Here is a 144,179-nt window from a genome sequence, read left to right as displayed (position 1 = left end):
CAAGTTGAATATCAGCCTACAGTGTGCCCTGGCAGACAAAAGGGCCAACCATACACTATGGTATTGCTAGCCAGTTGAGGGAAGTGATTCTCTGTGCTGGTGTGGCCTCACCTCAAGCACTGTGCACAGTTTTGGGTGACACAATATAAGAAGAACATAAAACTATTAAAGAGTGTCCAAAGGAGAGCTATGAAGACGGTGAAAGGTCTAGAGGGCAAGATAGTTTAGTGGGTGACAGTGGTAGTATGTTGATGGTTGGTCCAGATGATCTTGGATGTCTTTTCCAACCGTAATGATTCTATGGTCCTATGTCTGAGAAGCGGCTGAGGTCCCTCGGTTTGTCCAGCCCAGAGCAGAGCAGGCTGAGGGGAGGCCTCATGGCGGCCTGCAGCTCCCTCACGAGGGGAGCGGAGGGGCAGGCGCTGAGCTCTGCTCTCTGGGGACAGCGACAGGACCCGAGGGAACGGCATGGGGCTGGGACAGGGGAGGGTCAGGCTGGGGGTTAGGGAAAGGTTCTGCACCCAGAGGGTGCTCGGGCACCGGGACAGGCTGTACAGGGAAATGGTCACAGCACTGAGCCTGCCAAAGTTCAAGAAGTGGTTGGACAGCACTGTCAGACACATGGTCTGATTTTTGGGTAGTCCTGTGTGGAGTCAGGAGTTGGACTCGATGATCCTTGTGGGTCCCTTCCAACTCAGGATATTCTATGATTCTATTTCTAGAGCCTCTTTGCCAAACACCACTATCATGAAACCCATCAACAAACTCAGCAGAGAAGCCAGAGGTGGAACTGGCAGTTAAATGGATTTTTTCAGCTCCATCTGTAACAGCAAAGAGAGGACTATGGTGTGAGACTTTTATCCAGATTTAGACATTTACATCTGTCTGTCTGGTTTCTCCTTATGGTCAATGGAGACCGATTCATCTCAGAGTATGTCAGAAAAGCATCATATGAATCCTTATGATTCATATAAGTGTTTGCTTTGTTCCACTGACTGCAGAGCAAGATGAGAGGATTAAAAGTGAGCATCTAGGCTGCAGACAGAATGTAAGGGCAGCTGAGAGGAATCCCACACCCCTCTACTCAGTGCCTGAACCACTGGCCTGAACCACTGAGTTCTAGATCTTCACATATGCAATGTATTAAAGAAGAAAAACTCACAAGGTTAGATTCACATTTCATATAGCATTTTTAAAAACTGTTGGGTGTGGTGCTGAAAACTCATTGTATTTTCATTTGTGTTCTTCCTGGCAGTGGTAAGTAGTTTTAATTTGCGTGAAATTCATGTTAACACTAATCTGCAGGCTATCATATTTATTCTCAGAGTGCTTCTAAATACTTCTCTGCAAAATGTAAGAGCCATGGTCCCATCTGGTACAAATTAAGAATCCATGCTTAGCTTCCCCATGGCAAGTCCTTGGAACAATAATCACAATTTCCCCAGCCGTAGCTATGCACCTGAGGGTTGTTTGGTAAGCACTTCCAAAAAACAATACTTGCGTGAGCTCAAAAAGAGGCTGATCTGTTTTCCCTGATCCTCTGAAAAGGACTTGCTGAAAATCGAATAAAGACAGAAATCAGTGAGGAGATAAAGCATTTGTAACCATGTAGGTTTTATTCTACCTTTTTCTACAGGTACCAGTTTGCTTTGTCATGTCTTCAGTGGAAAAGAATGCAGCTCCTCACCCTCCTCCCCACCCTCAAAAAAAAAAAAAACAAAAAACCAAAAAATGCCTTCCCCAATTTGTTGTTGATTTACCAGTTTAAACATATGTTGCATTGTAATCTACTCCGTATTTAGTAAAACTTGAATAAAAATCATGAATAAACTTTGGGGTTTATTTAAAAAAAAAAATCTCACATGCATTTGAAAATGCTTAAATTTTCTGATTTTTTTTTCAGGTTTGTGAGAGATTACAGACATTGAGTATAAAGTTGCCAAAGTGCTTACAATTGACATTAAATACAAGGCAAAGTGCCGTTATGAAAATGAATGTCTGCTGAAATAAAGTGTTCGGGAGGCTGCAAAGGACTCATGCTGAGATACATTGAGCAATGGGGAAGTAAGGCAACATCCATGTTACATATCAAAAGGTAGTAATCTACACAATAGTGCCTTTAACTTTGCTGTTTTGCCATTTAATTTAGAGAATTTCATTTTATTTCCCATCCTTATCTTGGTCATAATTACCAAAAAAGTAGGCTGGAAAGGACCTTGAAAGCTCATCTTGATACCCTGAAAGCTACTTCATTACTTCAGGACTGGGTCAACTGTATCTGCAATAAGTATGTTCTTAAAATCTTCCACTTCTGTGTCCTCTCCAAACAAATCACTGAAATGCCTGGTGGTGAATTTTATATCATCTCACCTAAATCTACCATACTGCAGCTTGAAGTCTCATTATTTTTCCAGGTCCCACTGGATGAACACTAGGGATGTCAAAGGCTCAGTCCCAACAATGCAAATCCTCACAACTAATTTTAAGTGCCTACATCTGAGCTCATCATTTGAGTAACCCACCTCAATGGAAAGAAACAAGCACTGTCAGAACTTAGTGAGCCTCATCTATTTCACCTTTGTTTCAGTGAGATGTATTCTCCCAAAGTATCTCCTGTTCACTGGCATTATAATGGGAGTTCAGATGTAGGTGTCTACATTGGAGGTAATGCTTTGTTCAAAAGAATTCCCCCATTCATGGTGCAATTACAGGAATATTTAATATTAATTCAACATCTCAAGAATTACTCTGTCTTGGGCATTGTAGGGATCACTGACTATGAGATGGCACCTTCACCAAAGTGACTTCAATATGAAGAACTTGCTTTTTATCCCATTAGCCTTCTTTAGTATGTCAAATTACCCCCAGTGGAACTGAAACAGCATCTGGTTTTAGGGAATCCTTCAGTTCTTGCCTGACTACAGTTTTATGAAATAAGGTCTTGCATTCTTTTTTCACCCCATCTAAGGAACAGTAGTAGTATAAAAGAGACAAAGTAAGTTTCCAGATGTGTCTTTTTTTCTAACACTGGGATATTTTCTGTTTGTTTGGAATCCCGCAGAGATAGAATGTATAACTGTAGTAATCATGACTCTCAATAGCAAGATTAACTCCACTTAATTGAAGATCATAACACAAATTAAAACAAAGTAAATTATTTTCTGAATGCATGCCATATGTCAGAAAAGTGGTTGAAGTCGGTAAGTAAGGATACTGTAAGTAAGGATACAACCTGATTCAAGTAAGTAGAATTATTCTTGACTTTTAAAGCTTCTCATTTTAAGTGGCTCTTGCACTATACACAGCTCATTGCTACCAATGCAAATGCAGTAGTTCCAGTTGCACTGATAGTTTAAAAAGATTAATGTAAGTAGAATCAGTATTATTGCCTTGTAGACAAACAGGCTAGAGAGTCTGATGCTCAGGATATTCCATGAAGTGGATATGGACCTATGCTGGTGTAATCAAGGTCATAATACAGTTTTCAAAGTTTTCAGTTAGTCTAATGGGACTTTCTGAGCTGAGCTTCAGATTTAATAAGTAAGGCTCTATCACAAATTTTGGTTACATTATGGCAATGATATCTGTGAAGGTAGCGTTGCTGCGTCACAGTTTTCTGGAATGAGGCAATTGAGCTGGCCCGCCACCATTTCTTGCAGCTGTGTCTAAGATAAAAACAAAATGTATTCCAAAGTATAGGAATATTCCAGCACTTATTTTTTCATTTTCATATTGTCATATTAAGGAAGGTCCAGCTCTATGATTGTTTTAAAATGAAGTCAAGGAATCTAGCTAAAGAGCAATAGGAGAACATTTTCCTTAAAAGGAAAGTATGATGGCTTTTTCAGCTGTGGCCCACAGTAAAAGCAGTATCAGATCTTTCAAAGTCTTGCCTCCTTGCATTCAGAGTGCTTCTCTGTACACTGATAACCTCTAGTCCTAAAGAACAAAGTTTTGAGCCCTTCTGATTCTGGAGGTCTCTTCTTCTCTGAAAATCAGTTCCTTTCTGCCTTATTTGCCACAATTCTGGTCAGACTGAAATGCAAAACCTGCCGTGCCCTTCCTTCATTTGCCTTTACAAACAGGAACTTCAAAGCTTGCTATTGACCATTTACTGGAACAATTTCAAGCAAATTTAATTTAATATTATCTCAAACTGTCTTAGAAGAATTTTTCTGCTTTGAGTGATGAGGGCCAAAGACTATGGCCATGCCTGCACAAATGCACAAAATCAACAGGATGAGAAACTCCTCCATGATGGTGTGGCAAGTGTTTAAATCACGTTCAATAACAAGTACTGCAACTATTTATAAGCCACCTTTACCCACAAAAGCATTTGTTTTGCCAGCTGTGTAGTAAAAATATAAATCAAGCTGAAATTCTGGCTAAGCTGGTGTACTGTAGTAGAAGAGAAGAAATGCACAATAACATGGTGGGCATGGCAGATCATAGAGTATTATTACAGGATTTGGGGAGCTATAAGGTATTAATCTTGTTAAGATTGTTAATGTAAGGAAAATAGCTGTGAATAGTTCCTACTTTGGTGTGCATTACAGCTTGATAGCAAAACTGATCCATCCCACTAACAGTATATAACTGTTATAGTTATCTCTGCACTGAAAGCAGAATCATGAGGAAGTACCTGTATGAAATCATAGAACGGTTTGGGTTGGAAGGGACCTTAAAAATCACCTAGTTCCAATCCTCTGACATGGGCAGGGACACCTCCTACCAGACCAGGTTGCCCAGGGCCCCATCCAACCTGGCCTTGAACACCTCCAGGCATGGGGCATCCATAAATTCTCTGGACAACCTCCTTCAGTGCCTCACCACTCTCTGAGTGAAGAATTTCCTCTTAACATCTAATCTAAATCTCTCCTCTTTTAGTTTAAAACCATTATCCCTTGTCCTATCATTATTTGCCCAAGCAAAACTCACTCGGCATCTTTTTATAAGCCCCCATTAAGTATTGAAATGCTTCAGTGAAGTCTCCCCTTCTCTTCTCCAGGCTGAACAACACCAGCTCTCTCAGCCTGTCTTCATAGTAGAGATGCTCCAGTCATCTGAGCATTTTCATAGCCTGGACCTGCTGTAACAGGTCCACAACCTTCTTGTGCTGTGGGCCCCAGACCTGTATGCAGCACTCCAAGTTAGGCCTCATGAAGGCAGAGCAGAGTGGGAAAATCACCTCCCTTGACCTGCTAGCCATGGCTCCATTGATGCAGCTGTGGTGGTTTTACTCAGCTGGGCAGCTGAGCTCCATCACAACCACTCTCTCACTCCCCTTCCTCAAAGAGAAAGAGGGAGAAAATAACAATGGAAAGGGCTCAAGAGGTGAGATAAGGACAGGGAGATCTCTCAACAATTATCATCATGAGGAAAACACACTCAGCATAGAGAGATTAATATAATTTATTACCTATTACTAACAAGCTAGAGAAGTGAGAACAAAAAGCAAACTAAAAACATCTTCCCCTCACCCACCTTCTTCTACATCTTTCCTCCAAGCAGTGCAGGGGAACGAGGAATGGGGGCTGTGGTCAGTCCCTGATGCTTCATCTCAGCCGTTCCTTCACGGTCACTCTCTGCCCCTGCTCCATGAGGGGTCCCTCCCACAGATGCCACCCCTGCAGCCCCCTGCTGCCTAAACCTTGGCACGTAAAACCAATACAGCAGCCCAGGATCCAGTTGGCCTTCTGGGCTGCAAGTATGCACTGCTGGCTCTTGTCAAGCCTTTTGTTCACCAGAACCCCCAAATCCTTCTCTGCAGGGTTACTTTCAATGAGTTCTTTTACCAGTCTCTACTCATGTCTGGGATTTCCCCAACCCAGCTGCAGCAGCTTGTACTTGGACTTGTTGAACCTCATTAGGTCAACATGGGCCCACTCATTGAGCTTGTCCAGGTCCATTGGGTTGGCATGCCTTCCTTCTGTTGTATCTACTGCACCACTCAGATTGGTATTGTTTGCAAACTTGCCACAGGTGTACTCAATCTGTCTATATCATTGATAAAAATATTAAACAGCACCAGTCCCAAGACAGACCCCTGAGGGACACCACTCATCTCCAGCCTCCACTTGGACATAGAGCTGTTAATCATAACTCTCTGTGTGTGGCTTTCAAGCCAATTCCTTATCCACTAAATGGTCCACCCTTCAAATCCATCTGCCAATTTGGAGATCAGGATGTCATGTAGGACTGTGTCAAAGGCCTTACAGAAGTACAGGTGGATAGCACTGGTCTGTCTTCCCTTGTCATGCAGTCAGAAATCCTTTAAAATGTCTTAGTATGGGATAGAAGACCTGGGTAAGAATCATGTTATTTCACTTATTTTAAATGCCAGTATTATTTAAAAAACAAAACAAAGCAAAACAAACAAACAACAACAACAAAAAAAGAAGTGTTGAAGAAACACAAGTATAAGAAGACTCTTGCTTTATTGGTTCTTTCGTGCCACAATAGTAAGTGTAGGTAAACCATTAGTCCTGTCCAAGCATACTGCTATGGCATGGATTAAGTCTCACTGAAACAGGAGCATATAACTGTAATCATTCTTTAAGGATAGTTGTAAGAAATTCCTTATGGACTCATGCTGCTAAAACAACAGGGTCTTCTGCTGAGAACACTGGTACATACAACACTGAAATTGCTCAGGAGAGTGAATGGTATTGACAGAAAGGCTTTGAAAAAGATCTTTTACGGAAAAAAAAAAAGACAAACAAGAGGTAACAAAGAATCATCAATGATGTAATGCTATATTGACAGAGAAAATGCAGTTATAAAGTAAGAAAGAAGAATTTTCAGTTGCACATTTGGATCATATAACTTAGAAATTATGAGTGAAGAAATGTTTTCTTGTTTTATTCCTCTTGAAGTCAAAGAAACAAGACTGTTTATATCCTTTATAGACTCAGAGTTTCATCAAGGAAATTTTAACTCCATTATCAATCTCTTCTTTTTATGGGAAAAAGTCATAACACCTTGAATTTTGGCTAGTTTTTCAGACCAAAAGTCCTCACACCATGAGGACTGTAACTCAGAGTTCCCAGCTTTTGCCCAGGCAATCCAGTGACTCACAGCCATAGTGGCTGAAGCAGAAGATCAGATCAAAAGCTGCAGGGGTTAAACACTAACGTTTGCCCAGCCATGCCTAAGGACAGCAGCTGTTAGCAATAAAAAGAGTAAGTGGGCTTGATCAGCAGTCAATCTCATATGCTTCCTTGTCAGCTGGACACTCTCCAATGACAGCTCAGGGATCCCAACACCTGTTTACTTTCACACACTGTCTCACTTTCTTTCTCTTTTTCTAACACTCTCAGAGTCTTCTACCTTCAGTCAATCATCCTGGGTGTAAGTTTCTTTAACTTATAATTGGATCATCCTCCAGATGCTGGAGGACCCATTTGTCAGAGGATTTACCAAGAATACAACCCCTGTTTGATGAAACAGCTTTACAAAAGTAACAAAGAACTGACCACTGATAAACAGTAAAAAATCCTATTTTCCCAGAAACTATTTTTAAGGAACCCTATAAGAAATATGTATGCTTGTACAGTCATGTTCATATATATTTCTGGCAAATAAGATTCTGAATTTATTAATACTGTGATCTGCATGTGTGGTTCATTAGGAAGTTGGACCTTAGTCCGTGTGCTTACTACTCTTGGCCTTAAAGATCCCCCAAGTATATGCACCATTTGAAATAATTTCCCCAAATCAGTTTCATTTTTGCTTCTCTCTTTGAACGTACATTTGACTCAGTAACAGCCTTGCATGTAGCAGGGGGAACACTCTTCCACTGATTTTAATAAAACTTCAGGTTCTGTCCTTTGGAAGATGATTTGAACAGTTTTGCTTTAGGTATTAAGGTGAGTCAGCAGGCACTGAATTGGAAAACAGATGTATATTGAAATAGCAAACTACCATCTAAATATTCTGGAAAATGTTTTGTTATTATGTAATTAATCACAGGTTGTGTTTCATAGGTGAGCTTTTTCTTTCAAAACAACAAATCCACAAACTAAGCACAAACTTGACTTTTGCTTGCCAGCTTTAAGAACAAGTGCTGATAATCACATGTAATTTCACACTCCCCTATCCCCCCTTGCAGTTTTTATCCTAAGTAACCACAACAAAACCTGTAAATTTGTAAAGAAAGTTGTAAAGCTCATATGACAGAAAAACTGAAAGTTGATCAAGAAATTACAATTCTAGCTATTGCAGGACCTATGATCTCCCAGTTTAGCTTAGATGGCTTGACTAGTGTGGAAATGAAAATACACTTCTAGTTACTGTTACAGACCAAAATCCAGATGCTATCCAGTATCTTCAGTATCACCCTCTTCTATGGAATGGGGATGGGGATGGGGATGGGGATGGGGATGGGGATGGGGATGGGGATGGGGATGGGGATGGGGATGGGGATGGGGATGGGGATGGAGATGGGGATGGGATGGGGATGGGGATGGGATGGGATGGGATGGGATGGGATGGGATGGGATGGGATGGGATGGGATGGGATGGGATAGAATAGAATAGAATAGAATAAATAGAATAGAATAGAATAGAATAGAATAGAATAGAATAGAATAGAATAGAATAGAATAGAATAGAATAGAATAGAATAGAATAGAATAGAATAGAATAGAATAGAATAGAATAGAATAGAATAGAATAGAATAGAATAGAATAGAATAGAATAGAATAGAATAGAAGGGACCTACAATGATCATCAAGTCCAACTGCCTGACTCTCTTCCGTAAGTTCAAGCATGTTATTGAAGGTGTTATCCAAATTCCTCCTGAACACTGACAGGCTTGGGACATCAACCATATCTCTAGGAAGTTCCTGTGTGTCCTGTCGTCAGTTACCACGGAGAAGAGACAGCCACCTCCTTTTCTGCTTCCCCTCCTCAGGAAGCTGTAGAGAGCAATGAGGTTGCCTCTTGGCCTTCTTTTCTCCAGACCAGACAACCCAAGCCTCTGCTCATTGGACACGCTTTCCTGCCCTTTTATCAGCTTTATCAGCTTGTTTACCTTGGCATACTAAAAGAAAATATGACTTGAATTATTTAAGATAGATATGCTGTATCTTGATACTGACACTAAATTCTTGGAAAAAACAAAAATAAGCTTTTGACGTGACTCAGAATGGGAACAGTCTTTTTTGTCAGATACAGACAATAATGACTATTTACAAGCAGAAAAAATGACCGATGGCATGGAAAACCTATGGCAGTTCATTCATTGTAATTCACTCCTTCTAAGTGTGAGATGTTTTTATCATATACTGATACACTCTTGTATTCTGCTGTCAGAGTCTTATTTTCATTGCAAAACATTTCATTTGAGTTATTAGCTTGTAGAACAGGTTGATTAAGAAAAATCAACACTCAGAGCTGGTATTGGTTGTTTTTGGTAACCCATCACTTCCCTCTGGAAAGGTTTTTTTCTGAGTGTTTGAAGTTACACTCTGCAAAGGACAGAGTAAACCTAAGGAGTTGGTGATTCTCTAAACACTGGCACATGCCATTGCCTAAGAAAAAAAAAAAGTGGGTAGCTGCTCAGGAATGTGAACCCTTCAGTAGAAAAGCTTTTCACGGAAAGATGCTGATAAGATAGCAAGGGGGTAGAGACATCTGAGTACAGGTAACTTAGTGCTAATAAAGGGAGAGAGAAAGGTTTTGGAATTAAGTGTCAGATGAAATAGTCTTGGAAATGTATGCAAAGAAATAACCTCCTGCTATGTAAGGAATATTTTTGGAGACGCTGTCTTGAGGTTTCAAGATTGCTTGGCATGCCAGATCTGGTTAGACTTACCACATGGCCAACATTTTAATTGAATGGTGGTGTTGTACAGTATGCTCAGCTGGGCCATATCTGTCTGAGGTGGAAGCTAGAGAAAAATTGAACATTTTGTATTTTCTTCATCTTCAGACTGTCCCTTTCTGACTGCAGACTGCAGGAAGAGGGATTATTCCAAAACAAAGTCTCAGTGAACCCAGGCTTTCAACTGCAAGTACATGTCCTGCATACATTCCCCTTTTCAACTGGTAACTGGACGCAGTCTAAAGACTCCCCCACCATTTATGAAACCCTACAACACCAAGGACTTGGTCTTCAATGCCACAAAAGGGAATTTGATGCCTGAGTTTTAGGAGTGTTTTACAGGTCTCCAAATAGTCTTCCTTTCATGATTTTATCCAAGAACTAGCATTTCTCTTTCAGGGTTTAGTTTGTCCTTAATCCTGAGGAGCATTGCCTTGGGCAGTGCTTGGCTTCTGTGGAGTCAGCTGGACTCCAGCAAGAGCTACAAACTGGGTCCAGTGCTGGCAGATGCCTTCCTTCTTACTGCTCTGTAAAGTAACACACCAAAAATATACAGCAAAAACAACCACGAAAAGAGTATCTGCTAATACTTTTCTCTCACAATTCATCTTGCCAGCATTTAAAGATCAAGGGTTTATTCCTTAAATTTAAATTCCCATTGCTGGCACAATTGGCTCTGTTCATAAAAGCTAATAGGAAGGCATTTACCTAATAGGAAGTGTTGGGAGAATATTTTTCTCATCAGCCACATCTTATCCTTTGTCTCCCATGCAGAGTAAGCTTGCATTAAAAATTAGGAACATTTATGTGTTCTAAATCCTTTTCCTTTTTTTCCCTTTTTCCTTTTCCTTTTTCCTTTTTCTTTTTTCCCTTTCCCTTTCCTTTTCCTTTTCCTTTTCCTTTTCCTTTTCCTTTTCCTTTTCCTTTTCCTTTTCCTTTTCCTTTTCCTTTTCCTTTTCCTTTTCCTTTTCCTTTTCCTTTTCCTTTTCCTTTTCCTTTTCCTTTTCCTTTTCCTTTCCCTTTCCCTTTCCCTTTCCCTTTCCCTTTCCCTTTCCCTTTCCCTTTCCCTTTCCCTTTCCCTTTCCCTTTTCCATTTCTCTTTCCTTTCCCTTTTCCCTTTTACTTTTTCCCTTTTTCCTTTCCCCTTCTCCTTTTTCCTTTTTCCCTTTTCCTTTTCATTTTTTCTCTTTTTAAAATAACCTCTTAAGTACCTGTTTGGGAAAACCACCTGAATTTCTTGGCACCCTTCTGGGATTCTCTCTTTTTCTTCCCTTTATGTCACTCTTAGATTTTATTCAAAAATCAAGGATCTTCTAAAAAAAAAAAGAACACTTCTGACATTTGTGACAAGATGATTTCACATTCCTGTGGCGATATTGACATCAGTCTCTCCAAAATCCTGATTATCTTACTCATGCAATAGTATATTTTTTAAACATATATTCAAGCACGCACCCTAAGTATACATATATACATTGATTCTCACCATACACAGAAACAAGTGACAGAAACAACAGTATACTCTCAATCTTTGATAGCTTGTTTCTTCACTATCACCACCAGTTTCCCACAGGGGCAAACTATTATTGCTGCAGCTCTACTCAAGGGTTAAATTAACATGTGCTTCCAAATACAGAACTCTCCCTGAGGGAAAAGCATGTAAAAAAATGAAACAACACAAATATACATTATTGTAAAATTCTCAAAGGCAGATGTGTACAAAAAATCTCCTTGTTCTCTGCTGACATTGGACAGCTCTGGAATCTTTCCAAGCACAACTTAGATGAAGAGTGTGTTCTAAAATAGGGTTTAAAAACAATTAAATAAGAACAGATACTTTGGAAAGGTACCATTTGTTTTGCACTCCATACCCCTTTGCCTACTCCCATTAGAACAATAAACACACATCCCAGATGATTGGCTGTCAAAGATACTGTCCAGTAGGGATATCTAGTTTCTTCCCATAGACTGCAAGGGACTGTTTCAGTGACTTTGGAGATGTCTTTTTGATTGTAACAATAATACATGGTTGCAGTGACCTAAGTAATAATATGTCCTTTGTTGAACAGTGCTTCTTTCAAACCAGTTGATATCGGTTTTTATCTGAACTTCAGGTACAAAGCAATACTTAAGGAAGTGAATTTACAAAAAACACTTCAAAATCTTGCATGTTTAGTTTGGGGAAAAAAAAAAAAAGAAAAAAAAAAAGGAAAAAAGAAGTGTCCTACTCTATAAATGACCAAAGCAAAGAATGTGGTAAAAATATATATATTGGCTTTTGTGTGCACATAAAGACTTACTAATTTAAGTTTCAGGAGCTTGATCATTCCTCTTGTCAGTTTGAACAAACGTAGGAACACAACAAGTGGCAGCTTGAGCCTTAACTACCTACACCCTAATTTATAACTGGAGTTGCTCGAGAAGAGGAACCCAGCTGCAGATCCATTCAGGACTCTCCAGACTTACCTTTTCTCGGGTGCAGGAAGCTTGCCCCTATTCTTTGGCACAGCTCACTCCTGCACTGGTTAGATCAGGACCATGCAAGCCAGTTACCTTGGTTTGCTTGACTCTGCCATACAAAAATTTTGCCATCAGTAGTACAACCAGCCATTTACCACTGCTATGCAGGGTGTTTATACTAAGATTTTCCCTTTTTTATTTGTTTACATAAATCCTCCTACTGTCAGGTTTCTTCAGAAGTCAGTGTAGCCAGGCTAATGGAGAATCTCAGGGTTATTCATGTCTGGATGAGGGAAACCAGAGTAGAACAGAACAATTAGACAGCTCTATAGCACCACATTTTTCCCATTCTTTACTTCATTTGACTCAAGATTCATTTTTCAAGCTTCATTTATTTTTTGTGCCCTTGTCATGATCTCTTGCTGAGTCCACATACTCTTCTTTAGAGAGTAAAAATAATCAATTCTCACTTTCAGTATTGAAACATAAAAAAATATTGAGCAAAGTGAAAGCATAAACCACAGCTTTCAATGACATCTCTATCTAACCCAGCTTATCTTTCCATTTTTTCCCAGACTTCGAGGTCTTCCTCAGCAGGCAGTGCAGGATGCTGCCAGCCACATCCCCACATGAGCACAAGAAGGTGCTCCAAAAAGTACTTTGCAAACAGGAATGGTGTGCAGAGCTCCTTGTGCTCCAGACATAACCTCTGGTCAGATCCATGGCTACAGTTCCAGGTTTCTCTGCTCAGGCACTGGATCTCATCTCAAGAGCAACTCATGTATGCTCCACCTAAACAGAGCATGGAGCGCTCTTGTGATTTTGGAAACTGCACAGCAGACCATGTTGTAGAAGGACCACATCTTTGTCTCTTTACAGGAAGAACAAAGTTTAAAAAAGTAAGTAGTATAATCTCTTGTTTTAAAATATACCACCTATGCATCCAGCAATGCTAATAATGAACCACATATAAAAGATGATGGTTTATGAAGTACATTTGTGGGCTTCTTGGAGTCTGTGCAAAGATGAGTTGAATCACACTGCCGTAACTATTTCCCTTCTTACTGTCTCATTGCTGAAAATCTTGTTGATGTAGACAGAAAGGCACAGTACCTGGTTCTCGCAAAGCTATTATTTAAAAGTGTGGTAGCTTGATCTACCTTTGTAGCCTTGTCCTATATTTATTTCAATAAACATATTTTAAAAGTCATTTAATGAGGTTATTGAATTGTAAATGTATATTTAAGAAAGCAGCAGAAAGAGAATAAACCTCACCACAAATGAAGAGCCTATGGATGAATCCCAGTCTTGCTGAGGTGAGTGACAAAACACCCAAGGTAAAACTCTCAACATCCAGCCAGGACAGAACAGAACAGAATATCCTAAACTGGAAGGGGCCGACAAGGATTACCAAGTCCAACTCCTGAACTTGCTCAAATTATGCAAAAGGTATAATACTTGTTCTGTTAGACATCAACAACATGGCACAAGAATGTGAAACAAAGGTACCTATATGACAGATAATTGTTTAAGGAAATACACCTTTCTGGAAGCTTTCTCCTCCTCAGAAATAAGACTCTCAAAACTAATACAAAATATGATTCCTTTAAAGACTGTAACACAGTCTTGCAACCAGGCTATAAAATACAGTATACTGTTACAGATACTACACATTTTCAAATTACACTGCTAAGTATCAACACACAAAAAATGGATACAAAAACTCTGAATGAACACCCAACTAATAACTTCACATTCATCAGTAGGCAAGCAGATGGGTTCAGTTGGCACTATTTTCTCCACTGGTAGTATAAAAGGAAAATGGCACTCCCTTCAGTTGGTGGTTTGCATATCCCAGGAGTCCCATATTAATCTCTGTGTCATACTGTAGATAGATAAACAAATAAATAAATAAACAAACAAATAAATAAATAAAGTGGTTCCACTGAGTGGAAGAAGTTAAGAAGTCAATAAATTTTATGGCCCTACAAGGACCTGACAGATGAATTCTGTCTTTTCCAGAGGCACTCAGTGAGGCACCATGTAAGAAGAAACTGGATTTTTTTTGCTGGGTGTAGGGACCCTTGTTATTATTATCATCTTTGTCATTAGCAGTATGGGCACACATGTCGCAGCAGTGCTTCATCAATATTCATGCCTTATGTGCTGGTTCCCTGCAATCACAAAGTTTAAAGCCTCCACCCCACTGTCTAAAAGTCACAGAGATGTAGTGGTACAGGTCACTCCTGGTGAGCAGATGCACTCTGGAGGTATCAGTGGTTCAGACAAAAGGGAGGATGGGATGTGGGAAATAACTTCTGTAAGACACCGCACAAAGAGGATTTGCAGAAAATAGTTCAAAACTGTTGATGCAAATGTACATCAATAAATGGTATTACTTCATTCCTAGACATTGTTTTTTATCATGTCCTTTCAAGACACAGGAAGTCACTATCATGATCTAAATTTTCCTAAAGGATGAGAGCTCCCACAACCTCAGAGTCCTCCCTCTCCTTCCTTCATGGACTGCCCTGCTTTGGTTGTTTGAGACAGCCGATGATGACTCCTCTCTTTCTGAGCAAGGCACTGCACTGAGGACAAGACGGACAGGCACAGCATCTCTCAGCTGCCCAGCTGCACCTCTATGATGAAAAAGTAAACAGTGAAATGAAAACAATAAAAAATGAAACAAACTGACCTGGTGTCATCAGCCATGTGGCATCACTGCTATTTTCAGAGACTGGACCTTTCAGAACTCATCCGAGGGTGCTTCAGCTGCAAATCCAATGACCTCATTTGTCACTTCTCAAATGCCTCCCTCCTGTGGACCTTGTGGATGATGTACATCTTTGTTTAACAAGACATCCAGCTTTGAAGAAGGGGGAAAAGATTACTGATCGTGATGTGAACTTAGAGCAGACATGTCACCTTTCCAGGAGAGCTCAGCTCTGATTAAAACACATTTTAAAAATGTGCCTCTCCTAGGAGTTCTCATTGCAAGGTTCCCTGTTAGACTTCCCAGACTAGATCAGTGCATGACATACCATGAAAGAAATATGACTACAATTCTGAGTGTAGGAACAACTGAAAAAATGGAAGAGTTTTTAAGTACTGATGGAAAAATAATAAACTCTTGCCACTTAATTTAAAAGGGCACCAATCCATTTGATGAGATTAAAAATTCTACAGCCTGTGTGACACAAGACATCAAAATAAATGGTACAGCAAGTCCCCGCAGTCTCAAAATTCCATCATTGATAAAAGTGAAGTAGATCATGGACAAGTAGAGCAACACTAGATTATGAAAAAGGGTGGTGAGTTTTGATTTTATTTTTAAAAATTAAATCAAATTTTTAAGATGCAGCATTGCTCTTTTTTTAGAAAAAAAAAAAAAAAGAAGCAAGCAAGTATCTCTAGGTTCCTATGCAGGCAGCAAAGCGAGACTGAGAGCACTATTTTGAGAATATTATGGTGCTTCCTAGATGTCATTAACTTCAGCAGGAGGCCAGCAACATAATGGGTTTGCAAGATTGGGATCAGACCCTGATTTGGTCTGTTTTGAAAGAAAAAAGTTTTGAAGAAGAGAATTTTACCCTTGAACCTTGGTGGTAAAGAACCAAAGGAGTTTCTCAAAACAGTCTTACTGTGGTCTTTTAAAGCTTCTGTATCACTAATAGGATGTGACAGGAATGTCACACTTGAAGGAGTGTTGTCCTATTTTGTAACCTACCACGTGAGTCCTGGTGCCCAGCCACAGGTTAAATGCACGCAATGAAATTCTCTTTCCTCCCACTGCCAGTTCTGTCGCTTAGTACACTGAAGTCCATAAAAATACAGTATGACTCAGAATATGTAGGCTGTGGCTAAGCAGAGAAAGTTCATTCAAAATTGATTTTCTTTCAGGCATCCCTGATGTTCCCGGGTTCAATTGCTCACCTACTGTACAGTTGAGTGAACGCTTAAGGAAGTTGCAAAGCAATGCAGCCTGTCTGGGACATGAAGGAATGTAGAGCGGGATAATCACAACATCATCAACCCAATTCTCCAAGGTAGCTGGCCAATAATGCTGTTCTAATTGAATAACTTATCCACAGCTATTTCCCTCGGGAAAGCCTACGGCTTAGGCTCTCTGTGTAGGCAGATGGTGCAGCATACACAATGAAACCTGTAATTTTCTCTCACTACTGGACACGTTAACAGTAAGCTGTTTTCCCAGTTCTGCTAGCCCGTTAATATTTTATTTTAACTGTTTTCTTCAAGTTATTATGCACCATGCAGCAGAGAACAGAGAAATTTCTGATACATTTCATATTTATTTTACAGCCAGCTCACTAAGCTACCCCGTGCTCATTAAGGCTTCTGCTTTGCTAATCAATGATTGTACATGTCATCATCAGGTATATGCTGAAATGAAAGTGTCATAATTAAAAACAAAGGTGCATGAGTCATCGGAGACCTGAATTACTAACTAGCAGCAAAGCATAACAAACAGTCTGCAAGCCAATTCCAAATCTGCAGGGCTGCTTTTTTAAATCACGCATTAACGAGCGTGTGCCAAGCACATTTCTGATTCTGAGAACGCTGTCCTGATCTTGCACTCTGAACTACGCATCTTAGCAGCATACTGCCATCCTCTTGTCCTTAAATGTTGAGCAGCAGCGGCAAAATCCTCAACAGCAGAAGCAGCTGAAAGGCAAATGCAGTCTGGGAGGGCAAGACAGCAGAGACAGCCCATCAACAGCGTAACAACATGACAGATGACAGACCCAGAGGCAAATCCAGGCCTGCCAGCAGATCAGCCTGTAGAGCCTGCCAAAGAGCCAGATGCAGCTACTGAAAAGATATCATCCTTAGCTTAGCATCTGGGTCTTGCTGTGGCCAACCATACTTCATGCGTTCTGTGTCCTTACTGCTGACCCCAGCTGCTGGGGGAGGCTGGAGCAAGCAGGAAGTGCGTGACTGCATCAACACCGCTGCATTTAAATTTTGCTAGGACAAACATCATGACTATAAAAAGTGTCAATTTGTGCACAGTGTAACTATCAATTTGCATTTATTGCAGGTTTCCTGGCAGTATGACTACATTGTTCCCCCTCCCCCACTGTCTCTGAGAAAAAGGCAGCTCAGGGATTCATTCTTTGTTTGCCATTCCCACTCAGAAATACCCATTTAGCTACTACACCATCTAGCAGAAGCAACAGTACGCTGTAAATCTGTGCATAATTAAGCCCTGGTGTAGAGATCCTGCCATCCTTGTTTCTGGAAAGGTGCAACTCTTTTGGAACGCCGAGGCGTCTAATTCACTAGCATTTCCCAGGGCTTGGCTTCTAGTATTACACATCAAAAAAATCTTTGTCAAGTGACTGGTGTGACGATTAAAGTGACAACTAATGATATGGCGCCACAGAAAAGATAATTACACCCATTGTTAGACACCTACCAGGTCAGGATACATGCACAGCCTTTCAAAAGTGGCATTCATTCGTTCACCCTGGCATCCTATTCCGATGGTAATAGTGTATTAATAAAGTCATCATTTTTCCTTCTACAGAAGTTAGAGGACATTCTTTTATGGTGATCTTGTCCCCCTTGAAGTTCAGCACTGCTTCGGTGCGTACTAGTAATTGGCTTAGTCAGTCAAGCAAAATGTTAATGCAGGTACTCAAAAGCATGCTGTTGAGGACAGGGTGGGAAAGGGGAAGGTCCTGTTCTTTTATTTTCTCGTATATGATAGCTACTAAGAAATACCTTAAGCAAATGTTTATAAATGTGTTTTTCAGAAAATATGAAGTATGGGAAATTATTGATCTGTAATGGAAATTTTCTTAGTCCTGTTGAAGTCTATGTACATTTAGAAAAAAAAAAAAAAGACAATTTTGCCCCCTTAAGTCCAAGGTAGGATTAATCTCCCTTACCTCAGGCATCTAAGTCACACTGGGGTCCCTTTTTAAATCAGTTGAAAAAGACAGGCACCTTCAGAAAGCTATTCATCTCATCCTAATGTAGGCATTGGAACAACGCATCTGAAATGGATCCTTCTGTGAAGGTACTTATGTCTTTCTATTAATTATAGCCTATGGTGACTGGCTTTGAATTAGGTGCCTATTTTTTGCACTTGTAAGATCAGGTGAGATTTTATATCCCACTCTTGGTGTTTCTGTGCCTAAAGAGGAATGCTTACATAGAAAATGGAAAGGGTTTTTTTTGTGTGTTTTTTTTTTTTTCAGCATAGCCTTTCATTTTAGATTCATATATATTCCCATAATTAAGAAAAGATTACCAAATAAACTGAGCCATAATGCTACTTTTCTGTGTTAAACACTACAAAGCTTGAAACAGCACTATTCCCAGTGTACAGCCTTTGAGCCACTTGCCGTGAGAATATATAGTTCTCAGTGAATCATACAAAGCTGGAAGTTCACTCGACACTGATTCCTTCTTCTTTCCATTCATTTATTCAGAGAGATAAGAAGATCCCAGATGTATAAAGGCAGCATGCACTGGAGACCCAGTCTATTCTGCTGTTAGCAATTCTTTTAGTTACTACAGGGATGCTGAGCAAATGGGATATTGAAAAAGATTCTAGACGTGGTGCAAACCATGCAATCACAGGGGATGCTTACATGATAGTTCTAACGAAGATACAGTCCACTAACTAAAACTGCTTGATGACCCTGCGAATAGTGTAATAGGATCAATATTTTCACAGTAATCTCGTTATTTCTTCCATATCTTGATGGACAACCATGTTATAAACTGATTTCTGGATTGTTTCAAACATCTTAAAAAGATGAAAATAAAAACACAAAACGTTCAGCTTTAGAATTTGACAAAATAAACATTTTTAAAATTCAATTATCTTTTTAAAATGTTCTTAAGCTATGCAAACAAACACCAACAATTTTGACGAAATGCATCATTCAGTGCTGGAATTATTTTTTCTTTTGCTTTTAGATAGCTTAATAATCTGTATGACAAATTACCATACAGGTCAACCTAAAACAAGTTCAGAACTGCCAGAAAATTGAAAAAATGGCTATTCACATAGCTGTAGTGTTGTGATAGTACTTCATCTATTGTTTGGCTTTTGTTGTTTTATAAAGACAGTCTTGAAAACCAATGCTGTTTCTCCTCAGAAGAGGTAGAATATGGCTATGCAAGTTTTCTCACAGCATCCTGTTGTTTATTCGGGGTCACCAATACAAAGGAAACGGGGCCACCAGCACAAATCTATACCTATAGAGATGTCTGAAGAGAAACGAGTATGTTAGCTAATTCCAATAATGTTGCTGTTGGTATTTTCTGTGCTTGTAGTACCTCACTGTACTGTATGTACTGAGCTCATTTCAGAAAAGCTACTAATAACCATACTTATTTTCCATTTGATGCGAGCTGCAAGGAAAGTTGTTTTTTTATCTACTAAACGGTTACTTGGAGCAACCAAAACTTTTGTTAACACCTTTTACAAAGGTGTTATTTTCCTACATGGGCAAAGAGAATTAGACTTCTGCAGTGATTTAAATGAACTGTCACACATGGGAGAAAATGGACCTTTTAAAGTACACATAGGTATTTTGAATATATAAATATGCTTTTAATAAGAGATGCAAGAAACTAAGCCATCTGGTGCCTCAAAGTATGGAAGGGATGTGGAATTGTGCAGATTTTTTTTTTTAATTTTAAACAGAAAACAACACTTAAAATTAGAACTGCTTCATGGGTCAGTCTCATTTTCTTTAATGCAGAACCAGATGCACATGGTGGAAGTTTTCCAGGTTATTTTTTAACAGCTAGCATTCCATATTATTGGCATGAAATAAAGTTGCTTGCATGTGTGTTTTCATCAATACATTAGGTCTACAGGCAAGCATTGGCAGTGATGCAAACCTTGAAGGAGCTTGGATTACTGCAAATTCCTAAGTGGGGAAAAACGCCTTGAGATGCCTTCACTCTGTTTTGTCTTGTCTTAAAGGCAGGACTCAATGCAGAAACCAGCATTTCCAAGGGCACAGGAAGGCACCTAGGGCCTGATCCATTTTCCAGTGAGATTAATGGGAGGTTTTTCACTGGCTTTAGTTGAGACTGAGAGCAGCAATAAAGATACCGGTCTCACCATTCTGTACTCAAACCTACTCTAGTAAAACATGTTTTTAAAATCCTTTCTTACAGGCCTCAAGTTGTTCTGCTACTGCTGATTATCTGGGAAGGAATCAAGACTGATATCTCCATCCATTCATAGAAGAGTACCACCAAAATCAGAATGGTGAAGCCATTGTTTGCTGTAGAAAACCAGCAGAGCTATCTGCAAAAAGAGTAATGACTTACAGCTGTATGGCTCAATAAAGTCCTAATAATTTCCTGTAAAATGTATAGGATTTATAAAAGGGAGCTGAAGGAAGGAAGATGAGAACCAAATAATTCCTAACTTTGCATTGACACAAAGGATTTCCTGAGCTGTCAGCACGTTCCTCTGATTTGTGTCTTTCTCTGCAGATAGGAAGTCCAGGGTGCCATTGGCATCCCCACTCTTTTGAGTGAAGAAAGAAAGGAGAATACAGTTTCTATGCAAAGAATTCAGCATCTTCTTTTGATGTAGTGACATTTTTGGAAGTATCTTAGGAAAGTGTGTTTGAAGCAAGGGTTCTTTGCAACTGGACTACCACAAGCACATTATCCCACATTGGTATAATGTGAAGTAGTAGAGATGCTCCCCTTAGTTGTGTAGGATCACCCCAGATCCATAATCAGAACCAGGGAATCATAATCAAGGAACGGCCTAAAAAAAGCCTAAGAAAAGGCCACATTCCATGATCTTCCTCTATATGAAATAAAATGATTTTGGAATAAGAACAAATCTGTCTCTGATTTCTGCATTTTATCTCCTCAGTCTAATATTCCTGCCCAGATCTGTAATATAAGTACGGGGTGAATATTACAGATTCTGACTGTACCTGCAGTCATGATGCTTTGCTCACAATATTCAGCGCAGTGCAATATAAATCCCGATGTTGTGCCCATGATAGAATGCAATCAGATCAGCTGAAAATTAATCTCTTCCTAATTTTTATCTATATAGGACGATACAAGAAAAGGAGCATAGACTGTTCATGGGAAACCATAAGTATTTGGAAGAGAACATTTATATTTATTTACATAAAGGAATATATGTACTTATATAAACAAACCAGGGATAAATGGAAGAAAATACCAACAGGAAATAGAGCAAACGAGTTATAAACTCTAAGCATCAGAAAAATAAATCATATAAATGAATGCTGCAGTAAAAACCCTGTTTTATAAGCAATTGTGACCTGCTTGAGAGGGAAATGAGAAAGGCTGCCAAAAGCATATCTTATCCATCTGTCCAGTTTAGAATATTATTTGGGCTGTTACTTGGACAGTTCTCAGCCCAATCCTGTTAATACTTACACATATTAATAGCCTTGTTCCTAAATGTATTTCAAAATAGTGAACTCAACAAGGCGACAATGATGAGTAAATAAGATGACATGCAACTAAGGTGATATGTAGGGCCATGTATGTGTGTAGGCACTCACAGAATTACGCTTAAAAATTGTAATATATGGTCATCATTATCGTGCTAGCCTTGACTGGAAACATGGCTTAAGTTCCTATTTTGATCTAGTCTTCCATGACCTTAAAGGCATCATTAGGATGAAGATTTCCATATTTTTATTCAGCACTGAAGTTTCTACCAGACTGGTGGTTGTATTTCACCTTCACTCTGTGCAGAAATGCCTTTCAGATGGATGTGCACAGTGTTGGATTTTTGTTCCCTACTGTAATGAAGTAATCATTGGATAAAACTAGTAGTCTTTGAATGGGAGTTAGAAGTTCACCATGTCAAAGTGATTTCTCTGACAACCTAGCTACACATTCCTCTTCAACCTTTACTGCCACTAAGGGGGACATTCACGGGGAGACATGAACCAAACTCATATTCTAGTATCTGTATATTTTGAACACTGTTGTATTAAACAAGTACTGCACCAACTTAAAAAGAAAAAAAAAAAAAAGTGTTATCCCTATAGGCTTAATGATAATTTTTAAATCCTAGGTATTTATGGGGTTTATGGTACACCTTTCTCCTCAGCATTTTCCTAGGGGCTAGATTTAAGTGTCCATATGTCCTCTGATCTGGTGGATGCCTTATGAATGTTTTGGTTATCCCACCTGATGCCTGTAGTCCTCCCCAGACCCTGCAGAGTAAAGCTAGGCATTTGACACTCCCAAGCATTGATATTATTGACAGTGCAGTACAAGAGATTGTGACAGTGAATTTCTTCTTTTTTTGCTCTCTAGTGTGGCTGTGTCTCATATCTCTATGTATATATCCATACAAATACTGTTTTCCCAGCTCAGAGAGATTGTAAAGATCAGATGTCTAGATAGCAGTATGATGAAGCTATATAAATACTAAATAAAAGATAAAACAAGTTATTATGCCATTTAGAGTCTTGCCCAGAGGTTATTCTGGGGAAAAAGCAGTATTTTCTTGCAGTGACCAACCTGTCTGGTAGAAAAGAAAAAAGGATTTTTCAGCGTCAGGACTCACACCCCTAGTCTTCTGATATTAAATTATTAATCCTGAAGCAAGGGTCTCTTAGTTATTCTCCAGAATCTTTCTACCCATTATAATCAACACAGGACAGCTTTATAAGACTCCAATAAAACATATACATATGCGTTATTTAGGACACTTAATTTTCTTGGCAAGCATTGCATACATAAAACTTGGATACTTGTCCAGTGTTGCTGGGTGCTCAGGCCTTCTCACACTTTTCTAGCACGTGACAGAACTAGAGGCATGTTAAAGAGTTTTAATGAAAGTCCTTATCAGACACCTGTAGTGGGTTTACGTGGCAAGGTTTTGGTAGCAGGGGACCATAGGGGTGGCTTCTGTGAGAAGAATCCATAAGCTGCCCCTTGTAAGGTAAGGGCCCCACTGCTGACCAGAGCCGAGCCAATAAGTGATGTTGTTTGCGCCTCTGTGAGAGCATATTTAAGACAGGGGAAAAAAAAAAATGCTGCGCCACACAGCATCTGGGAGAGTGAGAGGAGTGAGGAACAGCCTTGCAGGCGCCAAGGTCAGTGAAGAAGGAGGGGGAGAGGTGCTCCAGGTGCCGGAGCAGAAGTCCCCTGCGGCCTGTGGTGAGGACCATGGTGAAGCAGGCTGTCCCCCTGCAGCCCATGGAGTGCCACTGTGGAGCAGGGTTCCACCCTGCAGCCCGTGGAGGAGACCACGGTGGAGCAGGTGGACCTGCACCGACGGAGGCTGCGGCCTGTGGAAGACCCCTGCCGGAGCAGATTCCGGGCCGGACCTGTAGCCCGTGGAGAGGAGCCCACGCAGGAGCAGGGGACCTGGCAGGAGCTGCTGCCCGTGGGGGACCCAGGCTGGAGCAGTTTGCTCCTGAGGGATGGACCCCGTGGTACGGACCCATATCTGGAGCAGTTCTTGAAGAGCTGCTGCCTGTGCGCAGCCCATGCCGGATCAGTTCAGCAAGGACTGCATCCCGTGGGAGGGACCCCACAGCACAGGGGACGAGAGTGACCGAGAAGGAGCGGCAGAGAAGAAGCGCTATAGACTGACCATAACCCCCGTTCCCCCGTTCCCCTGTGCCACTTGGGGGGAGGAGACGGAAGAGGGTGGATGGGGGGGAAGGTGCTTTTGGTTTCTTTCCTTTGTTTCTCACTTCTCTAGCTTGTTAATAATAAGCGATAAATCTTACTATCTCCCTATGCTGAGTCTGTTTTGCCCGTCACGATAATTACTGTGTGATCTCCTCGTCCTTATCTCAACCCTTGAGCCCTTTCCATCATATTTTCTGCCTGTTCCTCTTTGAGGAGGGGGAGTGAGAGAGCGGTTTTGGTGGAGCTCGGCCGCCCACCTGAGTAAAACCACCACAACACCATTCATTTCTCCTCTGTGGCCATTTTGCTAACTGGAGATGCAGTTCTAGTTCACAAGCCTTCTGTGCTGGTCTCACCTAGGATTTCAAGCAAAATGCAAGGATTTGCTGTTCTGATTGGAAACTAAGCAAAAGTTTTCAGCTTTATTTTGATTTTCCAGGTTTATTTGGATATGGAAGGGAACAAAGAACAGAATCTCTGTGGTCTGAAAAGCAAATCCATCCCACTTTGGTACACTTGTGGCTGTAATCTACTGGTTCCCAGTAAACTACAGTTTAGTGTAGCTGTTCACAAAGTTCCTGCCATGTCCTATGCGAGAGAATGTAATTTGCCTGACAATGTCAATAATGTACATGTAGGACAGAAGCTGTTTATTAAAAGTGAAAATATATATATATTGCCTTCTTTTCTCTTCTTATAAGGTTTTTCAGCATCTATCAATAAAGTTCAGCAGAATGGAGAAGAAACTAAAAGATCAAGCTAAAGAAGAAAATCTGTAAAAATAATTTTTTTCCTTTTTTTTTCCTTTTGCATGGAAAAGGATCAAAATGACTACTGAATTACCTTTAAGGAGCAGATTCACCAACATACAATAATTTAAAAGTTACTTTTAACTAAAGAATTAGCACATCTTCCTTCCTACCAAGCAGCAAGCACAGGTGTATCCCTTTCATGGTTTCATAATCAAAATAATACAAATTGTATTTTTATCTTATTTCTTTGTCATCAGTAAGACAGCACATTGTTATTATTGTCTAATTTATTATACACACATGGAAGTAATGTAATCATCACTGTTGACTGCATTTGCACAATAAACGAATGATTTAGCCTATCTTAGTGGCTATGGAGTGAGACCTCTATAAAAATGCTGCTATACAGAAATGTCTGGGCATTCATACTGTGAAAAATCAAGCCACTTAGGAATTTTGGTAGGTTTGTGTCCAACAACATGATACCAAATGCATAACAGGTGTTCATGCCTTTTGCTCACGCTTACTGAGATATAACACTATGCAACTGTCATCTAATATTAGACAGAAACTTGTGTTTGTTGTGTTCGTTGTTGTTGTTGTTGTTGTTGTTGTTTTGTTTGGTAGTTTCCAACTGTTACCTTACATGTCCTCAGTGTGTATATGTGTGGGAAAGCAGTGATGCATAGAGGAAAACAGGCTTGAATATCCTTAGACGATAATTACATTAGGAAAACACTGGTTTTGTTGTTCTTGCTTCTTTTCCAGCAAGATTAAAAATTATATGTTGGAGAGGCTTGGCATAAAGGATCCAGTAATGCTGCCTTGCCTATACACCACCTCCAGGAGGCTTAAGAGAAGCAGACATCTTGAGCTGTGATGAATTACCTTGGCTGTTTTTTACATGATCCTAATATTCAGCTCAGTGAAGCAGCAATTTTCCTGCCCCAGGCAAGATGGCCTCTTCTTTGTGCTTCAGATCAAGGGGCTGCTGAAAGCAATGGAGAGTAGAGTAATGTGGAGAAAGAACCAAAAATTTAATTACTGAAAGGTCAAATGAGTTTCTCTTTATCTTCAAAATATTTTTTTTAACTATATGAAAGATCAAATTTGGCCGTGGGAAAAAAAAAAATGCGGCAGGGGACCTACCTAACTCACAGAGCTATTCTGGGGATAAAGACGTTATAGCCTGTAAGGCACTCAGCAGCTATGATAATGACAACCGTAGAATATAGATAGATAAACTTCTTAATCCATAAATGACTCATTTCATCCAAGTGTGACAGTCCTACACCTCAATAAAATGTAGGAAAATACAGGAAAGCACATGAATGCCTCTTAACCTCAATGACATCTACTAAAAGATCTTTTTTCCTATCCTGAATGTTTCTTCATGTTTACTATTTCCTTGGTTTTCCTCCTTTTTAAACACCCCCCTACTGCAACATTCAGGTGATTCTTGGACACTTACAAGTTTCTGATAGGGCAAAGGATGTGAGATACAGGGAGCTTGGTGGTTATACACGAAAGCAAAATAAGCCTTTTCTTCAGAGACTTTGGAATCTGAAAAGATTAGGCACAAACAGACTGAACTGAGGTATATCTATTACATGGACAGACATGCATCCCCTCTGCCCAGACTGGGACATAGCCGTGCAGAGCCAGGTTGGGTCTGGAAGACATTTAGGTGCATTACCATAGCTCAAACAACAAGTGTATGATGAGCAAATATGCAGGTATAACCTCAAGGATCAGAGGAAAAGGCAAGGTGTGATGTGGAAGGAGTGAGAGAAAGAGGTTTATTGGCCACGTCTTGATAATTGAAAGTTTTAATGGCACTTTTTTTTTTTTCCCCCGTAGAGTAGTTGGTAATACAAGAAAAAAATAATGTTTAAAACACACTGAAAGCTCTCTGCTGCCTTTTGCAGAAGATGAATGCAGTTTTAAACTGCAACTTTATTGTCTGTTGGCAAAGTGACTGCCATGAAGGGATTTAAAACTGCGAATTCTTTAGCATAGTCACGCATACCTTTGAAAAATGAAGTCCTCTTCTGCTCAAGGGATTAGTTTAACTTTTTACAACATTCATATTTGCAGTTCTTTACTACACTCTTTACTACTTCGTCATCTTGTGTTTGCTTTATGAGGTTATTATTTTTATACATAGTTTGGTAGAGTCTTAAGAAGGCTCAGAGAGACAGGTGTTTGAAATTCTAGGTGTCATAAAGAGACACATTTATTAGAAAAGAAGAAATGTGGCAGAAAGGGGAGTTGCCTTTGTTGCTTCAATACCCAGCTCAGTTCCCACTGCAGTAGCTGCCAATGATATTTGAAATGGGGTTGCTTTAAGTCCTTAGGTAGGGAAACACTGGCAATAACAGTAAAGCTGAGATATAGCGGACCAGGGATAAGACACTGCTGTTCTGGATATTGAGGTTCCAGTTCTGCCTGTCCCACTGTGGGTTTGGGTCAGTCTCTTGGGGTCACCCATGTTTATTTATGTTCACTTAAGCTGAGAAGCCGCTTGTCCAACAGAGGTGTAGTTAGCTTTCCTGGTTTTAAAACATAATCACAGAGGGTATCCCCTTAATTTTCAGTTCATAGGATTTCCACCAAACTAACTCCCATTTCAGACCTCACAGTCAAAGAGGAATTTGAGAGTGTGTGTTTTGGAAAACTGTCATATACTGACTGAAAAATCTCCATAGCTGGGAAATTCACCCGTAACCCTTGATAACATGTGAGCATTAGACTGTTCTTACCTGAGTTACTTTTCTCTTCAGCCCAATGAGAAGTCCCTTTCCCCATATTTGTTGTACAATCTGATAACAACAGTCTACTTGCTGTCTTTCTAAATGTATGTCATCACAATCATGTACATTAAAAATAGAATGTTTTCACTTGTACCTAATTCACCAGTGAGTTAAGATAGTCCAATCTCATTTATCCCTCTCTTTTGTTATTAGCTGCTCCCTAATCTTCAGATCAGCTACAGGTGTAATCACAAGGGGTTTAATGTTCATTTCCAAACTGATAATATTGCTATACTGATAAAAGGTACTGTAAAGCCCAAGAACGGATCCACTCAAGACCTTGTATACGATGCCTGCTTAGCGATGATGTCTCACTTACATGTTAATCAATTTGCTAGCAATTGCTTTACTTAATGCACATTGTGCTGATTTTCTGTTGTTTTCATTTTTAATTATAAGGTTGTATACCAGCAAGTCAAATGCCTCACAGAAGCCAATGCAAATATAATTACCTTTATCAGCCCAAGTTCTAACTTTATAAAAAACAAAGTATGTATGAGGTTAGGGTGACAACAATTCCTTATCATCAATCCGTGTGGATCAGCATTAATTGTATTACTTCGACTTAAAACTTGATTTACTGGGCTCAGTATCACACCATTACTTTTGCCTGGGACAGAGGCCCTAATGGCAAGCCTGAGCTTCATCCATCTTTCCCTCCGTCCTTTTTTCTCCTCTTGTCCCCCCTTCCTCCCTCTCCTTCTTTGTCTCTTTCATCCCTCCCTCCTCTCTCACACACACTGCCTCATCCTTGCTTTCCTGCTTTTAAAGGAGTTTAAATGAACAGAAGGAAATGAAAAGCTATTATCTAGTCTTTTCTACAGCTGTCTGACCTGTACAATGAGGATACTGACATTGCCTATTTTTCTGAAGGCATTTGAACTCCATAGATGGAAAACACTCTAGAAATGCAAAGGATTATTGCTGAGCGTTGTTGTTGCTGGTCGTAACTTCATCCATCCCAGTTTAAGCACTGCACTTTAGGAGGGCAGTGCCAAAGAATAACCACAAACTAGCAAACAAAGGGAAGAGAGATTAAGAGCTCAGACGTGTGGAACCTGCTTCTCTCAGCAACTGCGCCTCAGCCCCGCGACCAGCAGTCAGGTCGGGTGCATATGGCAAGTTTCCAGGTCTTGAGGGTTTCAATTGATGGCCTGTTCTTCGGAGCATTTCCTCCCCAGGGCAGGAAAAATTGGAAGGTAAACAATTAGATGGCTGCAGTGCACAGAGCTGTGTGCACTGATTACTCGATCCCACCTGACACAGAGGGATGTCAGCGCCTGCAGTGGTATCTGCTCCTGTCACTATCAGCATGCGGCAGGTGACACTATGGGAGATGAAGCTCAGCTGAGCTGCCTAAGGAGTTAAAGGGAGGGGGAGGGAGGGGGGAAAGGGGGAAAGAGAGAAAGATATAGCTGGCAAATTTTAAGTGCGTGAATGAGGAAAGGAGGGGTGGGGCAGTTGGATGCAAGGCTCAGCGTGTCACAGCACAGCTGCTGCGGCTGGATCAATTCTAACACAAAAATAGCTGCTTCCATCCTCTGCTGCCACACCTACAGCATAAAGGTCTTCATCAGAGTTAAACAACGCAACCAGGCCTTTGCTTTTGCTTTGTGGCTGAAAGAACACCCTGCAGTAATCAGAGCTAAAAGGCAGCTTATGAAAACACAGGTCCCCTTCCACACCCCACCGTCACCCCGCTGCCATCAGTAGTCTCTAAGACGGGTAAGGAAGCAGACACTATATAGGGAGCCAGAGACAGACAAAGGGAAGTGTGGTAGCTTTAGGAAGCTTTTTAAGGATTTCCTTACATCGTACCTAGCACAAAGCAGTATATATTGGTGGCCACCTCTCTGCTGATAGAGAGAGAGGTGTGGTAGCAGTAAGCTCGAAAAGCACTCAGAAAAGCCATAGGACACATCAGGGAATGGGTACATCCCCTGGGGTCTCACTGCATTGAGCTCATCATCTCTGTAGTTTATCTTGGGAGACTGCTCCTCCTTCCTTTTTATGTCATCTTCGGGGGCTGATAAGGCAGCCCTTACGGAGCAGTACAACCATCTGCATGTTAGATAGCTGAAGCTAGCAGGGGTCCCGAGATGCACAACAAAGATGTGTAGGAGTGACTGTTAACTTCCTACAAATGCAATGGATAATTGTGGTGGTGGTGTTTTTTGCCTTTTTTTTTTTTTCCTCCACTATTTTTCTTTTGAAATGTTCTTAAAATTTAATGATAAAAAATATTTAACAAAACATGATCACTAGAAAGCTTCACCTATTAAATTCACTAGAAGTCTTTGATTGAGGAAGGGAGTAACGGACTTCTTTAATTACCATTGAATTATTTTTCCCAGATTATACCGCATAATATATGACCCTTCCAGGAATGCCCACTGCAAGGATCTTGAGGGAAAAAAAAAAAAGGCTACATAAAAAATAAAACCTCTCCTAATTCAACATTAAAATAAAGGCATTTTGTTCAAATCATTCTGGGCTTGTAAAAAATAAAAATAGAAAAAAAAATGTTTCTAGATAGCCAGGATGAATTCCGAAGATTTATAAACAGAATCCCCCAGCACAGGGATGAGGCACACAGTGTAATAAGACCATCCTTCAGGCTTGCATATTCTGTAGAAATGTAATCTCCTGGCAAGGTTTTATTCCACGACTAAGCTATATTTCTGCTTTTCTGAGAACCTGAAAGTGCGGTTATTGAATGATCATGTCAAACTGGCATGTTTGTAACTCCCTGTGAGCTGAGGTTCAACAGTGCAGGTGTGAGGCACCGTTACCAAGATACAGAGCCGTGTAAGTGCAAAAAGCATACGAGGTAATCAACCAGCCCAATGGCAAACATTTCTCTAGGGAATGAGGGGAGAAAAAAGTGAAATTATTTATGTTTGGCCATCACAGGCAATCAGATATCACCCTGGGACTAGAGGAAAAGCATAACTGGTTATAACTGGAACCAACTGTTTATTTTAGCTTAACTCTTTTTGAAAAAATAAAGGAGCTCAGTCTGCAACACTGAATAGCAAAATACCTGCCCTACCTGAGGACCTTCCATGGTTTTCATATTCAGAACAGGTCCAGATTTTTATACACCAGGTTATATCATTTTCTGCATTATATGAAACTCAGTGGGTCACAATAATGTTGCAAATATTCACATCGTTTGTTAAAAGGATGCGTATCTTGAAAGAGTTTTGACTCTTCAAAATGCTGCATGAGCATTCATTAGTTTACTACCTTTATTGATATTTTAGTTCTGTCCTACAGACTAAGAAATTGTCATGAAGGAGACACAAAAAATATTCTACTCCTTTAATCCTTCTTTATTATTGTCCTGTAAGGCAGCAAAGGAAGAGTGATAAAAGTATATATATAAAAAAAAAAAAGCAACAAAATTCTCGTTAGTACTTGTTATCTTTTTTAAATATCCTAGCTGAATGTAGCTGTGGGGTGACAGGAAATAGTACCAGAAGGCTGGCATCCTTCAGCAAAAGTAGAAATTCGCACTATCTGTACATAAACTTTGTAAACTATATTAACATAGAAAAGAATTCCTTAAAATACCATCTGTGAATCATTAGCTGATAGTCTATGGCCAGTAGGCTGCTGACTGTTAGCTTCATCATCTCTTTCTTCTCAGTCACTGAGAGGTTACTGAAAGCATGGAAAACAAATGAAGTGATCCAAATTATTGCAATTGGAGAGACAGGGGGATTAAAAGATGTTCATCTAATTTACTTTGTATATAACACATTGTTTGGAAGCAACGTACCAAATGATCAAAATAAATAAAAGCAAATCCTGGTAGCGTTCATAATACTCAAAGTTCTTGCCTTAAAAAATGGAGGTATACAACAGTTTAAATGCTATAATAGGTAGCACATTGCTGTTGCTGGACCTTCTTCCATTGATTTCACTGAGTTTTCACTTAGAATCCAAATATTTCTGAAAGCTGAACCAATACGTAATCTTATTTTTCAGTATCTGATCCTGGCAGCTATTTGATAAATCAGGAATGAAGAGATGTTCTAACATTTATAAGCTGGAGCTGGACATTCAAGACCTAGTGTTGTTAATCTTGCCAAGTTACTACAGCCAAAAATCAGTCTGAAAAAGAAAGCTGAAAAAAAAAAAAAGATCATCCCCCTCTCTCCCTCTGCCCATCTTTGCACCATGAAACTCAAGGGTATAAAAGATTTATTAGTATTTAGAGCAGGTAAAGGGATGGAAGCATCCAGCAGAGAGCAAAGGATCTAAAAACATCTTTGATTAGTACAAGTTTTTAATGTATCAGTGACTGATCTATTCCCTCTAACATCAGCTCACCAGAAATGTTTTGATTACTCAAATCTGGAAGTTTCTGCCACCTCAGTTTTGCAGAATGTCAAATCAGTTCTTTAGTTCGCTGAGCAGAAATTTATGGCTGCCTATGTTTAAGTAAGCACCAGAAACTCTTTACATTTTAAAAAGCCTAATCACCTTTGTGCAAACAATAATTGATAAAAAAAGTGACTTGTTAATGGCCCTCTTGGAGCACAGATTGGTAACTCATTAACAAGTCAAAGCCACTGAAAATGAGACTGTCAGAAAGGATAAAGTTTACCTTAGGTTTTTAAACTTAAGGTGTTTCCATGATTTGCTAACAAGAAAATGAGTTTATCCATTTACACTTAATTTATTACTTCTATTTTCTCTCTGTTCCTATATTTCACTTATCGTGATGATATCCAAGACAAGGTTTACATTCCCATTTGAAGCATTTATAAGTCTGATGTTTAGGTCTAAAGCCAGTCATTATAAGATTACTTTGTAATAAAGAAGAGAAAAACAGGTATCTCTAGGTAGTGACTCATTTCATCCTAAAATAGGCCAGATGAATCACTCTCTGGAGATACCTATTTCTCTGCTAGGAGACTTAGGGTGACTAGTTTAGGCTTTGACATTGAACTAGTAGGTATTGAAAATTAAGACCAATGTGTCCCACCCCAAGGGTCTCCAAACTAGGTCAGCTTGAGAACTGTTATTTAACTGGACAGTCCAACAAGACTGATGTCAACATACTTCTCATAAAGTGCTGCTTATGAGAAGTGAGGCTTTTGGTCTTCGTTAAATGGATAAAAAATGTCCATAAGCATTTCCACTATTTTTTTTAAAGCTCAAATATGTGCAATGTTTATAGTTCAAGGACAATTCAAAATTTCACAAACCTTTCCACAGCCAAAAATCTCAACATATGGCATGAAAAAAATAAAAATGAAAAATAAAAAAAAATGGATTAATATACTGGGGACACTAAGCACACCATAACTCTCTCTGTCCTTCCAGTGGCAGAGAAGTGAGTGTGCATTACATGCTTCCTGCTGTACTGACTGTAGGATCTTATGCTTCCCACCCCCCAAAGAAGAAATGTTTCTCCTTCTCAATATGCTTTCCCTGACTCAATGTGGGAGTTTCTAAGGAAAGGAAACTCTCTTCAGAAACCTGGCCAGGAATTAAGAGAGCAGCATCTGTTAAACACTACTACTTTAGAGAAGCTTTAATGATGTTGGAGTAACAAATGAGACTGCAGCCTAAGGTGGCAATCTTGACTTCCCTTAGAGATGAACATCAAACAGAGTTAAAATGAACAGAGATCATTTTAGTTATTAGAATTATGATTTTTGTTGGCTATAGTTAACACTGACCAAAATTAAGGCCCACTTTCATAGCATTCCCCCTTGGCCACAAGGAACAAAACATAGTTTTGAAGAACTAGAACTAGAACCAGATGTACTTTAGAGTCTTCTGGAGCTAGGAGTTTAGCTCGTGTCCCAGTCAAACTGAGAAAGATAGAACCCATGCCCTGAATCCTACCTCTGTGCTCCTTTTCACTACATGTTGTGCTGCCTGCAATAACTACATTGCTCTGCAATCTTGAACTTTTGCAGTTGTCTTACTGATGTTTCTGTGTGTTAGTTCTCCCTGAAGATGCTGGCCTGCTAAGAAACTCAGAGTTGAGATAATCTCATGTTTACTGTCAGAAGATTTTGCTAATGAATGGCAGCCACGAAGAATACCCATGCCAACACGTGATGCCATTGCATAGTCTAGCATAAAGATAAGTAGAATCTGAACCCTGGAAACAGTAAGCAAGAGCCTTTACACTTTAGAAATGTCTTCTCAAGAAAATCCAAAACCTCCACTAGCAGAATCTAGTGAAGTACTCAAAATGAAGAAAATAAACTTCCCACTGTGGCAGAACATCAGGTACAGAGTAGACCTGCCGTCTGGTTTTGGTGAAACTATGCCTTAGTATGGCAGCTAAGGATCAGCTTCAATCTTTAATGCTGCCCATCTTGAGTCTCTGCTGCCTCATTTCAGAAGTTAGAGCTTTTATGATATCTGAAGCATATGGGATCTATCCCCTTGGAACAGATCAATGGCATATATGCCAGAAGAAATGGAGGAGGGTCTGCTATATGAGAAAGACATGATGTACCAATGCAACACAGACTAAATGGATCAATTGTGGAACAACAGCTTGGTAACAGTAGGGTGGCCTTACATGAAGGCCACCCAAGTTTGTGTTAGTAATTGGCATATTGACCGAATCACACTTGTGAAAGGCTGTGCATGAACATGAAGCAAAGCAACGTTCCTCTGGGCTTTGAAGTTTCTACAAGGTTTTTGAGGCTTGTACTGATAATTTGTTGATCCTGGTCTTTAGCAAAGCCTCAGTGAGCCTTTCCTCTGATCTCTTCCATTTTCCTCAAACTTAGCTTTCATAGATTGAAGGATGTCTGTGGTATAATGAACTCTGGGTGCTAAAGGGCTAAATGACAATCTTTGTACTCCGTGCCTTCATTTACTCTGCAGATGCGCAAATTGCTTGGGATGAGAAATGCAAAAGCCATTCTACCTTTTACTCTTCTGCTTTTCAGTGCTTATCTCTGAAGAGGTTGCATCTTTGACCAGTACAGATGTTTAAAATAGAAATGCTTACATATTAATAAATACATTCCCAGTTTGAGTGAGGTAAAAATGCTTATCTTTACCCTGCATTCCTTTGGGTTTCACTGCGACTGCTCATGCATTGATACTCCCATATAAAAATAGATGCTTATTCATTTAAAATTGGCCTATGTCACACTCCTGATAATTTTGGCATTTGTACTCCCGAGTCCATGCTGTATACATTACTCTGAAGACCAACGCTAGCAGAGATTAAAGCATTAAGCTGTGCCAGAAAGGGAATAACTTCACAGCAGTGGCCATAAATTGTTGTTTTTTAAACCTTAATTATTTCAGTTTGCATCTTCTTGGGGCACACATCTGTACTTATTCAGAACTAGATTCTACCCGCAGTTTCCTCTGGGTAAACATGTTCCTTGCACCACAACAGGACACATACATACAGGACATAATAGCCAAGTTTAATTTAGGACCACCAGCCTACCTCTGGTAGCCTTTTTCCTCCAGAAGGTAAGTCAAAGAAGGAACCAACTGTCTAAAGAAGAAGACAGAGGGATTGTTTTCAAACTACTCACGATAGTCTATGGGACCTCCATGCATAAGAGCTGTGTCCTCCAAACCCCTCGAATGCAGCAGGTTAGAGGGAAAAGGCAGGCTGACAGCCCTGCCAGGACTGGCCACTTATCTTCTTTAACTAGTATTAGGCTCCATTAGAGACACAGGGCTGGAAATGCAGATGCCGTAAAGAACCACAAAGTGGTTCTAGTATCACTCATACCTGTAATAAAATCATAAAAGAATACGTACTCAGAATCTCCCACAGCATGTGTCACTGCCCTGTATGTCTTACAGATGGATGTATTGAAAAATGCATACCAATAATGCAATACAGAGCAGACGTCTTCCTCTAAATGTTAACTTTCTGCTCTTCTGACATTTTGTGTTATGCTCCTCTCCATTCCAGTTGAAAATGTAATGAAATACTTCTGTTTAAACAGCTTCAGTCCTAAGAGAATAGAAAGAATACTGGTTTTATAAATTAAATTAAAGGCATCTGCACTGCTCTAATGGTACAATCATTTAGTTTAAAATTAAATAAAAGTGAACAGATGGTTTGCTAAAATTTAAAAAATACAAACTCACCTTTCAGAGTATATGTTGAAAATCTTGTAGTTTAAGATTTAAATAAAATAGCTTAAGTAGTACTTCCATATAAACTTTTGTGTGATAATATTCATTTGTGTGATTTGGTGGTAGAATGAATAACAGTATGGGTTTGTATCACTTATATTTAACCATCTTAAATCTAGCTTGAATACAGAGCCTTATAGATTCTATGAGTACAGGCACTGAAGGTAGACTGGGTTGTTTCCTGTCACCCTAGAACAGCATTATAGGAAAGCTGGATTGCCCTGGTTGTGACTGTCTTTCACCACTGATCATAAAAAAGAGTCTGGATGACTGGCTTAGACTTCAACAATTAATTTCTTTGCTAGTGAAAGCCAGGTGATATGAACCCTGTTCTGTGATGCAGGAGGAAACAACACTGGATTATGTCTCATGTTGTGAACCACATGAACAATCAGTTGCATTAATTTTCAGCTATAAATTCAGTCTTGATTAAGGAGAATCTCTGTTGGTGAACCTCTGTTGGTGTATACATAATTATTGTAAAACACAGAGAGAGAAGAAGGGAAAGGAGGGACAAGGACAGGAAGGAAGGAAGGAAGGAAGGAAGGAAGGAAGGAAGGAAGGAAGGAAGGAAGGAAGGAAGGAAGGCAGAGAGAGAAAGAAAGACAGAAAGACACAGAAAAATTGTTACTTTCCCTTCAATGACTGAATTCAGGCAGCAATAGAGTATAACTGATATTAAAGTCTGCATTCTGGACTTTTATTCCACCTCTAAGAAACTCCTGAAGGCACCTCTAATAGGAAAACAATCCTTTGTAATCATCTGCCTTCTCCTTTTATATCAGAAGCTCTACCTATAACTTCAGTAGCTTTCCCCACAGAAGCCTGAACAGATGTGCTCCAAGATATTAGAAGGCAAAACACAGATTCTCCCAGTTACTCTGTCACCTAGAGCATAGAAACTAACACATTTTAATATGAAAAATCTCACTTTTTCTACATAAATAACCTTTTATATTACAGAGTTTAATTCCATAATAAAGCATGTATCTCTGTACTACACACATACTTATACACCAAAACAGCCAAGGTAATACAAGCTTTTTCTTAGTAAATGTCGTATTTACGTAATCTGCAATGCAGACCTGTCACTGCCTCCATTTTGCTTGTTCTCTTGCATTAAAACTTGCATCAATTTACCTTTGAGGTTTTTCATCTTTTATGTATTTTAGTGTTGTTGTTGTTGGCCTTGTTTTTTATAGGGCTCAAAGCAATTTGCTTGAGCACCATCAGGCTAAGGAGTGGCATCACAACACAGTTAACACGTAGTAGCTCTATCATCATTCCAGAATACCTGTCCAGCCAAACATTGAAGAAACTCATAGCTTGTACTTGTGATGTTGCTACATATACATTTTTTTCTTCTAATATGGTAAGGTGGGCACAAAGGACCAACATTTCAACAGTGATATATACACCCGTCTGTATGCTTATATGTTAATGCAGTATGCAAATCATTTTAGTGTTTGCTGTCAGATTTTTCCAACCTGGAGAAAATTACTTCTGATGAATGCAGTCCATCTGAATACCTCCATACCTACAGGAAATTGTTGCAAATAAATACATGCCTTTTACAGCATCTGTTAGTGGGTAATGGTAACAGTGCAGTGACAGGAGCCATTCTAGTGGATGTTACACTCTTGATAGTGAAAACACACTGAGGTTTGGAATAAACCAGTTGCAGCTGGCTGACAGTTTGGGTAAAGGTGTGTTTGCAGAGTGATGCAGCTGGCATAATTCTAGGCAACGATAGGGAGCATAAAAACTGCAGCACCACTTCTTCCATCTTCCTGGATCACAAGCCACTTGATCTGCAGCTTGAAAGTGATACACAGCATCTAAAGTATTTTTCATTTCAAACAGGAAAGGAGTGTTCAAAGGTAGTGAGAATATATAATGACTGGTTTTGAAAGGATGTACACCAGATACCTTAGGTCATCTCTACCACTACTTGTCAGTGCAGTAGCTTGTTAACATTAAATTGATTCCAAGCTTTTTGGGGAAAGTATCTCAGCTTCCTACAGACTGTGTATTTACATACTGTTTAAAAGGAGAAGTGAAACATCTTAGAGAAATGCAGCTTCTGTTCAGTCTCCGACAGCACAATAGCCATCTGCTACAATCAAAATGCCTGTGATGATACAAATTCTGAAAACCTTTTGAAGAAAACTACACAGCAATTCTATCACACAATAGAAGAAAATGTATAAAAGTGAATTAATTCAAGGATATCACTCCTCCAAAGTCCCACTGATGTCGTGAATGGTTAGACTATACTTCAACCTGCTTATGAATGACAGCACAACATTACATCATGTTGACACCTCTATATACTTACAGTACAAACTCAGTAATTGGCCTTAATGGCTGAAAAATCCATTGTAAACTTCTGAAAGTTGCAAATTGGCATATGAAGAAATGCATTAAAAAAAACCCACAGTGTCCTTTGTTTGGTTATTTTGACAGGTATAGCGTATATTATTCATTAGTCTTCACATTGTGCCAGTGAACATTCTGGAAAAATAATGAGTTGTGATCTTGCTTCTCTGAGGCTTCTCTAGACCATCCAGCTGAGTAAAAAGGGTGACAACATGAGGGTACAATAGGTTTATAGTTGACAAACCTTTCTTTCCTCGGAATAGTCTGATGAACCATTAAGGTAAACAAGAGTCAGGTCCCAGTGTAAGATGTCTCTTTGGTAATCTCTTCAACCTGCCTCGAGAAGGAAAGGGGAAAATAAATAGAGTCAGGGGCAAGCAGGAGAGGAAGACACAAACAAGAAACTTGTGTTTTGAAGAGAAATCCAATATCCATTCATAGGATTCCTCAGCAGGTTTCCTTATATCTGCAATTTATGGATTGATATTATCATACTAATCATTTAAAATGTGTAAGTACGGGAAGGCTTCAGTGAACACAAAGGTTTTTGACTCAAATGCTCTATAAATCTATGATAAAATGTCCAGTCCTGGTTGCAGTAAGAATAGAGGGTAAAACTGAACATAAGAAATACAAAGGGAAGAATAGCCATAGTAACCAACTACTATGTACAAATCACAGAAACAATTTGGTCCTGAAAATTGTGAAGTTTTAATAATATGCCAAAGATTTCCTTAATTTCGGGAGACACTGAAACACTAAAAACTGACTACAAAACTATCTGTGCATTCCTGCTGTAAACTCCGGAGAGAGTTGCAGAGACAAACAGAGTGCAAGAACACTCTGACACAGCTGAACGTCTAGGTTTGGACTCTTAGGGAAGGAGTTATTCTGCCAAGATAAAACTCATAGTCAAACCTGGCTCCCATTAAAATCAAAGGTAGCTATAATGGAATGAGAACAGGAGCCCAAATAATCATTCATCGGCTTCCCATGTATGTACAACTCCTTCCAGGTGTTTTTCTAAGTGTGTTCAAGAAATTTTAATTTTTACGTTTCATGTTATGCCTTCTGAAATAGGTCATACTAAAGATTATAATGCTTGTGGCTAGACATTTATTATGGGCACCAAAATTCACTGTAGTTGCTTTTGTTCTCCTGTCATGGCAGTTTCTCTGAATATACTAGCAAATTTACTTCATGTCAGGAATATCCATTTGAACAGTAAGTTTGGGTGATATAACAGAGAAGGAAATATCTAAATGTAGATAATGAACAAGGAATAGAAACACACAGCACTTAGAGTAAAAACTAAACAACTCATTTCAAATACCTCAACTCAGATTCCAAATAGTGGCAGCGATCTTCAGCCTCCCTCCCCCTCCCCCAGCTACTAGTCTAAATGTTAAGTCATTAAAACCATGCTGTTAATAAAAATGCAGTGAATGAACAAATATGAAGGCACTATATGCCACTTGCAGAATTCATAAGCAGAAAAAAAGAATAAGTCACCATACTGGTTTGGAATGGGATAGTTATTTTTCTTCATAGTAGCTTTATGTGTAGCATACGGTGACATGTTTTGGATTTTTGATGAAAATAATGCTGATAACACACCGGTGTTTTAGTTGTTGCAGAGCAGTGCTTGCACAGAGCCAAGGTCTCTTCAGCCTCTCACACCGCCCTGCAAGCAAGCAGGCTGGGGGTGCAGAAGGAGCTGGGAGGGGACAGAACCAGGACAGCTGGCCCAGGCTGGCCAAAGGGATGTCCCATACCACGTGGTGGCATGCTCAGCAATAAAAACTGGGGGAAAGAAGAAGGAAGAGGGGACATTTGGAGTTATGGTGTTTGTCTTCACAAGAAACCATTACATGTGTTGGAGCCTTGCTTTTCCAGAAACAACATCTGCCTGCAGATAGAAAGATGCTTTCTTCCCAGATCAGACTTTGACACATTGCCCAACTCATATTGGCAACCAATGATACTGAAGATGTCGGCAAAAAATTGGTATTTTTGTGACATCTTGTGGCAACTAGTATCATAATTAATTTTTTTATTTCAATAAGAAGAACTATACTGATGAATATATAAAGCTTGTTGGTTTTGTTTTGTTTTTTCCATTTGAAAAAATAAGGAACTCCCTAAACCTCCTCCAATGTAGTCAGCACAATCAATCGCTCAGGAAACAAATCCAAAGTGCTAGGAACACTCACCTAATGAAGTGTCCTGTTGTTTTTTGTTTGTTTGTTTGTTTGTTTTTATTCTAATTGGACTAATTCTAATTCCACCCTAACAAAGGTGTATTACCTTCACAAGAAACTCCCTAGCTAAACTACTGTAAAGAAAATCCACCTTATTTTATATTTTCACTTTTCCATAGGAGCAATTCTACACTACATCACTCCTGCGGTATGTTCTATCATTGTAAATTCTGATAGAATAGCAAAACATATATACATTTATTACAAACCTGAATCAGTTTGACAAGAAAATTTACTCTATTGGCATGTGACAAAACCAATCAACCAACCAATCATACAAAAAAAAAAAAAAGAATCTGCAGACTCTTTGGACTAAGAAGAACTGAAAGAAAAGATGACCTAAAATACATCTTCTGCTTAATTTCACACTTGCATTCACTTAAAATATTTGCTTCCATCACTAGGATCTTTACTGCTTAGAGAAATGAGATTTCTTCCCCTTAATTAACAGTCATACAGCAAGTTCTAACAGAATACTTCCCTCTAGTTTTTAAATGTTTGCTTCAAAGTGCAATTAAAGATAAAGTTACTCTCTAACCTAACTGCATTTACTGTAATTGCTTGCTGCAGTGTCCATCAAAATACTACTATGTTATTGGAGATATTACATCATTATGTTCTAGTATGGCAGTGATTGCCTCCCTTCTTGGATGCACTGATGGTCTCCTACCATTCTACAACACTGAGAGCAAAGTTTGTGTACTTAATCTCCAAAATCAGAAGAGAAAATGGTCACCTGTAATGACCATTACCTGTAACGTAAATACAGTTTTGGCATTTAAGTGTAAGTGATTGCTTAAAAAACATGTTCTTGCTTTGTCTGGTGACACACAAAATTTGACAGCACCCAAGTTTTTGAGAATAATATTTCTGAGAACTTTAAGTTCTCCCTGGATGTTCCAACATCCATAACCCATTATAACCCATTCTATAAGGCTCTGCAAATAAAACATTCCCCTTTCCTGCTGCACATAGCAGAATCCTGGAGATCTTGTATGGGAACACTACCACTCAGTCTCAGCATATGATAGAGCAGTAGAAGCATGTCCTCAACAACTATCCAGAGATGGAGAGACCAACCACACCCAGCTTGTGATTCAGCTCCTCTGAATTTAGATAGCTATATTGTGGATATTTACTTTAATAAATTGCTAAGATCCTATTATAGTCAGTGGAATAGAAAGTTATTCATGCTGTCCTAAAGCAGAGATATGTTTGGACATCTGCTTTGGTCACTTAACCAACCGTACTGACTAGGGCCTCAATTCAATTTCCTACATATAGGCAACTTAATGCCATTTGAGATGCCATAAAGAAAGTAGCACCTAGAGACTACGAGGGAGGATCTCTGGGAGGCCAGAGAGCATACCTATAGACTCAGACCATATGCAAATTATGCTCTGGGAAGGACTACTGCATCAAGCCCTTAATATCCACTCATTCTGATGGCTGTTTGGACTTCTACTCCTAACAGACACATATGTTAGGGTGAACTGAATCTCACTATAGTTTTAAATTCCTGTGCTGTCAAGAAAGTTGATACCCTGTATCCCCATAGCAAAGGCCTAGTGGGGGCATTCTCCATCCACTTTTTGCAGCTTGTGCAGTCAAGAACAAATAATGGGTTTTCTGTTTCTGTAGCTTGCCCACTCTAACCATCTCCATTTGTAAAGCTTCAATAAACACAATGCAAAGTGTTTATTCAAACAGGTTTTTGACATTTTGAAAAGGATATATCATGTTTGTTCATCTAATAAGCAATTTTTATTTAAGAAATTACATTAATGTGACATTTATAAATATTTGAAGACATCTGCTGAAGTGAAGAGATATTTTAAAATTAGTTATCAAACAGTAAATACACAGCTCCACCTGTTACTCCTGCTTTACTTTTAATAGCAGAGTAAGTTTCCCAGATAGCATCTATTAAATTAACATGCTGAAAGCAACAGCTGTGTGCCTTTAGCAAAATGCCTGACCACTGCTAGTTCTTCGTACAGTAATAATTTATCATCAGATTAATTTAAAAAGCACTAAGCTAACAATAGGTCTTTGTAAGCTATCAAGAGGTCCTCCAGCAAGACTAGCTGGTTTGTGAACAGAAGCCATTTCCCTTTGTTACTGGCAGTCTTTGTTGTCTTCTACTTTGCTTTTCTGTAAAGGATGTCTTCTTTGTCTGCCACTTTTTCTTCACTCATTTTGGTCCCTCTCTTTCCTAATTACCTTTTGGATTGATAATCCAACTCTTCCTGTTGCAAACACATAAACTAAAAATGCAGTAGTTCTCTCTGGCATTGTGTGCCATTTTTCTGCCCTGTTCCTTAGGCCTGGGCTGAAGGAAATGTCAGCATTAGCAATCAAGAATGTTCTTAATTTAAGCATAAATCCCACAGAAGTCAAGTGCATGACAGATTTGGCTACAGTCCCTGCACTGGATTTTGTGATCTCATGTTCTTTATTGTATTCTCTTCCTCTCTGTAGGAAGAGGATTTGGAGGCTGTAACTGGAGAAACAGCTGAAAAATTCTCTTTCATGAGAACTGTTCAGGCAGAATTCATGTTTTCCCTTTTTCTTTTTCCTTTTTTTTTTTTATTTTCTTTTTGAGTGGAAGGTTAATTTTTCTGGTCTTGCTAAAAGCAAAATCACTCCTGTGCAAGTTTCCCCCAACACCCACTTCATCTCACTGCCTGAGGTAATAGAAAATTAAAAATCTGCAGAAATCAAGTGTACAGGCTAAGGAATAATGAGGATAAGCAAATTGTATCCCTAATGGGAAATATTAAAAAAAAAAAAAGAAGAAGAAAAAAAAAAGAAATCCAGACCATTTGGCTAATTGACTTATATTAAGTGGTATTACTCACTATTCTGTAGGAAATATATGTTATGGAAGAACAGAAAATATTAAAAATGCTAAAGTCTTGCTTGTTTCCCTAAGACAATCTTCCAGCACTTTTATCAGAGGCTGTTGTATTAGATCATCAGGCTTATTACTATTTTAAAGATATGCCAAAACCTTCTAAAGAGAATTTTAATAATCCAAGTTGGAGTCATCAGCTCCCTATACTGACTCCAAACTTGGCCTCATATTCTAAAATAATCAGATCCCACACCAGAGGGAAAGCCAATCCAAGCTACCGTATAGTCCTTCTCAGTGAAAATTTGAGCTTTTCTTCCAAATGAGTTCAATGACAACTCAACCAAATACTGACATCTTGCAATCCAGGACTGTGGGCCCGTGGAATGTAAACTTTTAAAAAGTCTACCACAGCAAGTGATTCACTAAGGAATTCAGTGCATGTGGGTGTGTTGACCTTGGCTGGCCGTCAGACCCCCACCCAGCTGCGCACTCACTCCCTCTCCTCAGCTGGAGAGGGGGAGAAAACAGGGTGAGAAAGCTCATGGCACAAGGTAAAGACAGGGAGATCACTTAGGAATTACGATCAGGGCATTCCTGTGTGGGAAATAGACTCAGCTTGGGGAAAATTAACTTAATTTGTTGCCAATTGAAACAGATTTGGGTAGTAAGAAACAAAGACAAATTAAAACACCTTTCATTCCATCTCTCCTGAGCTCAACTTCACTCCTTCACTCCAGACTCCTTGGGCCCCCTCCAAGCAGCACAGGGAGATGGCAGACGGTCAGTCCACAACAGTTCCTCTCTGCCTCACGTTTTTTTGCCAGCTCCAGTGTGTTTGCTCTCCATGGGCTACAGTCCTTCAGGATAGGCCTGTGGCAGTGTGACCTCCCCGACAGGTGGTAGCTCCTTCAGGGCACAGCCACCTGCTGCAGCATGGGGTCCTCCACAGGCTGCAGTGCAGATACCAGCTCCACCATGGTCCCCTCTACAGGCTCTAGGGAAATATCCGCTCCTCTGTGGTCCTCTCCACAGGTTGCAAGGGAACTTGGAGCCATCTGGAACTGGCGGTGTCTGGGCATAGGGCAGCCCCGGCCTCTCCTCACAGAGGAGCCCTGCAGCCTCCCCACTGCCAGCACCTGGGCACCTGCACCCATTATAGTGTGTCTGTCCAAAAAGCTGTAATCACAGGAAAACCATTCATCACATCAAAGAGTTACTGTCCATAAATTGTGTAGCTTTAATTTTTATTCATAAATGTTAACTGGAAGCTAATCTCATGTTGTTTCATCTCTTATTGTTACAGTTGTTTGTTTTCAATTGTTCTTGTTTACTCAGATAAATATGAATGTCAGCCCTAATTTCTGTGTAAAGTGTTAACGATGCTCCTATGCAAAAAAGATGCCCCCAAAACCCTAGCCTACCAACTAACCAGATGTACCCACCCAATGCAATTAGATCAGCTCTGCAGTTGTCTCCTCAGAGTGAACCTGAATAGCCCATTTAGTCAAATAAGTAGCTAATGCACTTTAGAAATCATCCTAAGTTTCTTACTCCAATAGCAATAAGATCCTTTGGTTAGTTAAGTATCATTTTAAATGCATTCTACTTATGTTTTTGTGTTGTCCCCTGGGTACATTAGGAAAGCACAAAATTGGATACCAGCTATTTTTATTGATTGTTATTTGTTTTTTGTGTGACTTTATCAAGTTCCTTTTCTGATTTAAGTAACTAGAATTCTGTCTTGTCAGCAAAACTCAGCTCCTAGTGGTCTCTTGAAGGCTGGGTTTAAACTGACATTTCCAGAAGAAATGAGAAAGAAAAAAACAGAAGAAATTGGAGGCAGAGTTTTTTAAACAGCTGTTTGTAAATTTCTACTCCATGGCAATATGTTGAAGATGCCAAGGAAAATAAAGTTGACATTGCAGAAGGTGCATAATCATGTGAGGAGTACTAGTGCTTTGTAACTGGGGACAAAAATATATTTGAATAGACTTTGCTTCTAAAAATACCTGGATCTATTACCAAATCTTCTGGGAGAAGCAAGAACAATTCTGATTACGGGTTTATTTATAACAGCCAGATTTCAATAAGTAGATCTCAAGTTACAATGTAAACTTCACTTGTATTTTTAGGTTTTGAAAATACTTACATTAGATGAGACCAGAGGGGCTTTAAGCAGTTTACTCATGAAATTAATTTTGCAGTTATTGAATTACTGTGAAACAGTACAGAATATAGTACATCGCATTATAATGTACCTGAGGTATGATATATTGCAGCAAAGAGTCTGCAGAAATGTCTACTCAGACATTTCATTTTCAGATTATACCACTACCAAAACATTTGAAGTTTGACAGCTGGTAAAGCTATAGCAGAAAAGCCAGATTGCCTTATTCATTCCCCTAAATAGTGACTAAATTTTCAAAAGCTCTCACACAGGTATATTTTGAAATGGAAAACACTCAGCTCTGAGATGCTATTGTGCTGCTTAACATATGCTGCTAGATTTCAAGTAATTTTTAAGATCTGGATATGTTCCTGAAAGGGGATTCTTTTTGTAAGTCCTTATGAGACTCTGATCTACAAATTAAATGTGTTCTCTGTGACTACTATGCCTATGAACTCAATATTTTGAGAGAAATAAATTAAATTAAGCCACCACAGTGAGAAATTGCTTGTACAGTACACCATGTCTAATATGTGGTGCATTCATTTTTCTTTTTAACCTTCTTTTCTTTAGAACATTATCTTCAGGGTGTCCCACCTAAGCCATGCAGAGTAGCATAAAGACTGAGCAGTACGTGGAGTGATTCCACTTGCTTATGAAAGACTTATTTTATTCAGTTCAGGCTGGTATCAAATACTGTGTGTACTGAGACATAATAACCCTTTTATCCAAACTCTCATCTTCCTCTGAGTTTAAAAGTGGAATCAGCCCATCTCTGAAAGAGAATAGCTTAAGTCTTGGTTTTCTCAGCCCTCTACACCTTCCATTGTTTCAGTTGGAAGAGAGGGAGGAAATATACCATAAACTAGTTAATACTATCCCTGTGTCTCCCTCCTTGTCACCATATCTTTATTTTTAAGAGGTCTATATCTGGTTTCCCATAGGACTTTTTTGGGGGAAAGTCTCCAATTAATATTTTACCTAAATGGTCTGGAGTGAGATTTCCAAGCAAGACTACTATTTCCCACTTGGAAATGAATAATTTTTGAAAACGTATTTTTCCATAAAAATGACTTACTTGGTTTTCACAGAACAGGAGAAAAAAAAAAAAAGGTACACAACGAAACAACTTTTTCCTAAACTGAATTGTCTAAAAGATTTTTGTGCCTCATAACCATTTTCTGTCCCATAAGCTACATTCCCTAACTGAAGGGTGTCACTCTGGGTCACAGAGATGCCAATACCTCTGGTGGGATTCCTTGGTAAAAATGGAATTCCAATTTTGCTCTTGTGGAGTCCTTATTAGTGGACAAAGGCTTTGGGAATGAAAATAAAATTAGTGGTAAGAGAAGGGGAACGTTTCCTCCTCCCTGATAAGACTGAAGACTGTCACAGACAGAACAGTCTCAGTTTCAGCCAAATAGCTTTCCTCCCCACTTCCTAGCCCCAATTCCCCTTGTTTTTGCTATGCAATACACTCATCCCTCCCAGTTCCTTTGGTGAGTCAATGAGAGGTGCAGGAAGCTGGGGCTGTGTGAGTAAGGGCTTTCATCTGCTGCTTCTTAGTTGATTTCCTTTACTCTGGGCTTCCTCCATGGCCTGCAGTCACTCAGGGATGCTCGTGCCCCAGCTTGGTTGACCTGCCTCCAAGAGCACAACTCCAGCTGTGCCACCACATGTCCTCTGCCACACAACCCTTCTGTTTCTCCTTTCATTTCTGAAATGCATTTCTTCACATATCTCCTCATATGTCTCCTGCCCCTAGCAGCTGCCACTCTTAAATGAACCAGAGCACCAGGGCTCCCCTGCCTGGCTACAGCTTTGAGTCACGATGGGCTGCTCACTCTGCTCAGTGTTTGACCTGTCTGTCACCATCACAGGAGTGCATAGCCTCCTCCAAACAGGGGTCCCAGCTGCTTCTGCCCTCTAAAACTTGCCAATTAGGTCAAGTACAGCCTCCCATATGTTCCCAGGTGAAGATCCACCAGTCCTGCTGTAAAGACTGGAGAAGAAGCTTCCCACAGTGACAAGAAAGCAGCAGGCATTCTGATGTTAAAAAGGGATCTCCAGGGAATTAAAAAGTGTTTCATGGTTTATTTAGTGTCAGTCAGGGTAGATAGCTAGGGGTTGTGGAGGACAGAAGGCAAATTACTAATACTCTGTCAATTAAGTATCACTATTTTTCTATTCCAATACTCATCTGGAAACATAATAGGATGACTAAAGTTAATACACTTTAGGCTCATGTTATTTCTGTATTAACTGAGAAGATACATATGAAAACCATGTTCTTTGGGGTTTTAGAGTCTTCTGATATATACAAAATGACACACACTAAAGTAGCTAGTAGGACAGAACAACATCTGATCACAGCCTCAATGAAGTCAAGACTGTTTTTTCAGAGTCTCTGGCTAGGAAGCCAAGTCTAATCAGAACTGATGTCTCAGCAGTAATACTACATTTAAAGATGAAAATAGCCATGCGGAAAAGAAACACTGCATTAACAACAGTGAAACAAAACACAAGACAAATTTTTTGAAGTCCATTGATGACAACATGGGATATTTCAGCAGTCAGAAACTAAAATGCATTAGGAAGTCTCAAATACACTATTAAAAAAAAAAAAAAAGCTAGTGATCTGTAAACTCACTTAAATTCATAGATCTTGGAAAATACTCTGTCCCTTTTAAGATGACCTAGCAGTGCTTTGAAAGATTCCTTGAAGACAAGTTGCCACACTGAGCAACTCTCAGGCAGCCTAAAGGCCAAATGAGTTTGCAGCCTCGGGAGCAGGATGACAAACCTAATCACATTGAGTGCCCCTGGCTTTCCCTTACCCTGTCCTACATCTTTTGCCATCCTGCACTGAGCACCATTCAGACAGCATCTTGGTTAACATTAAAAAACAAAGTCAGTTAAGACCAGCTGATGTGGTAGCTGAGAATGGTCATTGTCACAAAGGAGGAATTCAGTCCTTTAAAAGGATGGAGAATGCTTTGCTGAGCTTTTGTAGTGTAATTCATTGATGGCATTTTTTTCTTAGAGAAAAACATAAAGTGTTTGGAGGCTTTTGTATTATTAATGCAGGTCACGTCACCTGGATGACATCATAAAGTATTTCTGTACAAATGCCTTTCAGCAATTTAATATTTACTCCAGGACCATGCACAGTGAGATTGTCATCCAAACCCTACATCTTACTCAGTATTTGGTCTGACCAGACATCAACTGATATGCCAGTGCCAACGTCCGCTTTTGTTACCTTTTTGATCTCTGCAGTAAACTGGAGAATTTTCAAAGTACACACTCATTATTCAAAAATCGTAGACCCTTTGGAAAAAATAATTTCAGCATTTAGCTGAACATGCATTGAAGTAATGGGAAACTTAACTGTTTTGAAACACTGACTCTGAAAGTAGCATGGTATCAGCTAGCAGCCTGACTGACTGTCACAGAAACAAGGTATGATTGGATGATCTGCTCAGGATTCTCATCCTGACGATTCTTTCCATTTCTGTTTGGACAGTACCAGTTCTGAGTGGTGCCTGTGCATTCCCTGAGACAAATCACCAGGAATGACTTATTTTTTTTTTATGTGTGTGAGAGAATTTACCTGAATTAAGAGAATTTTTAGCTAAGCCATTGCATAGATATGACCATCTTCTTACGAGAGCAATTTCATAAGATCCCCCAAGTCTGTATCATGCAAAATCTTCAAGATCATATTCTCCTATACCCTATTCCATTGAAGGAATTTTCAAGATATATCTGAGGGCAAGGAAAATAATGGCAGAGGGATGCAAAGATGTCCCAGAATAGTGGCTTTGAAAAACATCTTGTCCCAGTGCTGAAAACTAGACTCTTGAAGTGAAGTGGATGATGATGTATGATGTCCTCCGTCTGTCTTTCAGGTCTTTTTAGAAAGCTTAGTCCACTGAATAAATTACTGGACTGTACAGGTTACCGCATCAAAACATAGTAGGAAGGAAGGGTGGAAGAAGTAATGTTGATTATGAGCAACTCAGAGTGTACCTTGCAGAGACCAGACAAAAGATGTTTGTTCAGTTACGAAGAGCTTCAATTTAAGATCCATTGCAGAAGGTGAAACAACTAACTCTCTTTCCTGCAGCTATTTTTTAACTCAGTTTCTGAGGGTAGATAGCTGAGAGCAATGACAGATGCAGGAAAAATAGAATCGGTGAGTGGAAAGGGAACATTTCTTGAAGTTGTCATAATTAAATTACAGCCGTTACCAGAGTAAGCAGAAAAAAATGAAAACCATTCTAGCATGCAGATCCAAACACAAAATGTAAGTTTTCTTCCTAATTTATTAGTTTTCCCACATTTGTATTGCTAATTATAATTACTCCAAAAAGATTATTAATTAGAAAATATTTTGCATTAGGCAATTGGAAGACATGAAGCTCCCTTCTGAAATAAAAATCTATAATGACATTACAAATACTGCTACAGTTTTACAGTGATTAACTACTACTGAAGATATACAAGTATGACTAAGCAAACTAATTAACAATGCTGTTTAGCATATCTTTCGTTTTGTTCTGTTAATACTCTGTAATTTGTTCCTTCCACAAGAACATTACTTATGGAAGGAATACTTTTTTCTTTTGATAGTAAGATCTTTCCTTGTGACAATACGTTTTTAAGTACCTTTACAGGTTTTTAGACTAGTTTCAGAAAATTTGGCTGAGAGAGGATAAAATTAATGAATAAGAACAGCCAGAACTTTGTCCCAAATAAAACTGAGACAATACATAATAAGTCATGTTGAATATGTAATAGTATAAACTCATATATGACTTAAAAATAACACTCATTTTTCCAAAGGAAGTGGTGGAAATTGTTTTTGGCACCCCCACTGGGAATTGGACTCACCATCTCTTCCTGAGGTCTTTTGTTCTGCCTATCACCTTGCTCCTACATGGTTGTCCCTGGTAGCAGAGACGGGATCCTTTTCAGTCCTTTCAAGCAGGGACAAGGGCACAGTTGTATAAAAGGTGAGGCCCTCTTCTCCTGGTGTGATTAGTGTCCCTTGGTTGTCTTAATGTGACCCTGAAGAAAACCTGGATACAAATGCCACAAACTTCAATAAGAAAAGCTTTGGATCCTCATCTAAATTTTATCACTTGGGCCTATGTCTATTTAAAACTATGTTATTACAAAATGGTCTAGAATAGCTCAAGAGGATAATCCTTACTTAACAGAAGCATTGCATGATAACTTAATCAGGCTTTTCCATTTGCGGTGTAGGCTGTCTGCATCAATCTACATTGTTAATGATCCCAAAGAGTTCAGAAGGAAGAGTGGTATGAGCAGGAAGAATTAGCTAAGAAAAAAACTAAGTCTGATTTACTGGGAAGCCAAACCACAAAGGAGAACATGAACTGTACAATAATAACAGTAACTACAGAAGCAATAGGGAGATTGCTTGTCCAGCAATTTAATGCCACTTATCTTAGTATATACTGTGCTGAAGACTTCAGGATAATGTATCTACAATATAGTTTTTCAAGAATTCCCTCTGAGGCCCCGAGACCATTCGATTATGAACAGTCATTCTTATTTCAAAAGGCTTATAAGAACTGTAAAACAATGCATTTTGGTGATTTATCAACAGGCGAATAAATTACATTTGTAAGAAAAACAAATATAACATGGAACTGGGCTTCTCTAGAGTGAAATGGTTTGAAAGTAACGGATGGATGATTGGATGACACAATACGTCACCAGCTGGACACTTCTGAGAATAAGTTAGACTACAGATAGCACAAAATCACACTTCCTCCTTAATTTTTAGTTATTTGTGCCCTGAAAATACTGCTTTTCCTAAACTGCTTTTTGCACTAACACTTGTAGCTGGTGTTTAGAGCAACAGTTCTTTGCAGTTTTGAGTCAACTTATACTTTTAGAATTAGAGAAAGTAGCATTAAACCAAACACAGCCCAAAGAATGTTTACCTTCTCTTCAGTGAAAATGTTTGCTCCATGTCTGTAGAGTCTGAGAGTTTTTAAGAAGAATTCTTTAAACAAATCTTAAATATCTATTCATATATGCATAACAAGACTGTCATATTCAAATGCATCTTTAACAGCTATTCATAACTTTAAAAAAAAAGTGTCAGTGTATATGTAACACTATTTGGTTTTCATGAAAAATCTCAGCCAGGCTTTGGGGTCAGTTTACCCTGAATTCACTATTAGTTCTAAGGGGTTGGTCACAACTTTACCTTCTTGATCAAAAACCAGTAGGGACCTCTGTGTACAAATGTTATTCAGATGTTTTAATATGCAGCAACTGGCAATGTACATGTTCGTGTGAAAAGTGGGGTTCTGTGCATGACATAGCTGCAGCAAGAACGTAAACTCCTGAGGTAGCAAACAGTATTGTAGTGTACCATAGGTTAAAAATTCACTTTAAACTTAGCAATCTCCCAAGCAGTTAGGGTTCACCAGCAGGCAGGCAACTGTATTTAGTCATTCTAAAGGATATTTGGTATTTTCAGAACCAAATGGGTGCAGAAAATGGACACAACATTTTCAGTGACATGAGAGTAAAAATGTCCCTTGACTGAAGTCCAGAAGAAAGGTCACTGAAATGATAGAGTGCAACAGAGAAATAGAGAAGCTTTTGTATTTGAACTCTATGCCCCTACCCTAAACACAGGTCAACTGCATAGAAGAAAGTTGGCATTCCATTAGTGAGAACAGGAAACTTTCCTAGAGCAGTGGAATTTCAACAGAGAACCTCTAATGCTCTGTCAGCTGGGTAGTTTTGACAGTAGACAGCAGGAAAAATTTGGAGCCATGTATTTGATACTTCTACAATAAAACAGATGAACAGAACCTTTTCTGACTGTGTCACCTATTTTGGATTTGACAAAGTTTTATATTACTTTTATCATTGTTTATTTTAAGTTTGCTTGAACTGAGTACAATTTCAAGATAATTGACCAGCATCAGGAAATGCCATTGCTTATGGGTATGTCAATCACTAAAATTAGGGTTCTGGCACACACTGGCAGAGCCCAGCACACTAACAATAATTTCAAGATTCTCCTCCCAAACCAGAATCTGCTGCTACTTATTTATGCTCAAGTTTGGAGGCTGGTAATGAGAGGTCTTGGTTGGTGATCAGTATTTCTCCCCTGCTCCTCCTTTCTCCCTCAAAAATATTGGTATGGCAGAATCACAGCATGGGAAAGCAGTTCAACACCAGAGGTTCTTTGGGAGCTTGTGATACTACAAGGGACCTTCTTGGTTATCAAGGGAATGTAGTGCCAAGCAATCATAAGTATTATGTTGTATGGTCTCCTCTTGAAATGAACTAGTTTCATTCTAAAATCAATTAAATTTAACTCCCAATACTCCCATATAAATTCAGTTTCAGAAGCTCTTTTCTCTGATGGTTTCAGCTTCTGTTTAACTCCAATCTGAATTTATTCAAGGCTACTTTATATCCGTTTGTTCTTGTGCCAACACTGTACTTCATTTTAAATAGTTCTTTAACCTCCCTGATGTATTTACAGAGAGCAATCACATCCCTTCTCAATTCATTCTTGCTTTAGACTAAACACATCTTTTTTTAGTCTCTTCTCATAAGATTGCTTTCCATTTCCACAGTCACCCTAGTAATCCCTTTCTATACTGGCTTAATTTGTCTTGAAGTTGGGCAATCAGGACTGTAGGTGCTATTCAAGATGAGGTCTAATTAATGTCTTTTACACTGCAGGAATATTTCCCCATTTTTTGCTGGGAAAATCTCACCAGAATTATATACCTTTTCCACAGGTGTATCTCAGCCACTCTATGACAAAATTCACACATCATACAATCAATACTTTCCCTACCCCTATTTCTTGATGATGAGCTCCCTCTAGTTTCTCTTACAGTTCCCTAAGGAATGCAGATTCCTTCAGATATAGCTTTACACTTGGAATGTAGAGAAAACTCATCCCATTTCTAATATCCAGACTAAAGTCTTGTACTATTAATACCTTGTTCCCCTTTTATGTTAGTGTTGTCTACTATCCTTGCAACATGAGCATATACCTTCTTTTATGTGCCAAGACCATTAAATGACAAGAGTAAATAAGATGTACTTCATAGAATGGTAATAATTTCTTGTCAGTACAGACTACTTTGGTTTCTCCCTGAAGGACCCTTCATCCACCTTATAATTCTTTCATCAATCCCCCTATCAGCTGCTTTGATGACATTATGTAGATGTTCCACATTTCTTCTGTCTATAAAAATTCATTCCGTTTTTCCATTTCAGCTTGAGTTGTTACACTTACTTTTAGTGAATATACGCTTAGCAGTATTCTGTTTGCTTATACATCTCTTCATATTCTTTCCTTTTTAGATCAGACTCATGAACAGATGCTCAGACCATTTTACTTTCCTTGAATACCTTCACTTGATATTCTCTAGTAATATGGTACCCCACGTAGAATTACGTAAAATTTCCTCTGCGTGGTACTTTTCTCTTTAAGCACTATTTTGTTTTACAAAGAGTCCAATAGACAATACTCAAATGGTTCAATCTCCCCAGGCCTACTCTAGAAGCTAGTAAGGACAACCAGACTAGAAAGACCCTAGCTTCCTGGCCTGGTGCCCACATCAGATATCCTTCAGTGGCTCAAAACAGAAGCCTTAAAAAGACCAATAGTCTTCAGCCTTATCCCAGCCAGCATACCTAAGGCATTTTTGAGAGCATTCCCAAGGCACTCCTCTATTAAACTGTAGCTAAAGAGTCTCCTTGAGGTAAATCCTAACCTCTCTGGCAATCACCCCATTTTGCCTGGTTGGCAGCTTTTTATCCCAGCTGTTGTGAGTCTGGCACTGGGCCACAGCTGGGGAAATAGCTGCTCACTGTTAACCCCATCATGTCTCTTTCAGGGTGGAGTTTATCCAATCCTAATTACAGATACTTTAAATATGCAGACAGCTGTGGTCTCACCACAATCATACCTTTGGCTTTTGGCATATTTACTCCCTATTTAATATTGGTGTAAATGGAAAAAAAAAAAAAAAAGTACAGCTAAAGAAACAGAAAAGTAACTAAGGTTGGTACAATCAGATATAAATGTTGAAAATTAATCAAAGGGAAATGGTATATGAATACATATATGAAATACTCCAAGAAAGATTTCTTGGAAGAGGTAGCAGAGATGTCATTATCTGAATGACTTAAAAATGAAAATGTTTAGGATTACCTAACATTACCTATTCCATATATTGTAGAAGAATGGTTAACTCAATTCCATAGGCCTGAAAATGGCCATCTGATTCAAAGAGATGTAAGGGTTACAAAATTTTTCATTATTACTAGTGCTTGCCCTGTGAATAAAAGAAAACACCAAAAGAGAGGCCTTTTATTTCAAGATTAAAATTCCAATGATTTCATTTCTCATAAGGATCCTTTTACTTTTTTTTCCCCCCTTTAATTTCACTTATTTTTGGGGTATTGTTTAACATCAAAACTTATTTCTTCTCTCTGTGGAGCACCACAAGAGTGCCTAAAGGAATTTAGCCAGACGAAGTGAGACAGATGTGTTAAACAGATGGATACCAAGAAAGTGGCTTGGTTTCTCCAACAATGGATGTGAAGTACTGGAGAGTAAGTGGGAAAAAGTCTTGGCTGGATAGAGCTAGAGGAGAAGGACTTTTACCTTATTGTAAGGGAAAGCAGGAAAATCGTATATTACTTTGATAAGCATGTATACTACTTTGATAAGCTGATTTGATTTAATTATCAATCTTTCTGTCTGTTGTAAGTGCATATTTCTCACACTGGCACAGAGCTTGAAGTTGTCTTAAAGAAAAACTATTAAAAACAAAACAAAAAAAACCCAAGGCACTCCAATCTTACTTCAACACTTAAATTTAATGAACTTAGCCCGAGTGCACACCTTTACCAGCTGAATGAAGAAGTAGCATCGATACTTCTTTCTAGTGGTACCAGAGGCTGTGCTATGTTTTCCTTGTCTGCCACGTGACTGGAACAAAAATGTGCACACAAAGGTGAATGACTATCTCACCCACAAAATGCCTGATAGCGTTTGGTAGCTTTAGGTTTACTATTTGTGAACTACACTGTAATTCCATGGAATGTATATAGTAGTGAAGTCTTCACGGCAAAGAAAGTGGCGAAAACCTTGCTTGAGCAAGAGGTCGGACCAGGTGACCTTCCAATACCATCAATTCTGTGATTCTGGAAGAAGGTATCTTTATGTCCAAGACAGTGCATGTGACCTAGTACGTATATATTCTTTCTCAGAAAAAATCTGGAGTGGATACTAAATATGTTTTCATTCAGTGAGGTCTCTGGGAGTTGCAGTCTGCATTCAGTAGCCAAATGGTTTTGCTGAGCCACGTATAGGACTCAACAAAACCATAACATCACATTAAATTACTGCTTTAAAAAGGTGTAATCAATCTTCTCTATTGTCTAAAGGAATAAAAAAGGAAATAAAAAAATAATAATTCTTGGCCATCTAATTTCAATTAGACTTACTTACAAAAGTATGGTTGCTCAATTTTATTGAAAATTGAGTCTTTTAAAAGTATGTCTTGTCTGCCATGTAAAAACTGATCTTTCTCCAAACCAAGAGGCGCTTTTGAAAATTCTGGTTATAGTCATGTGTACTGAGAGGCAGCAGGATTTTTGGTTTTATAGACTTCGTAAAATAAGTTCAGTACCTCTTTAAAGTTGTGTCAATAGGCTATTCCTGAAGTCTACTTATTCTTTGCATGTTGAGCATGAGGTTTACACCTCATGCTGAAGTGTGTAAAACTGAAGCAGTTGTGTTTTTTTTCACTGCAGCAAAATGTTTTCAGATAGGTCAGAAAAAAAGAGTATTGTAGTTCAAAGGGGGTGGGCAAGATGTATATCCTGTTTATGTCAAGGTTTTCAGAAAAAAAGATGACAACTCATTACAGGAAATGAACACCTTGCCTATATTATCTCTCAGAGGTTACGTTGTGAGCTTTGGAATACTGGAGTTACACTGGGTTGTTGTTATAGCTTTATAAAACAAAACATTTTGAAGACAGATGCTTTCATTCTCAGATCATGCTAATACATAGAACCCCAAAATTATTAATTTTGGTGTGGTAATACCCAGGAATCATTTAGCCACATGATCTTAATATTTGTGTTTCTTAAGCTTTTTAAGAAAATACCAACTGTACTGCTTTCTAGTGTCTTAGGCAAAAGTCTTTACTTTCTCCACAGGATAGCAGGGCCATCCTTTAATCTAGAGCAAAACAGAACACAGCTTTCAACATCTAGGCAAACATTTCTGATCATTGTCTGAAGTAAGAATCATGAGGAATGAAAGCTGCAGATAATTTTTCTCTGTGTCTTTCCTACTCCTCTGACCTGCCAGTCACTTAATCAGCACTAACATTTCCCTTGCACCTGCAATTCCCACTACATTTAGGTACCGAAAAGACAGGCAGATTTAAAGAAGGGCAGCTGAAGTGAAAATATGACCTGTGAAGAGAAACTATAGAAACTAAAAGCCACATGCTGCAGTCTTTGTACTGAGTTCCCAGTTGATTCTTGGGGAGTTATGCACAAGAGCTACACAATTATTACCAACCTTTCTTTTAAAATCCGAGGTGTACAGAAGTGTACATTTCTTTATATAGGTACCTTAGGGAAGCGAAGCTTTGAACCAGATGAGGTCCCTTATAGTAATTAGGTAGGACAGATACGGCTGACTAATTAACTTGATGACCAAGAGGGTGGGGGATGGGAGAAAGCAATGGTATTTTTCAGTGCTGGAACAGAATAACCTGAGACATGAGGTTACATTTGTAAAAGGAGGAACTCCTTGGGAATTAACGAAGAATTTTCGTAAGACTTGGTGAGGCAGATGGTGGGGTAAATCAGAGCTTCCTTCAGCTAACAGGAATTGCACTTTTCAATTTTGGTGCAGGTGAACATGAAATCCATGTGCCTTACAGCTGGAAGATTGCTTTCTTGCACTTTGAAGTCTCCTCTACATAACTGTGTAATCCTTCACAATATTGTAAGCGTGATCAGCAGAGGCAGTGTGAATGTCTTGCTGTGTTTCACCTTCTGTATGAACAAAACAGGGAGCATGGCTTTTTGTTGGATGATGTATGTAATACTTGTGAGAGCCTCAAGTTGATATTGAGTGTAGAAACAAGTTAATGGTAAAGTCATAGGCATATCAGGTGATTATGTTTGTGATTTGCATTTTCTGCAGCATCACCCCTTTCTCTTTTCTTTCTTCTAGTCTATTTCCCTTCCCTTCCCTTCCCTCTGATCATTTCTCTGCTGCACCCTCAAACCTCTTTTTTCTTAAAACCTCCTTGAAACGTTCATCCTTACTGCTACACTCCCTCACTTTAGTATCTCCTGCCCCTCTCCTCAGTCCACATATTCCTAGTCTTGTTCCAGGCTGAAGAGTGAGAAAAGACAGAAAGAAAATGCAGACAGCAAAGCTTGTTGCTTCTGTATCAACTGGAATATCCCCTCTCTCACTCCTAGGTTATGTGCCATTATATGCCTGCAATAGAAACAGTAGGAGGCAAGGACTGTGCAGATAGGAGGTAGGCACAAGCTGTTCAGACTACAAGAGAGACAAAATACAGTTTGCCATTACTTGCAGTCTATTGACCTAAGTTGTGGATATTCACTGAATGTACCCATGTTCATGTTAAGAGGATTCTTTGTTACTGAGGTCTGGCAGTAAAAGCCACAAACTTTTCAGGTGCCTGAAAGGTTGCAAATAGCTGCATTTCAGCACTAGAGTTCTGCACATTCCTAGATTTCTGTGAATGGTCCTTCTAGACCTGCCAACCCTTGTGAGTGGGATAAAGAGCTCCATGCCTCTTTCATGCCTGAAACCACTCAGATTTGAATTTTTCCCCTGACATATATGGTCTGGTTGAATTTTCTATGAACTAGGGTTTATTTAAATTTTAATAAACCATTTATTTTATAGCTTTTTCCCCAGGATTTGCAGCAGATTCTAAAGTGTCGATTAGCTTGACAATAAAGCCCTTTCAAAAATAAAATAAAGCTTTATTTAAACAGTCAAATAATCATTTAAATTATAAATGAAGTGGAACTAAGATTATTCCCTGTATTTTCAGTGGTAGAAGAACAGCTGAGAATTAATTGGATCGGTTTCTCTTCAAACTGATGGAAAGAGTTCTAAAATATCCTGCCTTAATTCTCCATTAAACAGTTTCAGATGTATTCAGTGAAGCCAGGCACTGTAATTTCTAGCCTGCAGAAATTCCACAAGGATTCTGGGACCCACTAAACACTGGAAAGATGTAGGTTTTCTTCTTGGAATTACCTTCGATAATGAGGCTGGCTTTCTTCCCTGGAGATGACTAATCAAACTAGCAGGAAAAATGTCTGTGTCTCATTCCTCAGAGATCTCCCCAAACTGTAAGAAAGTGAACAGGTTGTTTCCTGATTGCTAGGCAGTTGGGCAAGAGCCAGCAGCTGGAAACTGCTGTGACTTACAGCAATGAAATAGGGATCATCCAAAAGAAAAATGTGAGACTGAGAGATAGTGACAAGAAAAGAGATTTCTTTGTAATTCGATTGAGGTTTCAAACCTTTCTGGTCACCAAGGATTGCAAAGACCTTATGTCCCTAATCCAGAAAATGAAGAAGAGCTTTCCCTGAGGGTTATACTTTATGTCTGTTCTGTGTTGAATTGTGTGGGATTATTCCAGTTGCACAGCAGTAGTCACTCATGCAGTCTATGTTGCCCTAACAGACGCTAGGTACATATAGGCTCAGCAAAGGACATGAGGGTGCAACAGATAGATTAAATAGTATATATGAGTGTATTTTGACCCTCTCTTCAGCTAGCTTCTGGAGATATCAGGACTGGTTTTGTTTGCTTGTTTTGTTGTTCATCTAGTTTTTGCTGTTGTTGTTTTGTTTTGATTTGTTTTGTTTAGGTTTTATTGACACTTCAGGTGTTTTTTAACCATCTCAGACCGTCTACATTAAATTACTGTTCCAGCAGTTAGTGCAAAGCCTGTAACTTTGGCAAATCTGTGAAATTATAAGACTGTTTAGAAAGAGACATATGTATTGTCATGTAAGGGAGCTCTTCTCTACAGTTTTTACCAGAATAACCCCACAAGTGTCTTTTGGTTCTTTTCATAACTCTGTCTTTAAAAATAATTTCTATGGCAACACTTACAGGTCACAAGTAGTCATAATATAGTTGCAAACTTTGAAATATATGTGTTAATACAATTACATTTCACAATGTCCCTGTTTACTGGGATCTAATGTTTTGGCCTACTACTCTTTATTCCCCATCCCAAAAACAATGTTCTAGTTGGACAACAAAAGCACAAAAATTGTAAATTAAGGTTACAACTACCTTTTTTTCCACCTTTTCTGCCTTTCTACCCTTGCTGCATTAAGATACTGCCTCATCTGCAGCAAGTTATATAAAATATAATACTTAGATACTCTTGTAATAGCTAAGCAGGGTTGAGAGCTGTTTTACCTTTGGCTTTTAATTTCTCAGCATATTTCAGTTCAGATATAGACCCCCTGGAGGAATGTTTTCAGAATGTCGTACTGGGAAATACTATAAGTGTGCACAAAATTATAGCTCATTACAACAGTGGGAGTCATTTGCCTGTCTGCTTTCCCAGTCTTTCTGTTGAAATGAGATTTCAGTGTTATTTTCGGTTTGATTAAAAAAAAAAAGGGGGGGAGTATTATGCCAATATTATGTATAGTTAGATGTATATATGTCTTTATGTGTCTTTATAGCATTCTCTTATGCACTTGCTAAAAATCTAGTGAGAAGACATCGGCATCACATTATAGACTTACAGCAACCACCTTATGGCTTCAATTGCTGTATGTCTAGAAGGTAATTTGTTAAAATAGCTTATATACATTAAAATGCCTTTTATTTTGTTCATGAGCCTCTGATTAAATATGTGATTTTTAAATGTCTCTGTGATTAAGCACCAAAAGAACAGTAGGGAATCAATTCAGTTGCCTAAAAGCCATTCTGTGCCATTTGAAATGCTCTAGGATACCTGGGGTGTTTAGGTGTGTGTGGCAGACACAAGATAGGATGCAGAAGAGTCAGAGATACAGAAGTGCCATTCTGCAATGAGAGCTGGATGCCAGATGGCATACCCTAAAGCATCTCAATTACTTCATATGCCTATGAGGGGTAACTAGGAAGAGAAGCCAGTGAATTTAAGGTAGACACTTAAGATCCTGCCTAAAGTAGAATGCCTACATTCTCTGGATAGTCACTGGGGACAAACAGGTAGGTGTCTTAGAAACCTGCATTTAGGCAGACAGGACTTCAGGTCCTCAGAAGCCTCTAGTTACTTGTCTACCTCTAAGCAGCAAATACATGCACTTAAATTTGGATTAATCTCTCCTAAATTTAATTATCTAGAGACCATAATCATCTGCAGGACTCCTCATGAAGTTCAACAAAGGCAAGTTCAGGGTCCTTCACCGAGGGAGGAATAGCCCTGTGCACCAGTACAGGTCAGGGGCTGACCTGCTGGAAAGCAGATGGAAAACAATCTGGAAGTCCTGGTGGGCAGCAGGTCAACTACAAATCAGCATTGTGCCTTTGTGGCCAAGAAGGCCAATGGTATCCTGGAGTGCATTCAGAAGAGTGTTGCCAGCAGGTCAAGGGACATGATCCTCCTCCTCTACTCAGCCCTAGTGAGGCCTCACATGGAGTATTGTGTCCAGTTTTGGGCTCCAGTACAAGAGGGACATGGAGCTCCTGGAGCGAGTCCAGCAGAAGGCTATGAAGATGATTAGCAGACTGGAGCACCTGTTGTCTGAGGAGAGGCTGAGAGAAAAGAAGACTAAGAGGGGATCTTATCAATGGATATAGATGGGAGGGTGTCAAGAGGATGGGGCCAGACTCTTTTCAGCGGTGCCCAGCGATGGGACAAGAGGCAACAAACTGAATGGGCACAAACTGAAATACAGGAAGTTCCATATGAATATGAAAAAACCAATTCTTACTGTGAGGATGACAGAGCACTGGCACAGGTTGTGCAGAGAGGCTGTGGAGTCTCCTTCTCTGAAGATATTCTGAACTTGCCTGGATGCCATCCTGTGCAATGTGCTCTAGGTGATCCTGCTTGGCAGGGGGGTTGGACCAAATGACCTCCAGAGGTCTCTTCCAACCTCAACCATTCTGTGATTCTGTGATTCTGTGACATAAGCACCTACTTCTGCCTAAGGTGACCCAGATTACTTCAGACATCCTCATCCTCATGTGGACGGCCTATAAGAGACAATTGTTTTTCTCAAATGACAACTGTAGATCAAGAGAGGTACTCTATGGAATTGAATGTCTTCTGCTAAGGGAAACAAATTGAGCCTTAGATCTCCACTCATTATAGTGGGAGCTGAAACCATATTGTAGTTTTATAAAGTTAGTGGCCTGAATATAGAGCTCAGTCTGTACCACAGTTTCATAGAATCGTAGAATCACAGAATCATTAAGGCTGGAAAAGACCTTCAGGATCATCTGATCCAGCCATCACCCTACTACCAATGTCACTCACTAAACCATGTCTCTAAGCATCAGGTCCAACATTTCCTTAAACATCCCCAGGGACAGTGACTCCACCACTTCCCTGGGCAACCCATTCCGATGCCTGACTACTCTTTCTGAGAAGAAATGTCTCCTAATTTCCAACTTGAACCTCCCCTGGCACAACTTGAAGCCATTCCCTCTAGTCCAATCACTTCATCTTCCACTACTATCTCCTGTTCTCCAAGGAAGAACAGGCTAGCTAGAGGAGGAGGACTCATCCATCCAATACTGCAAAACTCTTTAAGCCCAGATACTTAGTTCATATTGTAATACTTATATTGTAGACCTCTCAATTCTAGTGTGTGAATCTGGAAGTAAATCTCACCTCTAATTTAAGCTGGCTGACCAGAATCCTTCTTTAGTCTATGGAGAAAGACAAACACCTCCAAAGGGCAATTTATGCTACCTTATGGGCTCAGCTGTATACTTTTGTGAAGGTGTCTCTTCACATTTAATACAGAATCACAGATTCACACAATTAGCTGAGCTTGGAAAATGCCTCTGGAGATCACCTAGTCCAGCCCTCATACTCAAAACAGGGTCATCTAAAGCAGGTTGCCCAGGACCATATCCAGTTGGGTTTTGAATATTTCCAAGGATGGAGACTCCACAAATCTCTGGGCAACCTGTTCTAGTGTTTGATCATCCTTAAAGTAACAAAGCTTTTTTTTTTATGTTTAAACAAATTTCAGTTTGTGCCCATTGCTTTGTATCCTATCATTCGATACCACTGAGAACAGTTTGGCTCCATCTTCTTTACAACCCTCTAACATATGTTTATATACATTGATAAGATTCACCCCGAGACTTCTCTTCCCTAGGCTAAACAGTGCCAGCTCTTTCTGCTTATCCTCGTATGTCAGATGTTCCAGTCCCTTAATCATCTCCATGGCTGTCATGGTTTTGGCTAGGACAGAGTTAGCTTTCTTCATAGAGGCTTGCACAATGCTTTGTTTTGGATTTTTGATGAAAATAGTGGTGATAACACACTGATGTTTTAGTTGTTGCAGAGCAATGCTTACACAGAGCCAAGGATTCTTCAGCTTCTCACACTGCCCTGCCAGTGAAGAGACTGGGGATGCACCAGGAGCTAGGAGGGGACAGAACCAGGACAGCTGGCCCAGGCTGGCCAAAGAGCTGTCCCATACCATATAACATCATGCTCAGCAAAGAAGTTGGTATAAAGAAGGAGGAAGGGGGGGATGTGATGGTGTTTTTCTTCCCAGGAAACTTATGTGTGTTGAGCCCTGCTTTCCTGGAAGTGGTTGAACACCTGCCTGCCGATGGGAAGCAGCAAGTTAATTCCTTGTTCTGCTTTGCTTGTGCATGTGGCTTTTGCTTTACCCAGTAAACTTTCTTTATCTCAATCAATGAGTTCTCACACTTTTACCTTTCTGATTCTCTCCCCCATCCTGCCTGGGAAGAGTGATAGTGGCTGTGTGGTGCTCAGCTGCCTGCCAGGGCCAAACCACAACAATGTCCCTGGGCACATTGCTGGCTTGCGCTCAGCTTATTGAACACCAGATTTTTTACTGCAGAGCTGTTTTCCAGCAGTTGGTCCCTGTTATGTACTAGTCCATAATGTCCGCTACTCCCAAGATGTAGGATTTTGCTTTTCTCTTTGTTGAACTCCATTCAACAAATGGAAATTTTTCAGCCCATTTCTGTAAAAACCCTATGAATGACAATGCAACTACCTGGTGTATCAGCCACTCTTCCAAGTCTTGTATTGTCTGCAAATTTTTTGAAGGTCTACTCTGCCCTATAACCTAGGTCATTAATGAAGATATTAATCAGGACTGGACCCAGTATTTACCCTGGGGTGTTCCACTAGTCACTGGCATCTAGCTGGAATTTGTTCCACTGATAATTACCCCTTGAGCTCAGCACTGCAGGTAATTTTCAGTCAACATAACTGCCCATTTATCTAACCTGTACTTCTTCAGTTTGTCTATAAGGACATCATGGGAGATGGTCTTGAAAGCGTTACTAACTCAACATGAACAACATCGCCCCTCCTCCCCTCATCCACCCAGCCAGTGATCTCATCAAAGAAGGCAACCAGATTGGTCAAGCATGATTTCCTCATCATAAACTCATGCTGATTACTCCCAATCACTTTCCTGTCTTTCATGTATTTGGAAATGGTTTCTAGGATTTCCTACTCCATCACTTTCCCAGGGATCAAGATGAGGTTCTCAAGTCTGTAGTTCCCCACTCTCATTCTTTCTCTTTTAGGCTTTCCTTCAGTCCTTAGGAAGCCATCCTTATTGCCGCGACCTTTCCAAGATGATAGAGACTGGACTGACAATGACATCAGACAGCTCCCTTAGCACTTTTGGTTGCCTCCTATGAAGTCCCTTGTGTATGTCTAATTCATTTAAGTGTTCCCTAACCTGATCCTCCTCCACTGAGGGTAGGTCTTCCTTGCTCCAGACTTTAGCTCTGGTCTCAAGGGCCTGGAACTGCTGAAGGTCAGTGTTAACAGTAGACACTGAGGCAAAGAAGCCATTGGCTACCTCAGTCTTTTCCATGTCTTTTGTCAATAGATTGTCACCCTGACACATTCAGCAACAGTCCCATGTTTTCCCTACCCTTCCTTTTGCTGCCGATGTACCTCCAGAAACCTATCATGTTGCCCTTCATGTTTTCCAGCAAATTCAACTCAGATAGGCTTTGGCTTTCGATACCATATCCCTTCATGTTTGGATACTACAGGGAATCTAGACGGTTAGTGTGGACTAGGTAATGTTCAGATGGAACATCACCCTTATTTTAGGAGAATTGGTTCACAGGAGGCCTGACATATAGATTCAAGTAAATTGCCTTTAGTTATACAGTCTGGAATCTTGGATTTGACTTCAAGCTGCAAGAGCTCTGCACTTCTATCAAAACTGGCTTTTCCTATATACATCAAGTCATATTCAAATTTACCATGCTGAATGCAGCTGTTAAATTATAGAGAAGAACTAGAAACAGAAAAGGAGAGAGAAAAACAGCCTGTTTGTGATTTGCTGCTGTTGCCTAGTCATTGCCTTTTTGTTCTGCCTCAGGCTCCTACCAATCTGATATATCTAGAACACTGCAGACATTCAGGTGTAACTACTACAGATGCAAAACACTGCTGAGAGGGATAGATTTCAGTGCCATACCAAAGTCAAACAACATGCAGGACACTCAAATATCATTATGCAAGACTTAAAAAGAACAGGAAAATACAGATCTTTACATGCATCTGTAAGAGTGTAAACCATCACAAATTAATGCAAAACCAACATTTTTGCCAAAGCAAAATAAAAAACAGGGATATTACAGCTGACTAGCTAGAGTTCCTGTTGAATTCTAATGCAAGGAAGCTGAACTATTTTACTCTTGACTAGTTTCAGTTAAAACAGATTTTCTGTTCCCACCAATTCATATCAGTTTAGATATGAAGTTAAATTATATCATTCTTATACTCAATAACATTACAATTTGGATACAAAAGGCTGCATATTTTTCAAAGACAATATCTGTATCTATCTATGATTTGCTGTGAATATATCCATATTGAGCAAGCCTAATTTTGAGGAAGAGCTCATGACGCACCATGGGGAGTACATCTAGCTTTCACTCATTTTTTTATATTACAAATATCTTAAGATGCATGTAGTAGGTAAACATATAAAGTATTCTTTTTTCATAAATAAGGCTGTTGAGTTCATGTCCCAAGAATCATTCATATCCTATTCATGAAACATTCCTATACAATAAAGGAGAAGAATAATAAGTAGGAATCTTCATTTACAATAATTTTGCAGCTGCCAGCTGCTTTTCCAGGATACCAAGCAATCTGGACTGCTGGAAAAAAATAGTGACTAAGCAGGTATCCCATAAATCATACAGAGTATCTCATAAGTAGTATATATGCAATAGGAACTCTGCAGGAGATGTCATGTATACTGTGCACGTGCTATGCCACAGATCTGTCATGTCCACTAATCCTGACACGCTGAGCCTACTGTGCCTACATAGGTTGATTTGGTGCCCTGTATATGAAGTTCAGCAACACTCAACATATGTACGAGTAGGGCCATTTTTGTATGTGCACAGAACTGTGTATGTGATATTTATCTGTCCAGGACTATCATAACTTCCAAACAGCACTGTACCCATAGCCACTTTTGAGACAGCCAATTTCTGCATGATGAATATTCCTGCCAAGTCAACATGCAGATTACGCTTATTGCTTAGAATCTGTCTATTTTACATTCGTTATCATTAATGTCAAATCCAGCACAAAATTAATTAATTAATTAAAGAGTAAACCTAGATTTCTCACTTACACAGATGTGTAGACTTGTCACCAATATTTCTCATAAACCGAAGTGTGGTAGCATGGAGTCACATTCCTGTATGCAATAATGAGATTCTCTGACACGAAACGTCTTCAGTTACTTATTGACAAAATTTTGAATGACCTGCTCTTTCAGTGTTGACTGATTTTTTACTTATTAAAAAAGTTGCATGGCAGTGTTTTAATTTCTTTCCTAACAAACATACTTTTCACCCAATATAAGAAAGGTCTTGATTTAACTAAATGGGACAAGTGTACAGCTATAATGAAAAGATATATCCACAACATCTGGTGTACTTCAGACGTAAACAAATCTGTGCCTGAGGGCTCTCTCTTTTCTAGCACTCCAGCAGACTTCTATGGGGGAGCCCAGGACTTCTGTTTATTCCATCTTTTTTAGCTTTTGGAAATGATACAGACACATTAACTGTTGCAATGCTGTTGTCAGATCATTTAAACTGAGTGAAATACCAGATAATGTTGTTTGCAATAATGGTAACTTAACTGTTATTTATTCATAGTGGGTACATTCAGGGTTGAACTGAACCAGATACAGCAGTTAATGCCTTGGTGTCCTTCTGGTTTACAGCTGCCTCTGCAAAAAGACATGGCTCCTCCATGGGTCCCGTGTCCTACCTACTAATCCTGTGCAGAGTCTTAGGTACCTTAAGACTTCTCAGTTATGTGGGCAACTCACTGAACCTGCTGAGTGGGAGTCAGCAGCAGATTGCAGACAGCTCCATTTAGGCATTTCAGTGTAGGTGTTTACACATGACTTAGTTGTTTAAGTTCCCATTAGAGTCAGCAATATCTGCAGTTTGTTTCAGTTGCTCAAACATAGCCATCTGGTGCAACATTAGTGTTCAAGACATACTTATGAGGCTGGCAGATATGATAGCAAAGACTTTCTGAAGACTTTCTGTCTTTCTGAAGGAGCAGCTGGAAGCCAGGTGAGATATTTGAGATACAGGTGACTAAACAGAGCATCATAAGTCACTTTTAAACATCTCAGGGTAGCCTGCCAATTTTTTAAAAGATACTTCAGAAAGGTGCAGGTCACTTGTCAGCAATACATCAAACCCACTAACCTCATGCAGATATCTTGGCAATCCTGGGACACCTGCAGGCTAGGCTGAATATCCTACAGGACGAAAAATAAAAACTGATGTCTATGCTTAGACAACTGAATACCTCTCCAGTGACTCTGAAATAAACTTAGATATGTATTATTTCATGCATCATCACCTTTATTTAGGCAGCTCAGGTGCTGAATCTCATCTACAGTTTGTATATCTTTGGTAGTTGCAGTGCATTGGTAAACCGACAGCAAGAATATCATTAAAAAAAAAAAACAGTGACTGACAAAATAAATTGCTCCAGCCCTCTCCTCTATTAGAGTTCTTCTGTCCACATTTTAGAAATTGTAACTTTGCAAGGGTTCAATTCAGTTGCTCATACGTGGGCATCTAGCATGATTTGAGATGTCCTAGGTATACCACCTGTTCTCCACCTTCCACTTACATTAGAGTGGGTTTATTTTAGGTCCTGTGCCATATCTGCCAGCTCATGTGCATGTCTGGATACTCTAGGACATTTTAGAAGGTAGTAGATATCTATGTGTGTTCAACTGAATTAAGTTCTAGATGGTGAACTTTTATATGTCTAAAGTTATCTTGAATCTTAACCTTGATGACCCTTGTTTAACATCCAGACTCAAACTACTCTTTTATAGAAACTGTAAGCAAAGCAGTTTCAATCTTTTTATTGTAAATTGGTACTTTCATGGATCTTTGCTGCAGTCACAATCTTGCTCCAAACTTACATGTCTAGGTAAACATTCCCTTTCTGATTTTGTTGTTGTGGTGTTTGTTTCTTTGGTTTGGTTTTTGTTTGTTTGTTTGCTTGCCTAATCTAAAATTTATGATTTTTTTTTTTTACTGAATATTGATGGAAGATATGTTCTTTAATAAAATCTTATTGCTCATGCATTTGTAATTTGAAAATCATTCCGTTATTTAAGGTGAAATAAATGGTTGATAACATGGATAACATTTTTGCTTGCTTCATAAATATAAAATTATAAATATCAAGAACCACAGACTGTCATTAATCAGCAGCCAATTTCATCTGGATAAGTGATTCCTGCGAGGTTGTAATCTTCTGAGCCAACAAATTGTTTTGTAGCAATAATTCATATCTCCTAAGCTACCTTTAGTTATCCTGCTAGCCCACTGAGTACTTAAATACACCAGTGAGATGGCTGGATTAGAAGACTGTGGGAAGAAAATTATTGTAATGGTGCAGTGTACCCCCAAACTGCTCCTGGGTACCATCTTGGCACTGTATTAAGTCAATCTTTTGCTTATATTTCTGTAATAATTATGATTGCTGAGACTCCCAACCCATGGTAATTTTCACATGTATTAAGACATTTTAATCTCTTAGCCTACATACATCTTTTCTATTTTGAGTTTTGAGAAGCATCAGAGGCATAAATAAAGAAATCCACTGAGATTTGGAAGGGCAAATGAAATTAGGAAACTGACCCTCTTGTATTTCCACGAGGCAAGATGCCAGGCTTTCTTAAGTATGTAGAGGTCCTGAACACAGAGCCCATTGGAGGTCTGTACCTTTCTGGAGAGAAAAGTGGTCCTGAACAAGCCTGTGTTGCATGTGCAGTGTGTGAGGCACGTCACATACCATGAGAGGAACATAGAATTGATCAGAAGAGACATGGGTCAACTGTGCAGACGTACAGTCTGAAACACGTCACATACGGCTGTCCTGCTCTGGTGTGACTGACCTCAGCCTGCATCAGAGCTGTTTTCCTGCATATTTGGCAGCCCCAGCTGCTGGGCTTTCCAAAAACTGTCCAGTTGCCCTGAAAAATGACCAACCTATGGCTCCAGGCCACATTTTGAACTGAAGTCTGCATTATCCATTGCTTATAGATTTGCTGTCATCTTTGCAGAGGCATACTGGTTCTTAGGCATATACTAAGACACTAAAACCTCATTCCTGATGCTTTTTGAGGGATCTGCTATTCAGAATGAATTAGGGAGGATTATGTGAAGTAGATGTCTGTGATTTACATACCTCTGCAAGGGCTTTTGGGGCTGGATGCTGCTGCTCATGGCTGTTGAGATCTGTCTTGGGCTGGTGACAATAGATACTTCTGCAGTGGCTGGAAAGAAAGGACTGGGAAACATTACCCAGTTCTCCGAATGACACCCCTGGATTATACTAATACTCTGTCTTTGCTTTTTTTTTTTCTTTTTCCCCATACGTGCTACAAAGCAAACACCAGATGTTTCAGTCTGCAATGCAGTGCCAGCCCACAAAGCAGAGAGAAAACAAGTAGAAAATAACATTCTCAGCTTTTATTCTATGTGTATTTCAAAGTAAATACAACTCATATGTCATCTGCTCTTCAACCCTAAAACCTAATATAACTACCAGAGTATGCTGCTAGAGGCTTCACTACATTCCAGTCTTTTCTGCAAGTCAGTAGATGAACATTTTATCAGCTTCAAAATTTTCAAGAATGTCCTCATCTCCTTCTTTCATTCTCACAAAATAACTGTGGTATATTCTTGTCACTCACGCATCATTCTACACCAAGATGTTCTCACTGACAATGCTAGTATTAGATGTCTAGTGCTCTCAGTAAAGTGAGTGGCACAGGTTTTTTTTTCAGACATAACTCTTAGCACAGTACCAAAAAGTGGGAGACTTACGAGAGCTGAAAATCGGTCTTGATTTTAAAATCTGATCTGTGATGCCTGAGAACAAAGCAACAAGAATGAACCAGAAAAAAAAAAAAATCTGGCTTAGGGCTTTCTATTTATTAAATCACAGCTAGATTAATATGTCCCCACCCCACCCCATGACTTTACTCAGGCCAAACTCACATTAAATTCCATTGGTGATTTGTCTTGACTAAAGATTAGAGCCCAATCCTCCAAGGTATTTACATCTCTTGGAAGTACCAGCACCCTCTGTTCTCACTGAATGCTATGTGAAAGGATGGCACTCAGCCACATGGAGACATACTCAGAAAACTGCAGGATTAAACTGTCAGAGCCCACAATTCTTCCCAACAGCTCCTAAAAGAGCAGCCACATTTGGTGTTAAAGTTGCTGCTATAGGGTTTCACTTTCTGACATGTGTCCAAAGCAAGCTGCTTGTACAAGAGCATTACCAAAGCCAACATGAAGGTCTTCGTTCCCAGACATTCTTTCAAATCCAGGCAAATTTACAGGGAGCTTAGACACTACAGAGACTGTTGCAACAAAGGCTGCTTAACAGCCTTGATTTTTTGTCTTTGTGCTGCAGAGATGAAAAGTGAGTTTAATATTTTAAAAGAAAATTACATAGAAAAGGCAGAGTCTTCCCTGTGCAAACTCTCTGCTTCACAAAATGTTATGCATTGGGAGCCTTGTCATGGTAGAGAGCTCTGATGATCAGGATGTGAATCACCAGACGTTCAGCTTCTGCAATTCATTCTGGAAGAGAAGAGCCCAATATAAATCCTGAAGATTTCATCATCCACTGCCAGCCAACATTTTTATTCATGAAATATCGTTAGCACTGTAACAGGTAGATGTGTTGAGCCAGTTCCACAATCAGTGTAAATCAATACATCTCTACTAAAATGCTGAGAAGCGACTCCCATTTACAGCAGCTGGAAAACTAGTGCACTGACTGAAGATGTTAACGTCGCTTGGCAATATGAGACTCTGTAAATACTTGTGATAAGTCTTATACTGCTCTTAATGAAGAGCTGTTTTGGTTGTGATGAGTGGTAACACAGCTTATATTTGGAAACATCACCAAAGCACACAGGTTTACATGCATTTTAGTGAGTCTGTGTTTTATTCTGCCAGGTATGAGTTGACTTGAGGAAAAGGTTGCAAAACAGATGCATGCCAGCATGGAAGGAACCTGGAGGAGTGGTCCTTAACACTAGCAAATTCAGTGCATCCTCTGCAGGTTATGTCACATAAAGCAAATGCAGCCACACAGCTGCATAGACCTCTTTCCACATTCATGCTGAAGCTATTTCTGCGTTGGAGGTCTATGAGTGATTTAAGAGACATAGTGTTTTCACGTGGTTCCTATGCCAAGACAGAATCTCAACTGTTAAAACAGACAGAAAAGGTGTATTCAAGCATGCATTAGGGGTGTTTAGTCTGCTAAGGTATCTTCCTTGTAGGTAGCACTACCTGAAATACCAAATGTAACATTCCTTTAATAATTTTAAATAAGCACAAACCAAAAGTGCAGACAGATGGAGCTCCATCAGAGATGTGTATCTGTGTAACTGATATATTTGAAGCACTACCACCAGAAACCAGCAGCTCAAGTTTCTGCTTTTTTCATTGCTTGTTCCATGGTGTTTGCCAAACCTCTAACTATTTCAGGCCTTGGTTGTCTTTGAAAATCTCCCCTCCAACCAAATAAAGTCAGCACTAACAAAAGTGAGTCAGCAGAACTTACCCTATCAGTTTGGCAGTCTCCGAACTGGCAGGTAGAGAATTTTCTCCCTTTATACTAGAACCATATGCAACTCCAGTTATGTTTTGTACTTAGTCCATATACACTGACTGGCTTTTCTTGTTGAACTCACTGAAGCTACACAACAGACAACAACTTATCTTTTCATCACTCTCAGCATTTTTCTAAGTCTTTATTTGCTTTTCAGGTTGCATAGTATCTTACACATGATTTTTAATAAGGCCATTAAAAATAGCCCAAAACATGTACAATTGTCTTCTCTGTATCACAGATTGCTGTACTGTTAACTGAACTGCAATTTAAAAATTATTGATGTTAATTTGATTGAAGTTGTCTTGCAGGATTAATTTAAAGTCCTAGAAAATCGATAGCAATCCGATGGTAGCTGACTGTCGTGCAAAGAAACAGTGGAATATACAGGCTGAGCCAATCCTAAAAGAGGTGTCAATGCAGATGCCAGGTTGAACACTTCTGTGTTGCTGTTAAAAACAGTTACATGTTACTTACATGGGTCCTGCAGTATTCTGCAGAATTGTCATGGTTCTGAATCTAATCAAAGAGGAGATTTAAGATTTAAGCAGAAAATCAAGGAGGGTGTAGGGTTAGAAGAATGAGGAAAGCATTCCCCTGGCTCATACCAGAGACAATCATGTGGCCAAGAAACCCTTCTTAAATAAACAACACAAGTCATTGTTATGTTTCATTGGCTTAGAAATAAACAAAAGGCAATGTAAAATTTCCCTTGGCTTCTACTAATCCTCATGCAATTAGCTGAACATTTTTGGCCAAAAATAGCTCTCCCATTTTGACTGTGGAAGATTTAACTGACAAAGCACACTGTCTTGAAAACTCATGTAATACATATTCAAAGTGACTGCAGTTTAAATTAACTCACAGTGTAGCTTTATCAACTGCCTCATATCTCACCTGTTTTCTATATGCAGCTTTTTTTGTAATATTTTCATTGCCAGAATATTGCCATTATAGTTGAATACTGATCCAGATCTAAGCTTCACTATCTCAAGGAGTAGTTTGGGGAATTGTGTGTGAGCAGACCCTGATACTGAACTCTGTTTCCCTGTAGATTCCTCACTTCTGATTTTTGGCAGGACTGTGATTCCATTACCTATAAATTTCTATTATCAAAGTAGAGGACAGGAATTTAGTTTACAAAGAGTTCATGCACTATAATGATGAAAATTGCTCAAGAAGTCGTTCACATTCCTACAGGACACACTGAGTTCAGAAAGCCGGGCCCAAAAATTCATGTGTTCCAAAATAAGAGAAAAGGTGTTAAAAATATTTTCTGGCTTCCCTTTCCTCTCTTAAGGGCACTTGGAAATGAAAGCCATACATTAGACCATTCTGCTTTGTTGTATTTTTATTTGACCTAAAACACTTCCTTCGTTGTTTGCAAAAGACTACCACAATGTGTCTGCCTCTCCAGTGAAGCATGAGAAAAATTGTCTCCTGCTGTGATTAGCCTGCCGTTGTTTTTCATCATAGTGACTTATCCTCTTAAGTCATCTTATCTATACAATTACATCTAAATGAAGTAGTTGTTCCATATCCTTAAAGTTACCTAGTACATCTAACATTTATTACATGCACATTAAGATTTATACAATCAACATTTAATTAAATTTAGAGGGATTCAGGATAACAACCACTTATTCATTGTTCAGACATGATGTAAGACACAAGAATTATTATTATTATTATTATTATTTTTTGCAGAACTTATCTATGAACTCTGATTATGCTGAAGTTCTCTGACAATTCCTCTAATGATCATTACAGTAGGGGATGATATCTTTTTATACAATAAACAAATAATTTCCTGTTGCCACAACCCTGTTGCCTTTTTCCCCCATTCCATTTTAAAGTCTGCTTTTTGATCAAACAATTATTAAGTTGCTCTTCTACTCACCTCAAGTATTTTGATTGCTCTGTAACTGAAAGGTGAAAAATCTATGAGCTGGTGTTTTAAGTACATCATCTTGGAATCAAATACCTTCCTCACTTCTATTTACCCTTATCATGCTTTACTCCTTTCCAAATTCAGACTGTGAGAACCACCTTACCTGACTTTGGAGGACTGCAACCTAGGGGCCCATCTCTGAGATGATTCTCCTGGATTTCTTTATAGTCTGTGATGACTACAGTCAGTGGACACTCAGCACATCTCACAGTCCATCTCACCCTAATGTGAACCTCTGTCATAGACCAGAAAGACTGTGTCCTAGAAGTTCTTGCTTCTCTCTACTATGAAAGGAGTTTACATGAATAGTTCCGGTGAAGGTTTTTACACTGTAGACACCTAAAATGACCCTTTGTGGAAGCAACGTGTTGATGTTACAGTACCTAGCGTTTCCACACAAAATTATCACTGAAAATATTACCCCTTTCTGCTCATGATGATGTAGGTTTCTGGAGAGAGCTATACAAAAAAATAATGTTTAAAATTTTACAGCTTCCATACTGGACTCTCCTGATTTCTTTGTTAACTATTCTCACAGCAATCCTCTTCCTGTTCTGGTACCTTCAAGACCTCTCTTGTTTCACTGGAATTCCTAAATGACAGATAATTTGCTGAGTTCTATTCTCTAATTTGCAAGCATTTAGCAATCTAAGAAGGATATCTCAGCTTTTCTATCTTAGGAAAAATGTCTGATTTATTAAGTGATTCTCTGCTTATTTCTGACTTTTAAAAATGAGTATCTTCAGCATAATGTCACGTGAACAGCTGCAATATTGATCCCTGCAATTATCTGTTTACAAGAAGATAGTTATTCTGAACGTAATTGAGAAAGTCGAGAGAAGAATAGGCTGTCTTGGGAACAGTTCTCATTAAAAAGACAGTTCATGTGTTATCCCATTATACTCTTACCTGTCACTCCTACTCATTCTATGTATTCTATGAATACATCTATTCATATCAGATTCCCTTTGTATTTTATTTTGGTTTCCCCTCACCATATTTGGAGTGGAATCACCCTATTTCCTTTGCAAGTGTCAGTTTGATTTGAGTCCCATTATGTAGCTGCATTGCAAGGCCTATTAGCAGCTAAATTTAAAGTTGATTGCACTTCAAATCAACAGCCTCAATGTACAATCTCAGTTCAGTTTCCCAGTTTCAGCCTAGTTTTCAGCATGGTAGTGCTGAAAAGATATGGGTAAATGCCCTAATGGAATGATCTGGGGTTTTCTGTAACAAAGTGTTCCTCTTCTGGCATTCGCAAGTAGGTGCAGTAGGGCAAGAGGACATACTCAATCCTCTGTGCAGTGCTTTAATCATCTGTAATTAGAGCAACTCTTGGCACGCTTTAAGAGAATTGTGAGGCCATCTCACAACTTCTCAGAGAGATGCTGAAAAGTAACAGAGTATCTCCATTCTCAGCACAATCCATGCTAATGTTGGTTTTGAAGCTCAACCACACATAAACATGTAACAGAGAGGTAAGTATTCTCCAGTGATCTTCATGATATGATAAAGATCCGATAGCTGATGCTAATCTTTTGGTGTCAGCACTGTAAAGTTGATTACATTTAAAAATATGTCTCAGGAAAAGAAATATTCATTTATTTAACAAGACAATATGATGTCTTTTGTAGCTACGCATACCATTAAAAGAGATTTCTTAAAGCATTTTAAGATGGAGTGTTCTTCTTAGCATAAATGTTCACAAACTAAATTTGAAAGCTGACATAATAGTTTAGAACATTAGTGAGTCAGCAGAGACATGCTGTACGCCCACTAACATCAAGTTTCCATCTCACTGCCACCAGCTAATAAAAATCTAATGTCTTGTACTTCTGAATCTTATTAGCCCCCAGCCGTTGGGAGAATGCATGTAGGAGGGAGAAAAATGCTGTCCCTTCCACTGTCCGTGACTTAATTCTTCATAGATCTTAACAAGCATCCTGTTGATTTTAGGGCAGTCAATTTGAATAGACATTCGGTATAATTCAGTGTAAGAAAATGAAGACATTGGGAAAGAAAAGTACCAAGCAGGCTTCAAGGTAAGGACAGACAAATGCTCTACCAGGTAGATGAGCCAAAATGCCTCTATTAGCCCTGATAGCAGCCAGCTGGAGTCTTTGTTATGCTCACATATCATACAATGACAGGCACTGGCTTTGGGCTATACAGTCTCAGACTGTCACAGCTGGAATTTTTTGTAAATCCAGCATAAGACTTTTTAAAGATTTTGGAAAGGATTACTTTCTCTTCCTTCCTCCCCCTATAACAAAATATACATTCTTTACATTAGTAATTACAAGAGCCAATTCATTAATTATATTCAACCAGCAAATAGCTATAAAACCAAAGGAAGATGCTACATGCTTTGCTGAAGATAATATTAAGACAAGTTAGCTGAACAGCACTTTGTTTCAATTTTGTTTTTATTCAACCACGTTTTTTTACACCATAGCACATTTAAAACAAAACAACAACCAAAACCAAACCAAACCAAACCAAACCAAAAAAACAAACAAAAAAAACCCAACCAACCAAAAAAACCTAAAACAAATAAATTCTAAACCAAAAAATGTTTAGAATACCAGCACTTAAGTAGAATTTCAGGAGGTTGTTTAATATTCATTTAGATCTTGGGACTTTGAAAATTGTATTAAAAAGGGAGAGAGAGAGAGAGAGAGAGAGAGAGAATCATAGAGCATTCCCGTTGCCTGAAGCCATCACTCTCTACCTCCGTGTCCCATTCTGGAGGAGAGACGTTGACACCAACATGTCAGGTCTTCCTGTCCTTCAGCTGTGGAACAACTAAAGCAGATGTAGAACTTCCCAGTGCAAAAGGCTAACTTTGACATGTCCTGGTGGAAATAACCCCAGGAACTAGGTAGCCTTTAAGGTCCCTTCCAACCCAAACCATTCTATGGTTCTATGAAGTTGACCAAATCTTACTGCTCTAGATGCAGATTCTCTGCATTAAAAAAAAAAACACGTTTCTGCTGTTAAGTAGTGAACAGACTGCAGAGTATGTTTCTACTGCTCCTCTCAATCCAAAAGTTCTGGAAAGAGACGTAAGAAATTAAGTTATTGCAATTTCGTCCTGATCTCTGGGGCTGACATTGCATTTTGAAATTACTAACTCCTGAATACTTGCCTCATTGTACTATGCAGGGAGAGAGTTTAAAAGTGGTTCACTATGTCTTCACAGTACCAGGACGTGCTTTTGCAAGTGTTCGTAAAGTTTCTTGTTTCCTCTGCACCACAGACACCACAAACACCACAGCCCAGACTTTACACTCAACGTGGTGTCAGAAAGGAGTTACCAGGAGTAAGACAGCTCCACTTTCTATACATCATTTTTTGTAGCCGGAGATTGAAGGGGTGTCAACATGGACTCTGTGGTCATTGGTAAGTAAGACCATGCCAAGCTTACATCAGTCATAAGCTAGTTGTACCCATTCAGTTAGTAGAAGGAATCCAGAGGTAGACAGATGATTTGTTTCAGAGCTGAGACAGAATGTGTCTGGGAAAGGAACTACGGATGGCTGGGAGTAGGACACTGGGCTCAGGTGGACAGATACTGTACCAGCAGCCTAATTTTCCTTAGAAAAGAAATTGTGCCCAACTTTGTGCTCCAAGAAGAAAAATCTGAAAGCCAGAACCATACATAGCTGTCACAAGGACCCAAATTCGTAGCTCTCAGTCAACAAGAGGCAAAAGAAAAACAGCAGGCATCAGTCAGGAAGGATGTTGCCTGGTGCCACCAAAGCAGACTAATGTGGTTGCTATTCACTGTAGCCCGTCTTTGCCTGAGAGACTGCTTTGCCACCACTTGGGAGGGCAGGCTGAGCCTTTTCTACTGCACCAAGGGGAGAGGAGAGAACATTTCCTACTCTTTCATAGGGAAGCTGCAGCCTCCGCAAAGCAGATGATGAAAAAAAGGAGAAAGAGGGAGCTGTGACAAGCTTTCTGGTATAGATGGGCATGGATATTGCTCTATCTCCCCTTCCCTTCAGAAAATATGGGGATGAGAAGCACATCTACTGTCACATTAATCAGGAGCAGAGGTCATGGCAATGTGGAATTGACATAATAGGCATGTGTAAGTGTCTTGATTTGTCTTTGTGCAGCCTTGAGATCAATAAATAAAGTGAAAAATGGGTGCATGGAACAAACCTGAGGCTGTTAGTAGAAATGCACGAGCCCTGTCGCACAGTACCACACTCAACACAAAATGATTTAATATTTCTCCACAGAATTCTGTCTCTGTTTACCTTGCAGCAAATACTGAAGCAAAGGAAGGAGAATTTGTATGAAAAAGATTCACAGAGAAGCACTAGCCTAAGATTCCCAATCCCTTTCCCAGTGCTAGTGTGCTAGTCACCCTCAGGAATTCCAGCATCCCTTTCTAGTTGCTTATTATCATTTCTTTTAAATTTTTATGAGGGAATGACTGCTTGTGAAAAGAGCGGAAATGATAACATTTCAGATTAAAGCTTTTCATTTTGAACTAAGATAACACTGAACCTACTTATTTTACTCTGCCAATTGCACGTATCTGGACTCCAAAATAACTGCTGCAGTGTTACACAATTTCCTTCAGTTTTCCTTTTCTTTACAGCTCTTGTTGTAGCTGTACTAACATAACTAATAATGAAGTTATACTGCTTACATTATTGTGGAGAACTTTATACCTTAGCCTCATTATGGTAAAATAACGCAAAGTTAACAAAAACGCTTTTAATCAAACATTTTAAGTGCTATTAATGAAGACATAAAAAGAACCACAGTCTTTTACTGGACTGGACAGACTTCCAGATATAACAGTATATTATGTACCATTCAACCAAAGAAAAAAAATCTCCTACTGTTAAAATATTGACATATGGTACACAAATATTTTCCTTTACATTCATAAACTGTTTGCTCACTGGGAACATTCAACTACACATCTATGAATAAGGAACTTAGTCAAGAGTTATCTTATTCAGTACTGATTTCAAAAAGAAAACAACCATAAAGTTAAATTAAATATAACTTGCTTGATTGATTTGTCATTACATGGAAAATGTTACAATAAATTCAATGAGAGTAATTTTATCGATATTATTTCCTTCTGTTGCAATGCATGGGTTTACATTTTAGTTGTCTGGGACTTGTTTATAATTTGGACTGCATGCATCACATCCTCATCAAAAATAACTGTGACACTTCATTTCAAGGAATGCACTACGGTAGTGTAAATAAAAATAACATGAGTTTATTTGCTGCAGTTTTGTGTACCAGCATACCCCCTCATCTATGCATGCTATGTTTTTGTTTTGTTTTGGTTTGGTTTGTTTTTTTTTAATATACTTCTTGTGCTACTACATGTTTACGCTACATTGCCTGCACTGCAACTGAGGTGACTGAATAAAGGACAAAAAGTTCAGGTGGCTTATCTAAGAACACCATGAGCAAGTTTTTGTTTGTTTGTTTGTTTGTTTTTGTTTGTTTGTTTGTTTGGGGCTTGAAATTTTTGTTATTGCTCCAGCTGTTCCTTCCAGCATTTCAGCCGTACTGAATGAAAGCAGTAGCTTAAATAAGGCAGCATCTGATGCTAGGGTAAAGATCTTTCACAGACCGACACCAACAGATCACCCAACACCCTTGTTTTCACTAGTTATCAGGGCCTTGACATTACTTAGGAACATGACAAGGTAGTGATAGCAACCCTTGATAGCAACTTAAGGGTTATAGCATCCTTGATCCACAGTGATTTTGTACTGTGACCTTTAACATCTTGTAGTTATTTTGTCACACCAATATTCCCAGTTTCTTTTTAGAAGTATAACAGGATTAACACATAGAGTCTGTAACTAATTTTAAAGGAAAAAAAAAAAGTCAAAGAAAAGAATAAAAAACAAGTGGTGCAAAACATAGTTCCCTGCCACCAGCCAACTGATGCCCAGCCAATACCCTCACAACAACAGCCCCCCCAGCCAGCTCCCCACAGTTTTATTGCTGAGCATGCCACCATGTGGTATGGGACATCCCTTTGGCCAGCCTGGGCCAGCTGTCCTGCCTGTGTCCCCTTCCGTCTCCTGGTGCACCCCCAGCCTCCTCTCTGGCAGGGCCATGTGAGAAGCTGGAAAGTCCTTGGCTCTGTGCAAGCACTCTCTGAAACAGCTAAAACATTGGTGTGTTATCAGCATTGTTCTCATCCTCAATCCAAAATACAGCATCATACCAATTACTACAAAGAAAATTAACTCTACTCCAACCCAAACCAGGACACAAATTCTATTTTCTCTCATGCTGCCTGATTCCTCCAGCGGTATGTAAAAGGATTTCATTATTACTTCCTTATCTTATTAATGTTTTATCTATCACCTCTCTAGAGCTTTCTTTAGTCTTTCACTTCCCTATATACTTGAAATATCCTAATCTGTAATTTGAAGTACCACTCACTAACATCATTAACATCTTCATCATTCTTTCTTCTGTACTACTAAAGGAGATGTTAGTAAAGGTGGGATGTAAGAATAATCCCCAGAGATCCCACTGGAGAACTCCTTCTATGTAATGAATTTCTGTCATTTTCCTTCGTCCACCATCACCCACACTATTTTTCAATTTAAAATCTTTACAGCCAAGATGGCTTCAATTAATTTTCATAGGAAGACCCTGGGAGATATGTCATGAAGTATTTTTCTGAACCCACAAACCATGTATTATTTAGTCCTAACGTTGCAACACTTTTTTTTTTTTTAATTTTTCAGATTGTTATCTGTTGCAGCAGTAATTTAGCAAGCTAGTGAAGCATGTCAATCATTTGCAATGAGTAGGAGCACACAATCTTTTTACTTGATTCTTAAAAGTCTATTGCATTTTGACTGAGAATGTCATCTTAGGCTACCATTGCTTTTGTGAAAGGAGCATTGAGCTGAACTTAAAACAGACTGCATATGCTTTTACAGACAAAGATTGCTCCTTCATTTTCAATGTGCCACAAGCAGAGTGAGAAAGAAACAGGAAGAAAGTGGCACAGTGCAGTTTTATCCTAGATTTTATCCTAACTAGACTGTTAGCATCTTGGTTGCCTTCTCAGTTCTTATATGGATCCTTCTGACCTATTTCCTGGCACATTTTCTGACCGAGGCAATTTTCCTATTACTCCTTCACTCACCCTAGCTGTTCTGCTACGTATGTTTGGGAGTGAACAGTAATAGGAGACACTTTTCTCATGCTTTCTGCAGGAGACTGTGTGATTTCTTCCTACTGTGTGTAGAGTTTCTTCCCAGTCTAATACAAGGCAGTAGCAGCTTCTCACATTTTGAAAGAAAAACTCTGGTAGCTTTTGGATTCCCCTTTCAGGGTGCAAGATGTCCAAGGCATGACTGGAAAAGTGTATTCCCCTTTGAATAACATATTGAGGACTTTGGCTAGGCAGTTTGGGCCTAGACTTGGGCATGGACCCGTTTCCTAGCCAAGATTGCTTCTACCACTCAAGCAGATAGCGTAGAAAAACAAATGCCTGAAAGACACAAGTGAGGACTTTCAGGCTTTCAATTCATGTTTAGCATTGAAAATCTCCACTCCAGTGCTCTGTTCAGCAAGGAGACAAGAGCTGGTGATGAAAGCAGACCCATGATCTTAAGCTTATCCATTGACTTCCATTTTGGCTTGTGCGCTTACAGTTCACTTTTTTCAGACCAGAGACTAGAAATTATTACACATGTTGCTACAGGCTATAAACCCAAGCACTTTTTACTTTGGTTATCATAACCAATTTGTTTACTGCTTTTAACCAAACTTTGAGCTAGTCTCCTAGAAGTAATACAGAATTTTTCTTTCTTCTTGTGGCTTCTTCCCTAACCATGCTTCCTTTCTTTGGCAGTCCTTTGTTTATACTCCAATGGTATGTCATAAAAGCCACATCACTCTTGTACCATAAAAGAAAATACAATCAAACTGACTAACAGAGACACGTGCCTGAAACAGATTAGGTACAAGCAGGGCAGTGTTGTAGTCTATAGCATCTGTGCTCATAACTGTTTTTTGGTTCAGCAAAGTTTATTAGCAATAGATTACTACAGGTCATGCCAGACTCAAGCTAAATCCACAGAGAGCCATTTTGGTGTCAGAAATACGTTGCACCAGTTTCAAGAAAAAAATTTACTGAGTGTTCATGTATCACCGATTCCATAAGGTCTCCCAGAACCTGGGTAGAATATGGAAACGTGACTATTCATACAGGGAAAATGCTCTTGCCTGTCAGAAGAGTATTAGGCCTCAAGGGGCTGTGAATAGTTCTCACATTTCTGCACTGTTCAGCCAAGTGGTCCTCACAGAATCACAAAATGGTTGACATTGGAAAGGACCTCTGGAGGTCACCTGGTCCAAACTCCTGGTCAAGCAGGGACACACCCAGAGCAGGTTGCCCACCACCATGTCTACATGGCTTTTGAAGATCTCCAAGGAAAGAAACTCCACCACCTCTCTGGGCAGCCTGTGACATTGCTCTGTGTGACCCCCCCCCCCACCACTCCCCTACCCCCCCCCCCCCAAAAAAAAAAAAAAAACAGCTTATTTTGTACTGCAAGCAGTAAAGATAGTGTTCCTGTGTTGCAGGGTGTGACTCTCTTGGACTGGCATGGATCTAGGACAGGTTTCTTTGTTCTAGTGCATTAGGTAATCTGCAGCTCAAGGATCTGCCTGAAGGGAAGCACTGAGCTGACCGCTTATAGTGACCACAGGTGCACAGGTATAAATAATCTCATTTATCTGATGGATTTTTAAAAGGCCACCTCAGAATCCAAATCTTGAAGATAACAAATATTTACTGAAAATAAAACATCTGTATTTTAGAATTATGTATTTTTCACAATTTATATACTTCCTTCATCAAGATGTTTCCAACATATTGCACACCATATGCTTCCTTAACACCACAATCATCTTTAGCGAGGATCATCTTCCCACATATACCAATATTATTAAATCTAATGTAGCAATTTTATTTATTTATTTATTTTAGGTAAAAGGAATACTCTGGAACAGCTAAATTCTGAACACAACCATTGATAGAATCAAAACCTGCATTTAAATTTTTTTTATACTTTTTTCTTCCAAAGAACAGAAGTGTGCAAAGGAGTAACAAGTTCAGTATTTGTTAAAAAAAAAAAAAAAGTATTCAACAAAATTAAGGAGAGAAACAAAGTTGATAAAGCATTTTTTTCCACAAAATTTGTCTTTGAAATGTAGGAACTTGCCACCATAAGACTCTGAAATGAAAAGGATGTAAAAGGATTTGCTGTTGCTCTGCTATCAATGATATTCAGAGTAATCTTATTTAATGATGACAAAAATTGTGGAAAGGATATTACATCTTTTGCTGCAGAATCTACACCAATTTCTAACTAGTACAGACCAGTTTGAATTATGGAGATGAAACAGATTATCTCACATGTGCCTACAGATGCGCTCTTGCACTTTTATGTGAAGTATTGGTACCACTTACACACATCAGATGAAATGGTTAGAGCTAAGGTGAAAATTCCTAAGCCATGGCTTAGCTGCATGTCAAGGAAAAAAGAAAAAAAAAAAAAAAAGAAAAAAAAAGGTAAACATACAGCAGGGAAATTCCCACAGATTTCAGTGATTTAACTCTCACTCTACTATTCTTTCTCACACAGCTTTTTTTTCTACCCTTTTAACATGATCTTTATTAAAGGTGCAATTCACTTTTAATTATAGGTTAGCTGACACAGAATCATTAGAGGTAGACTGAATGTTATATTCCAGTTCTTCCTCTGCTTCGCAATGGTTGGTGTTAAAATAATTAGAAAAGATTTAAAGGATGTTTGTGGGAAAGAAAATGCTATCAATGTTGGGATTTTTCATATAATTTCCAAAGGGAGAGTCTTTATGATTTGTCCACATAAATTCATCTCTGTTATGTTCAATCTGACTATCGCAATTACATCCTATTTTAGCATGCTGCTATTATTACATTTTCTGATGAGATTGAAAACAAAATGGTAGAGAGAGTCAGTAGGACTGAAACGACTTCTGGCCTGCTGTGTGCTCCTCTGGATCACACTTCCCTTCTGTTTCCCCATCTAAAGGAAAGAGGTAATACTAATACTAACCAGGTTCAGGCTATATAAATGTAACTTCTGAAGTGTGCATTGAAAAGCAGTAGGTAGTAACATCTACACAGCATAACAACTATGTATTACAGAAACACGTGAACTAGCATTAACTAGATGAGACATAGACCTAGCCCAAATATAGCATAGGTAGAGCATCAGCTTAGTGAAGACGTTTTCTGAATAATTACAGAATCATAGAATCACAGAATATCCTGAGTTGGAAGGGACCCACAAGGATCATCAAGTCTAATTCCTGGCTCCATATAAGACCATCCAAAAATCAGACCATGTGTCTGAGGGCATTGTCCAGACAATTCTTGAACTCAGACAGGGTTGGTGCCATGGGGAGCCTGTCCCAGTGCCCGACCACCCTCTGGGTGCAGAACCTTTCCCTAACCCCCAGCCTGACCCTCCCCTGTCCCAGCTCCATGCCGTTCCCTCGGGTCCTGTCGCTGTCCCCAGAGAGCAGAGCTCAGCGCCTGCCCCTCCGCTCCCCTCGTGAGGGAGCTGCAGGCCGCCATGAGGCCTCCCCTCAGCCTGCTCTGCTCGGGGCTGAGCAAACCAAGGGACCTCAGCCGCTTCTTCACACATCTTGTCCTCTAGACCTTTCACCAACTTTGTAGCCCTCATTTGGATTCTAACAGTTTTATATCCTTATATTGTGGTGCCCCAAACTGCATGCAGTTCTCAAGGTGAGACCTCACCAGCACAGGGTAGAGTGGGACACTCACTTCCCTTGACTGGCTAGCAATGCTGTGCTTGATGCACCCCAGATACATTTGGGCCTTAGAATAAGACTACATCTTTCTTCTCTCAGGCACCTTTGAAATGACTAGTGTTTATTAAACTTACCATAGATTGCTACATTCTAGAACTTTCCTTGAATGTTTATGTTCGTTCTGTGATGTCCTTTATGACGTTGCTGAGAGACATAATCAATGTTTTGCATCAGGTGGAGAAAGACAAAGAGATCATCTTTTAACATACGGATGTCCACACCCCTCTTCAGGACTTAGCCCTTTGCCAGCACAAGCTGTCTCCATGTACCCTTGTGTCCAAGCTAGCTGTGATTACCACCACCAGAAAGTAATAGACAATACATTAGAGAACTAGTAGCCCATTGAAATAAAAGAAAAGTTGACTATATGAAACTATTTTTTGGTTTTGCGGTAATGTGTATGCAGACAAAAATTAATTAAGGTTTCAAAAAAAAACCATTAAATGTTTGTTAGTGTCTTTAATAGATATAATTGTGTTCAAACATCAGACATAAAAGTTAAATAAATATAAAATAGACTGCCTTAATATGAAAGGTTACATGGTTTAAAAAAAAAAAAAAAAAAAGGACTAATAAGAGCAATTAGCCTTGCAGTGCATTTGTATGTTCTCATATGTTTTCAGTCCAAGCAGTAAGGGCAGTTTTACACCAACTATATTTGGAAGATGTTAATAAGTCCAACTGTATTTTACACATTTGTGGAGTCAATGTAGGAAAATATTGCATATCTGGTGGTATTAGTGCACAGCTGTGAGTGATGTAAGTGAATCATACACCCAGTATGCTTAGCATGATGTAACATATAATTAATGGGTAAAGCTTATGAATACAGATATAAATTAAAGAGCTCATTGATAAAATACAAGCTTAAAAATTTAAATTGACTTCCTGAAAATGATCCTCCGATATTTGCTTTTTTTTTCTTCTTTCTTTCTTTTTTTCTTTTTTCTTTTGTCTCTTCTAAATCAAAAGGATTGAAGGATTGTGAGCATGAAATTGAACTTCTGGGCTTGTGTGATAGAAAGCTTATTCGCCTTTTTTTTTTTTTTTTTTTCAGTTGAGCCAAACTAAAACAGAAGAACTACTTAATTATTGTTACTGCGTGAGCATACACTGTGAATTAACATTTTTCATGCCACTGTTCAGAGGTGTAGACTGTTTTAAAACGATCCTCAGGTTTGTTCTAGGAGTTGGATTCTGCTGCTTAAATATAGGTGTCTAGCATACCTTGAGATGCTCCACAGTTTCTGAGATATCCACACACAGCTGGGAAATGGAATACAGAGTCTATAGGAGCCCAGCATCTTCCTGGAGCCATAGCTGGAGGCGAGAAGCCCCAGGGAGGTGAAATGGAAATAGGCTTACAGAGCTGAATCCCACCTCAGCATCTGACTGAGCAAAGCCATGATCAGGTTCCTGCATGGGGGGAACCACTGGAAGCTGATCAAATTAAAGATCTGCTGACAGACAGGACTTGCTAGAATAAGCACTTCCCTTGGTCTTCACCCAGACAACTACCAGAGACATCAATCAGCAAAAGCCAGAGGGCAGCCCTAGCACCTTCATCAGTTTTACTAGAAGAAAAACTCCATCTCTACTAATAAAAACAAACGTGTCCTGTCTCAGGCACATGACACAGGTCAATGCACATCCGTAATACTATTAACCAGTCTCACCCTCCAGGAGAAGGTGGTGGCCAAAAAACTTTTTATTGGGAATGGCTCCTGGCCTGGCCTAGCTCTTGAACCACTGCTGGAAGACTGTGGGGGGAGCACTGCCTAGGCAAAAGTGGGCCCAAAGCAATGTACACAGCCATGTCTGTGCCTGGGGGAGCTCCCAGCTGGGTGCCATTTCCTTGAGCAGAAAAGGGTGTTGCAGCAACCCTGGAAGTGCCCCTCTGCATGTGTCTTCCCTGTCCCTGCCTCCCTCCCCAGCCCCATGCTGACTGGGAACCAAACAAGGCCCAAACAAGGAAGCTCCCAGAAAGCCCACCAAACAAGAGGGTTTGTCCCCCAGCCCTGGGCTCCTCAGCCAGCTCTCCAGTCCCACCATGATCTCTGCAACTGGTGCCCAGCCAGTTGCTACCACAGGTCGCAGCAGGGCCTGGCTTCTGGGCCACTGCCTCCCACTGCCATGTCAGGCTCTGCTTGGAGGCCCCACCGGAACCAAGGTTGCTCCAGGGGCTCAGTGTTTCGGGTGCCACTGTGCCCTTGGCCTGTTGCAAGAGGTCAGCGACCGGGACCCCTTGAACAAGCATCCCTGTTGCTGCCAGCCATGGTGGTAGGCAAGCAGGCACTGCTGGCCAGGGGCATGGGCTCCCTCTTACTGTGCGTGACCCATCTGCACCTCACTGGAAAAGGAGAAACTGGAAGAGGGAAAGATCATTTCAAGGTAAAACAGGAAAGATTAAGAAAACACAAAAGCCAGTGAAAGCCAAAAAACTAAAATGTGGACACTTCCTCAAGGAGAGGAGTCCCTGATTTCAGTGGAGCTTTCATGGGACTAAGACTTCACCACGAAGATTAAGGTATTTTACATGAGACAAAAATGAATGAATACCCACAGTTAGTAATTCAAAAGTGAACCACAGTCCAGTTCATAGTTCAGTCACTCCCTACCTATTTATTTATTTTTGATATATCTGACTCTTCCTAACAGAGGTTGCTTAATAAATCTTTAAATATTTTTATTTTGGTAAATGCAGCTTCCTGGGTTCATCTGTGTCTGAACTGCATTTACATCAAAATCTGAACCTTATAGTCATCTACTTTAGCAACTAGCTACTGCAGAAAGTATTACTCTTCATCTGCCACTTGGTGCTTCAGCTATGTTTGAGACCTCTTTTCTGGGCAAAAGGGAAATCCTTTGCAAAGATCTCTTGCAGTCTCTTGAAAAACGACATAAACAGCTGTTATTTAATTTTAGCTGCCAGTTACTTTGTGATTCATCAAGGTCACCAGGAGCCACAGTTTGCTGCTGAGTGAGAATTCACACTGCTGGTCACATCCTATTTTTGCATTGCTGTGATCCTACCAACATAGAATTTCTTTTGATTTACTCCTGAATCAATGAGACCAGATGAGCAGCACCACCATCCCGCCTCCATCTGCTGATGCTAATCAAATAAGTGGAAAGAGTTCTGAAGTTCTGAAAAATATTTCTTGGTCATAAGCACAGGAGGGATGTTGTCATCCCATGAAGTCCAGAGTACAGTATGAAGGCTTCTGGTCTTATGGTCATCTTTTCAAATGTTCTGTTTCTATCAGCACATGCCAGGGAGGTTATTTTCATCTCAAGTCACAATAATTTTATTGTTAGCAAACAAGATGTCTGTATGGATCACCCTGGCAATACATGCATTACCTATGATTTGTCACACCGTGCTTAAACTAAAGCGTTTACTTAATGTCCGGGAGCTCAGGTTTCAGTAGTTTCACCTTTGATATTCCCATGGCTGTGATGTAAGCTTTTGTGTTCAAATCATTCTGTAAGCAAATTGTGCCATTTCTCGCCTTCTTAGTCCTTTTCTTCTTAGACAAAGAATGTTTTAGATTTGATTGCTAGTTTTGTCCTCCTTAGTGCACACTTTCATTTGAAATTTGTCTGGCTGGTTGCTGCTTACCCTTCTCATAATTTCACCACAGTTCTTGAGTATGATTTTAGTAATACCAAAGTAAGAGTGACAAGATGAACATATGCCATGGCAAACATGATTATTTCTTTATTTTCCTGCATATCTGGTAGCAGGTGACATCACTACACATGCATGTCCCTTTTTGGAATAAAACGTGCACAGTATCTGGCTGGATAGGCGTTTCAAATAATGATTACAGATGATCCTATGTACTTCATATAAGCAACTTGCTTGGTCACTCTACATGGATAGCAAACACAAAAATATCTGTAAGCTATATTTTGGTATCTTTTAGTTGGCAGTTTTGTAGCTACTAACCTATTCTAGAAAGAAAGATAGAAGGGAAAGTGCACCTTGCTCTCTCATTTGACAATACTCTTACTAAATTATGTGAATAAGAATCAGTGAATGGTTTGCATATTTATTTCTTTATTTATTTTTTACCTAATATGAAATGTGTATGGAAGGATGGGGGGGGATTTGCAGTACCAAATAAAATAATAAAAAAGTTACAATGCTTATTTATTTTATTTTATTTTATTTTATTTTATTTTATTTTATTTTATTTTATTTTATTTTATTTTATTTTATTTTATTTTATTTATTTTTGTTATTAATAGCTAAGTTATAGAAACACATAACAGAAATATATGATACGCAGCCTGAAAGAAGTAATTCTATAATCTCAAGTAGACAGTGAGCATGCTTAGATTAGCCTTGTTCATTCCTGTTTGTTTTCCAGACATGTGGAGAAGCCCTAGCTGCCTTCTTTAAGAAAATTTATTTAGTCAAAGAAGACACCTGGCAATGTTAGTAAGTTTAGTTGACCCCAGATAGAGAGGACAATAATTCAAAACATTTAACTTCCTCTGTGGACCTTTTCCACACTGATGTTGAATCCTTGCACATTGTACAACCTGGCAATGTTTTAACATAACAGTCATTACTGCTCATCTTTTTCCTTGAATTTTGAGTCCAGTGAACAGCTGTGATTAAAGTCAAAATACATCCCTCTGTTAGAAAGGATATAGTGCTTATCTGAGGTTTAGGAAAAAATGAAGAGGTATTTTTTTTTTTTTTTTTTTTTTAAATAGCAGAACATCTTAGTCAAAGTCTAATACAGGAGGAAAATATGACAGCTAAGGAATCTGTGTATACAACTAAAAGAAAAAATCACATCATTGGATTCTGGATAAATACAGATTTATATTTTAAATGAAGTGTTCTAAATTTTGAGATTAAATAAATACTGATATCTAAAAGATTCCATCATGTTACAAACATGGTTTCAGCTTTATGCTATGCATAAAGCTTTATGCTCCCACACTTCACCCAGTTATCACAGGTGTACTGTAAAATTCTGCTATGTTAAAAGCCGTATTCTTCAACTTTTCTGAAGTTACAGGCTCTCAAAGAGTTTATGGCTTTCTGGAGAAACCTGCTTCTCACAGAATAAAAATTGTTTCACTATGACGAACAGATTCTCTGTGCTTGGTATGTGTATGGTAAAGGTTCACTGTCTAGGCCTATGTGTACAAAAAATAATAATGGCCTCTTTTTCTATACAATGGATTCAAAATGTCCACTGTGTTTAGAAACCTTGTCTGGTGTTTGGAAATGTAAGCACTTCTTGAGCTGCTGGAAGTTGGTGTTTCTGCAACTTGTTTCTTCAGGTTTCCAGGGATTTGCCGTCTCTCCGGTCTGTTTTAGCTGCCCCCACTGCTGACTTTTCCCTCTCTATATCTTTTCATGGAGCATCTGGTAGGTGGCATTACTCAGCTAACAGATGTGCCTTTATGATGCCTACAATTTGTACTGTGCATGCAGGGATTTGTAGTATATAAACGGAGGTTGGCAACACTTGATAAGGTCATTATGCTGGCTATTTTTGTTATATGTGTCAGCAAACTCCAGGACTAAGAGAACCCAGAGCAATATATCTGACAAAGACCACGTTTTTATATGTTGCTTATTGTAGATAGGTTGTTAAGATAATTTGATTTATTAGCTTTTTATGGGCCCTCTGCTATGCTAGTATGACGGGTACCTTGGCAGGGCCTTTCATTAATATCCCATAATAGAGTATTTATGATACCACCATTGACTCATGGAGATATATTTTATATCTCTGCATAGTAAGTTAAAAAGCTGGATAGACATGAGATTAGTGTCAGGGAGTAATAAAAAGGGCTGGTTACAATTACAACAGTGTGATTGTTGATTATGCTAGTTAGAAGGAAGGGTCCACTTTAAAACTCAGGAAAAAGGCAAAGCCTTCCTTGAACACCCAAGGACAATAAATACGGTGTCAATGACCATCTTTCAAGGTGGACAAGCAGACACTGTAAGCCATAATAGATTATGCAATCCCTTTAAGGCATTGTTCTAAACCATGGGTTTTTCTGAATCCTGGGTTTGGGGTACCTCTCCCTGGTGCAGCTTGGTTAGTTCCAGCAGACTCAGTCCTCTTGCCTGCAAATGACAGTAAGAGCAAATGAGGCCAGTCTGTTTTGAGGTCTGAAAAATTCCCTTTCTGTTTTTTTTTTTTTATAATATGAAGGCACATCACATGCACCAGCTGAAAGCTGTGTTCTTTCAGGGTGTGCTGAGATGAGCTATTTCCATCCATTACTGGGAGAATAATGCAGAAATTCTTTAACAAAGATGAAAATGCTACTCATCAACACTGGGTCAGATTTCCTCTGCTTCACATCTGAAATCATTGAAGTGGGTGCAGAATAAACTATAATACAATTGCTTTTGTCTTTGTATATTCTAGTAATTGCTGTCTGAGTTGTGATTCAGTTTATCAAGCTGTATCCATGGTTCTTTGTAATTTTTTTCCATGCACACCAAAGTGTACTAAGAAAGCAGTAAAAACAGTCAGTTACCCCACCATACTATTTGTACTCTTGATGCTGGACACATGAGTAGGTATTTGCAAGCTTTGGACCTTTTAGTAAAAAGGGGTGAAAAATGCAAACAAATCAGAATTACTGTATTTGCCAGATATTCTCCACAGATGCTAACAGGCAATTAGTCCTTTACCCATTCCTAGGACTCCCTTTTCTGTTTTTGTACTTTTGTACAGTGACTTACAGCTTCAGTGAATAAGGCAAGAAATCCAAATCTAATTAAGACACATTCACCTAAGACAACAAACAACAGGAACTGGACTGGAAGACCCTTCCTATCCTCAGGGCAAACCTACACTGACCAAATGACCCTAGTTTGGCCTTGAGAGAAGGGATGAGCAGCACAGCATGCTATCTTTCAGCTGCTTTAACACCAATGGAGTGAATCATACTTTGTATGTATCTCTTTCTCTAGATAGAGGAAACGTAGAAAATTGAACACCTAACTTTTAGGTTGCTAATACTGTGAATCTCACGGGCTATATATATATATGCGTAACAATTTTCAGCATTTATTGTGCATAGTGCAATTTGACTCCTTTAGGAAAAATATTGTTAGGTCTAGTCACAGCCATCAATAGCAAACTAAATTTCTCTGTGACAGAACTGACCAGATAGATCTAGATTTCTGGGGAGAATGGGAAAAATCAACATAGACATTAGGAGAATTCTTCAGATTACAAAATTCAGTCTGGTAGTGATGGCAGAGTGGTCTCCAGATGTGACTTAATGAAAGTAAATGAGAGAGAAGGTTTCAGCAATGGGAGTAGTGGGGCAGGAGAAGAAACGCAAAATTCAGTGAAGGCTTCCTGACTTTGTTGCTTCCCTATAGCCCATTACATGTGATTCCCTCCTTTCCCCACATTCATCTAGGTACCAGAACTTCCAGCCCATTTTTCTTTCTCAATAGATATTTCTCTCCAAACACTCTCTTTAGATAAATATTTGCCTCTCCTTTAATGCACCAGCTTAATCTGCTTTTCTCCCAGGCTGCTGAGAAAAGAAAGGAGAAGAGACTACTGCAGATACTAAGCCTAGAGCCAGGGCTCAGCAAGAAAAGGGATAGAAAGACAAGAGAGTCCTCTGTAGTGATAGACTTTCTGTTCTTGTTGGATGGGGCTAACATCCACCTCTGCAGTGCTAGGTGGGTATGCACAGTACACTTCTAGGGTTGTTTGCACATCCCAACTTCTTTTTTTTTTTTTTTAATGGTAACAGCAGGAAAAGAAGCAATGGAAGGAGAAGGAGAGTACTTGATACCTGCCTTTCCACCCACTTTGTGCTGCTGTTCTAGGGTTGGACAGAGCTCTGACCCATCCAAAACAGATCAGGTTTACAAATACACAACATTCAGTCAGGTTGAGGTTTGGCATCTTTAAAATCACCTGTGGATACATTAAGTTCAGGTGGAAGAAATGCTTTTGCTATTACTTGAGGTCATCAGAAGGATTGCTGTATTTTTCTGGGCAACTTTAATGGAAATCATATTGTGGTTTCTAGTTAAATACACATTGATTTACTAGCTGAAGACTGTGAACAGTCTCCATTCATTGATCTATACAATCAAACCAAAAGGCTTCCCCTTACACCCCTGATACTGCAGCACTCAAGATATAGATGAGTTTTAAACCTTTCTGGATTAACAGGCTAAGACCTTGATCATAGTAGATTTCAAACTAGCATTTGCTCTCTTTCCTTTTTCCTATAAGAACTGATCCTCCTGATATTCAATTTTAATTTAAATTTTAAAAATATCTGGGAACTTCTCTGGGCAACCTGTGCCATTGCTGAGTCATCCTCACAGTAATAAAGTAATAAAATCCTGATGTTCAAATGGAACCACATGTGTTTCAGTTTGTGCCCATTGCCTCGTGTCCTGTCACTGGGCACCACTCAAAAGAGGCTGGCTTCTATAAATCAAGATGATTAATGTACACGCTTGTAGATATATATATTTCATAGACAGTATCCTACAAAATTTTAGTGAAAATTTTGTATTCCTGAAAGTACGCTTCTAAGATTCCATGTTTTTATGTAGCATAAGGCTTTATAACTGTAGTCCCTTTCTGTTGTCTGCTACATAGCAAGAAATCTTTATTTCCTCTGGGACTGGTGATGGTAATGGGCATTACATTCTCCTTACCACCAGTTTTGTGTACTCTGTTGAACATTTTCTTAGTTTTGCTGCAAAGCAGACATAAATATTGGCATGCTTGTTAAAATCTAGGTTTGGCAAATGGTATAATAATAAATGTATAGAAATGGTATAAATACATAAATAATAATAATATATAACATTAATATGGTAATAAATAATAAATGGTATAATAACTATAACTTTTTGTGAGTTTGCAGTGTATTAATATCTGTTTGGTCATATGTCAGAGACATGAATAAAACTTAGGTTTTGAATGGAAAACTATTTTGTATGACAAGAAGCAAATACTAATAACTTAAGATATCTATTAGAGTAAGGTATCAAAACTGAAAAAATAAATAATCTGACACCTGTAAGAATGAAATCCAGTAATGACAAAAACAAACAAAAAATACATCATTTTGGTGGACTAGAATTGAGAAATCATCATAAAACATATAATTTCTAAGGAAAGAATGTAATAGCAGACAGAAAGTTAATAAAAAAATAGTAAACAAAGTGCAGAATATATTAGCATATGTTAAACTATTTAAATTTGGCACTCCAGTGGAGAATAGATTTCTTTTTCTCAGTGTTGCATTTGATAGTATCAAATACTGACGCTTGATCAAACCTACAAAGACAGCTTAAAAAAAAAGTACACTCAAAATTGATTATATGTGTAACTCAGGTTGTTGGGTTTAGCTTGGTTTCTAGAGAAACAAGAGCTATATGATCTTTATGTCTGTCAGTAGACTCCACTAACTTTTAAGCAACTATTCAACCTCAACCAAATTTTACAAATATTAGACGTACAAAACAATGTTTTGTCATAGCTAGCTCCAGTGAGTCCTCACCACCAAGTTATAGTGTCCCTGTATTCCCTTCCAGCTCTCCTTCTGACTCCAGGAAACTTCTAGTCCAGTGTATAATGATCCAGTTTAAGGAATAGGAGAGGTGGCTAAGACAAATACCCTTCAGTCTTGCAATTATGTTGCTTTCTGGAGATGAGTTTAGATGCCTCTAAACTGAGGAGTCTCACATTCAGGCTGGCAGCTCTGCATAAAGATACTATATGAAAGAGAAGTGGCTGCACATCCTTCTTTTAAAAAGAAAAGCACCTCCAACTGCCCTGTGTGTCAGGAAACCTCTCGGATTACTGGGTTATTTTAGCTCATATCCCAGTGTTTCACTCTGGAAACTTTACTACCTGTCTCTCTAGTTTCTCTGCAGGTTAAATCAGAGACAGAGCATAGTCTTCCAGGCCTGTTGACATGAGAAACTTTTAGGCAAGGCAGAGAAGCATTCAGGGATCAATGACAGCTGAACTAGTTGCTTTTGAGATTGTATGTTTGGATTTATATGCCTTCATGCATCTGCAAAGTGTTGTTTTACAGACATGCTGTTTTACAACCTGGTGGACTAAAAAAGTTGCCTTTTTCAATAATTTCTAAAAACCTTTTCCTAATCCATCAAATGTATTCACCTAACAGATTCTCAAATCTTTATTCACTACAGTAACTATTATGCAGTATAAACACAGATTCTGTGTTAAAGGGTTCTGAAATCCATATGATTGAAAATGGGTTAGCTCTGGACAAGGACCTGCAACTTTTATATTTTTCTTTACATAAAAGGAATTCACTTCTTTAGAGAAATGGGTTTTATGAGTGAATAATTGGATTTACGTAACTAGTTAGTGATATGACGTGATTAAACTGGATCACACTTCAAACATTTCTAAAGGGGTATTTTTCAGAAGAATCTGGTCTTCCAGCTTATTTTTTGCTTGCTGTTGAAATACTGCCATTTTTCCATTTGCTGTGCCAAATTATCAGTGAGTTTCCCATGTGCCTAGTTATACAATACTCACAGTGGTGAGAGTAACAGGACTTTGAATCAGCTAAGCACTCAGGTTTCAATGTAAAAGTAAAAGTATCCCTGTAAGGTGTACTTTTGTCAGGCATCTCATCATCACATGTCCCAGGAGAGGGATTTTGCTCTCAGGAGAAGAGCTGAAATAGAGAGCTTCATTTAACTTACAAGGGAAACACAATGATCAGGTTCAGACATCATTATTACCACCTCACAGTAGAACATGAGCAAAGTTGTAAATGGAGAGATTTTGCATTGCACTGTATCAAAGTCAAGAGATTTTAACATGGTTATGTTTCTAAATCTAGGACTTGGTTGTTAAGCAAGTTAATACAAAAATGAATCATTAATTATATCATTTTATAGCACTTTATATTTAAATGTCACGCAGAAATTAATTGAAATTAAGTAATTTAGGAAGTATTCCAAACATACCAACTATAGCACATGCCAAGTTTTATTTAAAGGTGTAGGGAAAAGGCTGCAGCTTGACAATAATGCTAAACACTAACACAGCATAAAATGTTAAGGTTGTATATTTCAAAGATTGTACAATAATATAATACATTATAAAGATGAATTTTAAGCTAGTGCAAGTCACCACATTTCTCCTTTACTCCTTGTAGTATACTAAATATTGAGTTTGCAGTAGATGTAATGATAACACAGTATTTTAAAGCTTTCTATGTTTATACACAGGAAAAGAAATAAAAAATCACTATTTATATGCTTAGTGCATGCATAGCATTAAGTCACAGTGGGTAGAGGAAGATACTTTCCTAATGCTCTACTTATCAGAGATGGATTTATAGTAATCATCAGTAGTGATCTCTGTATAGAACTCAGAGCACTTTACAAATGTATGTATCCAGCATCTTCCCCATTTAACAGATGAGGCTATTGCAGTCCCTAATATGAAAATGTTCTAGAATTTGTAAAAAGCCACGGTTTAATTTCAAATGTTGCTTTACTAAATAGTGTAGGCTTATGCTATTGATTGGAATTACATGGTTCAGACTAATATGATTCAAAACATAAGCATTTAAGCGAAGCCAAGGGTATAGATATTAATATGCAACTACTACATAGTGATCCTTTTCTATGTAAAAAATTTGTATTCAGTGATGAGGCACCAGCCCTGGGAATACAATACAAGTTTTTTAATGCCAGTCTTATGCACAAATATTGTACTGCACTGGTTCCAAATTGCAAACAGACCTTTCCTGGTGGAAGTCCTCCTTTAAACATACTGCTTCAGTGGAAGAAAACTGCTCTGCTTATCAGATTAATAATATATGTATTTTAAAATATTTTCCCACTAAAATATTAAAATTATGTCAGACTGGAAAAGTTCCAAAGTATCTCTAATCACTACTTTTGTGCACATAACATCTCACTTCAGCTTATAGAATTATCTAATTAATATAGACCTTATAGGTATAGCAATTCTGTAATAAAATCCTCTTTAAAAAAAAAAAATAATAATTTCCCTGCTTGTTGGAATAGATTTGATTGTCAGTTTCTGAGAAAAATGAAAAAACAACCACAGCACAGGAGTGAAAAGCAATAAATGGAACTTACTTCCAGGCATGCAGTCCATTAATAATTGAAAACCCTTACACTGATCTTGAGCCAGATTACTAGACGAGGTTTTGAAAAATAACCTGTTGGGATACTTCCCTGCTAACCTTCTCTGCACCCTTAGTGAATGGCTGATGGTGTCTGGCACCTGTGCCATTCCAATGTTGTAATGAAGTGCATGTTTCTCACAGCCCTGAGTCCAGGGAAACGTAAAAGTCATACACTATCTTGTTTCTGTGAAAAAATACGTGTATCTTGGGAAAGAAAGATGGCTTGATCTGAAGTACCACACAAAAGATATAGATCCCAGAACTTGATTGGAATCATATAGCTTTGTATTAATGCAATTTTAAGAAGTAGTGAAAGGGTGGCTACAGTGTAATTGCAGCCAAATCTGCCTGTGTTTTGATGCTGAAAACTTTGTAAAGCAATTTTTAGCTAAGAATAGTCTGAATGTAGCTATATAGCTTGGTGATACTGTGAATACTTCCAGAGTGATTTCTTGTGTTTTGTGAGATAACCCTTTTACAGTATCCACAAACTCTTCTACACTATGGCTTTCCCTCTCTTGTCTAATGAAACTGCTGAGTATCCTTTCCATTTACCCTCTGCCTTGGGTCAGGGAGGTTTTTTCACCAGTTCTTGCTGGATATGAAGGTATACACCCTTTTCCCTTCTATTCCTTTCTTTCCTTCTGCAAGGGTAGAAAATTAATGCAATTGCAATTCCCACTCCTCATTCTCTTTTTTTCCCCAGACTGACAGATAATCTCTACTTTCAGAGGGGTACCTGTCACCTTTCTCCTGGCACTCAGGCCTTAATTAATCAATTTAACTATACATGTTTAATATTTTAGCAACCTAGTCATTTTAGGTTCCCTCTCTAGTCCAGTGCAGCGAGAGAGAGATCTTTAGAAGATGGTCAAGATCATAGCTGTACTTTCTATCTTAGCAATATAAATCTTTACTAAGACCCTATTCATAAATTAAATGGTCTCTTCCCTGACTTATGCTGGATGACAGCAATCCTCATTTTTGTTAAACAGATTTAACAATACCCTTTCTATAATATATGTGACTCAAATTTCTTCCTCAAAACATTGCATATGTGGTTTGGTGGGTGAAATTGGAACACCACACGTTCCTGCAATCTGTCCATCTCTGACAGCTTCATTTCTTTATTCAGTGGCTGCTCTGGTGCTGATAGAGGTGTCAGAAGAAATTGCCTATCATACGTGTGGGTTTGTCACTCATATGAATCAGTTTTATCACATCTCTAGAGCATCCCCAGAGACAGTACTAACTGCTTCATTTTTAATTGCAAAGTCACTCTTTGTGTTTCTCAGTGTGGACAGCTGTTTAGCCATTCATAGAATCACCTTGTTCAAAATTTAGGATACAAATGTCTCAACGCACCCATCTTTTCTCTCAATTTAGCTATGAGGTTTTCACAAGGGTCTCGGTTGCATTCATCCCAATTACTATTCATCTGTTTCTAAGGTATTATGTCTAACCCCAAGACGGCCCATGTTTCACAAGCACATTCTCTTACCCAAAGTGGCTAAAATAAAATAAAGGCTGAAAGATTTAAAGCAGATTTGTGGCTTAGTTCAAAACCAAGGTTAAAGAGAGACATTTTTTCAATTTAATCTTAATTGTATGTCAATTGGAAACAAATTCTACTTATTTACTTGGGAATACAAGGCAATCAGAGAATCTGAACTCAAGCTCCGAAGTAAAAGTAAAACCTTCTCAAGGTATCTTAATGTTTTTGGTTTATTTTTAAAGTGAGTTCTTAACAAGTAGGATGGAATATTCATTCATGTTATTTTAGCCTCCTTTGACATTTGCAGCTAACCATTATACGGGTCTTTCAAAACATTTCAAAACCAGGGGGGAATTTGGTGTTGTGGTCAGATATTTCTTTCTTACAGACCTGTTTAATGCACACAAAATTCAATTTTCTTGGACACCATTACAGTTAAACAATAAAAAGCTCTTTCCTTGCCCAGTTTTAACTTTCATTCTGCATAGAATTCTCCTCCCACCTCTCAAATTAATGATTCTTACCTCTTCTTGTCTTTTGCCTGCTTCTTCTCTGTTTCTGAAAGTTTTCAGTTGCTCCTGAAACACACCTCCATCAAAAAATACCCAGCAAATTCCTAGCCCCCAATTTGCCTTTGGTCTTCCATTTGCTCTGTGTTTTGGGTGAGGGATCCTATTGTTTCAGGTACAAATAATTATACTTTTTATGCCTCACCTTAAGCCTGTTGTGGATGATAGACCTGTCCTAGCATCCATGAAGTTTCATCTACCTTCTATCACACTTATTTTATAATCACAACATTATTTAAAATGAAGTAATTGCAACCTTCTTGACAGCAAGTTGCAGCAAGAATCAGAATAAAATCATGCTTTAAATGCCCATTTTGTTGTGTTTTTATATCATAGGAAAAGTAGTAGCTGTGGATACATAGAATCTGCAGTAGCTGTGATATCTGAGGTGGTATGGAATGGTCACACTGCATCTAGCATTGGAAGCTAACTTTCATCCAACTGTAGTGACTTTGTGAATAAGATGCCTGTGAGTTCCTACAGCCTCTGTGTAGAAACAATGAAAAGAGACAGGTGCTTTTAAAGGCTTGGAGATTACTGCCTAATTTCATGCACTTAAGTTCAGGCATAATGTGAAATGAGATAATTTCAATTTGATCCTCTGGCTGTGTGTGCCCTCCCCATGGCCTGAAATGGATCAAGAAACAAACTCTCCTGATAAACATGTTTAAGGGTCATCCTGACAGGGATCATTTAGTTTGCTACAGAAGGGCACACTGACAGTTTTTGAAGCCATGTCAATGTACAAAACTTATGTACAAATAACCACAATGCCAAGAATATTTTAGTATCTTCCAGCACACTCCCTCTAAAGTCCTCTGAAATTATTTGATTGTTCTAGCTGTAAGTGGCATCAGCATGATTCTGATCACATCATTCAGATTAGCTCGTCTTTGTATAAAACTTTCTTGCATTTTACAACCTGATTTTTTGTTAGTCCATAATGTTTGAGCAGAAGCATACAAAAGAAACTTCATACAGTTTATACAGGATAAAAGATGATATATATGCAAATCTTCCCAGGTATCTCTCATCCATGGCTCCTAATATGATAAACATTTCTGCTTAGATTCTCTAATGGCTGTTACTGTTACTGTTAAGGGCATATATTCATACTCTAAGATTAAGCCTATGACTGAGAAGTATCCACTATAAAGTAATTTATAGGAGTAACTGTAACATAACTGCTAGTATCATAAAATCAATCATAGAACGGTTTGAGGTTGGAAGGGACCTTAAAAATCACCTCGTTCCAACACCCCTGCCATGGGCAGGGACATCTCCCACCAAACCAGGTTGCCCTGGGCCCCATCCAACCTGGCTTTTGACACCTCCAGGGATGGGGCATCCACAGCTTCTCTGGGCAACCTGTTCCGGTGCCTCACCACCCTCTGAATGAAGAATTTCTTCTTTATATCTAATCTAAATCTACTCTCTTAATCTAAATCTATCTTCTGTCAGCTTAAAGCCATTATGCCTTGACCTATTACTACACTCCCTGACAAAGAGTTCCTCCCCAGCTTTCTTGTAGGCTCCTTTAGGTAGTACAGGATGCCCACAATAAGGACTCCCTGGAGCCTTCTCTTCTCCAGGCTGAACAACTCCAACTCTCTCAGCCTGTCTTCATAGGAAAGGTGCTCCAGCCCTCTTATCAACTTTGTGGTCCTCCTCTGGATTCACTCCAACAGGACCATGTCCTTCTCATGCTGGGTGCCCCAGAGCTGAGTGCAGGGAGAATCCCCTCCCTTGACCTGCTGCCCACGCTGTTTTTGATGTAGCCCACGATACAGTTGGCCTTCTGGGCTGCAAGCGCACATTGCTGGCTCATGCTGAGCTTCTCAACTACCAGCACCCCCACATTCTCCTCAGGGCTGCTCTCAGTCCATTCTCTGCCCAGCCTGTATTTGTGCTTGGGATTGCCTTGATCCCTGTGCAGGACCAGTGTTCATGAACTGTTATTCCTGGCCAGCACCGCTACAACCACCTGGCTGATATTTATTGTTATCCACCTCATTCTTGCCCTTTTATTTTCCTCCACCTTTTAAACCCTAGCCAATAGCTCCACTAATACAGCAACAAATTTACTGGCAAGCTCTGCAACAGCTGAGCCCATCCCAGTTGCTCTGTACCAGTCAGCCAGCTGGTAAACTAAGAATGGTCTGAGCACTGGCGGCAATGCTATTTCACAGATCAAAAAGAGACCCTGTGGTATTTGCCTTAGAGAGTTTTTGTTGTTGTTTGCTGTGTTATTATTTTCTGATCATCATTGTTGGCATAGGAAAGTTAATATGGAAGACAGGAAAGAGAAGCATAAAGGAATCATTAGGAAACTACACTTGGAGAGCAGGGGAGTATTTCCTGACAGAGAGTGAGGAGTTCTGCAGAATACAAAATCAAGAATAAATGTGGACAGTTGAAATATCACACTCACTTCCACAGTGATGTAACATAGGTGATGTTATTCACTCTAAATAAACAGCATAGCAAAAGGAATTGCTAACGAGTCTTGCTGTTATTGAGTACTCTTGGTTTTACTAAACAGACTTTCTTTCCTTTTGCTGTCTCCCACTGCTTGCCTTAAAGCCTCTGTTTTCTTATTATTCCGCTGCATTTCTATTCCCCTATGTTTACTGTAGTATAGGTTTAGGAGGAAGATGAAGACATGGAGCAACTTCATTCAGCTGAAGTGTGGTTTGCTAATTCTGAAAATGTTTGTTTCTCCTCGGATCTATTGCCATAGAGCTCTAGAGACATAAAAGCTATGTTCTTAGAGTTTTGGTTACCTCAGTGCTTCACATTATATTGTTCTAGTACACTGAGTAATGCACACATCAATAAATTATGAAGTCATTTGAAACTGGTCTTCCTTAGCAAGGTGAATACCTAGTCATTCAGTTAAGGTCATCAGTCTCTCCTCTGCTTTAATAAAAGTTTAATTTTATTCTATATAGAGTGTAATAGCTCTGGCAGTGTTGCATTCCTTTACAATTATTCAGGAGAAATTTGAAGTCAAGCTTTAAAGTACAGTGAGTTTTTAATGATAAAACAAGTAAGTTAATGCAATACTAAAGAAAAGCATTTCTAAGGGATGAGGAAAGAGAAGATCATGCCTGACACAAACTATTAACATTAATTATTAAATGAATAGCTCCATACCACAATGCTCTAGCAAGTTTTTGATTTCATCACCAAGCTCTTCACGGGATTTTTATCTTTAAGAGCAGAACATACTGAAGAATACAGTGGAGAATGAGAATGATGTGAGGCATTCCCCTTTGACAAGGAACGGAACACAGGTGGGTTCAAGGTCTGAAATGAGAAAAAAAAAAGGAAAAAAAAAAAAGATTTCTGTGTTTCAAATTCACCAGTCACCATTTTGAATACACAGTTCCCAAGGATGCTGGCAGTTCTATAAAAGATGTCTTCCTGGAAACCTGTTTTTGAAGTCTTGAAGTCTTGATGAACTTCACAGAAGACAGTTAGTTACCATGCAGCTGATGCTTCTACAGACAATTTTTAAAACATGGTCAAATTCTACAAGGAAAGTCTTCAGTGCATCCTGTACAAAATATGACAAAAGTCAAGGAAAAATGCAATTCCACTAAAACCCTGGTGGCAGGCTCTCCCCCTGGCAAGCCATAAAGTCACCATGGGAATTCTGACCATACTCATCAGGCACAGGCATGGCTCTTTTTTTATGCACTACTGGTGTGTAACTTGCTCACTCACGGTATAATTGCCTTTAGAGGCTACTTACAAATTATGTACAGTAATGAATTTTCTCTAATAAATTAGTGGAGTCATTTGAGTCTACCATGCTCCCAATACGATAATTGCTGAATTGACTTTCACCTAGGTAGCATGCTTGGTGTTTAAACAGCAGATAAATTTTCTAAGCTCCAGATGAAAAGATCACTAGTGACCATCAGCCTGCTACTGAAATCACTATAAAACCATGAGATTATCTCTAAAAGAAACAAAATCTGCTTTCACTTCCTCTGTTACCAATATATGAAAATGAGGAAACTATATCATTTTTTAACAGCAGGGATTGTATAAAATATTGCATCTGCAGCCCAAGTGCCACCACTTTGTCCCGGGATCTCTGCCAAACCAGGAGGCTGTTCAGTTGTAATTAACATTTCTCATCCCAATATCATTGTTGATGAGTCCCCATGCAGTTTCAAGTACAGCTGCCTGCTACAGTAGTTCATTATAAACACAGGACCTCCTCTGACTCTCTTTCCTTCTGCTCTACTTACCATGGGCACTTTTCACTTTCTTCAAAAGAATCATGCAGTTCCCTTCTTGCCAGGCTTTGTGAGGTAGCTCCGTCATCTCTTATTTGAAGATTTGCATATTGTTTTTGGCTTGATCAATTTGAGCTTTGTTGCCTGTAGGAGTTCTTTCATCTTTTGTTTGGATCTGCTGGACTTCATTTCTTAATGGACTGATTCCACCTTGAGCTAGACATCTTTCACCCCTTATTAAATTACTTGTCCATTTGGTTTGGTGCTCAGATTAGCCAGATCAGATCCTGACGTATTTCAGGCTAGCTCTTCTGAAATTCCTTGGCATCACTTCTCTCCAGTCTCTTGAAAGCTTTGCTAAAACTAAATGAAAGGCTAAGCAATTACAAGTGAAGTAGTGATATGAGCAAGTGTTCTTGAGGATATATTATATCTATGGTCAATGTGAAACATAGTGATGAAGTGGTAACCAGCCAGGATGAGAAAACTGATTAGGAAATTGGAGGCTTCCGTTTTTTTTTGTTGTTGTTTTGTTTTGTTTGTTTGTTTGTTTTTGTGTGTGTGTTTGTTGTTTTTTTTTTCCTACAGTTGTTAATAAAGAAATCAAAGGAATACACTGAATAAAGACCTATTTTAAATGAGTAGCTTCTACTGTGTTCTATATGTAATATATTATTCCACTTCTTACTTCTGTTGGAGTTACTATTACAAGTAAATCATGGATCAGAATCTTTGCTTCAGCAGCATTCCTGTTCAAACAGCTAGTCATCTAAACATAGATGAAAGAAAATAACAAAATATAAAGAAAATTAAATGAACCAAAGAAACAATCTATGCAGTTTTACCAATCACCTTCTTAGAAATCAAAGACACCAAGGAAACAAGTCCAGGCAGCTTTACCAATCACTTTCCTAAAAATCAAAGGAAGCAAAGAAATAGATCAGGGTAGCTTTACAAATCACCCTCCTAATACAGTAACAGTCCAAGTACTGAAGTTTTTCTTAGGATATGTTCAAAAAGAGACCAAACAGATGACAAAGTCTAACAAACCTGACTGATGAACAAGGGTAGATGATCTCACAGTAATGAAGGAGAAAGAAGCAGCAAGATGGGTGGAGCTAAATCATGTGTGGTCTATAAAATATAGGCAAATTATTTGGTTTTTTGCTTCAGTAGAAACCAGGAAGCCACTGAAGTTAAGTGTTGTGGTTTAACCCAGCAAGCAGCTAAGCACCACACAGCAGTTCACTTGCTCCTCCCCCACCTCACAGTTGCATGGGGGAGAGAATCAGGGAAAAAAAAAAAAAAAAACAGACAAAACTTGCAAAAGGGAAAATCATAATAATAATTGTGATAAAGGGATATACAAAACAAGTGATTCACAGTGCAATTGCTCACCACCTGCTGACTGATGCCCAGGCTCCCCAGCCAGCCCCTATCCCATCATTTTATTGCAGAGCATGCCGCCATGTGGTATGGGACATCCCTTTGGCCAGTTTGGGCCAGCTGTCCTGGTTCTGCCGCCTCTGATCTTCTTGTGCACCCCCAGCCTTCTTGCTGGCAGGACAGTGTGAGAAGCTGAAAAGTCATTAGCTTAGTGTAAGCACTGCTCAGCAACTACTAAAACTTAGGTGTGTTATCAGCATTATTCTCACCCTAAATCCAAAACACAGCAGAATACCAGCTACTACGAAGAAAATTAATTCTGTCCCAGCCAAAACCACAACACCAAGAAAATGAAGGGGTGATTTTATTTGAGACCTAGAAAAATTATCTTTGCATCACTTTTCTAAATGGAATGGGAAAACATTTCCTATGGCCAAAGAAGAGTCCTTATGTTTCTGGCCAACAGCAATATTCTCCTTCATTATCAGAAAATGTTACACCCAACATTAAAATTTAATAAAAAATACATAATTGGCAACAGATAAATACTAATCCAAGTTGCAAAGTGACAGTTTGACAAACATTGTTCCAGTGAACAATCCTGAGAAACAGTTAAGCAGTAATTTCTTAAACATATGGGGAGTGCAGGGGAGGAACTCTGACATTAAAGAAAAGGACAAAAATTAATGAAGAAACTTCCTGAATATAAATGACAGAAGTCCAGATTCTATTCTCAAGTGACTTAAACAGACTTGCTGTAATTTAACATGGATATAATTAAGAATAAAAGGCAGTCCAGTAAGGCCACATGGGTTTTAAACACACCCAGAGCTTTAAATGTGGATATATGAATTATAGCCTTAAGTCACAATGGATTGTACAGCAGGATCAATAACATTTGAAAAAAAAATAAAGGGCAATAATATATATTAAATATTTATTTCTGCTCTAGCAATGCTTACCTCTGTAAAAAATATACAAACATGAAGGAAGAAAAAGAGGTATGACAAAGATCTGGTGCCAAAGAGAACTAGATTACTGATTTTATTATAATAATTATTAATATCTCATGCTTTGGAATTGTTATTGAAGGGAGGCTCATCAACCACTTGGACACTTTTAATGTCTAAATTATGACACCAGTTCAGAGAAGCATTGCCTAATGTCACACAGCAATTAAATACAATGATTTGAAACCAAATGAACATCCCAAAATTCTGGATATTTTTTGCAAAGCATCATTTCCAAGATTTTATCATTCAAAGATTAAAAAAAAAAAGGGGGGGGGGGAGAGGGAAAAAAAGAGAAAAAAAAAAAGCAAGGATTGTTGTTAGAGAGATTAAGTGATATGAGGATTCCTCGATCAAAGATGTAAGTCTTAGTGCAATTTCATCAGCCACAAAGTTTTGTATGAAATAATTATATTCTTCTCCAATAATTGATTTATTGTAAACTAAACAAGAATGTGCCTCCATGTATATCCAAGGAACAATCATGGTTGCCACAATGGACAGTGGCAAAAAGTATCTTCTGAAAAAATCTCTGACCAATGTCTGGTAGACAGGGTTTGTAGTGGACCCAACAAATCCTTCCCCTGGAAATGATATGCCTTGGATAACATTAGTAGAAATGAAGGGTTTACTAAAACTCATTGGACCTAATTCTGTGATAAGGTCCACGTGCAGAGCCCTAACATCATCAGTCAATGATTTAGAGAACCACGCCTACAACTCCACAGAGTCTAATGGAAGATTTTTCTACTCACACAAAATGATTTCAAGAATGAGTGATGCCACTTAATAGTCAAGAGAAAAAGTAGATTTCTTCCTGCTATCATTTTGTTTGAAATGACTCAGCCTTGCTGAAAGCAATGAATATGAATCAGATGTATTTATGAGGTAAGGACCTACGGTATCTGGAGTCGTTAAGATCTTCCATTTCTTGTTCAAATCAAAGTACCTGTCACTCTCCCTTGAAGCTCCTGCTGCTTCATGGAGCACCCAGAAAACTTAGGAAAAAAAATAGAATAGAATAGAAAAAAAACGTTATTTTCAAAAAAAAAGCAGTAAAAATTTGTCATTTTATGTCGGAGCCGACTGTTTTGGCAGGATAAAATCTTGTTTAGAGCTCTGATTTCCTTCAGAAATCTGCAATTTTTTGTTGACAAAAAAAGTGTTAAATCTTACTTTTGAGAGCAGGTTTGCATGAAACACATATCTGAAAATTTCATAGAATCATAGAATATCCTGAGTTGGAAGGGACCCACAAGGATCACTGAGTCCAACTCCTGGCTCCACACAGGACCACCCAAAAATCAGACCATGTGTCTGAAGGCGTCGTCCAGACACTTCTTGACCTCCAGCAGGCTTGGTGCCATGCTCACTGCCCTGAGGAGCCTGTCCCAGTGCCCGACCACCCTCTGGGTGCAGAACCTTTCCCTAACCCCCAGCCTGACCCTCCCCTGTCCCAGCTCCATGCCGTTCCCTCGGGTCCTGTCGCTGTCCCCAGAGAGCAGAGCTCAGCGCCTGCCCCTCCGCTCCCCTCGTGAGGGAGCTGCAGGCCGCCATGAGGCCTCCCCTCAGCCTGCTCTGCTCTGGGCTGGACAAACCAAGGGACCTCAGCTGTTCCTCACACATCTTGCCCTCCAGACCCTTCACCAGCTTTGTAGCCCTCCTTTGGACACACTGTAATAGTTTTATGACATTATATTGTGTCACCTGCACACAGTGCTCAAGGTGAGGCTGCACCAGCACAGAGCAGAGCAGGACAGTCCCCTCCCTCAACCAGCTAGCAGTGCTGTGCTTGATGCACCCCAGGACGTGGTTGGCCCTTTTGGCTGCCAGGGCACACTGCTTACTCATATTCAACTTGCCAACAAGCAGAACCCCCAGATCGCTTTTTGTGGTGCAGCTCTCTAGCCTCTCATCCCCCAGTATATCCTTTCCAGGTACATAATCTGGCAATTTGTTAAGGCTCGAACTATTTCCAAGTATCTAACTGACATAAGCCTTTGTAATAGTCTGAAGAAATTTCCTCCATGGGCAGAAAATATTTTTAAAATCACCACATTCTTTCAGACTCTCATGTGGAAAAAAAATACAAAACTCCATTTATAGTTCTTTAAAATAGCATAATTTAATAATGTTCATCATTATAACTTTCTTTAAGACAAGGAAAAGTGGTCTGAAAATAGGCTTGTTCAGTTATGTGCTTCAACCTTTCATATGGACATAATTGAAAATGGCAAAACACACACAAGTGCCCCTCTTGCTTGAGGTTGTTACTATCTGCTTTCTCATAAGGTAAAAACATACAGAACCCCTGAGTCTGAGGAGAACAGATTCATAGGCCTATGACAGAGACTCCTCTGCACAAGAGTTGAGAGCTATATATTGGTTTTAGCAAATCTGAAGATAAATATTTTGTGCCGCTATACCCTGAAGTAAGATGAAACACCTCTTTTCTTTGTCAGAAGGCCATGGAGGAAGCAAGAGAGTAACAGAGCTCCAGAAATGTTTGTATCCATCAGTGAGAAGCCTGGTGGATCACAAGCCAGACTTAATAGGTCAAAGTCACCTGCTGCATCATGGAATAGCTTAACAGCCCCAAAAACACACAGTGTTGCACAAGCTGCAGTAAAACTACATATCAGACTGAGTAAGAACATCCCATTTCTGTGTATGTGGAACTACAGCAGCAAGTGTGCAGAGCACTAGAAAAGTTGCACTGACTATTATCTAGTAAGTATTTGATTCTTTTTCCCCCATTAAAGTTACATGCCATAGTGGGAACATTGTTTTGTTTCTTAAAAGATACTGATCTAGCAGTTAAAGCAGTACATTGACCCTAATATGGACAGGGGTAGATCACTATATCTTTTCCCTTTGGTACACAAGAAAATCTCTGCTGATATTGAGCAGTTTTATAGAGCTATTACTACACCCAAATGGGCGTGTTTATATAACAAAAGTAAAAATTTTTCAGGGAAGAAGACTGACATCCATACAAAACTGGCACTCCTTGTAGCTGCTAAATAAAATAGGACCTTGGATTAAGCAGTGTTCTGCTGATCATCCAGAGCTGAACTGTTAGCATGCTTCTTGACATGGTTTTGGTATGAACATCTCTACTCTAAGAAATATCTGTAAGGGGTACCACATGACAGGGCCATACTCTCTGTGTCAGGATAGGATTGAACCAGATTTAGTTCACTCCATCTCACACAGTTTTTCCAAATTATTCCAGGAGACTCTTCATCTTGAAAACTCCCTTAGTACCTTCACATCACAGGCCAGGATATCCAACACATGTCCTCAATTTCATGATGTTTAAATATTGTTCTAATGAGTCAAAACATAACCCTCATATTACTGTACCCTCTTCTGTTATTTGAACTGAAAAATATACATAAAAACAAATAATTAAGTGTTGGGTCCAGATGTACACCACATGGGGCCAAGGAGAGACCTATGGCCAAACACTGTATAGATTGGACAGCAGCCAGGCAGTACTCCTTTTGTGCTCTTCAACAAAAATGGTCCCTGGCCCTGTTTCAGTTAGCAGCATAGACACAGCCTTACACTCAGAGACAAGTATTTCAAGTGCCAGAGGGTGATTTAAATCCTCAGCTATCCAGGATATCCACAACCTCCTCACACCCAGTAAAATCATCCCAAAATGATTCAATAGAGTGAATTGCTAAAGCAAAGTAGCTTTCCCTGTCTCTTCCCAAGATGAAACAAATGTTTAAGAGCTATTTTTGACATTCATTTAAGACACACAAAACAAATCAGTATCTTTTTTTCTAGAGTTTATTTTGCATCTGTCAAATGTAATGTATTTTTATGTGCAATTAAATGTTTTGATAAAAAATACATGTAGTGACACATCATTCACATTTTTTTCTGCACTGTAAATTCCAACATTATTTGAAATAGAATTTGTGCTAATTACAATTAAATCCATACTGAAATTAACTAATTTTTTATTAGTTAATACTAAGTTTTTTTATTAGTTAATACTAAGTTTTGTATCTGTCCAATGGAAAACCAACCATGTACAAAATGCACTGTTACATGGCTATTTTCCTTTTAAATTTGCATTAAAATAATGGAGGAAAAGGACGTTACTGTAATGGATGTTGTATCTTGCATGAAAGAGCAACGTGTTCCAAAAGTAGTCAGGAGCTTAGTTTAGTCTGATGCACGAGCAAGCAGTCTGTGCCTCTTATGAATTCCCTGTTAAGATAAAGAAAAGTTGTGTCAACCTTATGGAAGAGAGCAAATAATAACATCTATGTTGCTATTGCTATGGGAAGATAATGACCAGGGGAGACAGGATTTTATGTCCATTCAATCTACCTTTGGCTTCTGTTGGTAATGGAGCCTTTGCGCACCATTTTGGTGCTGTGTGCCCACAAGACGTTGTTGAATCAGATTAGCAAAAGTTTGAGTAGCATCTTTTCAATACAAGAGTCAAGCACTCACAAAGATCCTGCACTTGTACAGCATCCGATACAAGCACTCACTGCAGTGTACAGTCTCCCTGTTGTGCCTCATTTATCCTTTTTTTTGTGAGGAATAAATTGAAGCACAGAGCAAGTTTAGGGTTCAGTCCACATTAGAAACACAAATAGGATACAGAACTCATGACTACTGGTTTATGTACTAAGGAAAAAAAAATAAAGTGAACTAACATGCATTTTTAAGAAATTTTATTTCTCTTCAAATAATGAGTGAAGTTTCAAATTATTATTAGTAGATAAGAATGACTTTACACAAGAAATATTGGGAGTGAGACAGGCAAACCATGGTCTCTTGGATTTGAGATACAACAGCCCAGAACTCAGCGTTGTTAAACTTTGATAAAGGGGAAGGAGTATTGTTTGTCTTCCTCAGATTCCCTGACAATAGGTTAGTTCTAATTATTTCAGAAATCATATTATTGAGAATACTCAATTATTTGTGAAAAATAGATTCAAAACATGAACACATTTTCCTCCCTGAAATACAAGTGCGGTTCATTAATACCTGGATAGGAAAAGAGCAGTTCTGTTGGGTTAGGAATAAAATAAATTATTCATACTTAATCTTAGAAAGAACCATAGAGTTTCCTTTGGTTTCTTGCCATGGCACTGATAACTGTTCTGGAAATGCTACAAAGCCAGAAGTTCCCTCCAGGAGAAAGGAAGAAAAAAGAATCTACATAAGATTTTCAAACAGAGTAAAAGCTTGCTTTTACTGTTTCACTATCTTGTTCAATCATTGTGAGCAATTTTCCAAAACTGAATTCAAATTTTACAAGTTCACAGATAACATACAAGATGGGATTAATGAGATTCACGTAACTGGGGGAGATAACATACTGAATAGCTAGGTATTTTATGGTAGTCTTGATAAACAAGATCAATAGTACAACTAGAAAAGTGGAAAACTAGTATCATCATTGTTTGTCTGCCATGTAAAGTAAGTACCTGTCAACATGTTATATCTTCAGAATGACGATATTAATCCACTCCCTACACCAAAATCCAGAAAATTCACTTCACTGTAAAATACAAATACTCTCTGTTTACTCATAGAAGTGCTCTACTATATCTTAGTATCCAGAAGTGGCAGAAATTAATGCAGTTAAAATAAAGATGTAAGAGAATAGCAGCGAGGGTAAACACAAAGCATTTACGATAATTAAAGAGTGCGAACAGTAGAAAATCCAATGGATTGAAAAAAACAAGTGCTGTAGCAAGTAAAAAAATAAATAAATTAGTGGACCAAGGAAGAATAATAACAGTTCTTTGAGGAGTGTAAACAATAAGCAGAGGAGGAAGAAACAGTTTATCCTCTTAAGCATGGTACGAAATTAAAGCCAATGGGTTAAAAAGAATAGTATTAGACATTAAATAAGCACTCTGGATTTGTTTTAATGGGGTGGAGGTGTAGATTTACTTAAACCAGGGATCAAAATCAGAGGTATAGCAGACATAGAATTAGAAAACATAAGATAATGTTGGAACTGTTAACCAGTAGATCATAAACATTTAGACATGGAAGGGAACACATCTGAATAATGCACTTTACACTGAAGTATGTGGAGGAAAACAGAAAAATATTTTGATGGGACTTTCAGTAACTTGGTAGCAGAAAGATATGAGGATTCAGAAACTAAAAGTGCATTCTATTGTGAAGAATATATTGAAGGCCTCTGCTCATTATGTGCCAGTCAAATAAACAAACAGCATGGTTATGGAGAGCAATACTTACAATATTTCAATGGTATCATATAAAATCAAGAACATGCTCTCCACTAATACGTTTCATTCAGTAAAGGTCACCTTAGCTCTGGAAGAATAATAGAGAAATAGGTGGGGCTCAAAGCTGAGGATGAGAATGATCAGAAGCTGTGAAATAGTCTCACATGTAACCCAAAGGAAAAATAGGCTATTTAGAACACCTGATTTGAACAGGAAACTTTCTCCATTAAGAGATAACAAGGCCAAAACATATTGCTGTCATAAAAGGGTTCAAATATTTATATCGCTAATAAGAACTCTATGACTTATGAACATGAATAGAAAGGCAAGATTTTAAAAGCAATCAAAATTTCTATTTTTTTTTCAGGACAAAAATCAATCTCTACTTATAGAGAGGTAAGAAAAAGATTTTCTAGTCTACAATTATCTATTTTGTTGTACCTTACTTTGAGTCACATGGCATGTACTGTATAGAATATTTATTGATTATAGAGAACTCATCGGTCTGATTTAGTCTGATCTGATAAGGTCTTGTTATTTCTTCATTCTTGTGTATGCACTGTCTGTAATATAACTCAATATTTAATGAAAACCACGGACATTGACAAATTACAGTATTCTTAATATAACATTAACTTTTTAAATATACTCTATGGATCTCAGTTCTGAAATGCACAGAATACTGGGTACACTTTAGCTTATAAGTGAACTACTTTGTTAAAAACTGTCAATGAAGCAGCTTATATTTGTTTTATGCCTTATAAAGACTAACAGTGTCATGTAACTAACTTAGAATCTTCTTATTTAGCAGATGTTCCCTGCAAAGACTAACCATGGGAAAGCTTAGGGTATCCTTGTATCTCATGGAAACATATCTCCATGGACTCCTTCAGTGAAAAACGCAATACTTCTGCCCTATTGTGTTGTTATAATTATGTCAAAGGCCAAATCCTGACACATTAGAGCATTGTACTGACTCTGCATCAACTGTTTCAGTTCCATGCCCAGGTCTTTCACAGATAATCTTATCTTCATTTTGTGTCTATTGGAACAATTGTGACAGAAAAGCATGGATTCCCTGTCCTAATCCTTCAGTCCTAGCTGGATCCTTCACCAGCAGTTAACATTGGTGACTTGACTAAGATTAAGAAAGATGATCTTGTGGCAGTGTTCAAAGGAGGATGTAACAGTGTAGTTTCTGTTAATATGACTGCTTGAATACTTTCATCTCCTGTGGTGTCACCCCAAATCATCACCTTTCTGCTGCTGTGTTGCTTTAGCTGCAGCTTTGTGCCACTTGCCAAAATGTAACTACATTGTATGTTTTTCTTTGTAATGCTGACTGTTCAATTTTACACTTATTACCTCTCATTCATGCATGGCAGCAGTACCTTGCATTTGTATAGTTGCTGTCACAACCTGTTCGCATTTTTTTTCCAGTATGAGCTTGTTTCATAGCTGCAGGGGTTGTGCTTGCTGGTAAATACTAAGTGCAGGGGAGATGAATGAAGCCGTTCACCTTCTTAGATGCTCCTTTGCTGGCAACCTTAGAATGTGTAGCATGTGTAGCCTGTCTCCCAACCCCCAACCAGTGCAAACAGCTGCAAAGTATATTGCATTAACTTATGTTGCGTTTGACACATGCACTACAAGGATCTTTGCTGATCAATTCTGTCACCATTAAAGAAAGTTTCTGCAACAACAGACTGTGCTGACTTGAGAATGTTTTCCTGCTTTTCTCATCTGCTTCAGCTCAAGCAGTTCTTTAAATACCAACTTTGAATCCAAATTCAAGAGCATGCGCTATGTGTAAGAGAAGAATGGAAGTTATTGTTATTGTTTGTAATCTACATCTCATGATCTACTTTCTGCAGTCTTCACTTTTCCTATTCTCATACTTCTCTGGTGAAGATCTGACGGAAGTATAGATGTGTCTTTTATAAAATATTCTCTTGTACTATATATTCTCCATTGTACTCGCTTAGACAAACCACAAATTGCAGTGTTGCTTCAGTTGTGCTCTAAAATAAGTCACAAAGTCAGAGAATCACAGAACCACAGAATGGTTGAGGTCGGAAGGGACCTCTGCAGGGTCATCTGGTCCAAGCCCTCTCCTCAAGCAGGGCCACCCAGAGCAGGTTGCCCAAGACCACATCCAGGTGGCTTTTGAAAATCTCCAAGGAGGAAGAGTTCACAACCACTCAGGGCAGCCTGGGACAGTGCTTCATTACCCACACAGTAAACAAGAGCTTCCTGATGTTCAGTTAATTCTCATGGTCTCTCAATATGGAGAGAGGAATGTATTAAAGTGGATGCTTCTGAATATGATTTGTTAAACATATTTTTTATTCTTCCATTTCCTTTCATCGTCCTTATCCCCTTTAATGATATACAAGGGTACCTTCAAAACAAAACCAAAACAAACAAACCAACAAAAAAAAAAAAGAAAAAACAAACGGAAACAAACTAACAAAAAAACAACCCTTTGAATAGTGATCACAACATTGCCAGTCAATATTGAAACATCTAACAATTGTTACTGAATTGACTCATTTAATGGTTTGACTTGATGATTTATTTAAATTCAAGTAAAGCAGAGATTAAAGCTTTATATTAGAAAATGGACTCATTATTACAAAAGAGTCCATTTTCCATTATATATTACTCATTATATAACTTAGGTTTGTCAATTTAGATTTATAATTGGCAGACAAAGTTCGATGCAAATAGACATAACTTAATAGACAGAATAAAGAAACTTAGAAGGAATGTTTCAAAGTAAAATGTTAATATGGGAATTATTTGTGGTAAGACTGAAAAGACAGAGAAGTCTTTTATATAAAAGAAGAAAATCAGCAGTGTGGGCTGATTAAAACAAAATAAAAACATAGATAAGATACTTTTCCTGTTAATAATTGATGAATTGATTTGCACAAATTAAAGAAAAAAAAAGCCATAGCCTGCCAAAAACAATGTAAACTGATTTTAAAAACAGATGTTAGATTATTTGCTTACTTTTAGCTGCCTCTATTCCCTAGTTTTGTTTAAATAAGGAAGTTAGAGGGCCAATCTGTGAAAGACAGGCAGCAGACTGGCACTGATGGACATTTACACACTTGACACCACTGATGTCACCAGTGGAAGCCATTTCTTCCCTTCAGATTCCCACAGGTTAATTAGTTTTACTGTGAAATCTGTTTCCATTGTATATTTCTATGGGTTTGATCTCCAGCATTTGTCTCCAGTTATTTCTTTCTCTGAGAGATTAATGTGCCACAGAGTAACTGGGTTTTGGCCTGGTTGGAGGAGATCTCATTTTTATGGTACTACTCACCTGTCAGGGCTGGTGATTTGTTTGTTTGTTTGTTTTGAATTTTCTTTTTAAAAAAAAAATTATTTAATTTATTTTATTTTATTTTAGGTGATAAGCTACATAGTCCTACCACTTATCCCTTGGCAAGGCATTTTACTGGATTTCTAGTTCCATATGTGACTTTCACGCATCCTTTTCAAACATTTGTGTTCTAAATACTTGACAGCATACGTCCATTGGCATGCTTACCCAAACTAATTTTTATTTATTTATCATTACTAACTGTGATATTATGAGTCAGCAGTTACCATTTACCTAGAATTTATAGAATATCCAGAGTTGGAAGGGACCCACAAGGATCACTGAGTCCAACTCCTGGCTCCACACAGGACCACCCAAAAATCAGACCATGTGTCTGAAGGCGTCGTCCAGACACTTCTTGACCTCCAGCAGGCTTGGTGCCATGCTCACTGCCCTGGGGAGCCTGACCCAGTGCCTGACCACCCTCTGGGTGCAGAACCTTTCCCTAACCCCCACCCTGACCCTCCCCTGTCCCAGCTCCATGCCGTTCCCTCGGGTCCTGTCGCTGTCCCCAGAGAGCAGAGCTCAGCGCCTGCCCCTCCGCTCCCCTCGTGAGGGAGCTGCAGGCCGCCATGAGGCCTCCCCTCAGCCTGCTCTGCTCTGGGCTGAGCAAACCGAGGGACCTCAGCCACTCCTCACACGTCTTGCCCTCCAGACCCTTCACCAGCTTTTGTCCTTTGGACACCCTCTAATAGTTTTATGTCCTTCTTATGCTGTGGTGCCCAAAGCTGCATGCAGTGCTCTAGGTGAGGCCATACCAGTGCAGAGCAGAGTGGGATGATCCCTTCCCTCAGCCAGCTACCAATGCCATGCTTGATGTACCCCAGGACACGGTTGTCCTTTTTGGCTGCCAGGGTGAACCGTTGACTCATATTCAACTTGCTAACAGCCAGAGCTCCCAGATCACTTTCTGTGGTGCTGCTCTCCAGCCTCTTGTCCCCCAGTCTGTACATATCGCTAGGGTTGCCCAGTTCTGTGTGCATAATCTGGTACTTGCTCTTGTTGAACTTTGTGCAGTTCGTGATTGCTTTGCCCTCTAGCCATGTCAAGATCTCAGCAAGGCCTCTTCAGCCTTGAAGAAGACAACAGCTCCTCCCTATTTAGTATTGTCTGCAAATTTACTTAGTATACCTTTGAGTCTTGCATCCAAGTCATTAATGAAAACATTAAGGAGAACTGTCCCCAAAATGTAGTCCTCAGGAACCTCACTAGTGTCTGACTGTCAGCCTGATGTAAACCCATTCACTATAATTCAGCCCAACCCATCAGCCAATTGTTCACCCATCATGTTAAGTACTGTACAAAATATTGGATTGTAGATATGAGGATGATAAAACCACATATTCTGGAATTAAGTCTGTAAATGGCCTAAGCATGAAAGAAAAACTGAAGTACTCAGAAAATAAGTTATGTTTATAATACAAAAAGACTCATATGGGGGATCTTCCCACGTAACTCTGCCAGAGCATATGAAAATGAGAAATGTAAAGAAAATATAAATAATATGTTATCTCTCTAAAGTGATATTTTCATCCTATCCAAGACGTAAATAAATGGCTCCACTGGGAAGGTTACTAAAAGGACAGCAATAGTAGTTTAACTGAAGTTTGGCAGAATATGAAGTATATATTAAATCAGTTACAATGAGAATAAAATTTTAAACAACTTTGAATCAATACCAGTTCATGTAATAGCCACTTAGGTAAGGAGGCACGGATCCTTCAAGTCACCTAGTCACGATAATAAGAAAAGATCAAGGAGTGTAGAAGGCTATAAATCTGGGATGAAGCATTGGCGATTAATGTTAAGTGAGTTTTGTGGCTTCCAAAAATTATTTTGCTCATGAGTCCAGTAATTGGATTGTCTATTTAGACTGCTGACAGTTCTCTGTCTTGGTTAGACAAGTGCCTGTTTCTATACAAGCCTACTGTAATTTTTTTCTCCTCCCAATCTGTACTCTGCATATTGGGGAAACGTTGGACTGTAGACACTTGGGACCATTTTCATCCTGGTAATGTAATGCATTTTCTCTGCAATACCCAAGTTAAAGGCTTAGACATCGTATGAAATCATTAAAGAGAGATGGCACTTCTAGGAGACATAGGATATGATTTTCCCTCTGGAGATATATTTCTGATTACAGATTATACAGAGAGGCAAAAATAGCTTGCCTTTAAATGTAGAATCCAAAGAAGTTTCTAAAGTTCTGCAGCAAAAACTCAAACTAAGACTTGAGTGTTCATATTGACATATTTTCTTTGTTAAGTTTCTGTGCAAGAAGTGTGGATGTAGGCCAAGGGCATTTTGTAGGCATCACAGAGTTGATCACGGATGAGCAGAAGCTGGCAACTAAACTCACAATTGTTGCAAGCATTCAGCTACTTATCTTGATATTGCTGACTTTCCTATTTCTAACTTGGCTTGCTAAGTTCACTACTGTTAGAATACATGCCTTATTAGCAAAGTTTACACTGATTGGTAACTCACATTCACCAGAAATTCTAGCTTCATTGATTCCGGATACAATTTTAATCAATACATATATAAGTTTTATGCTTTGTGCTGCATCCATGTTCTGTTGAAAATTAATTTATGGAAAAGATTTTACAGAAGACAAGCATGAAATTAAAAAGTGCAAAATGAGCTAAGGTTGCTTCTTCATCACTTTAAATAATACTGTAGACCTCCAATTATCCAATAGGAGAGAATTAATAAAGTCTGTGTATAATGTCATAATAGATTTTAAGCAGATAAGGCAATATTTTACCTCAAAGAATAAATCATTTCAGTTCTTTCTGGCAACCAAAACAAATCTTGTATTAATCAAGTGAAGTTTCTCTCAAACCAATATTATACGAATGGTATATGTTACTTGTTTCATTAAAATCTGATTATAGTATAATGTAGAAATCTAATTTCTGTAAGTACCTCATTATTCCATATTTCATCTGCCAAGTTCAAGCGTGATTTTATTGTGAGAGTGAATTAAGCCACAGCATAATAACCAGATTGATATCCTGAACAAACTCAGGCTATGATGAAAGTTTCATTCTTAAGAAATGTACAGATGGCATGTTAAATGATCCATGATAAATGTACATTTTTCTGTGGGTCACATGTTTCTATTATAAATAAAAACAATTTAGATAAAATTATGAACCTGATGTACCTCCTCAACAACAATTTTATACTGAAGTAATGCCAATGGCTTTATTAGAATTTATTTTTTTTTTTAACTGAGTGACATCTAAGCAGATAAAATAAGAACAAGGCTTCTCTGTGAGTGAAATAGTACACTTAAAACTTGCCATGGAACTAAAAAAATATGTTTTGTTTTGATTTTTAATTATCAATAATATTTTTTCCTTTGATCATAAGGCTCAAGTCCTTGTATGCAAATACCCATTCTTATTGTAACCTATAGACAGGCCTCACCTCATCGGGTCAAAGACCTGTCATGAATTCCAAAGAAAAGGGATTAAAATTGTTACACAGTTAGACCACAGTGTAATTTAATATTTTCCATGATAACACTTATTTTTGTCAACCAAAACCTAAAATCGTCCTTTCAAATGCTCAGTAATCACAGAGTCATAGAATCATAGAATATCCTGAGTTGGAAGGGACCCACAAGGATCACTGAATCCAACTCCTGGCTCCACACAGGACCACCAAAAATCAAAACATATGTCTGAAAGCACTGTTCAATTGCTTCTTGAACTCTGACAGGCTCGGTCCTGTGACCATTTCTCTGGGGAGCCTGTTCAAGTGCCTGACCACCCTTTAATTTTTCCTAGCTCCCATGACGTAGTGGTGATACTGTGTTTCATGACATAATTTGTGCAATGCTGTGCCTCTCCTAAGTCCTCTACCTCATTTGTATCATAAGCGCCTTATTTGGGAAGGTAAATGTTTTCACTTATGGATGATTAGCTCAGACTGTTAGTAGTAATCATTTGTCTTTACCTCTTTTTTTTTTTTTTTCATTCACCTTCTGTCTGGAGACTGACTGTTTCAAAGAACTAGTCAGCTATAAAGAAGGAGAGTCACACACGTGCACTGTTGAAGCATATCTTTCTCTCATATGGTCATTTTATGTAGCCAGGAGATATATTAGAAGGACAAAACCCTCTGGCTATTAAATATTTTTACTCATGCATATCACACTGTCATATCTCTACAGAAATTATATTGCAACACTAATTACTTGGACAAACAACCAAAAAGCATCTGCTACAAGGAATGTCTTTTGACATCAAATAATAAGCACTTTATTTTAAGACATTGTATGCATTTTGCAGGTCCAAGTAAACAAACATGAAAATTCCATTTTTAATATTCTCCTTTCAAAGTTAACTTTTTTATGTTTTGCATTTTTTCCACTGAAATCATGAGCTTTTTACCAAATTGGAAGGCCTTTAAAAGCATAAGATATTGAAACTGTTTGATCTTGTCAGATACTTAAAATATTAATCGAGAACAAACCTCTAGAAAAATATAGGCACTGCAAAGGGAGGGGGGAGAACAAGGAAGATTAAGATCTTCAGCTGACCTGCATGGATACTGCTTCATGGATATTGCTTAAACAGAAACTGACTACAACTGAAATTTTGTCTTAATTTTGTTGTGAAATATAATGTGATAAGATTATATGTGATGGACACATAAAATCAAAGCTTTGCATGTAACAAGCTTAAAAGCACAAAAGGAGTCATTGGTTATAATTTTCTTTCTGTGCTGGTATATCTTCTCAAAATGTCTGATTGTTATACTCTCAAGGAATTGTCCTAGCTGCCTCTGACAAATCTGATGAACCTTAAAGGTCATATGTAACTGGTCAGATTGAAATCCCCAGCACTTACTAGAAGGAAATTTCTAAACCATAAAATGCTTCAGTCAATAATATAAAAATTCAATGCACTAAAATATCTTTCAATACTGACTTTTTTTGTGACTACCTTTGGTCTTTATTTATCTGGACTAAAATTTGTTCAAGTTCTAAACTATAAGAGAGCTTTCTGATGCTGAATTCAGTCAGCATATATATTCAGTGTATATAACAGTGCATTTATATGTGTGTATACAAACTCAGAATTCCATATTATTAATACCAAATGTATGGATAACATACATACATAGTCAAAAAAAATATATATTGAATATATTGCTTATTTTGCAGTGCAGATATTAATATTCTTCTGTCAACAGTGTCAATATCTTTTTCAATTGCATCAATATTTTTTCTATTAGTGTTTCTGGTATTGTGTCATTCTCTATTACATGAGCCATTTTTATTTTTTTTCAGTTTCTGACTCAATGGTCATAATATTTTGTGCTTGTCCTCTTGTTAAACATTTTGGGAAGAACTGTGAAAGGAAGAAAGTTTAAAGGTGGCTAGAATGATAAATCTGGAAAAATAATTCCACCATTTTTACCATCACTGCTCTCTCTTACCTAATATCATCTCGTGTCCTTATGATCCCACAGTTTATAGGAATCGTTAGCATTACAATCTTCAGTGGAAAGCAAAAAATGTGGACTGTGCAACAGCAGTGGTTTAATGCTACCAAATGACTAAAAAGGGTGAATCTTGAAGGGTATTTGAAGTAGAAGGAACAAAATCACTCTTTGTGCAGTATTCACCTGAACAGGATAGTGGCTAATCATCCAGTGACACAGATGGGCTACAAGGTCAGCAAGCAAAAGCTACACATTAGGGTGCAGTGGGGATTTACAGTGGGCGTCAGTTGCCTTGTAATAACATCCATTGAACATATTGCTACTTTTTGATTATTTTCTTTTTCAGAGGAATTACTGACAGTTTTAACCAAAAGCATTGGTTAAAGCAGAAAGTGTAAAGACAGTACCATACCACAAGTTCACAGCCTCACCTTCAGTGTCTTGTGTGTGTCTGCTGCTTTACATTTCATTAACTAAACAGCACAGAGATCCCAACACCGCGTTTCCTGTTAACCCAGAAGACGGTCGTTCTTCCAATGACTTGTACCTCTTGCAACAAATATTTTCCATGGTGCTTTCTCCAGGTATGGTTGAAATACAAGCTAATTAAACTTTCTTCACAGTGTTGATCTTCTGCATCCACATCCCTGAAGCCAAGCCAGCCTGCACCCACCCTCTCCAATGCCCTCCAACTCACATGATCTGCCCCTTCTTAAGATAGCCAGCAAGACCCCTTATTTGTCTGCCCAGCCAAGAGTGACCTTGGCTGTGGAAAACACTAATTCTTGCACTGAGCTGCTTCTCATGACATTGCAAAGCCAAAGTTAGTATATGAGTAGCTTTAAATATTTGTGACATCTAAATATCCCATAAATGTGGATAGGAAAATAAATAGTATATAAATACAGGAATTACCTGAGTTTTATTGGCTACCTACTCAGGCCAGTGATAGAAACCCTAAGGGCTGGGGCGTGGTGTTGCAGCAGGGGTGTGCAGGAGGGGCATGCTGGGGCTGCTCTTCTTGCTGCCAGGGCTAGTCACGTTCTGCATTCACACGAGGGCTGCTGGATGATCTTTTTGCTGTTCTCGGTGCTTTTACCTGGTGTAAACATCAGAGCCAAGATGAGGTCACTACTGCTACCTCCACAGCATGTTATTATCCCATTACTGTTGTGACAGTAATTATTGTTAATTTCATGGTTAATAAATTATTGTTACTATATAGCATATTAGTATGTTATACATTAATATACAACTTATAAGTTTTTGTCCAAAATAACCCCATATCATTTATAAATTGGGGGGAATGAGTAACCTCCAATTTTCCCATTAAAAAAAAAAAAAAGCATTTACGGGTTAAGATAAAATTTCAAAACTGTATAAGGGTTTGGCTATTAAATTTTTTGTGGCAGGCTGCAAACCCTCCTTATTTCATTTTAATTTAGCCTATTTTATGATGGGATAAAATAACCTCAAGACAATAAATAAAAAAGACTGCATTAATACCTGCATCCCTCCATGCTAAAAGAAATTTAACTTGAAGCTAGTCAGCCAGATAAACTGTTTCAGAATCTCCCTGTAAAGTCATACTGAAGGCTTACATTTATGAACTCAGGAGATTTTTTTTTTAAAAAAAGAATACTTTTAGGTTAGCATGGATCTGCTGCACCCATGCTCCATTATACCATTTGCAATATCTGAATGGCATGTCCTAACCTATGGACTTTACTGTATAGAAATCCTTCAACAGAGGATGCTGAGCTCTCACAAAGTTTGTTTAAATATTTATCCTGTGACCTACACTGTGCTCTAGGTCACTAGCTGTAGTGTATCTCCTGCTCTAGTCTTTCCATCTTTCCCGTGAGAATGTCTTTTCCTGAATTGATTGATTGCATATATTACTTTATTGGAAGTAATTCATTCTTATGGATGTCAGGAAACTAATTTCTTCAATTATTTCTTTATCAGTGTCATTCTTTTCTTGTATAACCATCACTAACCAAAATAAAACCTCCTAATATTACTTATTATTAACGCCAAGTGTGGTGTACTTGATTGTCTCTCCAATTTAATGAAAATTATATTGGGTTCTGTTTGAATTAATTTTTTTCAGGTTTCTGTGAAACATTGTTTTGGATAATTCACTTGGGATTAATTTCTTCTTTTTTTTTTTTTTTGTTAGCCATCTTTTCTTTATTAGTTTGTTGCACTTAGATTTTTCATCACAAATAAGTGTGCAATGAGTTGTACAATACCTACTAATTTAAATTAGGTTGTTTAAATTATATTTCTTAGTTTCCTTCTCTGTTCAAACAAGGGGTTTTCTTTCTTCAATTACATGGGATGATCGTGTTTTTTCTTAGTGCAAAATTTCATCTGTACCCTTTCGGGAAAATAATTCTTTAGTTATGTCTTCAGAAACACATATAGACTCCTCTTGGAAACAATCTAGGTGTACGTAAAAACAGTAATTTCCTGTAGATGCAATGCTTTTCACTAACAGATTTTTGCTCACAAATTATTTTATTTTCTAGACTCTGAAGATGAAAAACATAGCTCTTATTTTCCCAAGAAAACATGCAGATTTTTCCAAATTCCCTCCTGACAAAAACTGCACATTTTCTTCACTGAGAAAGGAAAGCTAAAGTTCTCTTACTTAGTGTTTCCTGTGTGACAACCTCGTTTACTTTAGTTGTTCACTCGGTTTTCCTGGAAATTGCTTTTACTGGCTTGCCTAGCTACCTGCTTTACAAACATTATTTAATAACTGGAGACCAAGTCAAAGATTCCAAATAGCATTTCCTCTAACTTTTTGTGTAGTCAGAAGGCCATCTACAATGAGTTCATTCTTGCAAGTACAAAGCTCATTCTGTGCCAGATAATGACAATCTTAAGAGCACTCACAGCAGTCTGGGTTGGAGTGACCATGCCTTGGTTGAGTTTTCGATCTCAAAGAATATGGGCCGGGCAAAAATCAAAGTCAAGACCCTGAACTTCCGAAGGGTAAAATTCCAGCTGATTAAAGACCTAGTGGATGAGATCCCCTGGAACACTGTCCTTAGGGATAAAGGAACTGAACAGAGCTGGCGACTCTTTAAGGACACTTTTCTTACAGCACAAGAACTCTCCAACCCCCAGTGTAAGTAATCAAGCAGGGAAGGCAGGAAACTGGCATGGCTGAGCAAGGACCTGCTGGTCAAACTGAGGCACAAGAAGGAAATGCGCAGACAGTGGATGCAGGGACATGTGGCCTGGGAACATTACAAGGATGATGCCCGGATGTGCAGGGATGGGATCAGGAAAGCCAAGGTACAGATGGAACTGAGCTTGGCAAGGGATGTAAATAACAAGAAGGGATTATCGTATAGGTGCATTGGTCAGAAAGGAAAGATGAAGAAGAGTGTAAACCCTCTGATAAATGAGAAACGACCACTGGTAATGACAGGAATGGAGAAGGCTCAGGTATTCAACAACTTCCTTGCCTCAGTCTTTGCTGCCAGTCATGCTTCCCATGTTTCTTGAGTCCATGAACCTCTAGGAGAGGTCTTGAGGAGCAAAACCCCTCCCACTGTAAGAGAAGGGCAGGTTCAAGACCATCTGATGAAACTGAACTAGAACAAGTCTGTGGAGCCCTATGACATGCATCCCAAGGTCCTGAGGGAACTGGCGGATGAAGTTGCCAAGCCTCTCTCCATCATATTTGAAAAGTACTGGCAGTCAGGCAAAGTTCCTCATCACTGTAAAAAGGGAAACATAACTTCTGTTTTTAAAAAGGGTAGAAAGGAGGACCCTGGGAAATACAGACCAGTGAGCCTAACCTCTGTGCCTGGGAAGATCTCATGGAACAGATCCTCCTGGAAACAAAGTTAAGGCAAATGCAGGACAGGGAGGTGATCCGAGACAGCCAGCATGGCTTCACCAAGGGCAAATTGTGCCTGACCAATCTGGTGGCCTTCTATGATGGAGTGACTGCATCAGTAGGTGAGAGGAGACCGACCGATGTCACCTACCTGGACTTCTGTAAGGCTTTGACACAGTCCCACATGACAACCTGTTCTCCAAATTGGAGAGAGATGGATTTGAAGTGAGGACCACTCAGTGGATAAGGAATTGGCCTGTAGGTCACACCCAGAGAGTGGGTCTATGTCCAGTTGGAGGCCAATGATGAATGGTGTCCCTCACGCGTCCATCTTGGGATGGGTGCTGTTTAAGATCACTAACATAGACAATGGGATCAAGCGCACCCTCTGCAAGTTTGCAGATGACACCAAGCTGAGTGGTGCAGTAGATAGAGCAGAAGAAAGGGATGCCATCCCAAGGGACCTGGACAAGCTTGAGAAGCGGTCCCATGTGAGCTTAATGAGGGTCAACAAGTCCAAGTGCAAGGTGCTGTACGAGGGTCAGGTCAATCCCAGACATGAGGACCGACTAGGAGAAGAACTTATTAAGAGCAGCCCTGCTGAGAAGGACTTGGGGATTCTGATGGACAAAAAGCTTGACATGAGCTAGCGGTGTGGGCTTACAGCCCAGAAGTCCAACTGCATCCTGGGCTGCATCAACAGAGGAGTGGCCAGAAGGTGGAGGGAGGGGATTGTCCCTGTCTGCTCTGCCCTTGTGAGGCTCCACTTGGAGTACTGCATCCAGGTCTGGGGCCCACAGCACAAGAAAGATGTGGGGCTGTTAAAGTAGATCCAGAGGAGGGCCATGAAGCAGTTCAGAGGGCTGGAGCACCTCTACTATGAAGACAGGCTGAGAGCTGGTGATGTTCAGCCTGGAGAAGAGAAGGGTCTGGGGAGACTTCACTGAAGCATTTCAATACTTAATGGGGGCTTATAAAAAGATGGAGAGCAACTTTTTGCTTGGGCAGGTAATGATAGGACAAGGGGGAATGTCTTTAAACTAAAAGAGGAAGATTTGGATTAGATGTTAGGAGGAAATTACTCAGAGGGTGGTGAGGCACAGGAACAGGTTGCCCAGAGAAGCTGTGGATGCCCCATCCCTGGAAGTGTTTAAGGCCAGGTTGGATGGGGCTTTGAGCAACCTGATCTAGTGTGAAGTGTCCCTGCCCATTGCAGGGGGGTTGGAACTAGATGATCTGTAAGGTCCCTTCCAAATGAAGCCATTGATTCATATGATTCCGTGATTCTATGATTCTATAAGAACAGCCACGCCAGACATAATCATACGTCCTTCTAACCTGGTACACTGTCCCCAGAAGTGACCAACAGCAGAAGCCAAATCAGGCAACCACATCATGATCCTTACCTGATACATTCCCTCAGATTCTAGAAGTATACTGACATCAGTCCATAAGTCAGAAATATTGTCTCCATGACCAATTGCAAACTAAGTTGTTTTTTTTTTTCCTTGACCTCACCTCCTTGCTTTTTCAGCTTGTGCAAAATACCCTAGCACCCTGAGGATATGAGCTCACCAGTTTAATTCAGTATTTAAAGGTGGTGCATGAGGGGTTTCTTCACAAAGACACATCAGTAGCAACTGAGGAGTCATTCCCTCTTGGCTTGTTTAATTTATTTTTGCTTTTTGTTGTTGTTGTTACTATTTAGTAAAACATGTGAAGTTAAATAAACAAAACAATTTATTTTTAAGTACCCCCATTTTCAATTGTTAAGCCTTTATCAATAGTGAGAGTGGCTTACCTTTCAGCTGTACTGCTACAGTTGACTTATCTTCTAATTTTGGCCTAGGTAATAATGGAGCATAGATGCCACATTCTTCCAAGTCTGGAACTGTATTTTCTGTTTTTCTCCATTTCTGCAGAAAATGTGATTCTGTCATTCTTTGCCAAGCTCTTTTGGAGCTTTGCAGGAATAACAGACTGGAATCTTTCCAAATTCTGGCTCCTATTTGACCTGTTTCATTTGATCTGGATGGGGTTATTTAATGTCTAATTCATCATAGAACTCTTAAAAGGTGCGGGATTATCAGATGAGATGGTAATTCCTGCTTCCAAAATTCTGTAGCCTTTTCATGTATGAAGTGCTTTTCACAAGAAGGAATTGGTATCTTAGAGCTGTATTTTTAAATGTTTGCTTGCTTGCTTTCTGACTGTTACTCTGACAGTGCATTGTATGTGAGAAGTAACATGTTATTGGTCAACTCTTACACTGTAATTGCTTGAAATTGAAACTAACATTTAAGCTGTTATCAAAACTGGCCAGGTCTTCTATTATAAATAGTATTCATTGTATAGCTGCTTCTTTCTTTGTTTACCTAATAGTTCTCAAGTAACACTGTATTTTGAGGTTGGCTTCATTATATATAAATGCTCAACCAACAGTTGCTGAAAAGACATTTTAGGCAGTAATTTGTTTCTTCTCCTTCAATGTTCCTCATATGTGAGTATTTTCCAGTCATGTAATATGCTCAACTACTCAAGATGATGACTGAATTTTTAAACTGGTCTATAAGGTAATCCATTTCTTTTGTGGCTTTCTGAGCAAATAATCACAACCTAATGAAGTGAATGAAACTTTGGGAATCTGCAAACAGACATACTGGTGGATACATGGATGTCTGATTTGTGATCCCTGAAAGTACTAATAGTCTCATGCCTTTTATTCACAATTTCATTTGACATTATTATTCATGTTTGTGTATTAAAAACAAAAAAATATCTTAAATATGTCATGCAGATTACACCCCCTTTTCTTTCAATAGCATGTTTTTTATCTTTTCCGTATCTTGTTTTGTATGTTGTTTGTAGTCTTGAGAAAGTCTCTCACAGCATCTGCAGAGCTTTGTATTGAGACTTGGAGATCTAATTTTGTCATTCGTTGCTTATATGACATTTTGAAAAATCATGTGCTCACTGAGTTTTTCTTCTCCTTTCCATCCATTCTTGTTTTTGCCATCTCATACAATAGATCCCTGCAACCAGAGTTGGGTTTCTGTCTGTACCAAAACTACTGATAGACAGATAGAGCTGTTTTCCGTGATTTTCCCATCTCCTGTCAATGCCTAGTGGAGACTAAAAACTTGTAGATTACTTGCAGAATAAAGGAACTATACTCTGAACAACAACAACAACAAAATGTTTACAGTGAGGATAATACACCAGATAAGCCCAGAAATGAAAGACATGCATAAGCTAAGTTCGATCTGCAAATATGCATGTTCAACACATAAGATCGTGTTTTGAAAATGTTCAGTTTTCAGCAGAAGTGGCTGATGATCAAGTTTTCATCTTCACTGTGCTAGGCATTGTACTTTTGTCACCAATTTAAGAGGGAGAAAGGTGAAGTCATCAGCTTAACTAATCTTGAGCAGCATGAGGAGAGCTTCTCAAGATTATTTTTGCAAGATATGAAGACACAAAATACTGATAAATAGAAGAGAGTTTGTTTATTTACACATTCTTCCAGAGTGCGCTGGGTTGCAACTTACAATTTTCCATCACTGACACATATTTCAATTACCAAAAGTTAGCAAGAAACAATGAAGAAGAGAAAAAAAAATCCTCCTCTTTTCCAATGAAACATAAATAGCATCATTATTGGTTTTGCATTTAGTTTTAGTTGTCTTGAATTCCTAGTGATAAATAATTTAATCCTATAAAGCTATCATTAGAGTTACTGACACCATAAATCACTGTTTTTACAATGGACATCTAAGCAAGCTGTTTTTACTGCCTCAATATTTTGAATTAACTGAATAAAAGTTAAAAGCATTTCCCCTAGAGATTTACAATAGAATTGGGTTTGGCCTTTGTAAACAAAAACAGATATTGTCATTAAAAAAATGTACTTCCAGCTGCTTTACAGAAATTACCACACACATGAATCTCAGAGGATTTCTCTTAAAATGTGAACTTGTGGCCTTCCTAGCAATGAAAGAATGAAACAAAGAGAATCAGGGCAATGGTGCTTGTCTTTTCCCAGGCATCACAAAGAAAACCTTTGGCAGGGGAGCAATGGAAAGAGAGATGAGTGACTACCAAAGCAAAGATGTATGTTGCTTTACTACCTGTACAACAGCTTCTCAACATTTCCTTGGTGAAGGGAACCATAATGACTCATGCATATTTTTAATGGCAACTTACAATTGTAAAAATAGAAATCACAAAATTCACTGTATGCAGTGCCAGAATCTTCAGGCCCAGAAATCTTTGATAAAGATCAAGTAAACAATTGTGCTCATTATGCATTCACAGCAGTGTACAAACATAAGCCAATTATTCCTTGTTACTCCTGAGAGGTTGCTGGGAGCTGGTATGTCATTTTATTCTCAGTTTAAGGAGGGAAAACCTGAGGCAGACAAGAAAGCACCCTTTTGCAAAAATGTACTTCTCCAGACCACTGTGCCTTTTTGTCGGGGATAGTACCCTTTCAGCACAATGAAAGCAGGAAGAATATGGATTCCAGGGGGTCAGGGCTGGGATTGTTTTCCACAACCAGAATGAAGACAGCTGAAGAGACTCCCTGTTCTACACTGAAGCCTGAGGCAGTTCTGTGGTGTGATCCACTGACTTCAAGTGGATCACACCAAAAGTTGCAAAGTAGTACAATATCTTAGGACATCTTCAAAGTTAAATATAATAGTATGCCATTTTCCTTCTCTATATATCTTTTGTCTCCCTTAAAAACATGAGTAATACCTCCTACTGATAGCAAGCATGCTGCAGCTGGAACAGACATTTCTCAGAAAAAAATGAGCATAAGATAAAATCCGTGGGACTACTAGGTATACCCATTAGAGAAGAATTTCTCCTGTGTGGAGCAGATTCCTGGAAGATTTCTTTTGCTTCCTTTATCTATTGTGAAATCATAATACAGAACTCCTCTGTGCAAAATGACACTGTATATGCAGAATTCCTAGGTTATAATTGCATCATCTTGTCAAGATTGTAATCGATATTCAATATATAATCAAGATATTTCATGAGGCTCCTGCTAAAAACACATCCACCATTCAAGCTGAGTCAAAACTTTACTTAAATTCCATTCGCACGTGCAGAAAGTTAAAACCCTTCAGACCAGGAAATCAGTTATAATATTGTCTTTACTGATATTTTGGAAACACCTTAAGTTAGATGATATCTACCAGTTATTATTTGCATGGAAGAAACTTCTCCAAGATGTCAATATTATTGGATTTACTAATAATTTTCAAAAACTTTCAGGTTTTGTACTCAGAAATAAGCTATTCTGTGAAAAGTTAAGCTTGAAAGCCTCCTCATGGGGACAGAATTTGGCAGCAGACTGGTACATCATGAAGTGCCCTTTGACTTCAGGAAAATCTAGGTGGGAAACTTGGCAAGAAAGTGTACTTATTTTGTATTTCCTAAGTGATTTTTTTTTGTTTGTTTGTTTCTTTTTTTTTTCTGTCAGAAGTGCTGAATTATTCACGCTATGCTAATAAAGTCCATTTGAGTCATCTGAGCAGTCTCCTGAGTTTATTAATAAATTATTTAATAAAGGAGTGAATTTGGTCAAGTTGTCTCTAAATTAAACTGGCCAGCAATATACTGATAATCAGATAAGCAACAAAGATGAATTATAAGACAGGGAATGCAAACAGAATTGTGCTGGGAAATGAGACTGCCAGTATTCCAGCCTGAAAGAGCTTGGAGACATTCAGCTGGCAAAACCTGGAGAAAGCCTGAGGTGGTTAAAGTGTGCTCACCACACGTTGGAAAAAGTGGTTCTGTGCAAGGAGTCAGAATATGGCAGATACAGGACATTCTGACAGCGACCTCATTGACATTCTCAGACATAAATCTCCCAGAGCATCTACAGACATCCATGCCAGAGCATGCATGGCAGAGGGCACGGATCTGCAACAAAAATAGATGCAGCCTATTTTAAGCTGACTTTCTACAAATACATGCATTATTTTCCCTCTGCAAAGTAGGTACTTGTTTCCCATTATTGCAATACTGAGAAAATTGCATCAATCTTCCCTTTGTTCAGCCCTTCTCCATCTGTATAATTCTATCCAATTCACATTTTTATTCAAGATTAAGAAATACAGATAGTTATCTGTTCAGCCCATTCAAATTTTCCATCATTCAATCCACACAATTCTCTATAATTTCCCAAATGAAGTTGTATTTTTTCCCTGATATTCAAGCGTGGAGGTATGCCCAAGGAATTTCTTAGTCTTACCTAAGTACATATCTACCTGAAAGACTGAATCTCTTGGCGGATCATACTACTATAGAAGCAAAGCAGTGGAGTCCCTTGGTTTAAGAATGGGGTTCAGACTGCATAAAGGCGTGGTGTACTAATTCGGGAATCCTTTGCATATTCCATCTACTAATTGATCTATAATGAACTGGAAAGCTGCCCAATTCATTGTCCCAAATTTGTGGTGAGTAGTGAAAGGTGGCACAGAAAATAGAGAAGGGAGATCTATTTTTTCTTTTTCTTTGTGCCTTTGATGGTAGGTGAAAGACTGAAGAATGAAATCTCAGAAGCAATTGCTACTTTATCTGAGAAGGAATTTCATAGCCTTGTTTTTCTGTTCCTTGCTTTAGCAAGCTGACCCTTGCAGCTGACAATCTCATTATGCCTGCAGAACTTAGCCATGAGGGAATGTTATGATCTCTTGAGAAGCAATGAACTTTTAGAAATTTTGGTCATGTGCCAGAAGATTACTATGTTGGAGTGAATGCAACGTTCCCTAGGGAAGCAGCATAAGAAGTCTTGGACAGACAGCATTTAATTTGCCTTTGAGTAAGAAAGGTATCAGTCTTTCTGCTGATGTTGTCTTCTGTACCAAACAAAAGTGCAAGAAAATATTCTCAATGTTAAGAAGAATTCTCATAAAAAGGGAGTCCATGTCTTTGCTAACTGTTGAGAAGACAGCCCTGACCTATTGGAAAATCATGCATTAATCCCACAGGATCTTCAAAAAGATTCTTTCTGAGTCATATTCAGTGTTCTTGGGCTGAAGAATAGATATCAGGTATTCAAGCAGATGGAAGAAATATAGGATTGCTATGGAGACAGTACACCAAAAGTTTCTGAGTAAGACTGGGACATGCTCTAGCAGATATTTTCTTGACATATCTATAACCGTGGTGAGAAAAAAGACAAGTTATTCTTGATTTGCCTCTAATACCTAGGCAGATGAAGGGACCTGACATACTTATGAGAAGTATTTTTTGGCAATATTTGTGAAGCATTATCCCGAGGTGTTGATTCTGAAGTGTGGTATAGTGTGAAGACAGTGTCCAGTTCACCTTTTGTTTGTATATTTGCTTAGATATGTGCAATATAATTAGTGACTTTTAACACTCCTGTGTTTTTGCAAAGTGCTTTGAAAAACCAATGTAAAAGGCATTAATAGATTAATTCTGTTAGTATTTCAACATTAATACTGCAGATCCTGTGAACTAATATCAAGATTTAGGCAACAACTTGTGATAATTTAGATTCTTATTACTGTACAGTTTCTGTGTCAAAATAATTGCCTAATGATGTTCATCATATTGAACTTAATATTAAATTTAATGAACAGAGCATCATCACCTGTTTATCTTAATACTTGGCAAATAATCAGAATTTTGACTGACAGTCTTCCTTTCTCTTATTTTACTCTTCAGTGTTGACAATTGCCAGCATTCACTGCCACCTGAATATCAGTATTTATGGTGTTGGGGTGAGACTTGTACAGTTTATCACTTTACAGCAACTTCCAATGAGGCATAAAGAATCTCTTTGAAACCTCAAGAGGAAAATTCTCTAAGTGGGCTGAAAATAGTTATACCAAGTAGAAGTCAACAAGTACAGTAAAACCACAGTCCTCAAGCACAGCAGTGGTCCCTGTCACTTAAGTGAGGAAAATAACTCAAGAGGCAGGAGAAGTAGCATGCGGTGAATCACCACAGTCATATTCTGCAAAGCCTCAGTTCACAGGCTCAAAAGATATGATTTACAAACATTTGGAAACATCAAATATTATCTCTCCAACAGCTTGCTTACCTTATGTGATCAAAGCCCTAACAACCGGCTGCAACCCTTTGGCTGCAGGTCTTTGAGACTTTACATTTTGTTCAACGTATCCCTCAGCATTAATGTTTAATGGGAGGCAACATACCCAAGGATTGGTTCTCTAATTTGACCACTTTTACAGTTTAGACACAAGAAGAAGTCTCTGCCATGAGTCCAGAACAAGGCATAAATTTATATCTGTGACATACTTTAACTAGGCTGCCACTCCATATTCGCCAGTTCCACAATCTAGTATTAAAATATACCTTTATTATAAGCAGATACAACCTCCAAGCCTCTAGCAAGTGTTGAAATATATTTACTATACATGGAGAATTTCAAAAGCTTCTGAATACTCTAAATCAAGTTGTATAGAAAACACAACTCAGGATATGTTAAAAATATATACATAATATTTAATTGAAATATATTCATATAAAAAGCTTTCTCTCTCTCTCTCTCTTTTTTTTTTTTTTTTTTCCTAACCATCTCCCTGCTAATCTAGCAGACACATCCCTTGAACCATTCCTCTTAAGGGTTATTTTATTATTTGTAATGCTTCAGATTAAAACTATATTACATACTTAGGTCTCTTAATTATAATGTGTTTTTTTTCTTTTTTTTTCACACAAACCATGCTACTACTAGGATCACAGTATGAAAAGTACTTTCAAAGTAGTGTTTGTATGTGGAATTCATAGACTAAAATATGTTTATGAAGTATACTTATTTGCACAAAGTAATTTGTAAAGGGTTTTGAACATGATTATTTAAAGTCTGTAAAGGCAAAAACATACCACTTCTTTTTGATTTGGATTTTTCTTTGTGAAACTATATCATAGAATCACAGAATGGCTTGGGTTGGAAGGTACCTTAAAGCTCATCTAGTTCCAACCCCCTGCCATAGGCAGGGACACCACCAACCAGACCAGGTTGCCCAGGGCCTTGTCCAACCTGGCCTTGAACACTTTGAGGGATGGGGCATCCACAGCTTCTCTGGGCACCCCATTCCAGTGCTTTACCACCCTCTGAGTGAAGGATTTCCTCTTAACCTCTAATCTAAATCTCCCCTCTTTTAGTTTCATACCACTCCCCCTTGTCCTATCTACCTGAGCAAAAAGTTGTTTTTGGTCTTTTTTATAAGCCCCCTTTAAGTACTGAAATGCTGCAATGCAATGCTATTATACACTGTCATTCACTTGTACATGGGAAGTGTATGAAAAATGAGTGTTCAACATCCTCTGCCTTCTCTCTAGCACAGCCAATGTCCCATCTATTACCCAGACCAAAGTGATTACACTTTATCGTGAAGGACAGTTGCCTCCTTGCAATGCTAGCACACCACCTTCCTAGCACTCAGGAACGAGATGATAAAAACTAGGTACCAGTGCTGTACAGAGTGAGGCTGTATTAACTTTTATCCACTCCCTATGAAGAGAAGAGAGAACTGTAAAATGCTCTCAGCAGCAGCTTAAACAGAATAACATCCTGAGAAACAGTTTTTCTCAGGAAGCACCTTCCAGAAAATTTCCCAAATTGAGCTGTGTCCATGCCAACTACAGAACCTGGTAAAGTAATGAAAATCAAATCAGCTTACTAAAATGAAATATATATATATATATATACAAATCTTTAAGCTATTTTTCTCACTAATCTCAAAGGCTTCCTTCTTCATTTGGCTTATTTCTCTATTATTATTTAAATTGAAAAAATGGGGGTTAAACTGATCTCAGATGTATTGGATAAAGTAGTCATTTTGCATGAGGTGTTTACACAAAAGTAAAAGATATTAAGACAACTCAAACCAGATGAAACACAAGACAGACATCAGGTCTTAGACAAAATAAATGCACAGCAGTGAAGGACCTTGCCAAGGTTATATAGCACATCAGCTGCAGAGCGGGGGCTAGAACCCTGCTCTCCTGATACACAGTCTAATCATGCATTTCTCTACAGCAAAATTTGCAAATAAGATACTGCACGCATAAAAATTCTGTTTATGTATGGTATTTCCTTTGTGAGCAGGGGCAAATAAAAGATCAATTATTTAAGAACTTGCTTAATAAGGAGAGCATGTTTCAGTAATTACTGAGGCCAACTAGTGGGTTGAAGGTCTTATAAACTATATGATATTTACTCATTGTACTGTGGAAGATGTTCTTGATTAGCCCTCTTGTGGTTTGTGTGCTATGCCTCTCCTATAATGAGAACGGTGAATGCACATGGTACTGATTGACACATGGTTCTTACATATAGTTCTTTAAGGTGGAGTTTCATTTCATTTCCATCAGGAAAAAAAATATATATATTTCTCTTATTTTGGCGAATTTTAGAGGATGTTGTTTTAGATGAAAATTTTATATTGAAGTAATGAATTTAAGCAAATGATGTTTACATTTGTGTGACAGTAAAAGCATATATATAAGGGGCCTAATGATGTCTAGTGTTCTTGTAGTTTTCATTTTTGTTCAATTTAGATTTCAGTATTTATAAGCATTATGTGTTCATTCAGCTATGATATGTTTCAAAAGGGCAGTTATATATTTATACACAGTGAGTACAGTTTTCACTTAGAAATGAATTACCTCTCAAAAATAACTGAAGAGATGTTATGGTGTTATTAACAGAGCGTTAAGGATTTTATCTTTAGGTCATGATTTCCATGTTTTCCAACAAATGTCTTTGACAAAAAGTGTTTATGTCATATACCTAACACCAAAACCTGGAAACAAATATTACCCAAAAGCACAAGTAAGGTTTAGAGGTTTAGAGAACATTATTTGCCTGGTAACATCTATCCATTAGACTCATGTTCATTTAAGGTCATCTCAGCCATCTGTACAACACAGCTAAATGCTAGTATCATACTCAGATGAGATGTGTAGATGAGATGTTAAAAATTCTGTTTTAAATACATCCTCAATGAAAAAGAATAAAGCCAACGGCCTACAAGTGGATCTCTGAAAGATAGGGAGAGTTACAGGCTCAAAACCCCAAAATGGCATTGGAAAACATAGACCCATGTAAGAAAGAAAATTGACAGCAGTGTTACACTGCTGGACAGGAAACCCTAGCCACAGCTTAACATAATTTAAATAATGTATTGGTTGAGGGGTGTGAGGTGGGTGTGAATCCTAAAGAAAATTTTTGTCCTAAAGAAAATCTCCTTAGGGCTGAATAGTAGAACTCTGCAATCCCTTTAAGAATAAACACCAGACTGAAGAAAACTGAAATTATAGTAAAGGTTTAAGTTAACTATATCCTATAGTTAAGGATTAAGGCACCTAAGGAGGACAACAAAATGACACACTTTCAAAGATTCTACTATGTCTGGTTAAATTTACTCATAAAATTTGAGGATGAAAATATTATCCATCTAAATTTAGTGGACTAATCCAAGCCAGTCTCCTCAGCTCTGTTGTCCATACAGAATAGGCACTTGTGGGAAGTCAATTCATCCCTTTATAACTAAGTGGCTTGGAGCACCCTTTTGAAGCTCTTTCTACTGACTATAGCAAACACATGTCAGTCTATTTTATATATTTATATATTTAAAGTCAGAGAAGTCTCCTCCAAAGAAAAGACTGATGTAAACAGCAGAAGCTCTAAAGTCATCCGAACATTCTATGCATGCCTTAAGCAGGACAGAGCAGTAGAAAATCCTTTAGTTTGCACTACAATACAGCAAATAGAATGCTTTCTTGAATGTATGTAGTAGTGGTTTCCAAGAGACCTCAGTAAAATAAAGTGGTCTTTTATTCCAGATAGAACTGACTTGCAGGTGGGAGGTTTATAACCATGTGAAGGTTGAAGTCTATTACTCAATGTTAAATTTGGGTCAACTGTTGTTCTCTGTCAAGGGGTCTGGAAAAAAGTCTTGGTGGGTTTATTTCCAGCATATTAAATTACACCACTTTTTGCTGAGTTTCAATATCCCATACCACAAGACACCATATCACATAAGAAATGTCAACAAGAGAAATGACAGAAGGGCAGTGTAAGAGACCTGCAATAAATGCAAGCAGTTCACATCCTGAGTCTATCTCCTCTTTCTTTAAAATAGAAGCCAGCAAAGCACAGGACATTTCCTGGGGATTAATGGTAACAAGTAAGTGTTGATGGGGTGAGCCATAGCCAAGTATCATTAGATAACACTGGTCACTCACTTTTCAGGAAGGGAACTTCATAAGCATTAGTGATTGAAAAGGAACATGTTTTACCCTTTTGTGAGGTATGGGCAGTAGTATCTCATTTTTTCATTCAGTTTTTCAAATTACATTGGAAGTTGCAGAGTTTTTGTTTGTTTGTTTTTTTCAGTATCAGATTCATATTTCTTGCTTCCTCTCTCATTTTGCTGTGCAAAACTTATGCATAACCTGGAATTATCACACAACTCCACAGTTCTAGGAATCAAAGCATCTTAGTGTTTTTCTTCTTACTGTATTTTTTACTTCTGACAGCCTCTGCCAAAAGAAACCTTTAGAAAATGTTAACATGCTATGGAGACTAAACTGTTGATTTTTTTGCATGCTATGAGAGTGTCACACAATGCTAACAATCTGGATAGTTTTTTATTTCCCTATTCTCACAAAAAGTTTGTACCAGCAACAGCAAATATGCCACTAACATTCACTGAAAGTGTGGTGAGGTGCTAAAGATTTTTAGGATAGCTTGATCTTTGCAATTTCTTTTTTTATATTTCTTCCAGATATTAAGTCTGCCACTGCACAGAAAAGGAAAAGGGAAGGGGAAACAGGAAGGCAAGGGAAAAGAATAAAAAGGGTGCTATTATCTCAAATAACTACCATGCTTACCTGTCTACAGTAAAACGTTACTGGAGATATATTCTGCTTCTTTTGCCATGAGTCAGCTACATATTGATGTCTTGACCTGTACTTGCTATATTTTTTCTCAAAAAAAAACAAAGTAGCTTGTCTTGCTGCAATGTGATTTAGTTGTATGAATGTAAAAAAGTTTTTTTTCTTTCTTTTTTTTTTCTTTCAGTTCAGCTGATCCAGACTTCCTATTGTATATTCAAGGAAGGTTTGTTTTGCCTAACTAGATACTTACTATGAAATTATCTGGGTCTGTCCTGACTACCCTAAGTTCTCCTTACTGCCAGTAAAGAGGAAAAAAAGCTTTTTTAGGCTGTGATTTATTTTGTCTTGGGCAACAACTGTTTGCTGTTTTCAGTCTTGCCTTTGAAATGTCTATTTGTTTCCACTGATTATAAGCAACTTACAATGACAATTTCAGTTGACCAGATGACTATTCTGTAGAGGCCTACATTCAGTCACATGCAGACATCTCCCTAGGTAAAGGATTAAATTTTGCCCAGAACTTGAGTAGATCAAGTATTTCTGAAGAAATGAATGAGCTCAGAATCCCAAAATTTTTAAATGATCCATGTCATAGGCTGGGTCTTACACTCATTGGCTGAGCCTACTATAATACAAGCCATCAAGAAAGAAATAACTTTGGAACATCTGGATTTTATCAACTAGATCTTCTGTTTTCCATAAGTATTAGATGCCCTTGACTCTACACATTATTTCAAGCTAAATTATGTTGTATTTCATACTCAGTTTCTCTAGGGAGACTCCATTCTCTTCCTTCTCCGAGGTTAGCCCCACCTCCTTGCTGGGCTGGCTACCTTCCAACAAAAGCAGAGAAAATTGACTCAGTCATGTATTCACCCATCTCTGGAATTTCAGAATATATTCCTTAAGCATCTTAATTAGGTTCATGTTCTGAGGTTTGTCTCTCTTCAAAGACAATGTAAAAGATAAAGGAAGGGTAAACCTTTAATTTGGGTGCTTAAATTTATGTTGAAAATGAGCAGTGTGAGAAAATTCAGTAGTTTACCAAACATTGTTTCTGTTTTCATGAACAGATTTTCCAAGGACTTCCTCAGCATGTATTAACAGTGTACTAGTGAAGACACTGATGGGTTATTTAGTCTACAGAAAAGGAGGCTCAGAGGAGACCTTATCGCTTTCTACAGCTACCTGAAAGGAGATTATAGTGGGGTGGGGGCTGGTCTCCTTTCCCAAGCAACAAGTGATAGGAAAAGAGGAAATGACCTCAAGTTGTGCCAGGGGAGGTTTAGCTCGGATATTAGGGAAAATTTCTTCACTGAAAGGCTTGTGGGGCATTGAACAGGCTGCCAAAGGAAGTGGTTGAATCACTATCCCTGAAGGTCTTCAAAAGGCGTGTAGATGTGATGCTTAGGGACGTGGTCGTGATAGGCTAACAGTAGGACTGCATGATCTTAGAGGTCTTTTCCAACTTAAATGATTCCATGATTCTTTGATTCTGTATTTAAAAGGCAAGGATCTGTAGGAATAAGAATAATTTGGGTATATTTAGGAATTTCAGAGGAGAAAGATGCAGCTATGGAGCTATGGACTGACACTGGCTCAGTCCTGCATCATGGGGGACTGTGAGGTACAGCGGGCACAGCAGCAGCAGAAACACATCACCCAGTGGCATATAATCTAAACTTCATTTACTAAGCAGGTTAGGTTTGGTGGGTGGCTGAGTGGGTGGGTACCAACTTATGCTCTAAGATTTCCATCCCAAGGTACACGTGTGCGACTCACATAGCCAAGGCCCCATCCCCTGTGGAGCAGGACACCGTTTCCGACTCATTGTTGTGCCTGGGTCCTGGATAGCAGTCCAGCCATCTACACAGTGCCAGACACCCCCAGATATGCCCCCCTTCCTCCCAAAGGGCTGGAGTTTTTATTTAATACTTTCTGTATCAGATGGTTGCCAAAAGCAACCTTGCTAATCACATAGGCCCAGATTCCTTTATTTCCTCTGTATCTCAGGCCACTTAACTGTTGGTAATAGGGTTTCTATCACCTTCTGCTATCCCACCTCAAATTACATAACAAGGTTCATCTATCATCTATTGCTTCTATTGCTTCTTTTTTTTCATTTTTTTTTCTTTTTTTTTCTTTTTTTTTCTTTTTCATTTTTTCCCCTCATATCAAACTAACCAGTTGGGCAGATGTAGTCAATGTCTTGATTATCTGAGAGGTGATTTTAGAGAGGCTCTGCCCCATGACATCCTGTGATCCTGGATGCCATCCAGTTATAAACAACCTCTTGATGATAAAGAATCAAAGATTCCCCCACACCCTTTTCCTGGATGACAAGGAAGAGAGAAATTATGCACATCGATATTGTAATTCTGCAGTCTCCAGTACTCAAGGGGATATTCCAGCCATGAGTTGTTGCATGATTTACTGACAAAATAATATGGATGTTTATATAGGTGTTGATAGAGAGGCAACAGTTTATACTGAAAACTGTTCTCCATTCCAAATTTTCAGACAAAACATATTTTCCTTTACAACAGTGCCTTCAAGTTCAATTGAATCTTAGACTTCTTTATTTTTCCTTACAAACATTTTTGACACAAACGTTTTTTACACTTTTAAGTAGTGTACATTTGCTAGAGGTTAAGTTACAAATTCTGTAAATTATTACTATTATTACTCACAAATCCGAGTCCCCAAAGTGTAGTGCATCTGACCATTAAAGAAGTTTAGATCTGATCTACCTTGAAACAATGTTGCTTTGGGCTCTCTATTGGTATGGTCAGCTGTTGCAAATATTTGAGTTAACATGCTATAAGAAATTTTCCACATAAGTAAAACATGGTGATGTACTGTGCAAAAAAATTACAGTCCACTGCATTGCATCATGAAGCAGATTGCGAACATGCCAACACAAGAGCAATGTAACCTATTTCTTGAGCTCTATTACCCTCATCATTAAGCTTACTTGCCAGAACTAGATCCAAACTAAGATGAAATGATGGAAGGGCTAAATAATTCATTTGTAGTGGGCTGTAAAGATTCATAGAAAATAACAGCCAAACACATGCAAGCTTTGCTATACTGATCAAAATTTGAAGGACTTCTGGACATTGTACAGGTTAAAGAATCTGGGACTGATTAGACTTCTTGACCCTGAACTGATATAGGAAAATGTCGAATGATGGACACAGGCTTTGGGTAGTCTCTCCATGGCCATGAGCAGAACAAGATTAGAAGAGGCCATATGCAGCCTGCAAAGCCTGGGACTGATCTTTTCCTTTCTACCCTTCCAAGGAGAAGCTTGGATGAAACGTCATCAAAGGAACATATCTCCATGTTCCTTCCTTAAGACTTGATCCAGCCCTGTGCAAACAGTTATTTAGCTAAATCTCACTGCATGAGGTGTTGCACAGCTCAGGAATAACTTCTTTTAAATGTTGTGAACACCTTTGTAGTTGTTGTTTATAAATCAAAACAGTAGGCAAAGCTTTCAGAAAACCTCTTATTCAGCACAGAAATGGAGAGTTTTGTAGAATATTGGATTTTAGGCCACTGCCTGGGTGTCTCACTTGATGTAATCTGCTTTCTAGTGTTTTCATTTTTTTATTGACACCACCCTTATTTATGCACAACCTTGATGCACAAGCTTGATGCACAAGCTCTCCAGTCTGTAGAAGCTTTCCTTGTTTACTGCTTCCTGCTTCATTTTGCTTTTTCTTTGCTCACTGGTGCTAGCAGTTATCTAATAGCAATTTTAGAACAATCAATCAGCAGTGTGTGCAAGCAAATAACTTACCAAACACTTGAACCCTATAATTGTGTTCTGACCTTGGTTTTACTGGAGGTTAGAGTGACAGATTCTTTGCAGCAATGCCATACTTTGATGGACTGAAAGTGCAGTTTGCCTGTATAAGGTGAACTCTACTGCAGAGAATCAAGCACAGCCAAAGAAAACCTAGAAGTACATGGAGGAGTAAGTACAGGTGTAGGGAATGCTGACCAACAAGGCAATATTACATAAACCAAAGAAAACTTCAGGAGAAAACTGTCTAAGACAACTTGACAGGAGACTTGACCGTCCTTATGCTGACAGTGAAAGACTGAGAAAGGTTTTAAAACATCTCATTTTCCTAACTTCAGATTTTTGGAATATGAATTTAAGGAGATTATTAAAGGATTTGCAGTGAGATGGTTTTGCAATCCAAAGTCCCCCTTCCACTCTGAACCTATGAATAAATATTGTCTTCCCTGTAATTACATAAACCTGTAGAGTTGTTCATAGACTGGTATGTGAATCAGGTATAATTTCTACTAGGCAAATTACATTCAAAATATACAGATTTCCTACTACAATGTTATTAATACCAGAATTTACTATATATGTATCCCTGTTAAGAAATATGCACATTTCCTTGCTTTCTAGAAGTATTTTGAGACTGAAGACCAATTGGCTGGATCATATGCATGTTATTTAGCTGTTTAAAATGAAATATTTCCCCCTTGCTAGGAAACATGATGGGATGACAAGTTTGAGTTATTGCCAAAAGTTGTTCTATCAGCCTGAGAAGATTTTGAATATTGTTTCTGAGAGGAATATTGCAGGCACCATGTGCGTGTGTGTGTGTGAGACTGACATGCTCAGAAGAGAAAGTTGGTATTGGGCAACTAACAAGTAGATGCAACCACCAAGCAGATGAAAAGGCAAGTGCCAGGACCTCATGCTCCTGTCCATACGTCTCATGGTGAGGGACTGCCCATCTACACCCTGCCCAGACACAGAAAGAAAACTTTTCACAGTGTACATGTCAAAACAGGGATCACACGTGAGTACAGGCAAATATCCGGGGGGAGTATAAGGGAACCAAGAGGGTAATAGTGGTCTCTGTGTCATTGACAGAAATACTGGTGTGACTACGACTGAATTGTTGCCAAGCCACACAACAAAAAAAGAGAGGGTGTTTTCTAGAAATTCTTCTCAGCCTCAGAGAAAACATGACAGAAAACATGAAGGTGCTTCTTTAAAAGTATCAGAAGGGAGCAATGAAGTTTGATAAGTGGCACAACCAATACAGCAGGAACTTTCTCAGGAGAAGGGCAGTGAGACAGAACAAAACTGTGGGCATTTTAAAACCATGGTGCTAAACAAAAGCGAATAACCACTTCCCTAAATCTGCTGCCTAGAATATTCCAGCCTACTGTGCAATAACCTTCATCATGGCAGTGGTGCGTTCCTCACTCAAATCAATGTGACCAACAGAGACCTTAATGGCTATTCTTCTGACTAAGAGGCATCTACTTTAGGGTTCATAGTTCTCTAGATTCAGGCTTGTTTAATTAACTGTCTCCCATGGGGCCAGTTTCATATCAGCACTGTAAGAATTTTTCAAACAGCCTAGGAGATCTCTTGCAGTTCCAGTCACCAACAGTTTGAGAGGAAAGCAGACTTCAGCACTGTTGAGTTTGCCCTGGAGGCAGTCAGAGGGAGAGGAACACCACAGGGCAACAGTAAGAACAACATTCAGTAGGCTGTAAAGTGAAAAAGGAGGGAGACGGTCTTTGATGGGATGTGGGACAAATATATTAGTTAAATTTCAATCCAATATAAAATTATGTTCAACCTATGAAGCTTGAATTATTGAAGGCAAAAAGTATGGAGAGAGGAACAAGAAGAACATATTGTGATAAAACTTAAATTACTAGCATACCAGTCTTATCAGAAAACATGGCTGTTAGCAAAGATGGAAGTCTCTCTCCAGAACCAACTTGAACATCTAGCTCTGAAGATGTAACTGGTATGAGAAGCATGGAAAGTCAGAAAACACATATGAGAACATAGAGAAATGATAAAATGGAGCCATTAGAAACTCAGTGGGATGTGCCACCAAAAACTTGTTTAATTTTGGTGATTTTGTGTAGCTACAGACTTCTTAACGATCTAAGAAGCAACAAAGCATAACGTGAGATCTCCACAGCACAGGAGCCCCCATGCATTTTCTAAGACTCTGTTTTTCAGGGGGTGAAGTGATGGTGGTTTTCATCTGAAGTGCTTCTTACTTGAGTTGAGTGACATGGGCTACAAACTCTTGTGCAAACATGTTTCTCTGACAAAGCCCCTTTTCAGACATTCTCAGTTCTAATTGCCAGTGGAGATTTTACTTAATAGGCTGCAGTACCAAGTGAGATGAAGCATCTCATTTCCCAGTGCTGCATGTTAGCAAAAAACAGAAGCAGTGTACTAAGTTATATCGGATAATTAGTGTGCACTAATAAAAGTTAATCAAAATCAATAAGCACAACGTATGCAGCACAATGATCAAATGCAAACAGTTGAATTGAATTTTCACAGTAATGTAGTTTAAAAATTATTAAATTCAATTAGTAATTCAGCACGATCATATTCCCCTCTCAGTGTAACATGGCTGATATTTGAACAAGATTTCATTCACATCTGGGAGCCTTGTTGATGTGAAATATCGTACAGGCTTGATGCCAGATGTGAAATTATCCTTATTAGGTGTTTTTCTTTAACAATTGTGTTTTACCACAGTGATTAGACCAGATGGAGCATAAATCTTTTCTTCCCTTTTCTTTTTCTCTTTTTTTTTTCCAAACCTACATCCTTTCAAAATCCAGTTACCATAACAACTTGATTTCACTGTTTTTGTTAAATCATCTTCTTTTTATATCACACCTAGAACTTT

This window comes from Anser anser (genome assembly GCF_964211835.1).
Source record: "Anser anser genome assembly, chromosome: 1".
In the NCBI taxonomy this organism is placed as follows: domain Eukaryota; kingdom Metazoa; phylum Chordata; class Aves; order Anseriformes; family Anatidae; genus Anser; species Anser anser.
The sequence above is the reverse complement of the archived record's forward strand: the minus strand, read 5'-3'. Positions refer to the sequence as shown.